We start from the raw sequence: 144,179 nt of genomic DNA, 5'->3' as shown, positions 1-144,179 counted from the left end.
CATATTACATGATGTCTTGGGGTGGGGGAGGGGAGAGATAGGGAGAAAATTTGGAACTCTTAATCTTATGGAAGTGGATGTTGAAAACTAAAAATAAAGAGAATTTTATTAAAATCATAAGAATATGTCACTCCCTGGTTGATAAATGGTCAAAGAGCTTTTCAATGAAGAAATCAGAGCTCTATGTAGTCATATGAAAAAAAATGCTCAAAATCATTACTGACTAGAGAAATTCAAATTAAATAATTTTGATTTGTCATCTCACATCTATTAGATTGGCTAAAATGGTTGAAGGAGAAAATGGCAAATGTGGGATGGAATGTGGAAAAACTGGAATGCTAATACACTGTTGGTGGAACTGTCAGCTGATCTAACCATTTTGGAGATCAATCTGGAATAATGCCCAATGAGTTATAGAACTGTGTATGTCCTTTGACCCAGCAAGATTATTAGGTCTATTTCCCAAGGTGACCAAGGAAAAAAGGAAAAGAACCTAATGTTCTAACATATTTATTGTATCTCTCTTTTTGGTAGCAAAGAACTAGAAATTGAGGGAATGTCTATTAACTGGAAAATGACTAAACAAGTTGTAGTATATACTTGTGATAGAATGCTACTGCGCTGTAAGATATATTGAGCTGGCTGGTTTTAGAAAAAAACATGAAAAGATGCATGAAATAATGAAAAGTGAGGTGAGCAGTTGTTGTATACAGTAACAACAATCTTGCTCAAAGAATAATTGTGAACAACCAAATTATTCTGAATGAAAGACCTGTCAAGGGAGATGCTATCCGCCTCCAGAAAAGAACCAAAAAACAGAAGTACACATAATATGATTTTACATACATTTGTACATCTGAATCAAATTGTGAAAATGAATGTTAAAAGTTAAATAAATTAATTAATACAAAAAAGAAAAAAATTTAAAAATTCAATCAATGTTCTTCAGAAAAAAAAAAGAAAATGCTGTTTGGGAGAGTGGCTATTTCATGTGAGTAGAAGTACAAAAGGAGGAGCTTTAGAGCTAATGTAGTGAGTAGTGGGATTTTATAGCCCTGCAACAAATGTGCTCCTAGGAGTCTGAAAGAGTTGGAGTGTAAGCATGAGGAAGTGGCCCTTCTCTAGGAACCAATACTTACCAGAGTGAGGGCAGATTGGAGTGACTGAGCCTGTCCACAAAGTAAGTTTCCATAAACCTGTGTGAAGTGCTCCTGTGTGGGTGTAGACACATTATAAACAGCTTACAGTTTTGTTTAATACACGCTTTGGTCTATCCAACAACAAAACTCCTTCAAAAAGTTAACTACTTCCCATTCTTGTTTCAATTTCTAGAAATCTGGATTCTGTCTCTACCACTTTACTGAAATTAGTCTTTTGAAAGTCACCAATGACCTTTTAATTATCAAAATCAATTACCTTTTTTATTCTTTGCCTTTCTTAACCATCTTTCTCTCCTTCAAGATACGTTTTTTCCTCTTTAATTTCTGTCAAGAGAATATAGATAGAAATGATATTTGAAGCTATAAGGGCAAATGACATTTCCAAAAGAGAAAGTGCAGAGAGAAGAGAAGACCAAGGTGGAACCTTGGGAGCACCCTCTTAAGGAGGAAGAGAATGGTGAGACTAAAGGTAAGGGGGAAATCAGGAAAATGAGGTTGGTGTAGGGTCACTAAAAGCATTATAGAGTTTTGCAGGTGTCATTCATTTCATTCCCTTCCTCGTGTTAACTTCTTGGCCCAACTCGTGGTCCATCAGCAGTTTTTGCCCCATGTCAGTATATCCAAAAGCCATTACAAAAGCTAGACATAGTGATTTTTAAATCAATATCATTTTCTCTTGAACAGATTATAAAGTGAATCTCTTTTGAGAAATCATGACTCTCCTTGAGGAAACTACGTATTGTTCTATATCTTGATGCAATGAACAAAACATCATCTACAAACAGGAGCACCTGGAGGACATCACCATCTAGGCCTCACTTGATAATGCCTGATGATAAAGATTTTTTCTTATTTTTGTCTTTGTATCCTCAATGCCTTACACAGTGCTTGGAATATAATAGGTACTTAATAAATCTTTGTTTATAGAATGATTGATCTATTGGTCATTCCTCTTCCATTGAAACAACATCTTTTAGGAAAGTAGAAAATATCTTTGCTAAGTCTACATATTCATGTTTTACATCTCACCTTAAATTTATAATTAGAGGGTTGATTATCAGAGGACCATTCTGTGTTAATTATTTGCATCCCCTCCAAATCAGGACTTTACTCCTACACTTATGTCTGATTGTGGTATGAAGATAATTCTACATTCTCAAAAATTCTACTACAACTGGGTTTATTCTACAAAGTAATAATGACGTTAATCTAGGACTTGATGGTATACTGTCATTTGAAGATCAGCTCTTGTAGGTGAGGTGTTATTATCTGAAGTCTAGCTTCCAAATAATGAATTATATTGGACATAGAAACTCATGAAACCATCTAGCAAGTGATATGGAATTGGGATCTGTATAGTTAGAGGAAATACAGAGAGTGAAATCCAAGTTCTCCTGACATAGTAAGTTATGGGTGTTTGTATCATAACTTCAGCCAGGGCTATAAGTTCCACAAAGGTAGGAAGCAAGCATGAGATGGTTAAGCAGATAGATCACTAAACTTGAAATCAGGAAGATCTGAGTTCAGATCCAATCACAGACATTTATTAGTTATGTGACCTTTGGTAAGTCACAACCTCTGTCTCAATTTCCTCAAATATAAAATAGAAATAATACTAGCACTTATTTAGCAGAATTGTTGTGAGGATTCAGTGACATAACATTTATAAAGTGCTTAGTATAGTGCCTGTCACATAGTAGGTGCTTAATAAATACCTGTTTTCTTACTTACTAGAGGATTTAAAACAAAAGTTGAAAAATCATTTGTCAAGGATGTTGTAATAAAAATTAGTGTTCAAGGAGAGTTTGACCTCTTAGGTCCCTTCCAACTCTGAAATTCTACGGTTCCTTGAACTTTTTACTATATTCAATAGAAATCCATTAAAAATTCTTTCCCAGGAGAATGACATTATAAAAGTTGTATTTTGGGGAAGGTCAATCTGGCATCAATGTGAACAATGAATTGGAGGGAAGAAACATTGGAGGCTGGAGCCCAGTCAGATGTCTATTGCAATAGTCTAGATAAGAACTAATCATGCCCTGGTCTAGGCTAGTGTCCATGGAGGAATCTATACAAAAGATTGTGGTGAGGAAAACTGACATTTCCAGAAACAGACTGACCACTTTTTGAGAAGCAGACTAGCTAAGAAAAGGAGGCTTATTATCTTTATCTGGCCTCAGAAATTTACTAGCTATGTGACTCTAGACAAGTCACTTAACCCTCTTTATCTCAGTTTCCTCATCTTTAAAATAAACTGAAAAAGGAAATGGCAAACCACTCTAGTATCTTTACCAAGAAAACCCCAAATGAAGTTATGAAAAGTTGAATATGACTGAAAAACAACTGAACAACTTCATCTATAAAATGGCAATAATAACAGAACTTAACTCCTAGTGTTGTTGTAAGGATAAAATGAGATGTTTGTAAACCTCTTAGCATATTTTGTGGTACTATATAAATGTTTGTTGTTGTTAATATTACTGTTATTAGCTATACTATGGCCATTTGATAATGAATTCTTTGACTACGGTAACCCATGAAACAAATGAAAATGTGAAATGCCCCTCACTCTATGTGGTTTTATATATACATAAACATATATATGTATATACATATATGTGTATGTATAGATATATAATGTAATAATATTGAAGTGACAATGATGCAGTGATGAGAACTTGGGCAAATGATTCTAGGAATCACCGAGTTCTGACCATCTCTAAACATTAACTATTGCAACTATGACTTTGGGGCCCTTGTCCAGTGACCAATGAATAAACATACTGTGTAAGAAGTGAATCCCATGAGTCTTAAGATTCCTAGTTAAATAAAATCAGGAAAAATGGACATTTATCTAGGACTTTAGAGTTGGGAAAACATGTTATCTCATTTGATTATCATAACAAATCTTTGAGATGGATTTGTTTAGGTATTATAATCATTATTTTGAAGATGAACAAACTGGGAGACTGCAAGTTACCCATGGTCATGCAACTAATAAACTTCAGCATTAGCATTTAAACTACTGTTAACTTTCAGAAGCCAGTTTTCCAAACTCAAGTGCAGCACTCTCTCCTCTATGCCAAAAGAAAAAAAATGAAATGACAGATAAATGTGGTTTGCCACTTCCTTTTCCACCTCATTTTACAGAAGAACTGAAGCAAGCAGGGTAACATGAACACTCTGGGTCACACAACTCGTAGGTGTCTGAAGTCAGATTTGAGCTCTGGAAGATAAATCTCCTGATTCCAGACCTGACACTATATCCACTGTATTAACTGCCTAATTATTCCATGGGACATCAAGAAAAAATAAAACAATATCAAAAGAATAAAAAAATAGAAGAAGATGTGAAATACCTTATTGGAAAAACAATTGATCTGGAAAATAAATCAAAGAGAGAGAATTTAAGACTTACTGAACTACCTGAAAGCTATGACCACAAAAAAGAGCCTAGATATCATCTTACAAGGAAAACTTCTTTGATATTCTAGAAGCAGAGGATAAAATAGACATTGAAAGAATCCATTGATAACTTCCAGAAAAAGATCCCCAAATGAAAACTCCCAGGAATATTGTAGCTCTATTCCAGAATTCCCAGGTGAAGAAGAAAATATTTCAAGTATCCAAAAAGAAATAATTCAAATATTATGGAGCTATGAGGAGGATCAAACAATATTTAGCAGCTTCCACATTAGAAGACTGAAGGGCTTGGACTATGATATTCTGGAAGGCAAAGGAGCTAGAATTATAACCAAGAATAAGCTACCCAGCAAAAATAAGTATAATCTTTCAAGGGGAAATGGATATTTAGTGAAACTGAGGACTTTGAAGCATTCCTGATGAAAAAGACTAGAGCTGAATAGGAAACTTGATTTTTAAATACAAGAGTCAAGAGAAGCATAAAAATGTAAATATGAAAGAGAAATCATAAGTGATTCAATAAAGTTAAACTGTTTACATTTTTATAAGGAAAGATGATAATTGTAACTCCTAAGAACTTTCTCATCATTATGGCAAATAAAAAGAGTATATACAGACAGAGGGCATGAGTGACAGTTGACTGTAATAGGATGGTTTCAGAAACAAAATTAAAGGATGAGAAAAATGTGTTCACTGGGAGGAGAGGGAAGGGAGAGGCAGAATAGAAAAATATCTCACATAAAAGAAGCACAAAAGAAAGAGCATTTACAGTGAAGGGAAAGGTGGGGAGAATGGGCAGTGCTTGAATTTTTCATTGGTATTGGCTCAAAGAGGGAATGACATAAATGCTCATCTGACTAGAGATATCTATCTTAACTAACAGAGAAGTAGAAAGGGAAGAGAATAAGGTGGTGGGAGAGAGGAGAAGCTGATGGAAAAGAGAGCTGATTAAGGGAGGCAGTGGTCAGAAGTAAATCAGACTTTTGGGGAGGAACAACATAAAAAGAGAGATAGAAAAAGATAAACAGGGGGAAAAATAAGATAAAGGGAAATACAAAATTAGTAACTATAGCTGTAAATATAAATGGGATGAACTCACATATAAAACAAAAATGGATCACAGAATGGATTAGAAACCAGAATCCAACAATATACTGTTTACAAGAAACACAATGGAAACAGAGAGACATACAGAGACTTTTAAAAGAGGGCTGGAACAGAATCCATTATGGTTCAGAAGAGGTTCAAAAAAAGCTGGGGTAGCAATCATGATCTCTCACAAGACAAAAGCAAAAATAGACCTAATTAAAAGGGATAATCAAGGAAGCTACATCTTGCTAAAAAAAAGTACTCTAGACAATGAAGCAAAATCAATACTAAGCATATATGCATCAAATGGCATCTCATGCAAATTCTTAAGGAAAAAGTTAAATGACTTACAGGAATAAATAGTAAAGTTATATCAGTGAAGGGTCTCAACTTTCTCCTCTCAGGGCTAGTTAAATTTAACCATAAAATAAACAAGAAAGTAGTTAAGAAAATTAATAGAATTTTAGAAAAGTTAGATATGATAGGCCTCTGAAGAAAACCGAATGGGAATAAAAAGGAGTATACCCTTTTCTCAACTGTACGTGGCACCTTCACAAAAATTAACCATGTAGTAGAGCATCAAACCTCACAACCAAATACCAAAAAGCAGAATTATTAAATACATCCTTTTCAGACCATAATTAAATAAAAACTACTTTCAATAAAGGGTCATGGAAATATAGATGAAAAATTCATTGAAACTAAATAATCTAACCCTAAAGAATGAGGGGCCAAAGTACAAATTATAGAAACAATAAATAATTTAATTGAAAAGATTGACAATAATGAGACAATATAAGAAAATGTATGGTACGTGGCCAAAACAGTATTTAGGAGGAAATTTATATGCCTAATAGCATACATCAATAAAAGAGAGAAAAGGTAGATGACTGAATTGGGTATACAACTAAAAACTTTTAAAAGAACAAATTAAAAATCCCCAATTAAACACCAAATCAGAAATCTTGAAACCCAAATGAGAGATTACTAAAAATTTAACTAAATAAACCCATTGAACTAATAAGTAGAAGGAGTTGATTTATAGAAAAACTAGTAAAATAAATAAATCATTAATTAATTTGATTTCAAAAAGAAAAAAGGAAAATCAAATTACTAGTATCAAATATGAAAAGGGTTAACCTACCAGCAATGAAAATAAAAATAATTCATTTACTGGGAATTTTTTGTCAAATTATATGTGCTAATGAATTTAACAATATAAGTGAAATGGATGAAGGTTTACAAAGATGTAAACTGCCCAGATTAACATAAGAGGAAATAGAATACTTAAATAACTCGATCTTAGAAAAAGAAATTGAACAAGCCATAAATGCGCTCCCTAAAAAACAAATTCCCAGGCCATTTGGATTCACAAGTGAATGCTACCAAACATTAAAAGAGCAATTAATTCCAATACCACTTAAACTATTTGGAAAATAGGCAAAGATGGAGTTTTACCAAATTACTTTTATGACACATATATGGTACTGATGCCTAAACCAGGAAGAGCAAAAACTGAGAAAGAAAACTATAGGTAATTTCCCTACTGAACAGAGATGCAAAAAATTTTAAACAAAATACTAGCAAGGAAGTTAGAGCAACATGTCATAAAGATCATGCACTATGATCTGTTAGGATTTATACCAAGAATGCAGGGCTGAATCAAATTAAGAGCACTATTGCACACACACACACACACACACACACACACACACACACACACACACTACACAAAACTGACCGCATCAATAAGAACAAAAAATATGTGATTATCTCAATAGATGCAGAAAAAGCTTTTGACCAAATACAATTCTCATTCCTTTTAAAGATGCTAGGGAAGAGAATTAAATGGAGTTTTTGTTAAAATGATAAGCAGATTCTACTTAAACCATCAGGAAACATGATTGCTCATAGGGATGACTTAGAAACCTTCCCAATAAGACAAGAAGGAAGTAAGCAAGCCCAATATCATCACTATTATTTTACATTGTACTAGAAATGCTAGCCATAGCAATCAGAAAAGAACAAGGAATTGAAGGAATCAGAAAAGGCAAAGAAAAACTCTATCACTCTTTGCTGGTATGATGATATACTTAGAAAATACTAGAGAATCAGCTAAAAAAACTAGTTGAAATAATTAACAAGTAAAGCAAAGTTGCAAGATATGTCTGCAAAAATCATCAACATTTCTATGTACTACCAACAAAATCGAGGAGGAAGAGACAGAAAGAGAAATTCCATTTAAAATAGCTGAAAACACTATAAAATACTTGGGATTCTACCTGCCAAGACAAACCCAGGATCTACATGAACACAACTACAAAGCACTTTTCACAAAAATTGAGTCAGATTTAAATAATTGGAGAAACATTAATTGTTCATGGGTAGGCCAGGTCAACATAATAAAAATGATAATTCTGCCTAAATTGATTTATTTATCAGAGCCATACCAATCAATATATCAAAAATTCTTTTATAGAATTATGAAAAATAATAAAACTCACCTAATATCAATGGAATCAGTGAAAAATGTGAAGGAAGGTGACTTAGTCATTGCTGTTGTTGTTGTGTTCATTGTCCTTTTTCGAAGAGGACCATGACATCAGAGAAATGATGACATGACTTGCACTTCACTTGGATTTGAGTGAGGAAAGTCTCTGTAAGGTCACCAGCCTCACTTTCTCCTCCTGAACCATCTGGATCCAGTGACCGGATATTCATCAGGATGCCTGGAGGTGGCCCAGGATGCACTGGGAGACCTTGACCTTTTAGGCTAAGGCCATTTCAGGTACATATTTAAAGGAAATCAATGAAAAAATGTGAAGGAAGGTGACTTAGTCAAGCTAGATCTCAAACTGCATTATAAAGCTGTGATCAGCAAAACAATCTATTGGTTAAGAAATACAGTGATAGATCAGTGAAATAGATTAGGCACACAATACACAGCAGCAGAGGCCACAGAACGGCCGAGCAGATGGGATTTCTGTTCCGGAGATACCTGAAAACCTGATGCTAAAGGTCCGTCATGCATCGGACCCGGAGGAGAGCCCAGCCCTCCCTTGGCCCCGCAGCACCAAGACGAGCAGATCTGAACAGGCTTCAGGGACAGAATCTCCAGCAGGCCATGCAGGTCACTCCACCCACAAGTGGCAGGGGTCTTTTTGGGTGGCTGACAGGGGAGTGGGGTGTCCCCATGGCTCGGGCCCCCTCGGGAGGCAGCAGTGGGGCAGAGGTGGACAGGGGCTCCCCAAGCAGGCAGGAGCCCAGATCCATTGTTGAAGGTCTCTGCATAAACCCCCTGAGGGAACTGAGCCCATGAGGCAGCCCTGCCCCCACCTGAGCACTTGAACTTAATCTCCCACTGAATAGCAGGTCCGCCCCCCTCCCAAAGCCCTGAGGCTGGGAAGCAGCATTTGAATCTCAGACCCCAAGCACTGGCTGGGAGGATCTGGAGGCGAGGTGGGGGTGGAAAGAAAACTCAGAAGTCAAGTCACTGACTGGGAAAATGCCCAGAAAAGGGAAAAAAAATAAGACCATAGAAGGTTACTTTCCTGGTGAACAGATAATTCCTCCCTTCCTTTCAGATGAGGAAGAACAATGCTTACCATCAGGGAAAGACACAGAAGTCAAGGCTTCTGTATCCCACACATCCAAAATAAATATACCATGGGCAGAGGCCATGGAAGAGCTCAAAAAGGATTTTGAAAATCAAGTCAGAGAGGTGGAGGAAAAACTGGGAAGAGAAATGAGAGAGATGAAAGACAAGAATGAAAAGCAGGTCAACACCTTCCTAAAGGAGACCCCAAAAAAATGCTGAAGAAAATAGCACCTTGAAAAATAGGCTAACTCAATTGGCAAAAGAGGTTCAAAAAGCCAATGAAGAGAAGAATGCTTTAAAAAGCAGAATTAACCAAATGGAAAAGGAGATTCAAAAGCTCACTGAAGAAAATAGTTCTTTCAAAATTAGAACAGATGGAGGCTAATGACTTTATGAGAAACCAAGAAATCACAAAACAAAACCAAAAGAATGAAAAAATGGAAGGTAATGTGAAATATCTCATTAGAAAAACAATTGAGCTGGAAAATAGATCCAGGAGAGACAATTTAAAAATTATGGGACTACCTGAAAGCCATGATCAAAAAAATTTCATCTTTCATGAAATTATCAAGGAAAACTGCCCTGATATTCTAGAACCAAAGGGCAAAATAAACATTGAAAGAATCCACCGATCACTGCCTGAAAGACATGCAAAAAGAGAAACTCCTAGGAACGTTGTGGCCAAATTCCAGAGTTCCCTGGTCAAGGAGAAAATATTGCAAGCAGCTAGAAAGAAACAATTCAAGTATTGTAGAAATACAATCAGGATAACACAAGATCTAGCAGCTTCTACATTAAGGGATCGTAGGGCGTAGAATAGGATATTCCAGAAATCAAAGGAACTAGGACTAAAGCCAAGAATCACCTACCCAGCAAAACTGAGTATAATACTTCAGGGGAAAAAAATGGTCTTTCAATGAAATAGAGGACTTTCAAGTATTCTTGATGAAAAGACCAGAGCTGAAAAGAAAATTTGACTTTCAAACACAAGAATGAAGAGAAGCATGAAAAGGTAAACAGCAAAGAGAAGTCTTAAGGGACTTACTAAAGTTGAACTGTTTACATTCCTACATGGAAAGACAATATTTGTAACTCTTGAAATTTTTCAGTATCTGGGTAGTGAGTGGGATTGCACACACACACACACACACACACACACACAGAGAGACAGAGAGCACAGAGTGAATTGAATAGGATGCGATCATATCTTTAAAAAATGAAATGAAGTGGTGAGAGAGAAATATATAGAGAGGAGAAAGGGAGAAATGGAATGGGGCAAATTATCTCTCATAAAAGAGGCAGGCAAAAGACTTTTTAGTGGAGGGGAAAAGAGGGGAAGTGAGAGAAAGACATGAAGTTTACTCTCATCACATTTGACTCAAGGAAGAAATAAAATGCACACTCATTTTGGTATGAAAACCTATCTTACAATACAAGAAAGTGGGGGAGAAGGGGATAAGCAGGGTGGGGGGGATGATGGAAGGGAGGGCATGGGGAAGAGGGAGCAATCTGAGGTCAACACTCATGGGGAAGGACAGGATCAAAAGAGGGAATAGAAGGAATGGGGAGCAGGATAGGATGGAGGGAAATATAGTTAGTCTCACACAACATGACTATTATGGAAGTCATTTGCAAAACTGCACAGATATGGCCTATATTGAATTGCTTACCTTCCAAAGGGAATGGGAGGGGAGAGAGGGATGAAGAGAAGTTGGAACTCAAAGTTTTAGGAACAACTGTCGAGTACTGTTCTTGCTACTAGGAAATAAGAAATACAGGTATAGAAAGTTATCTGACGCTATAGGACAAAAGAGAAGATGGGGACAAGGGAAGGGAGGGATGATAGAAGAGAGGGCAGATTGGTGATAGGGGCAATTAGAATGATCGGTGTTTTGGAGTGGGGGAGGGGACAAAGGGGGAGAAAATTTGGAACCCAAAATTTTGTGAAAATGAATGTTAAAAAGTTAAATAAATTAATTAAATAAAAAAAACAAAAAAGGGGGGGGGAGCCAAGATGGCGTAGTAGAAAGACGCACATACACATAGCTCCGAACCCACAACCTATAGAATGGCTACAGGGAAGTAACTCACAGCGAATTCTGCACCCAGAGGCCATGGAACATTGGAGCGAGGCATATTTCTGTTCCAGAGAGACCTGCAAACCTCTCATGGGGGGTCCTTCGTGCTGCGGACTGGGCTCCGGGACTGGGAGCTGAGTGCAGCCCTGCCGCGGCCGTGGCACCGAGAGGAAAAGATCCGAGCGGGCTTCAGGGACGGGATCTCCAATGGCCGCGCGGGTCCCTCCACCCACAGAGGGACCTGCAAACGTCTCGCAAAAGGTCCGTCACGCTGCAGATGCAGAGCCCAGCCCAGCCCAGACCAGATCTGCTGCGGCCACGGCACCAAGAGAAACAGACCCGAGCAGGCTTCAGGGACAGGATCTCCAGCGGCCACACAAGTCCCTCCACCCACAGGTGACGGAGGTCAGTGAGAGAGTCTCTTTGGCAGGTCGAGAGGGGAGTGGGGTACCCCATAACTCAGGCCCCCCCCCCCCGGGAGGTAGAAGCTGAGAGGTGGCTGCAGACAGGGGCTCCCCAAGCAGGCGGGAGCCTGGATCCATTGTGGAAGGTCTGTGCATAAACCCCCTGAGGGAACTGGGCCTGAGAGGCAGCCCTGCCCCAACCTCAGCACCTGAACTTAATCTCACACTGAATAGCAGCCCTGCCCCTGCCAAAAAGCCCTAAGGCTGGAAGCAGCATTTGAATCTCAGACCCCAAACGCTGGCTGGGAGGATCAGGAGGTGAGGTGGGTGTGAGGAGAATATTCAGAGGTCAAGTCACTGGCTGGGAAAATGCCCAGAAAAGGGAAAAGAAATAAGACTATAAAAGGTTACTTTCTTGGTGAACAGGCATTTCCTCCCTGCCTTTCTGATGAGGAAGAACAATGCTTACCATCAGGCAAAGACACAGAAATCAAGGCTTCTGTGTCCCAGCTCACCCAATGGGCTCAGGCCATGGAAGAGCTCAAAAAGAATTTTGAAAATCAAGTTAGAGAGGTAGAGGAAAAGCTGGGAAGAGAAATGAGGCACATGAAGTCAAAGCATGAACAGCAGATCAGCTCCCTGCTAAAGGAGACCCCAAAAAATGTTGAAGAAATTAACACCTTGAAAACTAGCCTAACTCAATTGGCAAAAGAGGTTCAAAAAGCCAATGAGGAGAAGAATGCTTTCAAAAGCAGAATTAGCCAAATGGAAAAGGAGATTCAAAAGCTCACTGAAGAAAATAGTTTTTTCAAAATTAGAATGGCACAGATGGAGGCTAAGAACTTTATGAGAAAGCAAGAAATCACAGAACAAAGCGAGAAGAATGGAAAAATGGAAGATAATGTGAAATATCTCATTGGAAAAACAACTGACCTGGAAAATAGATCCAGGAGAGACAATTTAAAAATTATGGGACTACCTGAAAGCCATGATCAAAAGAAAAGCCTAGACATCATCTTTCATGAAATTATCAAGGAAAACTGCCCTGAGATTCTAGAACCAGAGGGCAACATAAGTATTCAAGGAATCCACCAGTCACCACCTGAAAGAGATCCAAAAAGAGAAACTCCTAGGAACATTGTGGCCAAATTCCAGAGTTCCCAGGTCAAGGAGAAAATATTGCAAGCAGCTAGAAAGAAACAATTCAAGTATTGTAGAAATACAATCAGGATAACACAAGATCTAGCAGCCTCTACATTAAGGGATCAAAGGGCATGGAATAGGATATTCCAGAAGTCAAAGGAACTAGGACTAAAGCCAAGAATCACCTACCCAGCAAAAGTGAGTATAATACTTCAGGGGAAAAATTGGTCTTTCAATGAAATAGAGGACTTTCAAGCATTCTTGATGAAAAGACCAGAGCTGAAAAGAAAATTTGACTTTCAAACACAAGAATGAAGAGAACCATGAAAAGGTGAACAGCAAAGAGAAGTTATAAGGGACTTACTAAAGTTAATCTGTTTACATTCTTACATGGAAAAAAAATATTTGTTACTCTTGAAACATTTCAGTGTCTGGGTACTGGGTGGGATTACACACACACACACATGCACACACGCACACATACATAGAGACAGAGTGCACAGAGTGAATTGAAGAGGACGGGATCATATCTTAAAAAAAAAATGAAATCAAGCAATGAGAGAGAAATATATTGGGAGGAGAAAGGGAGAAATTGAATGGGGCAAATTATCTCTCATAAAAGAGGCAAGCAAAAGACTCATTAGTGGAGGGATAAAGAGGGGAGGTGAGAGAAAAACATGAAGTCTACTCTCATCACATTCCACTAAAGGAAAGAATAAAATGCACACTCATTTTGGTAGGAAAACCTATCTCACAATACAGGAAAGTGGGGGATAAGGGGACAAGCAGGGTGGGGGGATGATAGAAGGGAGGGCATGGGGAGGAGAGTGCAATTCGAGGTCGACACTCATGGGGAGGGATAGGATCAAAAGAGAATAGAAGTAATGGGGGACAGGGTAGGATGGAGGGAAATATAGTTAGTCCTATACAACACAACTATTATGGAAGTCATTTGCAAAACTACACAGATTTGGCCTATATTGAATTGCTTGCCTTCCAAAGGGAAGGGGTGGAGAGGGAGGGAGGTAAAGAAGTTGGAACTCAAATTGTTAGGATTAACTGTTGAGTAATGTTCTTGCCACTAGGAAATAAGAAATACAGGTAAAGGGGTATAGAAAGCTATCTGGCCCTACAGGACAAAAGAGAAGACAGAGACAAGGGCAGAGAGGGATGATAGAAGAGAGAGCAGATTGGTCATAGGGGCAATTAGAATGCTTGGTGTTGGGGGGGAGGGGAGAAAAGGGGAGAAAATTTGTAACCCAAAATTTTGTGAAAATGAATGTTACAAGTTAAATAAATAAATTTAATTTTAAAAAAATAAATAAATAAATCTAAGGGATATCCATCAGCTGGGGAATGGCTAAACAAACTGTGTGGTATATGATTATAATGGAATATTATTGTTCTATAAGAAATGACAAGCAAGATGATTTCAGAAAAACCTGGAAAGACTTACATGAACTGATACATAGTGAAGAGAACAGAACCAGGAGAACGTTGTATACAGTAGTAGCAATATTGTGCAGTGAGCAACTGGGAATAACTTAGCTATTTTCAGCAATAAAGTGATCCAAGACAAAAGAAAACAAAACAAAAACAAAAAAAAGAGATAGAGAACATTATGAGATATAAAATGGACAATTATCATTACATTAAATTAAAAAGTATTTGGGTAAACAAAACTAGTGATAGCAAGATTAGAAGGAAAACAGAAAATAAGGGAAAATTTTTAAAACAAATTTCCCTAATAAAAGCTTCATTTCTCAAATATATAGAGAACTGAGTTAAATTTGTAAGAATACAAGTCATCCCTGAATTGAACTAATAAATGGTCAAAGGATCTGAACAAGAAATTTTCAGAAAAAGAAACTAAAGCTGTCTTTAGTCATACAAAAAAATGTTCCAAATCATTATTGATTAAAAAATGAAATTAAAATAACTCTGAGGTACCACCCCCCATCTATCAGCTTGACTAACATGACAGAAAAGGAAATTGAGAATTGTTGAAGGGAATGTGGAAAAATAGGTACACTAATGCATTGTTAGTGGAGTTGTGGACTGATCCAGGCATTTTAGAGAGCAATTTGAAACTATGCCCAAAGGGATATAAAACTCTTTGATCCAGAAAAAACTACTTCTAGGTCTGTATTCCAAGTGAAAAAGAAAAGGGCCTATATATACAAAAATATTTATGGCATCTTTTTTTGTGGCTGCAAAAAATTGAAAATGAAGGGGATTCCTATCAATTTGGCAATGGCTAAACAAGCTGTGGTTATCTGAATGTGAAAGAATACTATTGTGCTGTGAGCAATGACAAGCAGGACAGTTTTGGAAAAATCTGGGAAGACTTATATGAACTAATGCAAAGTGAAGTGAATAGAACCAGGAAAACATTGTATACAGGAACAACAAAAGTTTATGACAAAGAACTGTGAATGACAGTTATTCTCAACAATGCAGTGATCTAAGACAATTCTGAAGGATTCATAATGAAAAATGCTATTCACCTCTAGAAAAAGAACCGATGGAGTCTGAATGCAGATCCAAGAATTCTTTTAACTTCATTTTTCTTGGGGGATTTTGTGGTCTAAATTTTCTTTTGCAATGTGACTAATATGTAAATGTTTTGCATGACTGCACATGTATAATCTGTGTCAAATTTCATTTTTTAATTGAATTATTTTATTTGTTTTCAGTGTTCAACAATCACTTCCACATATATTTTAGATTTTTTTTACACTCCCCCCAAATTCCCCCCTCCCTCCCCACTCTCTCCCTGAGACAGCATATAATCTTATATAGGTTCTACACATACATTCCTGTTAAATGCATGTTGCATAGAAGAATTAAATGAATGAGAGAAAGCATAAACAAAACAAAATAATATATAATACAAAAGAAAATAGTCTGTTTCTATCTACGACTCAATTTCATAGTTCTTTCTTTGGATATGGAAGGCATTTTGCCTCAAGAGTACATCGGAAATTTTTTAAGTCCATGCATTTCAATGAAGTCTACCAGAAAACTTCCTCACACACTGTGGTTGTTGCTATGTATAAAGTTCTCTTTGTTCTGCTCCTTTCATTCAGCATCAGTTCATATAAGTCTTTTCTGGCTTCTCTGAAGTCTTTCTGTTCATCATTTCTCATAGCACTATAGTATTCCATTACGTTCATATACCAGAACTTGCTCAGCCATTCCCCAATTGATGGGCATCCTCTTGATTTCCAGTTTTGGGCCACCACAAAGAGAGTTGCTATAAATATTTTTGTATATGTGGGACCCTTTCCCATTTATATGATCTCTTGGGGATAGAGTCCTAGAAGCAACATTGCTGGGTCAAAGGGTATGCACATTTTTGTAGCTCTTTGGGCATAGTTCCAAATTGTTCTCCAGAATAGTTGGATCAGCTCACAGTTCCACCAACAATGAATTAGAGTTCCAACTCTCCCACGTCTTCTCCAACATTTATTATCTTCCTGATTTGTCATGTTAGCCAGTCTGAGAGATATGATGTGGTACCTCAGAGTTGTTTTGATTTGCATCTCTCTAAGCAATAGTTATTTGGAGCATTTTTTCATATGATTATAGATAGCTTTAATTTCTTCCTCCGAAAATTCCCTGTTCACATCCTTTGACCATTTATCAATTGGGGAATGACTTGTATTCTTGTACATTTGACTCAGTTTTCCATATATTTTAGAAATAAGGCCTTTATCACAGACATTAGTTGCAAAAATTCTTTCCCAGTTTTCTGCTTCCCTCCTAATCTTGATTGCATTGGGTTTGTTTGTGCAAAAACTTTTCAATTTAATGTAATCAAAATTATCCATTTTGTACTTCGTAATGTTTTCTCTCTCTTGTTGGGTCAAAATTTGTCCATTCTCCATAAATCTGGCAACTACACTATTCTTTGCTCCCCTAATTTGTTTATAGTATCAATCTTTATATCTAGATCATGTACACATTTGGACTTTATTCTTGTGTACAGTGTCAGGCATTGGTCTATCTATGCCTAGTTTCCATCACACTGTTATCCAGTTTTCCCAGCAATTTTTGTCAAATAGTGAGTTCTTATCCTAGAAGCTGGGGTCTTTGGGTTTATCAAACAGTAGATTATTCATTAAGTAGTGTGTCTTGAGTACCTAACCTATTCCATTGGTCTACCCCTCTGTTTCTTAACATACAGTTTGAGATCTAGTAGGGGTGGGCCACCTTCTCTAGTATTTCTTTTCATTAGTTTCCTTGATATTCTGGACCTTTTGTTCTTCCAGATGAATTTTGATATTATTTTTTTCCAGCTCTACAAAATAATTATCTGGTAGTTTGATTGGTATGGCACTGAATAAGTAAATTAATTTAAGCAGAATTGTCATTTTCATTACATTGGCTTGGCCTACCCATGAAGAACTGATGTTTTTCCACTTACTTAGATTTGACTTTATATGTGTGAAAAGTGTTTTGTAATTGTGTTCCTGTAGTCTCTGGGTTTGTTTTGGGAGGTAGACTCTGAGATGTTTTATAGTGTCTACTGTAGTTTTAAATGAGATTTCCCTTTCTATCTCTCACTGTTGGACTTTGTTAGTAATATATAGAAATACAGATGATTTATGTGGGTTTATTTTGTAACCTGCAACTTTGCCAAAATTGTTTATTACTTCAAGTAGTTTTTTACTTGATTCTCTGGGATTCTCTAAGTCTATCATCATATCATCTGCAAAGAGTGATAACTTAGTTTCTTCTTTGCCTTTTCTAATTCCTTCAATTCCTTTTTCTTCTCTTATTGCTACAACTAGCATTTCTAATATGACACTGAATAACAGTGGTGATAATGGACATCCTTGTTTCACTTCTGATCTTGTTGGAAATGTATCTAGCTTGTCCCCATTGCATATAATGCTTGCTGCTGGTTTTAGGTAGATAATGCTTATTATTTTATGGAAAATTCCATTTATTCCTGTGCTTTCCAGTGTTTTCAATAGGAATGGGTGTTGTATTTTGTCAAAAGTTTTTTCTGTATCTATTGAGATAATCATGTAGTTTCTGTTAATTTTGTTGTTGATATGATGAATAATGCTAATAGTTTTTCTAACACTGAACCAACCCTGCGTTCCTGGTATAAATCCTACCTGATCACAATGTATTATTCTCATGATAAGTTGTATTCTTTTTGCTGATATCTTATTTAAAATTTTTTCATCTATATTCATTAGAGAAATTGGTCTACAATTTTCTTTCTCTGTTTTGACTCTTCCTGGTTTAGGTATCAGAATTATATTTGCATCATAAGAAGAATTTGGTAGGACTCCTTTTTTTGGCAATTTTTTCAAATAGTCTATATAGTATTGGAGTTAACTGTTCTTTAAAGGTTTGATAGTAATGTCTTGTTCAATTTCCTTTTCTGACATAGGGTTATTTAAGTACTCAACTTCCTCTTCTATTAATCTGGGCAAATTTTATTTTTTAAAATAATCATCCATCTCATTTATATGGTCAGATTTATGGGCATACAGTTGGGTAAAGTAATTTCTAATTATTTTTTTATTTCCTCCTCTTTGGAAGTCAGTTCATCCTTTTCATTTTTGATATTGGTGATTTGGTTTTCTTCTTTCTTTTTTAAAATCAAATTGAGCAAAGGTTTATCAAATTTATTGATTTTTTCATAAAACCAACTCACTTTATTTATTAGTTCAATAGTTTTCTTAATTTCAATTTTATTAATCTCTCTTTTGGTTTTCAACATTTCTAATTTGGTATTTACTTGGGAATTTTCAATTTGTTCTTTCTCTAGCTTTTTCAGCTGCATGCCCAATTCATTGATCTCCTCTTTCTCCATTTTATTCATGTAGGCATTCAAAGATACAAAACTTCTCCTAAGAACTGCTTTTGCAGTATCCCATAAGATTTGGTAGGTTGTTTCATTATTGTCATTCTCTTGAATGAAGTTGTTGATTGTTTCTATAATTTGTTGCTTAACCCACTCATTCTTTAGGATTAGATTGTTTAGTTTCCAATTAGTTTTTGGTTTGTATTTCCATGCCCTTTGACTACATATAATTTTTATTGCAGTATGAACTGAGAAGGATGCATTGACTATCTCTGCCTTTCTGCACTACATCATGAGGTTTTTATAGCTGAGTACATGGTCATTTTTTGTGCATGTGCCATGCACCACTGAGAAAAATGTATATTCCTTTTTATCCCCATTCAGTTTTCTCCAGAGATCTACCATATCTACCTTATCTGGAGTTTTATTCACCTCCTTAACTTCTTTCTTGGTTATTTTGAGGTTAGATTTATCAAGTGCAGAGGGGGAGGTTGAGGTCCCTCACTAGTATAGTTTTCCCATCTATTTCCTCCTGTAACTTCCTTAACTTCTCCTCCAAGAATTTGGATGCTATACCACTTGGAGCATATATATTTAGTAATGAAATTGCTTCATTGTCTATGGTGTCTTTTAGCAGGATATAATTTCCTTCCTTACCTCTTTTGATTAGATCTATTTCTGTTTTTGCTTTGTCTGAGATTAGGATTGCTAACCCTGCCTTTTTTACATCAGCTGAAGCACAATATATTCTGCTCCAACCTTTTACCTTTACCTTATGTGCATATGCCTCCATTTCAAACGTTTTCTTGTAAACAACATGTTGTTGGATTATGTTTTTTAATCCATTCTTCTATCCATCTCTGTTTTATGGGACAGTCCAAAAAATAAAACTATAGGAAGTTATTTTCTTAGTTAGCAGGTATTTTCTTCCATCCTTTCAGATGAGGAAGAACAAGGCATACTATCAGAGGAAGACCTAAAAGTCAAGGCTTCTGCATCCAAAACCTCCAAAATAAGTATTCAATGATCTCAGGCCATAGAAAATGAAGTAAGAGAGGAAAAATTGGAAAGGGAAATGAGAGCAATGCAAGAAAATCATGAAAAATGAGTCAACAGCTTGCTAAAAGAGACTCAAACAATGCTGAAGAAATTAATACTAGTGCCTGACACTACACAACCTATGTCTGACACCATACACAAGAATAAAGTCCAAATGGGTACATGATCTAGATATAAGGATTGATACTATGGACAAATTGGTGGAGCAAGGAATAGTGAATTTATCAGATTTATGGAGGAGGGAAGAATTTTTGACTAAAGAAAAGATAGAAAGTATTATGAAGTGCAAGATGGATAATTTTGATTACATTAAACTGAAAAGTTTTTGCACAACCAAACTCAACATATCCAAGATTCAGAGGGATGCAGAAAACTGGGAAAGAATTTTTGCAGCTAGTGTCCGTGATAAAAGCCTCATTTCTAAAATACATAGAGAACTGAGTCAATTGGGGATTGACTGAATAAATTGTGGTATATGAATATAATGGAATGTTATTGTGCAATAAGAAACAATGAACAGGAAGACCTCAGAGATGCCTGGAAATATTTATATGATCTGATACTGAGCCAAAGGAGCAGAACCAGGAGAACTTTGTGGACAGCAATCGCCACAGTGTGTGAGAGGTTTTTTCTCGTAGACATGGAATTTCATTGCAATACAAGGACTTAAAAAAATTCCCAGTGGTCTTTTAAGGTAAAATTCCTTCCACATCCTAAGAAAGAACTATGGAATTCAATCGCAGAAAGTAACAGATCACTTTCTTTATGTTTTGGTTTGTTATATGATTTCTCCCATTCATTTTAGCTCTTCTACATAGCATTACTACAGTGAAAATGTATTTAATAGGAATGTATGTGTAGAACCTATATAAAATTGTATGTCATCTAGAGGAAAGAGGGGTAAGGTAGGGAGTGGTATGGGAAAAACAATCTAAGTTATACGGTAGTGATTGTAGAACACTGAAAATAAATAAAATTTAAAAAAAATAAAAATAGACTAACTCAAATGGCAAAGAAAGGCCCAAAAAGTCAATAAGGAGAAGAATGCTTTAAAGAGCAGAATTGGCCAAATGGAAAAGGAGGCTCAGAAGCTCACTGAAGAAAATAGTTCTTTAAAAATTAGAATGGAGCAAATGAAAGCTAATGACTTTATGAGAAATCAAGAAATTAAAAAGCAAAACCAAAAGAACGAAAAAATGGAAGATAGTGTGAAATATCTCATTGGAAAAACAAGTGACCTGGAAAATCAATCAAGGAGAGACAATTTAAAAATTATGGGACTACCTGAAAGCCATGATAAAAAAAAAAAGAGCCTAGACATCATCTTTCATAAAATAGTAAAGGAAAACTGCTCTGATATTCTGGAACCAGAGGGTAAAATAAATATTGAACGAAATCACCAATCACCTCCTAAAAGAGATCCAAAAAGAAATACTCCTAGGAATACTGTAGCCAGATTCCAGAGTTCCCAGGTCAAGGAGAAAATATTGCAAGGAGCCAGAAAGAAACAATTTGAGTATTGTGGAAATACAAGGATAACACAGGATCTAGGAGCTCCTACATTAAGGGACTTTAGGGCTTGGAATATGATATTCCAGAAGTCAAAGGAACTAGGATTAAAACCAACAATCACCTACATAAAAAAACTGATTATAATACTTCAGGGGAAAAAACTGTCATTCAATAAAATAGAGTATTTTTAAGCATTCTTGAAGAAAAGACCAAAGCTGAATAGAAAATTTGACTTTCAAACACAAGAATCAAGAGAAGTATGAAAAGGTAAACAAGAAAGAAAAATCATAAGAGATTTACTAAAGTTGAACTGTTTACATTCCTACATGGAAAGATAATATTTGTAACTCTTGAAACTTTTCTCAGTGTCTAGGTAGTTGGTGGGATTATACACACACACACACGTATGGAGAGAGAGAGAGAGAGAGGTCACAGAGTGAGTTGAATAGGAAGGAATGATAAATGAAAAATTAAATTAAGGGGTGAGAGAGGAATATATTGGGAGGAGAAAGGAAGAAATTAAATGGGGCAAATTATCTCATAAAAAAGGCAGGAAAAAGCTTTTTCAATGGAGGGGGAAAGGGGGATTGAAGGGGAAAAACTGAAGCTTATTCTCATCACATTTGGCTTAAGGAGGGAGTAACATGCACACTCAATTTGGTATGAAAATCTATGTTACACTACAGGAAAGTAGAGGAGAAGAGGATAAGTGGAGTGTGAGGGGAATGATAGAAAGGGAGGCAAATGAGTGGAGAGGGGTAATTAGAAGCAAATACTTTTGGGGAGTGATAAAGTCTAAAGAGGGAATAGAATAAATGGGGGGCAGGATAGGATGGAGGAAACATAGTTAGTCTTTCACAACATGACTGTTATGGAAGTCTTTAGCAAAACTACACATATATTTCCTTCTCAGTGGGAATGGGTGGGGAGGGAGGAAGGGAGAGAAGTTAGAACTCAAAGTTTTAGGAATGAATGTTGAGAATTGTTTTTACATGTAACTGGAACATAAGAAATACAGGTAATGGAGTTTAGAAATCTATCTTTCCCTACAAGAAAAGAGAGATGATGGGGATAAGGGAAGGGAGGGGTGTGATAGAAAGGAAGGTACATTGGGGGAAGGGGAAATCAGCATGCAAGGTGTTTGGGGGTGGGGGAGGGGAGAGATGAGGAGAAAATTTGAAACTCAAAGTGTTGTGGAAATGAATGCTGAAAACTAAAAATAAATAAATATTTTGGGGAAAAATGAAAAAATATGAATTTTTTCTTTCTGACTGCCTGCAATATTTTCTCCTTCACTTGATAGTTTTGGAATTTGGCAACAATATTCCTTGGTGTTTTTAGTTTGGGGTTCCTTTCAGGAGGTGAACAGCAGATTCTTGTGATGTCTATTTTGCCTTCTGGGTCTAGAACTTCTGGGCAACTTTCCTTGATGATTTCTTGGATGGTATTGTTCAGGCTCTTTTTTTCATCATGGTTTTCTGTTAGAACAATAATCCTTAGATTTTCTCTCCTGGATATATCTTCAGGTCAGTTGTTTTTCCAATTAGATATTTTACATTTTCTTCTATCTTTCCATTCTTTAGATTCTGTTTGACTGATTCTTGATATCTTATTGATTCATTAGCTTCTACTTGCCCGATTCTAATTTTTATCAAATTGTTTTCATCAGTTAACTTTTGCATCTCCTTTTCCATCTGTCCAATTGTCCCTTTCAATGAGTTATTTTCTCCAGTTAGGCTTTGTATTTCCTTTTCCATTTGTCCAATTATCCTTTTAAATTCTTCTGTCATTTCTTTTTTCATATTTTTAAAGTCATTGGTCAGTTTTTCTTCTATTTCTCTAATTTGACTTTTAAAATCCTTCCTGAGTTCTTCCAAGAAGCCTCTTAGTGCTTCAGACTAGTTCATATTCCTTTCTGAAGTTTCAGATGGCAGTACAGTCTCAATGTTGACTTCTTTGGTATTTGTGTTTCAGTCCTTGTCCACAATGAAAGATTCTATGATCTCTTCTTTTCTACTTTGCTTCTTAGTCATGATGTTCACCCTTTTCCTGGCTTTTAAAGTAGATCACTGCATCTGGGGTACAGGGGGCTCTGTTTGACAGTTCTTGTGCCTAAAAATTGATGCTTTGTGTCTTATGGCCTCTGGTTTTTTCAGATAGAAGCTAAAAAATGTTGCAGCTTACCTGTTGCTGAGCTGGCTGGTGTTGGAAAGCAGAGGCCAGGTGAGGTTTTTTTGGGTTTCCCCGAAGTTACCCTGGAGCTAGCTCATAGGTTTGGGGGAGGGGTGGTCTGTCCACAAGAGGTTGCCTCTACTGAGCTGGAGCATAGGCAAGCTCAGTGGTTGGTGATCCTGTCTGCACTAGTGTCTTCGCAATTCCCCTGGGATGCTGAAGCACACATGGGGTCCTGGTGTTGGCACTTGCTGGCTTCACCCCCCTGGGGCTCAGGATCTTCTCCTGGTTTGCTGAAGTGGGGTTGTCTGGGGCAGCTCTGATCCTGCACTGGTCCCCTTCAACCACAGCAAGAGGGGCCCTCCTTAGCTATCTTCCTAGCCTCATAGGCTAAGAGTCTGTTTACCCCTTTTACTGCTCCCACTGTTCCAGGGTTTTTACCGGGGAAATATTCTCTGGGCTTGTCAAGGTCAACAGGGGGAGGGAGATAGCAATTACCAATCACTCTGCCATCTTGGCTCCCATAACTGGAAATCCTTCTGTATCAAATTTCTTGCCTTCTCAAGGATGGGGAAAGGAAAAAAGGGAGGGAAAGAATTTGGAACTCAATTTTTTTTAAGGTTAATTTTTATGTGTAAGTGAGAAAAATAAAATAAGAGAGAAAAATATGACATAGCAACAACTAGACTCAAAATACCCTCTCTCCACCCCTCAAGCCTGGATCACACACATATATTTACCTTCCATGGAAAGTGTGGGCATAAACCTACAGTAAAGTGGTAGCAATCAATACACACAATAAATACATATTTCCAAGGCAACTCTAATACTACAGGACCTTGAAGTTCTTTCTTTCCTAGTGAATTTCCTAGTGAATTCCTCACAAAATTCAATTCTAAATTGTCAAGGCTAATTCTTAGATGTCTCTAGACTCTCTCTTTCTCTCTCTTTCTCCCCCTCTTCCCTCCCTTCCCCAAGGCATCATGGGGTCATGTACTTGAAGTTGATTCTTGGCTCAATAACTATGTCTGTACCCATATTTGTCTAAACTAGAACATGTGTCTATGCTTTTTAAGTTGTGCTTCTCTCTTGAACTGACTGTCCAATTGCTGGGTACAGTTTCCCTTTCTATACAAGTATCTGCTAGACACCATGCTCAGTGAGGTGAAGAAAGAGGGAAAAATGCTTCCTCCTTCCCAATCTGTTAAGGGCTGCATTCTTCCCAATTGCTTATTCTGTCTTCAACTGACTCAGACTGACTGGGTCTTTTAAGAGATATTTGGTCTTATGATGTGTTTTCCTTCTGACTCAATGGAGGAGGGAATGGCTGGAGAGAGAGAGAGAGACAGAGAGAGACAGAGAGAGAGAGAGAGAGAGAGAGAGGTTCATACTTCATAAAAGGGTCTCTTTTTTAACATGTTAAGACCTAGTCATCTCAGGTTACATCCTGTAATTACATCATAAGTTTCTGTTGCAGGAAATGAAGAAGTTGAGAAATTCTACCAAGAATTCAATAAGGCACTCAAAATTAAATCAACACATAATGTCTATTGTCCAGATATGCAATTGGATGGACAACCCATAGAGCTAGTACATTAGAAACTACATCTTAGACAGATATTGTGAATGAAAAATGAACTGAGTTCAGAACTGAATAGAAAAAGAACAAGGTTGTTGATATTTGGGAATCAATCAGTGCCAATTGTGCAGTGACCACATACTTCTTCCTGAAACAATGGACCATTTAGTAACATCAATATTCTTCTGGTGGTGCCATGTGGCTGTACATCATGGAATACTGAATTCTTCCAAAAATCAAAGTTGCCAGGTGAGCAAAGGACAATAGAGGCACATGATGAGCTCAAGAATGCCTGCAACACACACAAAGGAAAAAAATGCAAAGATGATGCAGTAATGTATAGGGGGCAATGGTTAATTTATGGGTATCCCAAAGACTCTATTGAATCCTTACAATCCTTATAGATCTAGGAACATCACCATCTGATGATGAACACCACCACCTGCAGCACATTGATTGGATGGATCTCCTCTGAAGTACTTATGGAAGTACGTGGACAAGAATTGTACAATATAAGAAAGCATTTATGTGTTGTTATCTTCACTACCAGAAGAAATGCACATGTCAATGAAATCACAAATTGATAGTACAGAAGTACAAACTGGTAGAGATTTGTGATAGTAAGAAATAGAATAAAATGAAAATAAAAGATAAGAAATAAAGTTATAAGCCCTCTTGACTAGAAGAGTGGAGGTGCCATAAATAAAAAAGAGGTCAGGATGAGGAGTGTCTGGAATAGGAAAGGGAGAATGAGCTCAGATTAGACTGATACTATTTAAGCTATTTGCTACATATGCTAGATTAGTCTTCCAGGTGGATACACTGGACATTTATGCCCTGTGATATGAGGGATTCTAGAATGGTCTTCCTATCCTAAACTGTCCTTAGAATATGGCAAACCCATGTGTATGCTAGAGGAGCAAGGTGTAGTAGATAGAGTGCCAGGTCTAGAGTCATGAAGACCTAACTTTGAAACTTATAAGTTGTGTGGCCCTGAACACATCATTTAACTTCCCTCATTTTCAGTCTACTAATTTGCAAAAAGAGGATAACAATAGCACCCGCATCACGAGGTTACTATGAGGATCAAAGTAAAGCTCTCTACAAACTTTAAAATGCTATATAAATATTAAATTTTAAATATTAGTAGCATCATCATCCTCATCATCCTCAATCATCATGAGACAGGAGCTGAGCAACAAGACTAGCCAGGATGGAGAGGATAGAGCTAATAGGTAATGCTTCCAACTTGAGCTTTAAAAGACCTGAGAGTCTCATAAACATAAAATTAGTCTGCTCCTTTCTATTTCCTTGATTATCAAGCCGAGGCAGGAGGAGGGAAGAGGTGAAAAAGACAATGGAAATGGGATGGAGCTGACTACTTGTAAAAGACACTTCCCTTCCTTCCTACTTCTATGTACTTGGTATTCCCTTTTCCCCTTTAATCACTTCTTTTTATTTCCAACATCTCCATCTAATATTGTTCATTGATCAAGGCTACTCTTAGTGTTTTTTATAGAATGTATATGAGACCACTGGGGCTGGGGGTAGTTGACACATAGTGTGACTTGAGCTCCCCTGGGCATGGCTCTGCCTCAAAGCAAAAAAAAATCTACTACAGATGCTTGAATTTCCTTGATTGGTAATTCATTTTCTTAGATTTAGTATCACTCTCGTCATGGATTTCCTATATGGTATTTGACACTATGTCTCAAGTACCTTAAAGTAAATGAGTTTTCTAGGTCCTGGACCTCCTAGGGCAACTTTTTTGTTGTTTAGTCATTTTTCAGTTGTGTCTAACTCTTTGTGACCCCATTTGAGTTTTCTCGGCAAAGATATGTGGGTGGTTTGCCATTTCCTTCTCCGAGTCGTTTTACAAATGAAGAAACTAGGGCAAACAGGGTTAGGTGACTTGCCCAGAGTTACACAGCTAGGAAATGTCTGAGGCCAAATTTGAACTCACAAAGATGACTCTTCCTGACTCCAGGCATCTATTATGCTACTTAACTGCTCCTAGGATGGACATGGATTCATCATATTCTAAGGAGAGTTTATGATATGAAGATCATTCTTAGAGTCCTCATATCGCAGGATATAAGTGTCCACTGAATCTAGTTAGAAGGTTGGTGGAGTGGATAGGCAACTTTAAAGAACTGAATAACTGTGAGTGAGGGGAGTGAACTCATTGTCACTGGAAGGCTTCGGGCAAAGACCATTGCCAGGGATGGGGCAGAGAAGAGATACATGGTTAAGTCCAGGTTTTGCTGGTCTGGACAAACTCTGAACTCCCTTCAAACCTGAGAAGTCTGATTAGGAGACAGAAATTGTTGAGTAGGGCACAGCAAAAGGAGGTTGGTCTCTTTCACAATTTTGCCTTGAGCCAAACTGTTGTTCGCATACTGCAGGTCATGCTGTTGCCTCTGAAATGTATTTTATTTTTTGGCCCTTGTTCAAATTTTTCAGACACAGTTAAACTGTATTGCAGCTGAGACTCATATATATTTCTCCAGGGTATTATGACCTTATCCATCTAGGGATACAGGGATTTATTTGAGGTTATTTCAGTTTTCTAAGCTTCATAGGACCATCTGGTATAAAATAACCATTCTCTCATAGTGGATGGAAATTGGCTATGTTAATACTGAATGTATAAAGTACTGAAAGAGCATAACACAGTAAGACTCTAATACAGGTTCTAATATAATGGAAATACAGTAAGACTCTAACACAGGCTCTAATATAATGGAAAGAATACTGGATTTGGAATCAGTGAATCCAGGGTTTTAATTCTGGCTTTGCTATTTAGCAGCAGGATAACCCTGGTCAAGTCACCCAATCCCCTTCAGCTTCCTCACCTTTCAGACTAAGGACTTGAAGTAGATGGCTAATGAAGTGACTATGTGGAGTGAAAGGTAATTGAGGTAAGAGACTATAAAAAAGGGAGTTGAGGTATAAAAGTTGGGGTGGGAAAGAAGTCAAGAAGTATTCACTGGACATCATCATGCCAACATTACAATAAGGCTATGGAGCAAATGTATATAAATGAGAAATGTCCTTAGGCAGAGCCCAGAACTAGGTAAGGTATTGCAACAGAAGAGTCAAGAAAAAGAAGGAGTAGGTCCTAGGAGTCAGAGGTAGGTATTCATCAGAACCAGAAGTAACTATAAGTCAGGGTATTGGCTGCCTAGGTTATAAACTTGCAAGAGGGAGCCATAGAGTATCATTTTCTGTTTCTGTTTTCAGTCATGTCTGACTCCTCATGACCCCATTTGGGGTTTTCTTGGCAAAGACAGTGGAATCATTTGACATTTCCTTCTCCAGCTTATTTTACAGATGAGGATACTGAGACAAATAGGATTAAGTAACTTGCTGAGGGACATGCAGCCAGTAAGTGTCTGAGGCCAGATTTGAACTGATGAAGATGAGTTTTCCTAACTCCAGGCCCAGCACTCTATCCACTGCACCATCTATCTGCCTGTCATTTTCTATAAGTACACATTCTTAATAGCAAAAATAATCCCATATCCCAGTTACTTATTTTCTGATGTCAAGTCTCATGTGACACGGTAAATGGAAGAAAGGGAGGGAAGAAAGGCAATTTTCAAATCTTGCCTAGGACTCACAAATGCCTTTGGTATAATGGAAAGATAGACTGACAGACAGACAGAAAATAAGATAGAGACATACAGATAATAGAAAGAGATAGGTGATAGAAAGATGATAGACAGAAAGACTTGCATGAAATAATAAAGAGAAGAATGAGCAGATTCAAGAGAACACTGTATTCAGTGGCAGCAATATTGTTTTAAGAATGACTTTGAGTGAATAAGTCATTTTGACTTATAAATGCCCAAATTAACTATAGAGGACATATGAAGAAAGACATTATCTACATCCAGAGAAAGAAGTAATAAATAGAAGTATGTTTAGAATAATTTTACATATATGTATATGTGTGTATATATGTGTATGTGTCTCTAATGGTACCCATCTCTACAGCGTGAGTGAAGGGAAGGGAAGGAAAAATTTGCATAATAGCTTTGTTGTATATTTAAAAGGAATAGAAAGCTGTGAAGAAATCATTTGCAGTTTCATGTGTTGTCATCTTTTTATTGTGCTGTTATGAAATGTTTGTTTTATTCCATAAATTAAAAATAAAATTTAAAAAGATGACAGATGATAGTTAATAAAGGATTTTAAGTTCCATTTATATCATTTGTAAATGTATTATAGTATTTATATTGAATATTTATTAATATTAAGAATTTATTAAATGCTTCCCATGTGCCAACCACCGTGATTAAACGTCAGGAATACAAAGTAAAAGCAAGCAAGACAAGCCTTGCCCTCAAAAAGCTTCCAGTCCAGTGGGGCAAGTCAACATTATAAAGAGGTATTGGGAAAGAGAGAGAACATATAATTGGGGAAAATGAAGATGGCTCACAAATGGGATAAAGACCTGCATCTGGGCAAAACAAAGCAAAAGCCCACCTATTAGAACTCAGGGGTATTTCTAGGGTAGAGTTTAAAATTCTAATTATGAGAAGGTGGGGATAAAGGCTGAAGTGAAAGTGCTACAGTTTGGAAAGAGCTGAGAAAGAACTTTGTCTATGAACTCATAGGGTAGGTCCTGGTTAGTTAGGCAATGGAAATTCTGGCATCAATGGAATTATGGTGAAGCTACTCCTCCTCTTTCCCCCGCCCGCTAAAAATGATTTGGGTAAAAGTGAGGGAAATTTCAGATAGGATGGTCTGAACCTACAGATTCTTACTTTCTTATTCCTAGGGGATCTTCTTTACAACATTACACATCTTTCTGGGACATTCTGACACACACTTCTCAAGGGCTAATAAATCTTCTCGGATTTTCTTTGAAAAATTCTAAGCAAAGTCTTTCCTTTCTCTGCCTAACCCATCCCCACCCCCACCCTCCAATCCCTACTACCCTGTCTATTTATCTCAAGTTCTCCAATGCCCAAGGGGAAACTTGTATCAAAACTAGAGACCATTATTAAGACGTTTGAAAATTTTTTATTAAAAATTATATACCACATCGATATAGAATTAGGAACTTGAAGAAGATATTAAAAAGCCATCAAACAAATAACACTTCCTAAGATTACAGAAAACCTAGCAAATATCACCAGAGGTAGATGGCCCCCCTGCCTTGGGAAAAAGCTGAAGAAGGCTGTGTTGGGGAAAGATATTTTAAGTCAGTTCAGTCATAATTTTCAGTATGACCCATTCTTCTGGCCATTAAGCTCCAGTAAAATAAGCTGTGGGTTTTTCTTTTATAATTAAGAAAAAATCCAGAACTGATGCTAGGAATTCTTATAGTGAAGCAATATTGTCTTTTTCTCTCAGGTGTTAACAATGGTCCTTACCACGATCTTTCCACCTTTGGGTCATCTACCCATATAATCTATTGTCATCTCTTCAAGGCCCCATAGGTTCTTCCCCATATCCATCCATCAGTCTTATCAATGGGTATTTATTAAACCTACTATGTGTTAGGCACACTTGACCATGCCACCCCACCTCTTGAACTAAGAAAACCTGCTCTTAGGAAAGAATCATGTATTACCTTAGTAAATGAACTTATGTCACAGTGCTCCCCCTCAGTGGAATTTCCACTTTTGATACCATCTCTCAACTGAGAACCTCAGCTCACACTATTGAGGAAACAAAACTAATTTTATCCTTTTCTTCATTTCACAGTCCTTTGATTCACTCCATTTCCTTCTTTCTGTATTCATCTCTAATGAAGAAAAGACTCTTCCTCATGAAGTCCAACCCCACTACATGTATCTTTCATTCCAAGACCTTCATTCTATTCTGATAGATTGGCATCATCGTCTCTCCTTTCTCTTTTTTCTCTCTCTCCCTCTCCCCCCCACTCTGTATCTGTCTCCCCCTTTTCTCCTTTCTTCCTCATATCTTCAAAATTTCCATTTCTATAGGTTCCTCCTTCACTGACTGCAAGTATGCAGATCTCCTCATCCTTAAAAAATTTTATTTATTAAAAAATCTCTTTGTTCAATAATAAATAGAAAAGTCCTATATATACCACCATATTTATAATAGCCCTTTTTGTCACAGCAAAAAAAAATTGGAATTAAAATAAATGTCCATCAACAGAAGTATGGCCAAACAAGATGTGGAACATGGCTATAATGGAATATTACTGTACTCAAAGACTATGTACATAACTATGCATGAAGCATAGGACCATTTGTATGAAGTAATGCAAAACAAAAAGGAAAAAGCTACACAATGACTATAACAACATAAATGTCTACTATTCCTCAAAATATCATCTTATATCTCTTCTCCCTTCCATAGGTAAGCTTCAGTCTATTCTCTTTGCTTTTCCCTTCACTCCTCAAACCTTTGCAACCTGACTTCTGAACTAATTGCCGAAGTTCAACTAAGACTCGTCTCTCAAAGAGACTAGTGATCTTACTGCCAAATCTAATGGCCTTTTCTTCGTCCTCATTTTTAATTAGCTCTATACAGTATTAGATACTCTTAACTGCTCTCTCTTCCTAGATACTCTCACCTCTCTGAGTGTCATGACCCCATTCTCTCTTGTTTCTCCTGTGGCTTTGACCACTTCCAAATCTGCTTTTTGGATCATCACCCATGTCATATCCCCTTATTGGGGTGGAAGAAGAGGGCAGGGGATATCCTGATGATTTGGTTCTTCTTCTTTCTCTGTCACTTTATACCTTCTTCAGTTTCTATGAGTTTATTTACCATCTTTGTGCAGAAAAGTTGCTGATATGATTAGTGGAGAATTTCCTCATCTAGGATTTCCCTGTACCAATGAAATCACAGATCCAATGCTTATCTTCTCACCCTTATGGAGAGGATTCCAAGATTCATATATCTAACCCTACTTCCTCTCCTAGATCTGCATCAGCAATCACCTATTAAATATTTCCCATTTGATGACCCATAGGTATCTCCAACTAAACATGTCAAAAACCAAAGCCATCATATTCCTAACAATATCCATCTCTCTTCTAATCTTCTCTATCATCTTTCTAGGCACCCAGGTTCAAAATCTGGCATCATCCTCTACTTTTCACTCTCCATCATCCCACATATCCAATAAGTTGTCAAAGTTTTCTGTTTCTACCTCTGAAACATCTCTCCCTTCTGTCCCCTTCTACCTACTCAATACTTCAACAATTCTGGCTTAGGTCTTCATTGCTTTCTTCCTAGTCTATTGCAGCAGAAACCAATCACTTCCCTCTCCAATCTATACTCCACACAAGTTCCAAGGAGATAGTGCTAAAATGTAGGTCATACCTAGTCATGATAATTGATTCCATAATGGTTTTGATTTCCTTTCTTTTTGAGTGGAAGGATGTGGTATGCAAAGAAAATAAATGCTTGTTAGTAAAGGGAAAAAAGGTTTAAAACAATCCCTGCCCCCAAAAAATCCTTCCCAAGAATCAAGGCACAGATCACGTCTCAACTGTTCCATAAAACTTTCTAGAAACTTTCTAGAACTTTCTCTTGGTTCTTTATTTTTTTCTTAATTGAATATAAAATCTTTTCTGCAGTACCCATCCTTCCTCTTGGGTGAGTTAAGAGAAGAAAGATTATTGCTGATGCTGTAGAAAGAAGCCAGGCTAGACTTGGTTTGGTAACAATGGAAACTAGGAAGGAAATCAGACTTAAAAATTTTGGAGGACTTGCCCTATTCATGAGTGAGGACAGCTGAATGCTTTAGATTTAACTTTGTACTCCTTTTGCCTGGAATACTTCTTTCCATAAATGTGTCTTTCTAATGCCTCCACTTTTCCCATTCATGCACACTTTCTAGATTGTGTGGACATGAATATCATTCTCCTGTTGTTTTACTTGTGTATTCTTTCTCTCTCTGATCAAACTTTGAGCTACAGAAATTCAATGACGATCATTCCAGCTTCTATTCTATCCCACACAGAACCTAGCATAGTGTCAAGTATACAGCAGGTGATTAACAGATGGCCTGCATGGTTTGCAAGTCCTTCAAAAGTCATACTATTTATTCTTTTGGCATGAAGGTATGCTGTGGCTATTGAGAAATAATAATCACAGTTGATATTTATAGAGAACTTAAAGTTTACAAAATAGTTTACCTTTGTTATCTCATTAGGACCTCACAGGAAATCTATCAAGCAAGTTCTACAGGTATGACTATCACCATCTAATAAATGAGGGAAGGGGGCTTCAATGAGGTTGTGACATGCCTATGGTTACCCAACTGGCAAGTGTTAGGAACAGGATTCTAACCCACTTCACTCCTGGTTCCAAGTCCCTTTCCACTGTACCACATGGAGGCATATTCCTAATATCTTACTCCCTTTTCCCTCCAAAGTAGCTACCATCTTATATGCAGATCTTGTATCTTACATTGAAGAAAAAAATAAAAGCCTTCTCTTAACCACCTGCAATCTCTCCCAAAGATCTTGGTTGCATTTCTGTTTCTGAGGGGTTTTTTGTGCTGAGAAGTGTTTCTAATCATCTGATATTTCAGGGGGCTGGAGTGCATACACCTATTTCCCTTTAAATTTCATTAAATGAGGAATCAGGATTACATCTGTCTGATGCTCAAACAATTTTTAATGGAACCAAAATCCTCTATGGATTATCTCAAATCCAAGTAATATTCTTAAGTGTGCTGGGACCAGGATGTTGCCAGATAGCTATGTGACTAGAGATATGTCCCTCTATCTTCTTAAAGGGACTCCACACCAGAGAAGTCTGATTCTGGAGCCATTGTTTCATCTTAAGCTTTGGATATCTTTTATGAAGAAGTACACTAATCGAAATTCAAAGTAAGTACAAATGAATATGAGTAACTCTTTACATGAGAGCAATTCAGAGAACAATTACATTTCAGCCCAGTCTGACCTGCTTAATCTCAACTTCATCTGTATCTCTAAATGCCTAGCCTTACTCTGAGATGAACTTTCTCTCTAAACCTTCAGATATTTCACCTTTTATGGGACAGTCCCCTCTGTATATGTATATATTGATAATTTATTCTTTTATTCAACCAAGTTAGATCCATCCATCCATCCACCCATCCCTTCCTTCACTGAATTCCTCAGATCTTACTTTCCACATGCCCCTGGAATTCTAGTTAATTTCCTTTGTGAGATTTGGAGCCTACCCTTTTTAGATGATAATTGCTGATAAACCAATTCTCTCTGATCCTACTCCCCCCCACTCTCATCCCTCCACCCCAAGCTAAAACAAAAATAATGAGTAGAAATATAGTGTAGTAGAAAGAAACGTTCTTAGAATGAACATTCCATAAGGGAAGGGACCAAATCATGTTTAGACTTTATATCTCCCCAACCCCCACTAGCCAGCAAAGTGCTCTGCTGGTGTCAATGTGTGTTGAATTTAACTGAGTTAGGAGATCTGAAGTCTAATCTTTATTTTAATACTAACCCTGAGCAAATCCTTTTGCTCTTATGTATCTGTTTCCTCATCTATAAGGGGGATTGAGGTAGACAACTGAATGGGGGCAGTGGAAAGAACATTGATTATGGAATCAGGAGGACACGAGTTCAAATTTAATTAGTAGTGGTGTGACCTTAGTCAAATCACTTGACCTCCATTATCCTCAGTTTTCTCATCTGTAAAATGGAAATATTTACAACACCTACTTTGCAGGGTTATTGTGAGGATCAAATGAGATAATATTTGTAAAGCACTTAGGATAGTGTCTGGCACATGGCAGCTGCTTAATGAATGCTTATACAATGCTTAAATTTATATCTAAATCACAATTGGGTTTGGATACTAGCAAACTCAAGATTTTTGGCTGAAACTAAGACTATCTATTGTTTATTCCCCTTTCATCTGTAACAATCTCATGTTTTTTCTGTGTGTTGTGTTCGTATTTGCTTGTCTTTGGTGGTAGGAAAGCTTAAGACTCCAGAATCCCTATTTCCTTGATTAAGAGAACAGATTCAGTAGGTTGTGTGTGGTGTATTTATGTCATTTTGAAAGAAATATTTTCATGTGGATATCTATTAGGTTATAGTAAAAATGGAATTATTCCAATTTGGTATGGTAGGAGACATTCTGGAAAATCAGGTATAGGTTGAAGTAAAAGATCAGTAGTACAATGATCATCACTTGCCATTACCCTTTCACCTCATCATTTTTGTCCTGAGTTCATTATAACAAGTTAATTTAAAGTTGTCTGACTCTACAATTACAATTTTTTTTAAATCTTGTACCTTGTACCTTGCTTTAACATGGGGTAGAAGTATGCATGTTTACATTATGTAGAATGTTTACAGTGTAAAGTTTTATAGTGTATTCTATTTTGAAAAATCACTGTGTTTAAATAAGAAATTAAAGTTGCAATTAAAAGAGTAAATAAATGCTTATTTCTCCTCTTCCCCCCTCATATTTGCATAGCACTCCATATGGTCCAGTAGGTTGCTTTACAGTTTACAAAATGCTTTCATAAAGTTCATACTCACAGGAATGTAGATTTTGAAGTAGAAAGGACCTTAAAGGTTGTCAAGTCCAACATCCTCATTTAAGAGAAAGCATAAGAGTTAAAATTTGAACCCAGTTCTTCTCCAATTCTGGCCCCCTCCTCACTATACCATAATGAAAATTAATCTTATTATCAAGAGCTAATATCAAAGTTGTATGAGTCTCAAACATATCTCCCATTTCTTGGTCCAGTACTCTATTCTGTTGTTGTTTGTACTTTGTTTTCAGAGAGGACGAATGACGTCACAGGGAAATGTCTTGATTTGTTTGTGAATTGGTTTTAAGTGAGGCAGAGTTGCACAAAGTTGTAGCTTCTCACTTCCTAAGTGAACAAAGTCCAGCGGCAAAGAAGTCAGGACAGCTGGCCGTGGTTTGGGATGCAGTGGATGATCTTGGCATCTTTGATGTCTGACCAAGCTCTAATTACTCTGTAGTATCTGCTTCAGCTGTCTTCCTGGCCATTGGAACAAATTGTTCTCATCCCCCCATTTCACCAGGGGATGGTTCTTTCAAATGCTTGGTATAGAAAACTCCAACTCACCAATGGGTTGGAGGCCATTTGGTTATTCTCAACCTGTTTTAGTCCCTCAATCAAGACAGTTTTACCAGAGTGTGACCGTTGCTCAGACTAAGACTGCTAGAAGCCATGGGTGAGAATTGAGTGCCAAGTGGACACCAAAAATGGGTGAATGGTTTTGAAAGTGGCTTGGAAAACTCTCACACCAGAAGTGCTAGTCCTCCTTGAATACCCTGTACACTGACTCTGTGCCACTTTGACAAGGTAAGAGCTTCCTCTCCCATTCCTACAACCATACTCACCCCCTCAAAATCACCATACATACACAATTAAGTTGGTTTCCCCTGAACTCAGTTTCTGGGATCATAGGTTAACAACTAGAAGGGACCCCAGAAGCCACCTGGTTCAACCCTCTCATCTCACAGAAGAGGAAACAGAGACAAAACAAGTGATTTGCCAAGGTGACAGTGATAGTAAGTGGCAGAGCTAGAATCTGACCACAGTTCCTCTGATTCTGAATCCAGTATACTCTCCACTCGACCACATTGTCACCTTCACTTTTATTCAACAAATCCTTAAGCAAACATAATAATAGCATTAACCTCACAAGGCAATTCTGAAGGAAAAAAAGAATAATCAATATAAAGTGCTTTGAAAACTTTACAATATTATACGAATATTTTTATTTTCTTCTTAGTAATAATTATTTTTATTATATCTAAAATTGGTAGATGACCTACTATGTGCTATATATTATGCTATACCCTCTGCAAATATTATATTAAGTGATTTTGGGATAAAGAATCTGGGTTTAAATACAATCTCTGACACCACCTTGGGCAAGTCACATAACTTAATTAGCCCTCAGTGTAACTCATTTGCAAAATTAAGGGAATGGACAAGATAACCTGGGAGATCACTTGTAGCTTTAACTCCAAGATCCTGGGAACTCTGTGATTCTAATACTATTATATTTATTATTATTAAGTGACTAATGTTATTAATATTATGGGCCAACTAGATGATGCAGTGGATAGACTGCTGGGCTTGGAATCAGGAAGACTCATCATGACTTTAATCTAGCTGCAGACACTTCTTAGTTGTGTGACCCTGAGCAAGTCACTTAACCCTGTTTGCCTCACTTTCATTGTCTGTAAAATGAACTGGAGAAGGAAATGGCAAATCATTCCATTATCTTCTCCGAGAAAACTCCTAATGGGGTCACAAAGAACTGAAAATGGCTGAACAACAACATTCACAAGACACTGTACTAGGTGCTGGGGATACAAAGACAAAAATAAGACAGCCTTAATACCATCCCTTTCACCCTAGAAGTGGTCTTACAGGCCCTCAATTCCAACCCCTTCACTTTACAGATGACAAAACTGAACTAAAGAGAGGTTAAGTGAATTGTCCAGGTTTGCAATACTATTATGAGGAGAATTCAAATACAGTTCTTCTTGGCTAGAAGGCCAGTGCCCTAGCCTCTATGCCAAGCAAGTCAGGTGCTATGTTCTATAAGAAGCTTTTCCTGATCTCCCCCAAGTGCCTTCCCTCTCAAAATACTTTGTATTTAAGTACTTTAATATGTATATATTTAAAAACTTTATACATAGATATATAAAACTTCATGGATGCACTCTTGTAGCAAACATTGGCATTTAATAGATTATGGTATTGTAAGGAAGAGACATACAGGATGTGAGAATGAAGGCAATGTGTGGCACAGAGCGCTGGACCAATCATAAACTTATCCTCTCCAAGGTAAACATTCATGTTCAACAAAAGTGGGATCCCAAAGCAAGATGAATACCAGAAGACCTAATGTCAATACATTAGAGCAATTCTCTACACATAAACAGTTTGTTGCTAACTTGGGGAAAGGGGGAAGCTCAGCCAACATAAGATTTGCACAGTGGAGCAGAAAAGGACTGAACATCTTTCAGAGATTTGGTGTACTGTATCATATTTATTCATCTGAGCCAGAATACTCACAAACATCAAGATTGGTCTGATGAAAATGAAGGGGAAATTCAGAAGCTATTAAATGAAAAATGAGAATTCCATAAGGTTTACCAGCAATTCATCCTTCTCTAAGAAAGCACTGTTTAACTACATCAAAAGTAAAGTATAAAAGAAGCTTAGAGAGATGCAACATTCTTTACTCAGGAAGAAGGAAGATGAAATTCAGTTTTACTCTGATAGTAATGATCTAAAGCACTTTTATGATGTCCTCCAGGCTATTTATGGACCAAGGACCTATGAAGCATCTCAACTACCCAGTGCTGATGAAGCCACATTGATTAATGATAAGGACATGATCCTGAAGAGAGAGGATGAACACTTCCAGAGTGTTCTCAATAGACCATCATCAATTAGTGCTGAAGCTATTGATGTAATGCCTCAGGGTGAAGTCAATCCCTCTCTAGCCAAACTTCCAACTGAAGAAGAGATTTTGAATACCATTAGGTTCCTCTCGGGTGGCAAAGCACTTGATTCTGATTCTATTCCAGCTGAGAGTTACAAGCTAGGGAGTCCACTGCTCATACAAAAGCTGACTGAAATCTTCCAGGTTATATGTCAAGAAAAGGTTATCTCCAGGAGTTCAAAGATGACTCCACTGTTCATCTCTATAAAGGAAAGGGAAATAGTTTGTCCTATGACAATCATGGGACAGGAGGTGGGAGATCATTGCCAGCACAAATCTTGCCAAAGTCCTCATTAATAGGCTGATGCTTCACCTAGAAGACGGTCATCTATCCCAGAGCTGGTGTGGCTTCAGAAAGAGCTGAAGAATGGTTGATATGGTATTTGCTACCAATAACTCCAGGAGAAATGCCAGGAGCAGAACAGAGGTCTGTACACAACATTCATTGACTTGATCAAGTCTTTTGATACTGTTAGTCATGAGGACTTATGGAAAAGCATGACAAAATTTTGTTTTCTAGACAAGATCCTGCATTTTCCCAGTCACCAATGGAGTGAAACAAGGCCATGTGTTTGTCTCATGTTTTTTAGGCTGACATTTTTCAGCAATGTTAGATGCCTTCAATGAGTATGAAAATGGCATCAAGGTCAGTTACCATACTGATGGTATATTATTTAACTTGAATAGGCTACAAGCCAAGACCATAATGAAGGAAGATTTGATACTCCACTTTTTGTGCATAGATGATTGTGCACTCAGGGCAGCCTCTGAGGCTAAGATGTAACAGCGGGTAGACTACTCTCTGCCATTGGTGCAAATTTTGGCCTAACAATTAACTCCAAGAAAACAGAGGTCCTCTACCACCCAGCAGCACACCATCCATATGTGAAACCATTGGTTATAGCAAATGGAGAGATTTTGAATGTTGTGGATAAGGTCACTTACCTTGGCAGTATACTTTCCAGGTCTGTCCACATAGATTTTGAGATTGATGCAAGCATTGCCCAAGCTAACTCAGTGTTTGGAAAGCTTCGAAGGAAAGTGTGGGAGAGAAGAGGTATTAGACTGACTATCAGACTGAAGATCGCCAGAGCTATTTGCTGACCTTTGTTGTATGCCTCCAAAACCTGGACAGCATCCCAGAGCTATGCCAGGAAACTGAATCATTTCCATTTGAATTGCCTTGGGAAGATTCTGAAAATCACCTGGCAAGATAAGACACTGAAGTCCTTTCTCAAGCTGAACTGAAAAGCATTCAAACTCTACTGCAGGGAACACAATTCCAATTGGCTGACCTCATTGTTCAAATATCAAATGTACACTTGCCTAAAAGACTATTTTACACAGAACTCACACAAGGCAAGCACTCACATGGAGATCAGATGAAGCAATAGAAGAACACTCTCAAGGTCTCTCTGAAGACACTGGCACAGGACAGCCCAGAATAGAAAGAAGGTGCTGTGCTTTATGAGCAAAGAAGAATTTCAGTAGTTCAAAAGCAATGTGAGATGTGCAAATTTAGAGACATCTTCACTCCCAAAGTTCATATGAACTCTTTGTGCCTGGCCTGTGGTAGAGCCTTCCAAGCTCCTATTGGTCCGATTGGCCACAGTTGGACACACTGTACCTTGACCCTGATATAGTGAAATCATTGTGGTCCTCTTTGAGCACAAAGAACACCACCAAGTAACTTCATATTTATGCTGCATATATATATATATATATATACATATATATATATATACACATGTGAATATTTTATATGTACTTATTGTCTGTCCCATTGGCATGTTAGTTACTTTCAGGTGGGGATTACTTCATTCTTTGCACTTTATTCATAACAATGGGCACAGTGCTGGCCACATATGTAGTGGCAGTTTAATAAATATTTGTGTATTGATTGATTATTGATTACATCATACTGCCTCTGAAGAAGCTTACTGAGGAAATCTAATTTATACACAAATAAATCTAGCACTAGAAAAAATTGAGGAATAAAAAAGCCAAGGGGATGTGGGAAGTTTCCAGGAGATAGGAGCAAACTATACACCACATAAGACCCATGTTTCTCCTTTGCAAGTGAGGAGGGTTTCCTTAGGAAACCTGAGGTCTAGTTCAACTATGATAATCACATGTACCCCTTATGGAAGGTGCCAGGTTCCCAGTGAAAAACTTTTCTGAGTTGCAAAGAGCTATGACAAAGTAGAAGGCACTTGTGTTCCAGCATATTATAGCCACTATCCCAAGCATCCAAAAATCTAGGGGAGACATTCTGTAGTGCCTCCTTGGTTTGCATTATGGATCCAAATGCTTCCTAATCAGTCAGTGATTCCTAAAAGGAAGTATGCAAGGCCTCAGTACTATGAAGAACTTTCCAACAAGTACAGCGATCCAACAATGAAACCAGTGGCCTCATGCAGCATAGTATGGGAAGTTCGACTAGATCAGAGGTGTCAAACAAGTGGCCATGTGGCCCACAATATTCCCTAGTGCTACCACAACCAGATTAAAGTATGATTGGGAATTATTTAATAAAATGAATAAAAATAAAATAAAATAGAGAAGATCTTAATTTGCGATTTCCTAAGTCAACATGCAGCCTGCAGAGATCATTATGTATGGTTCAGTGGCCCTCATTTCTGTTTGATTTTTATACCACCCAGACTTATTGGTGTTCAGTCATGTTCAGTTGTGTCCAATTCTTTGTGACTCCATTTTGGATTTTCTTGGCAAAGATAGTGGAGTGGTTTGCCATTTCCTTCTCCAGCTCATTTTACAATCACTGGACTAGATGATCTCTAAAGTTCTTGCCAACTCTAACATTCTAAAACCAACTCACACATATATTTATGGGAGGTAGTTTTGGTCTAGTGATTTCCATCTGCTACATATGGAACCAAAAACTTGATGACATTTGAAACACTTATAGTCTCTGTTTCCCCCTCTATGAAGAAGATGGTCTGAGAGGCAGAGTACTATGATGGAAAGAACATTGAATCTCAAGTCAGAGGACCATGGTTCAAATCCTGCTTCTCTTATTTACTCCCCATGTGACCTTGGATAAGTCACAACATCCCTGAGCCTCTGTTTCCTCATCTGCAAAAGGAAGGTATTATATCAGACATTCTTTATGGCCTTTTCTAGCTCTTCATCTGATCTTATGAATGCTTTCAGCTCCAGGCTGTTAAGTGCTTACCTTGTGGAACTTTAGAACCATGTTATTTGAGTGTGTCAGAATGTCAGCCCTGAGCATTTTAGCATCAGTTGAACACACTAATAAGAACTTCCAGCAGTTCTGATGGTTTTTTAAAATAATAAGGGAGCTCTGAATGCTGCTTTTTAAAGTGATTAAGTTCCTATACTAATGATTTGGAGTAGCTAGATGCCTCAGTAGATAGAGCACTAAGCCTGGTGTCAGAAGGACTTGAATTGAAACCCAGCCTCAGACACGTAGCAGTTGTGGGACCTTGGGCAAGTCATTTAAACATGTTTGCCTCAGTCTCCTCATCTGTAAAATAAGCTGGAGAACTTAATGGCAAATCACTCCAGGATCTCTGCCAAGAAAACCCCAAATGGGGTCATGAAGAGTCAGACATGACTGAAGCAAATGAACAACTGATGATTTCCTTCATTCAATGGATCAGAGTAAATGCTATGCTTTTATGCTAACTCTTAGAAACCTGAAAGTTATCATTGCCAATCATTGAAAAATAATAATTTTCATGACATCTCAGTTCCCTGTTTAGTACCCATTCCTTTGCATTGACCTCTCTTGAAGCAAAGTGTTGTACCTTCATACTAGCCTTAGGGTTTGCTTTCTATGGTGCCCCAAGTGGACCAGTTCCTTAGATTTTTTTAACCCATTCTTGACTCCCATCCACCATCAATGCCAACCCTGTTCTATATTCCATCCCTTCAGGTCTTTACTCTCTGTGGGAGATATTCTACAAGTAATTAGCACCAAGGTGTAAATGACTGATAACGGCCAAAGTGTTCCACCTCCCAGATAACATTTGCATTTTAACAAGGGCCTTTAATATATAAACTCAATGGAATAATTGTGGGAATTTCAGGTCCTATAGCAGACCAATGGGGAAAAGATTTGAGAGATTTCACCCCTTAACATCTTCACATCATTTAAGTTATCACTTAATATATCTACATGTGACCAGATCAGTAGCCACTTTAAAATTGCCTTAAAAAGCAATTGTCTTGAATGTTACTTTACAGACTCAAAAAATGACTTTTAAAACATCATAACATCACTGTAAGGGAACCTAGACATGCTTTAGTCTAACTTCCTCACTTTACATCAGAGAATCTGTGACTCGAAGAAGGAAAGCGACTTCCTAAGGCCAGTCTCCTAGTTAGTTGCAGAGTTAGAACTGGAACATGGATTTCCAGTGCTTTTTCCAAACACCTGCCCTTAGTCTCATTAGCCAGATCACATGATGAATGATATTCCAAGGCAGTCATAGCCAGACCAATAGAAGTAGCTACTAAAACGTCCCTAACAATTCCTCTTTTTCTTCTGTACTCCAGGTTCCAAGAGACCTTCCCAAGATCCCCATAGCATAGACTAAGATAGACATTACTTCTACAGTTTTCTAACTGGTAAATTTTTATTTTGATTTTTAGCCAGAACCTGTCATTTCACCTGGGGCAGGGGGTGGGGGAACTTCTAGGATGGAAAATCCTCCCAATGATGCAGATAGGTAAAATGATTCATCTATAACTTACAGTCTTGGAGAGATGTCTGGGTCATAAAGAGGTTTAATGTCTTCCTCATTATCATGCATCATTTTTCCTAATGGTTCTATCTGTTAGAAATACTATGTTTATATAGACCCAAAATCTACCACCAGTTGTAGTTTAGCCTCCTGACACAAGTCAGATCAAGTATCATCACATCTTCCACAAAATTATGTCAAATTATTTCATCCTTCAATTATCTCTCCTAGTAAATTATACGAAAAAAACATTGATTTAAGATTCATAAGTCCTGAATTCTAGACATTCTGTTCCATCACAAACTAGCTGTATGACCTTGGACAAATTGCTTGACCTCTTTGTGCCTCAGTTTCATCTTCTATAAAGAAAAAATATTATCTCTGCCCTTCTTCACCAGATTGTTTTGAGGAATAAATGAGATAACATATGTGAAGGTGCTTTGTAAACTTTACAGTGCCATACAAATATGAGATACCATCTTTATCTTTATTGCTAAATGGATGGCCAACATAATCAGTTCCTTCTGTACTACCAGTCGGATTGTAGTTTCCTCAAAAGTCTGCATTTCTTAACCCTTCAATTGTTTGTCTTTTTCCTTCAAAAAATGTATGATTACACTGTCTCATTTTTGAGTAATGTAGCTTTGTAGACAGAGATCACAAAATTCAGGTCTGTCTCTTGTACCTCTGTCTCATCTCTCTGTCTCTATCTGCTTCTCTCGGTCTCTTAGTTTTTCTCGACTCTGTCTCTGCTTCTATCTTTCTGTCCATCTATTTGTCTTTGTTTCTTTCAGTCTCTCAATTCTCTGTCCCTGCTTCTGCCTACCTATCCATCTATCTCTGTTTGTCTGTCTCTCTCTGTCTGTTTCTGTCTCTGTCTTTCACACACACACACAAACACACACACATATACACACCACTTCTTATCACTCTATCTTCCTCCAAAGAAATACAGAGGCTAGAGCCAATCAATCAATATTTTCCATAAGAGACTAGTTTTTTCCAATGCCCAAACAATGTTTACTCTGCTGAAGAGCAGAGCTCTGGCCTCTTGGATAGTGACTTACATACAGTAAAATGTTTGTTGAATGAAATTGAAAAGGAATAAAACTCACAAATAATGAGTTAACTATAATTCAAGAGATCTGCACTCTGCAATAATTTCTTTAGTATAAAACTAGTTTCTAGGAAACAGTTCCCCACCAGTAGTTAAAATAATTTATCCCTCTGGTACATAATCAGGTTTTTACTTATTTCTATTAACTGTGTATAAATAAATGGAAAGATCTTTCAGTCCTTCTGCTTCTCGTTCGACAAACTGGTTGCCTAGGATTAATTATCATCTTTTAGCAATATTAAATTCACATTTTTATAACCTTTAAGACCTTTTTCACAGGATAAGAAACCACAGGTGACTGGAATGGATAAGATTACAAATAGAAATACTCAAAGAGCTCTCCTTGAAACTATACTTTGTGATAAATAGCATGAACAGTTTCCCCATGTTACAGATGAAAAGACTGAGGGTCAAAGAAAGGAAGTGATGCCCATGATTATTCAGCTTTCACTAGAGATGGAATCCAAGCCTAGCTCACCTGAATCAAAGTCCAGCATCCTTTCTATCATATCTAGCTGTTGTTATTGTTCACCCATGTCTAACTCTTTGTGACTTGTTTGGAGTTCTCTTGGCAAAAGTACTAGAGTGGTTTGCCATTTTCTTCTCCAGCTCATTTTGCAAATGAGGAAAGTGAGGCAAACAGGGTTAAGTGGCTTTTCCAGGGTCACACAGCTAGTATGTGTCTGAGGCAGGATTTAAACTTAAACCTTCCTGACTCCAGTGCTAGTGCTCTCTCCACTGCACTACCTAGCTGTCCAACCATATCTAGCTACTTCTAGCTTAAAAGGAAATAAATCAGGTGGAAAGGTAGACAAAGAGCTCACTCACAATTTTCAAACTTTCTGAAACTGAGTTGACTGGGTCATCTTCTGTTTGCTTTAGGTGCTCCCTATATCCCCCTTAGCACCTAATACGGTATTCTGTGTATCATAGAGGTTCAGTAAATGGATAATTAAATATCCAGGACCTCTTTTCTTCCTATGTATGATGAACTCCTGTATAACAGGAACCAGGTCCTTTTATAGGTTACGTAGAATTTTCAGATCAGTCAGAAACCCAACAAGATAGGAAACAATTGGAGGAGGGGATTTAACAAATATGCCAAAAGACTAGAAGAAATCTAGAATGGACTTAAAGAACTATAATACATGTTATTCCTTCTTTCCATTCCATTGTGACCTAATCTGTGTAAGGTTAGTACTAGAGAGAGGGAGGGAATGCATCATCTATTGTAGGTATAGTCAATGTTTGTGCTCTTTTTGTCTAGGAATAAAGGAAGGAAAAGTGGTAAATAGAATGATACATTTTTTCAGGGATAGCTAATATGAGAATTTGTTTTGCTTGACTAAGCATATTTGCTAATAACATTGTGAGTTTTTTTCCCAATCTGGGAAGGAAGGAACCAGAGATATGGAAGGAAGGAAAGGAAGGAGGGAAAAGGGAGAGAGGGGAAGAAAAAGAAAAGAAAGAAAGTAGGAAAGGTAGAAGGAAAGGGTAAAGAGGGAGGGAAAGAAAGAAGGAAGAAAGAGAAAAAAGAACTCTTGAATCCACATAAGAGGACAAAAGGAAAGCTAGAAAGAATCACAGACAAGTCAGACAGCTTTCAAAGTTTCATGTTGCCAGGCATGGTGGTACATACCTGTGCACCTATCTCTACTATTAGTGAGGCTGAGGTCGGTGGATTGCTTCAGCTCAGGAGTTCTGAGCTGCGGTGAGCTAGGACAATGGGTTATTGATGATAACAGTTCAATATGTTGAGTCTCCAGGAACAGGGGACCACCAGGAGAAGAAAATCAACCCAGTTCAGAAAAATGGAGTGAATCAGTGCTAATGATTAGTGGGTGTCAGTTAACTGACCTATTGTTACTCTCACCATCTTTGTGATTGATAAGACTAAAACTATCTTCCCTGATTACCATTCCTCATATATATATTGTCTCCCCATTAAAATATAAACTTCTCATGGGAAGGCCATCTCCGATTTTTTATATGTATCCACAGAGCTTAACACATGTCTGGTACATAATAAATTACTTAAAATGTTTTTCGTTCATTCATTTATTCTTTTTATCCTAGAGGCAATATTGAGCCAGCAAGAGTTCTTGAGGAAACCTCCTAATTTCCTGAGGGAACCTTCGAACCTTCAAACTCAAGGTCACACATGGACTTCTAGGTCCTCAGGTGTTTTGACCAAGTTCAAGTTTTACAGAACAAATCCTCTTATTAAGGGGATTTGTTCTGTGAAGTTTGGATTCAGTCAAAGGGCCACACGTGGCCCTGAGGCTCCAGGTTCCCCACCTCTGACTTGGAGGGTTAGCCTACAACTCTCTACGTATTTGAAGGACTGTCATAGAGAACAGGGGTCAGACTTTGGACATTTGTATTCAAAGAGTAGGAAAAAAGCAATGGTAAAAAATTGAAGCATCGGATTTCAGCTCAATTTAAAGTCTTAGTTCCTAATAAGTAAAGCTCTCCAAAAGTAGAATGGTCCCTCTTTGGAGATCATAATGTCTCCTCTTTAAAGACTTTCAAGTGAACACTTATTAGGGGTGATATAGAGGGGAGTCTTATTCAGGTTTGAATTGGATTATATGACCTTTATGTTCTTTGCCAATTCTGAGATGCTATGATCCTATGATTGTAAGCAGTGTAGAAAACAATTACTACGTAGATCAGAAGAAAGATAATTACTAATTAGTGTCATCAGTGTTGGCTCTACATTTATCATTCAATTTTTAGGCACAAGTATAAATAAGAGCTAGCATTGATATGTCACTTTAAGTTGCAAAGCACTTCATAGATATTATCTCATTTTATTCTTACAACAACCCTGGGAGAAAGGTAGTATTATTATTTCAGTTTTACAGATGAAGAAGTAGAGGCAAAGGTTGAACGTCTAGCCCAGGGTCACACAGCTAGGAAGCATTGAGGACTGAATTTGGACCCAGATCTTCCTGACTTTGGGCCAACACTCTACCCACTGAGACATCTAGCTACTTTAACGCAAAAATATTTCTTTCCCAATGGGAAGATTTATGTGAAATTATGTAGAATGAAGTAGTAAATCAACCAAGAAAGCAAATACTAAGAGTCAAACACATACCTGGCATTACACTAGGGTCTCAGGATGCAAAGAGAGCAAAGCAAAGAACAACAGTAGGTTAAGAACCAGAAGAACAAGAAACATGTCTACAACAACACAATTAAAAATCGTATTGAAACAAAGCCAAGCATATTGTTATTTATAATGACTCATGTAATCCCTGGGAACAGCTAGATGAACTAATGAATAGAGTGAGTGCTAGGCCTGGAGTAAGGAAAACTTATCATCCTAAGTTCAAATCTGGCCTCAAACACTTACTAGCTGTGTGACCCTGGGCAAGTCACTTCACCCTGTTTGCCTCGGTTTCCTTATCTGTAAAATAAACTAGAGAAGGAAATCGCAAATCTCTTTGGTATCTTTGCCAAGAAAACCCCAAATAGGGTCACAAAGAGTTGGACACAACTGAAAAACAACTGAAAATCTAATTCCTACAGAAGGGATTAAGAAATGCAAGTCCCTTCGTTTGATGAAGAGATAGAGGGAGCAGGTTATGCTGCTGTACGACATTGACTATTCGGTTAAGGCTGGTCTTCATTAATAGTTGGTGTTTGGGGTTGCTGTGGCTCTTGTGGCTGTTGGATTGGGGCAGGGGGTATATCCATCCATTTTTTAAAATATAAAAACAAAAGTTACTATACAAACATCATTTTAATAATGAAAATATTGCTTGTCATCTTGAAAAAGTGTTCTCATAAGTTCTTCATTGAGAGAATTTTATGTAAAATTGGAAATTAATCACTATTTACTGGGCATCTTATATGTCCATCACTGGTTTGGAGGCTACAGAGTATACCAAGTAGTATAAGGATATAATGATACCTCCCTTCAAGAAACTTTGGGTCTAACTGAGACAAGACTAAAACAAATAAAAAAGTTAAACCACACCTTAACCCAGAGTATAAGGGCTAAGCTTTGTGGGTGATATAAGGGTTATAGGGTTCTAGAGATGAAGAGATCACCGATGTGTGGAATAGTCAGGGAAATTTCATGGAATTATAAGAGCGTTCAATTGGGCCTGGAAGAGAGAGAGGGAAGCACATTCTGAGTTCTTTATTTGGGGATAAATATGGAATCATCAGCCTGACATCCTGAGGCCCTCAAACTAGAATAATTACAAATACACCCTACTTGAAGGAAACTCAATGTACAAAAATATTTACTTTTAAAAGACAAACAAGGAGGATGATTACACTTTATAATCGTGTTTCCTCTAGGAGCCTGTGAAGCAGCAGTCTCTCCTGGTGGTATAATATGATTGACTTGATATCCAACATTTCCAGAACAAATTTATTTCATGACGCTTTATAGACAAGGTTGCCCCTTGAACAGTACAGCTCCAATTTTCTTATAAGGATCATGGGTAGATATTCTTAATCTTTAGTTAACCTCTCTCTACTGTTTGCTAAAATTGTGTAACAAATCCAATGTCAAATATGACCCTTGAAATGGTCACCCTGTTATCCACAGTCAGGAAGCTTCTTTGATATAGCAAAGATCAGCCTGGCTCCACTTCGCAAAGACCAGGTTTAAACAAAGTTAACAACTTTGACGATACTAATCCAATGTCATTGTTTTATTACACAGGAATGCAAGTTTCCTTTCAGGGAAATTCCAGGCTACTATGTAGCAGACTGAAATTGATGACAGAAATTAAAACTAATGAATTCATTTCCATGATATAATACAGTGTATTCTAGTGCTTCTTCTAAAGCAAAACATAAGCTTATTAAGAGCAGGGCCTGTTTCTCCTTTTATCCTTATATCCCCCAAAGCCTAACATAATACTTTTCACAGAGTAGGTAATTTCATGGTATCCCAAAGTAATAGCATCCTTTGCTAATGTTTCCCCCTCTCTAGAAATGTAAAGAACTTTTTGTGGATGCTGTGAAAGACCTTCCTTCCATGTAAACTAAACTTGGTGCTCTGGTTCAGTTATCATATTTACCTTTCCACCAAACAGAAGCAGGTTTTCTGAGATGATTTCTTTTTCTTCTTCTTCTTCTTTCCTTCTTCTTCTTCTTCTTTTCTTCTTCTTCTTCTTCTTCTTCTTCTTCTTCTTCTTCTTATCTTCCCCCTCCTCCTTCTTCTCCTCTACTTTTTTCCTCCTCTTTCTCCTCTTCTTTTTCTTTTTTTCTTCCTCCCCTTCTTCTTCCTCCTCCTTCTCCTCCAGAAACCTAGATTTAAATCCCAAATAAAAGCCCTAGCACTTAGAGCTCTTTAACTGGAGAAAAAGAAACTTGCAGAAGAAAGTAATTTAGAGATAGAATATAAAGGGAAGGGTTTTAGTCCCTTGTTGAGAAGGAGCTGGTGAAAAAGAAGAGATTAAGCATCTAAGTCTAAAGAAGCTAAGGAGAAGACTATGAAACATGAAAAAGAAAAATGTGCCTGGCTTCCTAGCCAGACAATCTCTGCCTTTGTAATAGATGAGAAGAAAATGGCAAAACAACTGTATAGGAGCCTGAGAGACTAGAAGCAAGAAAAATGTCTGCTCTAGTCCCCTTTGTTCAATTTAGGGACATCAGAACTTCTTGATCCTGTTGGCAAAATTGGGATTGCTCTCTTCAAGGATCAGAAACCAAAGGGCTCCACAAAGAAGTTTGGAAGATAAAGTTTTCAGCTAACTTCATTGTGTCAATCTATGTTGCATCTTTACAGAAATTTAACTTAGCAGGCATCAGATAAGACAACTAAACTTATCTGCATTTTGAGTATATAGTAAGCAATTAAAAATACCTGGGATTTACCCAACTCTTCCACCAAGTATGTAATAAATTAAATAGTTCAATTCTGAGGCCTCTGCCCATTAATAATACAAGCCAAGTTTCTGAATTGCCCAATAGTGAAGTTCCATGGGCTCATTCATCAGCAGTTCACATTGATACTGTATGGACTAAATGTAGGAATAATACATTTCACTAGGTAATAGCATGCACCAGTCCTGAGAGTCCCCAGTTCCCAGGTTCAGAGATGAAAACCTTTTTTTTTTTAATCTATTAAACCATCTCAGTGAGCAACAGTGCACACACCATTGTGACTATGGGAACCTTGCCTCAGTCCCATTGATTATATATTGCCACCAAAGTGGGTCACTTGTAGTGCAATACTGTTGTCCCTTTATAATTGCATCTCAGGTTCTCCCAGATCTAAAAAATGTTTTCCCTCCTAAACAAATACCTGAATGAACTTTATACACCAAGAAGTGACATATTTAATAGTCTTATCCAAACAATAAAGTATATTTTATCTTCCATCTATTAATGCAAGAATTCAAATACTTGAACAGTAACAAAAACAAAGCTAACTACTTGAAGCAGAAAGGCAGGAAAAGGTGATTATGAATAACCATGTGCCTGGGAGCCTTTAAAGAGAATATTATAACACTTGAATTTGAATATTTTATTTTTGTATATAGAACATAATATAAATGTAAACATATGTATATATAAATATACAAAAGAATATTTATACATACAGAACAAATGTAAATATAATTACAAATAAGTGCATTTGTATATACAGGCATTTATGAAATACCAGATTTTTTAAAATTTAGAATAGATGTTTTAATGGAAGAATCTAGAATCACTGGGTGTTTGTGCTTCATATATTAACTCAAATTTGTAATTTTTCTAAAATTCAAAATAAGAAATTATTGCTAGCCTATGTAGAAAACCACATGAGGTTAAAATTGCCATTATTATTCACATCTTTTCCCCCACAAAAATACCCACATTAAGATCCACAGCTTTTCAGAAAGGAGGCGGGGTGGGGAACGGAGAATCAGGCAGATTCCCTTCAAAAACCTTTCTGAAATAATCCAAGTTCCCCCAAAGACATATATTTTCCTTCAATTATGAGACTTTGCTGTCCTAAATTATTCAGATAATTGCCTCGATTGTCCCCTTCACCCGGGACCCGAGGCAATCCTCCCCCATCTCAGGGAAAACAGGACAAATGTTCCAAACGGTCTCCTAGCCTTCTACTTTTGTTTTAGATGAGAGGAAAACCACAGAAGAATTGCATACGAAACCGGGAGACTAGAGGCAGGAACATTTTGTGCTCTAGTGTCCTTTGATTACTCGTTTTAGGAACATCAGAACTTGTTGCTACTATTGCCAGCGTCAGGAAAACCCCCTCAGAGCTTTCGTCTCCCCTTCGGGATAAAAGAATAAACGTGTTCCTGTGAGAAGCTTGCACTTCTGTCCATTAGTGCCTCCACCGCAGCCCCAGTTCTTTTCGAGCTCAGAAATAGAAGATTCCGACTAATAGAAAAGGAAAGCACCGGCCTCGGTCTTGAGATGCTGACCTTTGCTCCTCTTCTTCTTCAGAAGGAGGGAAAGGAAGGAGGAAAATCCCTCATCCTTCGAGTTCCTTGTTAGGCTTCTTGGTCCACACCTCCTCTAAGGATCTACCGGGAATTCGCACCCAGCTCTCAGCTTTAGTGCTAACTTTCAAACCTGTACGAACTGAGGGTCCAGGCTGGAGTGAGGGGTAGGAGATGGGAAGCTTGATTAAGGACGCTAGGGTAAGGTATTGTTGGGACTCAAGTCTCCTCCTCCCCCACATCCTTTCCTGAGGGAAGTTCTTTTTCTCCGTTCTCTCTCCCAACTTTTTTTTTTTCTGTCTCCCCCTTTTCCACTGTCCGTCGTCTCTCCTTTTCCCCAGATGCCATGGTGCTAGGCAGGATCTTCGGCTGTGTGTGAGTTCAGTTCGGAAAGTATTCATCACAAAACCCTAGACGGGCTAGTAGACCGCTCAGGAACACCCCTCACCCCCAGACACACACACACACACACACACACACACACACACACACACACACACACACACACACACACACCACTCAGTTCCTCTTCAACAAACTACACGGTATGGGGAGGGGCAATGAGTTGGGGTAGGTCTGAGAGAGAAGATAGTTTCGCCACCGCAACAACCTATCCCACCTTACTCCAATAACTCCACAAAAGCTTTTTTTTTTTTTTCTGAGCAAAAGGAGGAGACCCAGGACAAATCACAGCTAGGAATCCTCCAGAAGTGTGACTCCTTTAAAGCAGAAAAAGAATAGTGTGAAGAACACCTGAGGGGCTTGAACTAAATCTTACTTTCCCTTGTTCTTTGCCTTTCCCCTCCCCCTCCTCTTCCCCAACCCATTTCCAACACCAACCCTCCCCCCTCCCATCCCCAATCAATAGCGGTTGCTGATTTTTCACAACAATTGCAGCTGTCTAATTCATCAGTGAATAATTAAATCAAAGAAGGCCTGGCCTCTCTGCACTGCGAATGATTTGGTATTGGAGAGATGGGATATATGGGTCTTTTTTTTTCTCCTTTTCTAAATCCTATCAGATTGGAGAAAAAATTATAAATGCTATTATAGATGAGGACCTAGAAGGAAAGGGGGGGGGGGTGGAGGGAATAGAGAACTTCAGTAGCTTTAGCCTGAGATGACACGCTTAAACTCTGGGAAATCTGGTGATTCAGGCTTCAGAAAGAGTAGAGAAGGTTCTGCACGATCCTTCTCCTGTTCAAGAAAGAAGGAAAAGAAGTGGTGATTTTTTAATAGGAAATAAGGAAAGTGGGGGATGTTTAAATAGTCCAGCCTCTGGTGAGTCTTTGAGTTAAGTCGGCTGTGAAATGCTATTCCCTTTCATTTGTGTCTCTATCTCCAGATTTGTCCCCATTCTATTGCCGGGAATGAGAAATAGTTTCTATTTTCTGGAAACATAGTAACTTTGGGGAGGGAAAGGAAAGTCACTTTTGATGCTGGATATTTGCTTTTAAGTACAATGGGAGTAATATCAAAGAAATACCCAGAAACTATATTGATTTAGACGTCAATTCCTCTTTTCCATGCCAAGCCCATTCCTCTCCTAGGCAGCAGGGTTTGTTTTGGTTTTGGTTTGGTTCAGCGGGAAGGAAGTAAAGTATTTTTTTTCCCGAGATAAGGAAATAACCAGATCATTGAGTCTCTTGTCCTACTCTACCCAATCCCAGACTCTGACCATTCTTCCTTTTTATACAATGTAAGTCCCAGCATCCAAATAGTCCTGAGAAAAGAGAAGGGAAGGGAAGAGAAGAGAGAAAATAAAGGGAAAAAGGAAAAGAAAACTATTTGAAGTGTTTGAAAATTACTGTGGGTGAGAGGAGGATAGCTTCTCTGCCTTTTCTGAGTGCTGTTACCCTCTTCCTGCGTTCTGGGACCTGATCTGAAAAAAGACAATTGTCCTTCGTCCTCCACCACTCCTGCCTCTAGTAAAGATATAACAGTTCCCAGTAATCCATCCATCCCTGCCAATCTCGATGTCGCTTCTGCCAAGAAAGAGACAGCTCCCTGGGTAGCCTTTAGGGGTTTTGTATCTACAAAGGTCAGAGCTACCCCAAATCACCGAGTGACGCGGGAGAGAGCTCTTGTTACTCTACCAACAGGTCCCCCAACTCTGACTTGCCCCAGGTACACCCTAGGTGCTGTATGCCGCCAGCCCGGGGAAGGAGTTGTCTGGTTTATTTCCAGGAACTGTTTCCACTTTGTTAGAACCCTCCATACCTGCTCTGAGACTTCAGTCCGCAGTTAAAACCAATTGCTAAAACTAGCACAGATATGAATATACAGCTCTTCGAAGAGAGATTTCCTCCATAGTTTATAAAAGCTACGCCTCAAAACATTTCGCTTTGCAAATTTTTTATTAAAAAAAAATTCCACTCCCTTTTAGAATAAGTAAAAATCCCTTCTAAAATGACATGTACACAAAGAAATGCCACTGAAATACTTGAGTGAGTGCGGAGAGCGCTTGACTTCTGTCCTGGAAGCACCGAATCTGATGCCCTAAGTTATTTACTTTTCTAAGAAGGGCCACCAACCCCTCCCCCCGCAAAAAAAACTCCAGAAAACCCTCGAAAGTCATAAAATTAAAAAAGAAAATTCATATGTATCAATCAGTGAATCTAAATATATGTTCTTAAACTCCAGTCTGGTTTTTAAAAAGATTTTCGAAGAGAATGGGGAAACGATTAATATTTTTAAGATTAAAATCGGGAGACCTTTTTTGTTTTTAATGAAACTAACAGGAAATTTTGAACACTTTGTAAAATATTCTTAAAGCTATAAATACCATATAAACGCAATTTAAAACCCACCAACAAAAGTAGATGCAAAGAGTTTAGAGCCTCTTTTTCCAAAGGGGTGAAGGGGAAGTTGTGGTCCTTATTTTCCTAGCTGAACCTCCCTAATCCAAAATGGTCATTTTCAGAGCACATGCTACATTTAAGGAGATAATAAATTAAATGCGTCGCCCGAGTTTGGTGTCTTAAGGCCAACTTGAAAACATCCCCGCTTTCACAGAGTTAAATGTGTCTTTTTTTTACAACCAACTGCAACTTTTGCCTTCCTTTAGAAAGGACAACAAAAAGATTTCATGCATAACTTGACCAGAACAAAGAGACCTCACGCCGGTTTTCCTTTTGTAGGGTGACAACCCCGGCAAGAGGAAGAACTTCATTTTAAGCCCACTTGAAATGTTAGTTCTGAAAATCCACTTTCAACAGATCGAATGTTGCCAAGAGGCTTCGGGCTCCGACGCAGGCACGTTCGCTTTTGGGAAACAAAGCTGGGGCTGAGATGGGAGTGTCACTCAGGACAACTCCAAAAGAGCCTTTTTTTAGAATCTACTAACAAGTTGTGAGCAGATGTGTGTTTATGTGTGTCTGTGTGTGTGTGTGTGTCCTCATGAGTGTGTCTAATATATAATTTGAATCTTTTTCTTCTCTGTCTTCACTGACTAGAAAACAAACTTAGCTTCCCCTCCCTGCCTTCTTTAGCTTGGAAGCCCATTCACCCTCCGACAGCAGGCTTGGCCCTTGTCTCACTCAGGGCCACCACTCCGAGGAAGACAAACTGAGAGCTAAGGAAACAGACTAGTAAAAGTGGGAAAGGCTTTTGGGGATAAAAGCTACAGTAAAGGAAGGTGATGACCAGGGATTCCACGTCAGAAACCCCGAAAACCCAGGGACAGTACTTGTCAAAGTTGTGTTTCCTTTGCGTTACTGATTAAAGGGACTCGATCCCTCTATCAAAACCTTTTTTAAAGGGGGGGGGGCGGGGCAGAATACAATGTGATGGTTCTGAGAGACACGAGGAAAGCGGTGGCAGAGGAGGGGTGGAAAGGAGAGAGGAATTTGTGTGTATCAGGGAAGAGTGCCATCCCTGATGGGTGGCACTCTTGAGGAAGGGTTAAAGAGAGAGAGAGAGAGAGAATTTGGGGCTGACACCCCCTCTTCTTTACCCCTTCCCTTCCTTCAGAAGGCAAATTGAAAGGTGAAGGAGTGTCTGTCCACTGAATATTCTTTTGAGAGTTCTTCCTGCAACTCTGCCATTGCTACTTACTAACTGACTTGCAGCATTTTTCTCCCGATATCCCTTAACACCTGGTGCAACCCCTCATATCCCTTAGCCCTGCTTTTTGAAAGGGTAAAAGTGTCAGAATGGGATGAAACCCAGTCAGAGTGTGAGGGCTGGAGAAGATATTGCAACCTTCGGTGTCCCAGCCAGCCAGTGATGTGCCCCAAATGCCAGTTTTCCTTTTGCAGGATGGCAATTCAGGAGGAAGGAGGGAAGGAAGGAGTTTCTTTGAAACCATGTTGTTTGGTAGCAGAAAAGTCACCATTTTATTTTTAATAAAGAAATTCTTTATTGTATGTGTGTATTGCTCTGGAGAGTCAAACTTTTCAGTTTTAACAAAACCAAGGGTGAAGAAGGAAAATAATAATTGAATAAAGTTTAATATCTCTCATCCCTTCCCAACAAATATTTTCCCCTCTCCAGTTAAAATTATAAAATGAGACATTAACTTCTGGGCTGAGAATAGTTTAAAGAAGCGGGACTGGGAGGAGGGCTGACACAGCTTTTAGTTCTCTCCAACTTTCTCCTTCCACTCACTGTGGTCACCCAACCAAGGCTACTGAGAGTGCAACTTTCAAAGAAGAGAGATCATTGAAAGTGCCTGTGCCCCCCTCCCTACAAGCACCTACTGCCCACAGACTCATAATACTATAGAGTCATGGTCTCTCAGCCTGGTGGACTCGATATTGAGAGTGAAAAAGCTCAATGCCTAAAAGGAAACGACTATTTCTCCTCTAGCATAAGGATTCCACCCTTTCCTTAAAATTCTCCTCCAATATTGAAGCCTCATTTGTTGTCAGATTCGTCTAAGTGCTGGAGGCCTTTCTGAAAAACCATTACCATTCAATGACTGGAAAATTGCTCTCATTCCTTTAAAAAGAAAAAAAAAAGGCAGCAGCGACGGGCAATAACAAACAACAGACAACAAAAACTTTCTCCTGTAAATCCTCGCCCACAGAATTACAAAGGAAGGATATTGACTTACCCCCGAATTGCTGATACGTTTTGGGGGGGGACTTTTTTTTTTTGAAGATTTCTGTTTGGTAGCTGCACAGACAGATGCAATTCATAGGCGAAGCTGATTGCCAGAAACGCTATAGATTAGCATGGGGTCTGCAGCACACAGATCCTGATCAATATCCCTACACTCACACGCCAGATGGTTTGGGAAAGGACAAAAATCAAATAGTTCAAATCAACCCACGATTATGTCTTTTTGTGCTTCTCAGCTCAACCTAGCTGGAGCAGAAACGTGTTCTGAGATAGGTCCTGCCAAAGACAAAAATTGCAGGTATTTTCAGAGATTGGGGAGGGGGAGGGGACGAGGGGGGGAGTGAGGATCCAGCAGTTCCTAGATCTGCCTCGTCTTTCTGCGGTTGAATAAAAACAAAGCGTGTAGGTTACTTAGTCAGCTCTGTTTTTACTTGTTAGTCTGTTTATTTTTCTTGAATAATTTATAGGCTTCCTGGTTTAATTAAACGTTCTTCTCTAGATGCCTCTTGGAGCTAGAAAATATGTGTGTGCAAGGAGTTGTAAAGGGCTCAGACTTTGAGGTTTTAGCTCATTTCTTTCCAACGTTGTCTCAATTCTTCCATTTGAAAAAGAGGAGAAAAATCACATTTTTGGTTAATGCCCTTTATCATGTATGCATACTATCTTTTTTTGATTCATTTTATTGTCCGATGAAATATAGAATCCAAACTCAAACAGCAACCTGATAAGTGCTGAATTTCCCAGATCTTCATTTTACTCATTTTCTCAACTGCTTAGCCAAATCCTAACATTGAACGAAACACATTGTTCACATGCTACGTTTCTGTGCCGTTCATCAATGAATCAAACGCTCTCCCGGGGGGTAGGGAGGGAGGGAGAAGGAATTTGCTGCAATTAAAAGGACACAATTCTGGAGATCCCAGAACTTCTCTACTTCTAAAGAATACTATCTAGGCTACCAATACTCAAGACTCTAAGCACTTTTTCTATTTATTTAACCTTATGAAAAATAAATAACAATAGACAGCAGGACCTTTTCAAGTGCTATTATTTTGAGAGGGTAGTTAAGATTGACAGTCACACTCACCCCAAAAGGGATAGAAATTCGTAATTTAAGGGGAGGGAGGAAAGGAGAAAGGTAGGGAAAGAGAGAGACAGAGACAGAGACCGAGAGAGAGAAACAGAGACAGAGACAGACAGAGACAGAGAGTGAGAGAGAGAGAGAGAGAGAGAGAGAGAGAGAGAGAGAGAGAGAGAGAGAGAGAGATTCGAATAGTTTCATTAAAAAATTAACACCTAGGCCAGAATTTTCATTTAACATTTAAATGTGGCTTTGGGGTTGCAAAACAAAACACTGAGCCACCAAGAAAAATACAATGAGAAAATCTGCTTTATTGTAGTCCACAGAAATTATACACAAAGAAACCAATACGTTTTCTTGATTTCCCTGAGATCTTCAATATTGATCGCGGAAAGGGGGGGGGGAGGGACGGAGGATGAGGGGGCGGGGTAGGGTCAGGGAAGGAGGAAGGGAGGGATGAAGCGAGAAGTAGAAAGGGAAGGAGAAGGGAGAAAGGAGGAAGGGAAGGGAAAGAAGAGAGGGAGCAGAGACGGAAAGAGGGAGTCAGGGGGAGGGGGGAGGGAGGGAGGGAGAGAGGGAGAGAGAGAGAGAGAGAGAGAGAGAGAGAGAGAGAGAGAGAGAGAGAGAGAGAGAGAGAGAGAGAGAGAATGTTACTCACCTTTAAACTATAGCTAGTAGCACGTGACTACTCCCAGGCATACGGATCTAGAGTTCACAAGGGCAGACTTAATCTCGATTGTATGGGAAATTAGTTTATGATGTATGATGATTTCAAATAATATATACATACATATATATGGAAAGAGAGAGTGTTTGCATGTGGTTGAAATTCGGCATAGATGCGGTGTCTCCAGCCTAGTGTTTTTAAACAGTCACGCAATGCTAAATCCTGAATTCAGCGCGAACTGCCAGCGGCAAAAATTAAACAGAGACACAGCTTCAGAATGGATGGACACACCAACATTCAGTCTGCGTTGTAGCGTTATTAATATTAGCAACCACAGCAACAATGGACATCTCTCTGTCACAAAGTGCTTGCGGTTCCTTAAACTTTAAATATTTAACACGGGTGTCTCAAAAGTAAATTGGTTAAAATTTGTCAAATTAAATGAGTTTGCAGAAAGAAATGCCAGGAGTAGCAGGTGTTAAAAGGTATTATTACTAGGAAGTTGAGTGAGGGGTAAGAGTAGAGAATTAAATTGGCAACGTCGGTTATTTTTACCTGTCGAATAACACCAAAAATACAGCTACAGAGACGTCTCTAGATATACAGAGTTTGGGCCTGTCTCTTCCATAGAGACTCGGTGCTCAGAAAAAGGGTCCATTTGAAAGTGTAATTGGAGGAGTATTGGCCAGGACTCAATAAAGTTGGTCTATGAATAACTTTACTGTACACTCACGTGACAGGATGACATGTATGATTCCTTTTTGCAGATAGTAGAAAGGGAAAGGCAGGCAAAAAGGTCAGTCAGAGTAAGACGTGCTTTCTAAATGAATTGAACCTTTCTCGCCGCCAAAGAAGGCACATACAGTATTTCGGGCAGTGTCCTTGTTTTCTTATCAAGTTTTCTCTAACAGCTGGAAGTGGTTGGAGGGGGCTGTCTTAAGGAGACCCCCTGCTCTTCTTTTGACAGCTGATCAAAAGAAAATAGGTCACGCTTCTCAAACTTATGTCCACCCTGTCCTTAATTACTGTCTCTTTAAACAAAGGCAACATCTGCGCAACCTCAGCGAGCTTGAATCTTCAGAGTCAGAGAACACAACTGCCGGGGAAGGAAGGAAGGAAACAGGGAAGGAAGGATCTGTTACTTTTAGGCATTTCAAAATGGGCTCGTGGTTGCCCTGCCTTTTCTTAATCCAGACCCATTTTCTTTTCAGCTGCAATGCCATTCTGAGGATTAATGGGGTCTTTTTTTTTTCCTTAAGGTGTGCTTTCCAGACTCACTTCTGGACATCAGAAACGTGGTTCTTTTCTAGAAATCGAGTTAGAAATCACGGACGCTGCTCGAGTTTCTAAGATTCAGTAACATGACGTGGGGTGGGGGTGGGGGGGGGTAGTGTAGTGTATGGGGAGGGGAAGGTCAGTGTTTGGGAGTAAAATCATCCTGTAGCATCCGATGATTTGCATATTATGTACCTCAACAGAAAGTTTACTCATAATTAGCCGTTGCAACAATATTCCCAACTCCCTCCACCCCAGAGCCAGTCTCCCCTCCCCCGGCCCCTTCCCCTTCCCCGTCATCCTTTTCTCCCTGCTGGAGAGGGCAAGTCCCTTAAGAGAAAGCTCTAATCACCTTAAAATTGTTGAGATGAAGCTCTCTGAGTTCTACTTTTTGTTTTTCACCCTTGCAGTGGTCCTTAGACTCACAAGCAAGAGATTTATGAGCATCCCCCGAAGTTTAATGAATTTTATTGGGTTAACTTTGCATGCAGTATACCTGACGGTGCCTTGTTGCCTACGGATTTCAATCCGTCACCTTCTGTTAGCTGGAAGCCTAGGCGAAGGAGTTTATCTAAAGCAATATAGATTATGCATGACTCTTCCCTGTAATTTAAAGTGAATTTAAATACATGAGTGTCTGGGTCTTAAAAGGGATAGACTTACTTCCTCTTTGCTTCTGTCAATGCTAAAAAGGTGCTTGTTAGGGTTTGGGTGTACGGTTGTTTTTACACCAGCCCAACCAGAATATCCTTCTGGCTTATTAGCTGCTGGAGAAGACTTCATTCTCTTAGGAAAGGAACTTCAGAAATGTGTTTTCTCCCAGATTACAGTTTAGCAAATGGAAAGGAAAAGACATTGCATCTTTAACATGCTCTCTCTCTCTCTCTCTCTCTCTCTCTCTCTCTCTCTCTCTCTCTCTCTCTCTCTCTCTCTCTCTCTCTCTCTCTCTCTCTCTCTCTCTCTCTCTCTCTCTGTCTCTCTCTCTCTCTCTCCTCCCTCCTTGACGTTTGATTCCAGTAGCAAAGGGGAAAAAAAAGACACCGAAACCTCAGCCAAACATGAAACCTTCAGTCCCGCCTCTTCCCTTTCTCATTGGAGACTTTGTCTAGACACCCGGCTCGTTTAAAATTCTGCAGCTCTCAGCTGGTTGGTAGCAACGTCCATCTTGCAGAAGCCCAGCCCAGCCTGAGGGAGGGTAGGTTGTTAGAGTAGCAAACCCCTTCTGGACAGCTCCAGCTTACCCAAACAGAAGACGTAAGAGGAGGAAAGGGCTAGGACATGGCGAGGAACTGCACTGGCCCGTCTGATAGAGACCGGTGATTCCCTCCCTCCCCATCCCCCCTCCCCTCCCTTTCCCCAGACTCACACCCCATCCTCCCCTACCCCACCCCCATTCCCTTACACACACGCACACACACGCTTGCGCGCGCACACACACAGACACGCCACATACACATACACACACAAACACACATACACACACACAACCGAGAGGCCTTATTCACCACCTCAACACCAAGCCCCCCCCCCCAACCCCGAACCCCTCCCCCTAAACAAGCATCTTGCAAACTCTCCCTCACCCACCTCCCAACCCTGCCCCCCCCACCCCTATCCTCACCCCCACCCCCGCCGCCCCCGGGCCCCGATGGACTGAATGAAGGCTGCTTGTACCGCCTATCGATGCCTCACCAAAGATCTAGAAGGCTGCGCCATGAACCCAGAGATGACAATGGAAAGTATCGGCAGTTTGCACGGGGCAGCCGGCGGCAGCAGCGGCGGAGGAGGCGGCGGCGGGGGCCCGGCCCATGAGCAGGAGCTGCTGGCCAGCCCCAGCCCTCACCACACTAGCCGGGGCGCAGGCTCGCTGCGGGTCCAGCCTCCTCACCAGGACTTGGGCACCGCGTCCTCCCGCTCAGCCATGGTGACCAGCATGGCTTCCATCCTGGACGGGGGGGGACTACCGTCCGGAGCTGTCCATTCCGCTGCACCACGCCATGAGCATGTCCTGCGACTCGTCCCCTCCGGGCATGGGCATGAGCAACACCTACACTACGTTGACGCCACTCCAGCCCCTGCCGCCCATCTCGACGGTCTCCGACAAGTTCCACCACCCACATCCCCACCACCACCCGCACCACCACCCACACCACCACCACCACCACCACCAGCGCCTGTCCGGCAATGTCAGCGGGAGCTTTACCCTCATGCGGGATGAGCGGGGGCTACCAGCCATGAACAACCTCTACAGCCCCTACAAGGAAATGTCCGGCATGGGGCAGAGTCTGTCTCCTCTAGCAGCCACCCCTTTGGGAAACGGGCTGGGCACCATCCACAACTCCCAGCAGGGCCTACACAACTATGGGCCCCCGGGGCACGACAAGATGCTCAGCCCCAACTTCGAAGCCCACCACACTGCCATGCTAGCCCGAGGGGATCAGCACCTCTCCCGGGGGCTGGGCACCCCGCCCGCTGCCATGATGTCGCACCTCAATGGGATGCATCACCCCGGCCACGCGCAGTCCCACGGACCGGTGCTGGCTCCGAGCCGGGAGAGGCCGCCGTCCTCCTCCGGCTCGCAAGTGACCAACTCGGGACAGCTGGAAGAGATTAACACCAAAGAAGTGGCCCAGAGGATCACGGCTGAGCTGAAGCGCTACAGCATCCCCCAAGCGATCTTTGCCCAGCGGGTGCTGTGCCGTTCTCAGGGGACCCTTTCTGACCTACTTAGGAACCCCAAACCTTGGAGTAAACTGAAATCTGGCAGGGAGACCTTCAGAAGGATGTGGAAATGGCTACAGGAACCGGAGTTCCAGCGGATGTCCGCCTTACGCCTGGCAGGTAAGCCTGGCATACACTAGGCTGAGCAACGGCAGTGCCGCAGAGTGCTACAGCAGCTTTTTTACCCTTGCCCCCCACCTTGGTTTCTGGTTGTGCTTTCCTTTTTTCTCCTCTTTATCCCTCTCTCCGTTTTCTGTTTTGCCCTCCTCTCCTCAGGTCACTCTGTCTCTGCTCCTGCATTGACCGAGAACCCCTGACCTGAAAGGATCATAACCCCTTTCCTCTCTACACCCCCCCCCCCCCCCCGATCCCCACGCATTTGATAGGGTTTTGCCTTCCTTCCCCATTCTCGCCGCCTTTCCTGCTCCTGTTTTGGTCAACTCCCCAGGCAGAACGCCGCGGGGCGGGCTTGGGTCAACCCTTCCTCCACTAAGCACAATGGTCTGGTCTGCTGGGAGACCTTTGACTGTAACAATTCGGCGCTGGTCAGATTCTAAACCTCTTGCACTTGAAGTCCCTCTTTCAGACAATGCAATTAAGCTGACTGGGCTGCCCAGTCTATTTCAATAAAGAGGCACCAAAGGGGGCTTTCTTCTTTAGAAGGGGAAGTCTGTTCCCTCCGCCCCCCCATCCCCCCACAAGCAAACTTCACTTTGCATGATCGTGAGGCAAAGTATTGCAAATGCTCTGTGCAGGCTGCTGGAGCAAAAGATCCTCCTCCAAAGCATCAGAGACTGCCTTTGGACCTTACACTGGGGCCATACGCCTTTCCCAGGAGTTTGTTTTGTTGTTTTCCCTGAACGCCGCAGCCAATTCCAGTGCATTGGACAACGTTCCAATAATGCTTCTACTGCTGGTAATTACAGTTCGAAAAGGAGAATGCTAGGGCTGTCGCATTAACATCCTGGGGTGGGGGACGCGGGACCTAGGAAGTCATCAATATGCCTCGCCTCCTCAACAGCCCCCCCATCCCCACTTTGTGTAGAGCTTTTCCCACTCAGAGGTTGGTTGTTTCCATAGGAAAGCGCCCCCCCCAGGTGCTAAGAAATTAAGATGCAAGTTAACGCATCTACAAGTAAAGCTGCAATCTCCGCCTTTGCATTAAACCATGACTGATTGTGTGCGGAGCAACGAGGTAGATTCCCTGCTCTAGAAGGGGACAATTACATTGGGCATATTGTTCTAGTGAAAGATGAATTCTTTGTGCTCCCTCTAGTGGCACAATGGAGAGCTACAGCCCTCTATTGTTCTAAGATGTCAGAAATCTGCCATTAAAGGTTGTTGGGGGGCGGAGGAGAGAAGAAGAGGTTGTGAGGCGAGAGGGACAAAAAGTGGGAAACCACTGCTCTAGTGACTTGGAAGTGAGAGTCCTTTTGGCAAGAAACTCGAGCTGAAAGTAGCTAGATACGTAGTCACTGTGTAAATGGTGCAGCCTACAGGAGGCTAGGGAGACAAGATCAAGTGTACGTTTCAAAAACACTCCCTAATAAGTTCCCTAGAGTAACAAAAAAAAAAAAAAATCACTCAATCTTCTTACTGGAATAAGATTTCTTTTTGTTTTCCGTTGCGGAGAACTCGGGTTGTCCTCCAAGAAGGATGAAGCAGTCTTGGACGTAGAGCCGAGTAATTGCCTGCTCGCCCAGACAGCTGGTGATTTGCATAGGCGCATGCACTGGGGCGCAGGGCATGCTCCGGCTTCCTCCTGGCGTCTCTGAGCTCACACGCGAGTCAGAGAAGGCGGCGAGCTCTGTGCGGGTCCCAGGCGACCGCTCGTACAACCAAGGTGCCTGCCGCTTGCAGGGCTGGTTTAACACATGCCAAGCCGATTTGGGTAATGTGACAGGCAACATGCTCACAGATGCAGCTTCGGGAGGCGTTTCTGCTCTGACATCTGCCTTCTTCACCGCCAGTTGGGGGGATTCAAATCTCTGACAATCGCTTCTGGGTATTGATTAGAAAGTAAATAAAATCCACTTTTCCCAAGGAGCTTACCCAAATCTGGTGGACACGAGTTGCTTCTGGATGGTTTGATAATGGATTCCCCTATTAACTTCCCTCCCCTTTTTTTCTTTTAGGTTATTAATTTCTTTCTTCTTCTCGCTTAATTTAATGTTACTCTGATTTTATCCTGTGCTTGGCAAAAATCGGAAGTACCAAGAGAAAGTAGGGTGGGAGATGTGCTCTTAGAAAATTAAAATCAAGATCAGGAACAATGTCTTTGTTTCTAGTCGAGGATGGTCCTAAATGAGCCCTCACACCTTGTCACAATGCTGCCTGGAGTTGTGGGACAGTGGAAGCTACTATCAAGTTCTACGCTCAGTCTTCAGGGGGCAATTAATGTGAGAGCCATTTCCATACAAATCACTTTTTCCCCCGATCCAGGAAAGAGAGCTAGAAAATCTCTCTCTCTCTCTCTCTCTCTCTCTCTCTCTCTCTCTCTCTCTCTCTCTCTCTCTCTCTCTCTCTCTCTCTCTCTCTCTCTCCTGCCTCTCCCTCTCTTTCTCCCTCTCTTCCCTTTCCTTCTCCTTCTCCCTCCCCCCTCTCCCCTTTCAAATCTTTCAAGGCACAACTGAGATAAAGATGAAAACTCGGGGCCACAGGCCAGGAGTAATTTTTAACAGAAGAGAAAACCGTCCTGAATGAATCAGACACTACATAGAAGCCTACTTCTAAGCTGAAGTATTCAAATGTATCTATTTTATTAAGCACTGTTGAAAGGCGACAAGAGTTTTTGCCTTTGTATCTGGTCATTTTATCAGTAACTACAAATATGTTGAGTGGTATTAGAACCTTGGAAGCTTTGCAATTTGGGGTCAGGAGAGCACTCTCCTTAAGTAAGTCAGTAGTTCTGATTTGGATAAGTACGAATTATGTGTTAGGAAGAACTGGATGCTAAGGAGGGGAAGGGGGGGGGAGATTGAGAATTGAGGCCATCTCCCCATGAATTATTAATGGAAATCTCAGTATGGCTCCTAACTGGAGATGCCAGTGTCATTTGGGTTAAATAAGCACAAAGTGGGCGCCTGGCTAGAGTTTGGGTTCAAAACCTTTCACTGAAGATCTCAATCTGACAAAATCAGATCTACTCAAAGACAGTAATATTCTTGCTGTCTCTGTCTCTGTTTGTCACACACACACACACACACACACACACACACACACATTTCACTTTCATTTTACTTCCAAAACAGCAATACTGTTTTGCTCTATTCCAGTAGCCAGAACACAAAGATAATTTACCAGTCTAGGGAACTGAAATATATAGTCTTTGACCCACCCCGTGAACCCCAAAGTATGAGCCCTTTGTGATTTCTAGACAAATTCCCTAATTTTACTTTCCATGGACTTAAGCAAGAGTTTCTGAAACCTGGCATAGAGGTAGAAAGGGTAGAGAAGGAAAGGATATTTTTTTAATTATTATGAAAACAAGACTTGTACTTGGGTTTTGTTGTGGTTTGTTGTTGTTGTTGTTGTTTTTAATGAACAAGAAATACACTACATTGATTGGAAGGGCTAGCTAGAGCAGGAAAGGGTTGCTTTAAAAAAAAAAGAGGAATTCCAAGTTTAGGAGATTTGCAACCTGTTTGAAGAGTGGTGAAATTTCTTGCTCGCCAAATTGGGTCCAGGGACTTGGATTATGTGAAAAATTCGACTGCCTTGCTTTCTACGGAAAGAATCCGAAGTAAAATATTTCCAGCTTCAGGGACTAACTTAAACAAACACGTTTTAAATGACAGGGAGCAAGTGAAGTGTAGAAATCCGCGGGTGAAGAAAGTGAAAATTCTCTTTGAGACCGGTGAGGGAAGAGAACTGAGGCCCACAAGCCTTAAACGGTTTTCGCCAAAAGTGAATCGTAACGAAAGCAGAGGGCTTCCACTCTCTCTTTCGCTCGCTTTTTACAGTCTTGTGTGGGAGACTGATTCTTTGAGTGTAAATCCTCGGGGGATAGCTCGAATCCCAGTGTAAATAGCTAATTTCTCCTCAGTTAAGAGGTAGTCATCTCGATTTTCTTGAGCTCATATTTTCTAGCCCGTAGAAAAGACGAACAAGGGTAGCCAAGGTCCGTGTTCGTCGAATTTAAAAGAATGGAAGAAGGTTTTGAGTGGTAGATTTGCCGTCCCATGTCTTCCCCATTCCCTTTTTTCTGCTGCTTTGCTCTACTTCAGTTCTAATCTCTCTTGGTAGGAGGAGTGTCTTAGGAGGGGTAGGAAGATCGGAATGGGGGAGCAGAGGGTCACCTCGTCTTTTCTATCTTTCGACTTTTGACGGTTCTTAGCTGTGGGGCTGCTATTTAATTGGGATACAATTTAACCAGGACTGGTGAATTAATTATTATTTATTAATAGCAATTATTAGTGGGGATTCTTTGGGCTCACAGCTCAGCATACTGGAGTGTATATACAATCCCGCTCAACTCAACCTTTCTCTCACCCTACTTCCATCTCCTATACTAAACCTCTAGCTCAAGAGTTGGCACGCTGGTGCCATGATACAGAAGTCTTGGTTTAATGTCACGGGATGCACTCCCCTCAACCCATTACAGAAACACACATAACAGTGGTGTATCACATAAAATATTTTTGCTTGATGGACTGATCCGATTAATAATTGAAGAGCTCACTACTGTCCTTGCATCTTCAAATCCCTGGCGGTTCAATAACACCTTTCTAATATGCATTAGTGTGGGAGCCCAGAGAGTATCAAGGGAAGGAAGGCGAAATGCGCACATGAGAGATAACCAAAGCAGCCAGGACCTCGCAAAACAAGAAGTCTCCGCATTTATTTTTATTCCAGTCGTTCCACCGTGTGGTTATGTCACTTTCTCAAACAAATGTGTATATGGAGGCAGATCGATGCTGATAATGTTTAGAAGATTAAAAGGGCATTAATGCTGGCAACAATAACATAAACGTGTGGACCCAGATTTCATTGATCTGGAACTTGATCCGGCTAGTTTCCAGTAAACCTGATGGCGCTCTCTTCCCAGCATCGTGCTCACCATCACTCTCTCTCTCTCTCTCTCTCTCTCTCTCTCTCTCTCTCTCTCTCTCTCTCTCTCTCTCTCTCTCTCTTTCTCTCTCTCCTTCCATCCCTCCCTCCCTCCCTCTCCCTCTTCCCTCCCCCTTTCCTTATACATCTTCTTTTCTTTCTTCCCTCCCTCCCACCCCGCTTTTTTTCTTCCTCTTTCCTAACACTTCTCCTTTTCTCTCATGTTTCCCCCTTTCTCTCCCTCTAACCTATAAACATGCGTAAAAACATACTGAAACCTTTCCTTCCTGAACACTTTGGAATGTCACGTTGGGAAAGAGAACATCAGTAGGGTCTGTTGGCCGCGTTCACTTTTCTATTATTCTATGGGACTAGTTCGGTTTACTGGTGACTATAAATTTTCCAAAAAAGAATACAAGCAACAGAGACAAACGTGTGAGTCCTTGCATAGTTCGTGTTTTTAACCGGTTGGGCTGCATCATGGAGGGAGCTTGAATTCCAGGGTTGCGTTTTAATAGTCAGGTCTGTGAGACTTGTAGCTCATCTCACTGGAAGACGTAGAAAAAGTGGCCCTCTCCAATGAAGAATGGGATTAGGACAGTTTTCCTTCAGTAATATCGAGTCCCCCAAACCTATCGAAGAAATTGAAAAGTCCCAAAGGCTTCCAAAAGCACTTTCAATTTTTAAAAAATAGCAATCAGTTGAATGTAGATTAAGCAAAAAGATTTGAGTTCCAAAATTAGATTCCTAAAGCAGATTTCAAAACTGAATGAGCTATTTAAATCCTGAGAGATGCAGAAGAAGCCCCAAAATGCTCAGAGACACTACAGGACAAAGGTGTTTTTAGGAAGCTACCTTGTGTACGTGCTAGTTACTGTCTTCAACAACACCTCCTCCCACAGCCCCAGAGCTCCCCATATACATACAGAACACACGGACTTCCTAACCATATTTCTCTTCAATTAATACATATCCCATTGGAATTTCAAAATGGGTATGTTTACCTTTCCAATAGCTCTTATTTTCAGTTCAATTAAGCTACAATTATGTGACTTCTGCTGGAAGGGCCTCCCACTGAAATTGACTTATAGCAGATCAGACTAGGTACTGTATCTTTGCAACAGGTATAACAAAAAATCTCTGGAATAATTAGGTCAATAATTTCAAAGTGGTGTACAATTTATTTTCCACTTTTTTCAGGAAGATGAGGTTGGTGGAACAACACAGAACTAAAGTGATTTTCAGAATCTCACACTAATCCAACATAGCTAGATCTGTGCTCCTTCTCCCTTTTTGATTTGAGTAATGGAGTTTGTTTTTTCCTGTTATGCCTGAGTCTGAAGCATTGGAATCTAAAGGCTAAATTAAATTTGGGTGGGAGAAGGCCTAAGGGTTGTATTTGGTCTGTGGAGCCTGCAAGGTTTAGGGCAGATTATAATTTGGAGGAATGCACATACGCATATATCCTATTTCTTCTCTAAAATATTTCCCTTCTCTACAAGATATTTATTCATATTTTTATTCCCCAACAGAAAGGACATCTATTGGGTCCAGCATTTAAGCAAAACAAATACGTACAACCCTAAAGTAATAAAGAGGTCTGGCAAAGAGATTAAAAATTCATTTAATACAGAATTATTTGCTTTTTATTTAAGAAAATCTACTGAACTTAAAGTAAAATATTATGGTGTCATCCCAAACACAAGAAGAATTAGAGGGCAGAGACTGGAAAAGAAGGTAGAGGATAAAAGGGATCCTTTTAGGGGCTATGTTCTCTGCTGTCAGTCCTGTGAGGTTTAGGCTAGATTATAATTTGCAGGGAATACACAAATATATTGTTCCTTCTACAGAATATTTCCTCCATTGCTAAAGAAATATTTACTCATAAAGGTAAAAGGAGAGGTCTAGAAGGGAAAGAAGAGACATTTGTAAAAGTTTTTAGGAACTTTGCTTCGCACTTAGTAGTCCTCATACAAATGCTTATTCCCATCTCTCCTCTTCTCTTTGCTCCGTTTCACTCCCACCCCCTTGGAGTGGGGTGGGGGAATATTTATTTTGTGGCTTCTTTCTCTTCGACCTAAAACTAAAGCGTTAGAAATTTCCACCGGGGTAGAAAATTTTTCTGGAAGAGAGACTACGGGCTCCATGGGGGAAAAGTGGGAGGTATTTGGATATACTTTCTTAACTCGAGCTGGGATAAATCTATGATTCTGTTCCATTCAGAAGAACCAGTTGAAGGCTAACTAGGTCACGAATAAACTTCAGAGACCGATATTTCGTCGAGGACTGTTGTATTGACGTTTAATTGGCCGTTGACGGGAAGAGAAATCTGACCAGGGAGAAATGACAACGGGTCAGTACACAGTCAGAGAAGGGAGGAAGAAAACATGTACCTTTGAGGAACTGAATTGGGGAACTTTTCTCTCCACTCCCTCCATCTTCAATAAGCAACCCCTCATCCACCTTAACTTGAAGTTAGTAAGGGATGGGCAGGGATAGAGGGAGCGCGGAATCGCACGATGAGGCTTCTGACCCAGCCTTAGGGTAGCCCAGCTCCCTCACCTGGGACTTTCCTTGGTCCCAAGTCCTACACCAGCCCCAGGCGCATTGCTGTTTTTTCACAGTGAATTTGACTCGTCTACAAAGCAAGGACCCAGTCGTCTTCTCACAATTAGGGGACAGAAAGGCCTTTGGGTGGTTCTTGCCCCTCTTTTGCTCCAGAATATATGTTCTCCCAACCAAGAAAAAGCTTCCCAAACATCCAAAGATAGGGTCGGCCAGAAGAGTTTTGTGCCAAATATCATAGAGTTCTAAGGGCTCTCCAGGAACGTAGCTTCTAGGAAACTGAAACCTTAGGGGACTCGAGAAGGAAGAAGTGGGCAACCCGGGAATGGGAAAATGGAGAGGGCTGTGGTTGTAGAAAAAACACAAGGGAAGTGAAAATCGAGTTTGACTTTTTAGAGAAGTCGAGATTTCTGTTAACTCTCCTTAATACGTTCTACTTTTGCATTATTCCTCAAATATCTATCCTATATTCTCTATTAAATTGCAAGCTCGTTGAGGACAGGGACTATGTTGCTTTCTAGACCCAGCAAAATGCTTTACACGTAATATTTGCTTTATCAGTGTTCTTAAAATGCCATTGAATTAAAGGCAAGGGCAGGAAATCGAGCGGGAGGAGAAAAGAGGGAAAAGCTTAGACGTAGGGAGTCAGAGTTTGAATGAAGGGATGAAACCTTTTGTCCTCCGCCGGGCAAGCTTACTTTCTAATTTCTCTAGGGCCAAAACTCAGGCCTATCATTCGTCGAAATGGCAGAATAATCTAATTGGGAAGAGGCCCTCTAATTGAGAGCTGTTGTTGATGCCTTTCCTGGGAGCAGAGAGGAAAACCAGTTATCTCCAAGGAAATTATTTTTCCTTCTCTTGGAAGGGAGTGGGGGGTAGGTTTCTTGAATTCTCTGTGTAGTCTAATTTCATATGTAGATATGTGTCTTTCCTTTTTGGTTGTCCAATTTAAAGGATCTGTGGCAAGTTGTTCCACCTAATACCGTCTTCCCCCCATGTCTAATGCTCAGGGATTGAAATTTCAGGGAATTTTTTGAGAACTTTTGGCTCTCAGGTTGCCATGCTCTGGGAAGATATTGGAGAAGATATTGTAGGGTTTTGTTTTGGGGAGCAGTAGGGTGGCTGATCTGCACTACGGTGAAGACTTGCACTTAGATGAAAACCTGGACCTCCTGCAGACAGGGACGGTGCAGAAGGATGAAATGGGGAAAGGCTGTGGTTTGTTTCTATGTTCAGAGTTTCATTCTGGGAGCAAGATTCCTGGAAGCCATGAAAAAAAATATTCCAAAGTGAAGGTTCAGAAGGGAAGATAGGATTTGTATTCAGTCCAGGCTGCTTTCTTGTCATTTGAGGATCCATTACTCTCCTGGAGAAAGCAGACTTTGTTTGGGTTGGAAGCATACCTCCACCGTAATTTAATCAGCTGTGGACTTTGCTTGTGTAATCAAATATACATATACTTTCTCCTGCAGGAAGAAAAATAATTTCACTGTAACTGGTATTGACTTTAGAGTCATGTAATCTCTGGAAGCCATCAAATTTGTAAAGGAAAGGTAAAATTAAGAGGAAAAGAATCTATAATTTTAGTTGTTGTCCTTGCTATTGTTGAGAAGAGCCAGTTACCTTCTTGGAGAGAGCAGCCAAGAAGCTATTGCTAGAACTCCTTTGTATTTGCTTCTCCTTTTGTCAGCACTTTACTATGAGAAGCCAAGAAGTCCCCAACTACATCAAGAAGGGACTCAAAGCAATCAATCTGCAGATCTAAAATGTAGTCAGAAACTGCACTGGTTAGTTGATACCATCCAAAAAAATTTATGCTTAGTATCCTTTTATTTGAGCTTATCTTTCTCCAGTGACTGTCTTTATGGACCAATAATTGCAGAGTTGCTGTTGGGTTGGGGCACACTAAGAGGAAACTAGATGGTCATTCAATTTCTTGTTGCATTATAGAGGTAGGAGAAGGCCATGGGGCACCAGCTTGCTAAATTCTGACAGGGACTGGGTAGAAAGTAGGTACCTTCATTAAAATAATGATAGTCACCACTATCTGCTCAGATCTGGAGACCCTAGTTGTAGCCCCAGGGCTATAAGCAAACTGCTGTTGTGGCAGTGCCTCTTCACTCAGCCAAGACAAGTTTGGATTCCCTACCCCCAGGTCTGAGGCATCCTGGCATTGTCCAAGTTGAGTCTGTTAGAAAATCTGTTGTAAACACAGATCCATTGATTTGCATTTGTCAGAGAGTAAAGTTAAACCAGTGAAAAGAGGAGCCCTTACCCTTTTATGCAGGGCCAGGGAAACCTTTCATATTGATCCTATTGATCCAACCTTTCCCTTTAAGGAAACCACATAGTTAAAGACCCTCGTTCAATAGATTTACCCTTCATGCTTGTGATATTCCTTTAAGTGTTCTCATCTAGCATAGTGCTGCTTTAAACCTACAATACAAACCAAACAAAAATGAAAGGGATGGGGGTTGGGAGTCGGAGGAGGGGGAAGGGTAAGTACAGACTGTGAGAAATGAAATTAAATCAAGCTGAAACACTCACCACAAATGTGTAATGGTTCATTTGGTGTTTTAGCTATGCAAAAATATCTAGGGAAAGGAGTAAAATAGATGGGTTTAAATTGTAAAATATTGTGTAAAGGGAAAAGCCTGTAAAGGTGCATAGCAGTTTGTGGCTATAACATTGTTCTAATATATTCAGTGACAGTTTGAACTTTTTCTATATATTCTAGCTTCATTCATTTCATTATGTACATGATTTGGTTTTCATGTGAAAACAATTATTCTTTCCCACTAATAATGCTGGTCATCTGATACATTTGTAGAAAAGTCAGGAACAGAATCCAAAGGGAATATTATAGATTCTGTTCCATCCTAGCATCAATGTTGAGCTGATTTGATATAGAATGAAAGATACTATACCATAATATCTTTCTGGAAAGCAATGTAGATAATTGCATAGAGATACAGTATAAATTGTCCTCAGCAATAGAATAGTATTGAAATTGAATTATTGAATTAAATAGAAAGAATATTGTTAAATGTTGCCAGAAACGTGAGCCCTACTCTTGGATACCAATAACAGGGTCTGTATTAGGTCAAATAAGAACAGCTGTTAAAGTCTATTTAATTTCCAAAAAAATCCATACAATCAGTTTCACATAATTCCTCTGCCTTTTTCCCCTATAAATTACAAAAACAGAGGAACTATTTTAATGACTCAAAGGTTCTACACTTTTAATGGGTTAGTTTTTACTTGGGTTGTTGGATCTATTCTGTTAGTCTGTATGTTGAATGAAAAATATTAATGGTTCCTTAGCTGAGTTAATATATTTATCTGTTTAGTGAGTTCAAAGGGCAGAGTTCAATTATGGTTCAGATTAATTGAACATGGAGCAGCGTGCTCCTAGGGAAGCACTGAACTGGGAATATATTCCTTTAAAATATCGTGTTGAGCAAACACTTCTAGAATGCAATTTGAGTTCTTTCATCTTGGAGTCTGTCATAGGTTGTTCAGTTCAACTTGTAAGAAAATGTCTGGTTAAAAAACAAAAACCACTAGCAACAACAAACAGAACCCATCTTGAATCTCCCTTGGGGAACAAGAGTTTTCTCATTGGATAATTGCTTTATTGGTACTACTGACCTGCAGAGCAGCTGCAGGAGCCGGAGCCCAGGCTTAGTTCCTGATCAGAATAATGTGCTCCATTAGAATGGAGCAGGGCATTTTTTGTTTGTTCAATCTGATCCCACAGCAAAGTGCCATTAACCTCGTCCCAATTGTTCATGCTTTGCAAAATCAAAGGTCATCACTAGCCATACTGTACACATAGCCACTCCTCCCTAGCAAGAGAGGCAGGCGACTGTCCCGCCAATCCAACGGTCTGTGGAACCTTCCCCACCCCCTTTGACCCAAGGAAGCTGTTGCATAACTTATTTACGTTTCCTGATTGCTGAATCACGTTATTGATGATTAAACATTTTTGGCTCTGGATGCCATCAATCACGGAAGGGGGAAGAGGGTGCAATCTTATCACTGACCCTTTCTTTTTCTATTTATATTCCTTTAATCATGCTACATTTCAGTTAACCCAAATAGGCAATCTCGCTTGTAGCAAAAATATAGTCTCGATAAGTGCATGCATCTGGAAGAAGACAGACCCGCAAACCCTACTGATGCCAGCCACTGGATTCTGATCTCCACCAATTCCCTTAGAGAAGTTGGGGTGGGGGAGGGAGGGGAGCTTTTGACGGGGAAGGATTGAAAGAGACATACAGAAAGAGAAGTCAGGCATCTGACTCCACTATGAACTAGAGCACCACCTGCCGGAAATTTTTTTCCTGCACTGATACCAATTACCACTATTACCACCCCTGCTATTACCATTACCACAAGCACCACCACCTCCACTATTTCTCTTCCTCCTAATACTAATACTAATAACAGAAACAAACAAAAAAAACAGTAGATAGCAATTTTAAAAATAGAAGATTACAATTCCGATGTCTGAAAAAAGTATTCTCCCCAACCTTACCCCCCTACCCCTGAGACTTTCCAAGAGTTCATCACACACATTAAATAGTTGAGGGGGGAGAATTGTTTTGAGTAGTTTTCTCGTCTTGAGGTGCGAAAGAGAGAGACAAAGAGACAGAGAAAGAGACAGAGAACTTTATGAGACAAATGTTAAGGTGAAAGAGTATGTGCATTGAGTGAAAGAGCATGTTTTAGAGATAGATAATATATGTGAGAGAGAATATGTATATTGAGAAAATTAATTGTGACTCGGGGGAGGAAAGAGTTTGACAGGAAGGATCTGCCCAGCAAACCAGAAGTGGGCACTATGCAATCCTCTAGTGAGAAAAAAGGTAAACTAGGCAAATGGCGATAGCAAAGAAATTAGGTAATCAGCTTGGCGTGGATCTTATGCAACTGAAGCATTCAAGAGTAATAGCAGCTAAATCATCTTGCTCGCTCGAGTTTTGTAGGCGGCAGCTGTTTCCTAGGTCTCCTTACAATTTATTCCAGCCCTGAAGTCCCTAGCAGTAGCTGCCTGCAGGCAGTTGAGCGGCTGGTTCTTCAAAGTGGAATTCAGCACCACGAACAGCAGCAGCTTTGCTCTTCCTAGCTCTTCTGATGGCTGGAAATGAGGAACTTTCTCTAAAGAAAGAGAAATACAGACAAACTGTTTGGAAATCCCAGACAAGACCTTGACTAATGGCACCAGTTTTGTAGATCTCTGTGCTACAGACAGAGCCGAGTCTCAGGCATTTCTCTCGTGCTGGGCTGCCTCCTTGGCTCTCTGTGTGAGGCCCGTGACAATAAAAGGCAAGGAGGCAGCGTGGTGTGAGAGGACAAAAGAGGCTAAATGACCTTTTCCTTCAGATAAGGAGGGAGAGTGTTGTCAATGGGGGGGGGGGGGGAAGGGGGGGCAGAAGAGAAATTGCACTGCTTTTTTCTTGGCTTTATTGCCTTCTGCAGGCTTGACTTCTCGCCACAAGCTTTTTTCAATTTGTAGATTTTCCTTTAAATATTAACTGCTTGTCCAATTCTCTGAATCCTTTCATTTCCACTTCACACCCTTACACATAAATAAATATACACTCAAGCTGCGTGGTGGTGCTGTGTGTCTATGTTAAATTCATTATTATTCTTGGATCATTTTTCTAAATGGCTGATTGCTGAGAATGTGGTTTTCAACATATCTTGCCATAGCCTAAATTAATTTCAGAATGTGAGAGTAATAACATATATCTCTGCACACTATGGAGACATCAATAATGTAGTCAGGATTTTTTTTAAAGATCAGAAAGAATACTGGATGGAGAGTCAGGAGCCCATTTGGGTTCATCACTAATTAGCTATGTGACCTTGGGAAAGTAGCTCCTCATCTTTGAGCCTCAGTTTCCTCATAGCAAAATGAGGCCATATTAGATGGTCCCTAAGATCCCTTCCCACTCTAAAATTTGTTCAATGATTCTAAGATTTAATAGCAAGGATTGACACTGACTGTTCTTTCTCCATAGAGGTCAGTTAATATTATTCTGTCTTTACAGAAGGGCAGAAAAGGTCACAGAAGAGAGTCAGATGGCCATGCCTAGGGTGGGAACTGGCATTGAGTACTTATCCTGAAATTAAGTTTTTCTCAATTAATTGTTTTGCTTTATTTGTTTACATATCAGAGGGAAAAAACAACTTGCAGGTTCTTTGGGGGACATGTTTGTTAATACTAATAGCTATCATTTATATAGCTCTTTGGCGTTTTTAAAGCACTTTACATATATTATCTTATTTGATCCTCAAAACAACCCTATAAATTAGGTGCTGTTATTATCCCCATTTTACAGGTGAGAAAACAGAGGCTCAGAGAGATTAAGGGATTTTTGCAGGATTAAAGAGCTTGTAAATGTGCAAGACAGGATTTAAACACAGTTCTTGACTCCAGGTCTAGTGACCCATCTACTACATTATCTACTTGCCTATTTAGAAGTCCTGGCCCTAACTCATTTACCTTTGGGCTTCTAATGAAGGATTCTTGTCTTTTCAGAGATAATTAGAAGATAAGGACTTCAGTTTTACTTCATAAAACTCAGCCATTAGCTGAATACAAAGTGGCTGCTAAAGAAAAGGAAAGAACATTTCCAGTTTAAAATACAGGATGCATCAAGGACTATTCATGTCCAGTGAGAAAATTTGCCTTCAACTATCAAGTGACTCTCTTATTTAAAAGTCATAACAAGCACATATCCTCTATACTCCCATACTAAATGCAGTACTGAAATTATTTGAACTGTGTTGAAATGAAGGGATTAGTTGTGGATCAAATGCCACAACAAATACAGCTCCTAAAAGGGACCAAAAATAGAAGAACTGTTTCTTATGTTTAGTAGGCAGAGAATGAGAGCACCTTTTTCAAACCACATCTTCATATTCATGAGCAATTATTTCTGAGTAACTATTCCACCTCACTATCAAAATACTCTTATGGAAAGGTGTGCATTTGATGGTGAGTGAAACCTTTCTATTTTTGGTTTAGCCTATATCCATTACTGTATCTTATGAAAATAGGATAGAATTCTCCACAGGGCTAAATGCACTTACTTTTGACATTTAACTGTTTTGTCAAATCTGCTTACTTGGAATGGTGCAAACAAGATCTTCTCTATAATCTCTTATATCATCATAACATTAAAGTTGGAAAAGACCTTAAAGATCTGTTAATCCCATCTCATCATTTTATAGTAAAGAAGAGGAGATCCAGGAAAGTTAAATGATATGTCTAAAGTTACATAAGGAGAAAACAGAATTATACTGGTAAATGTTTACAACTGTCCCTCTGAAAAACGACACTATTTTAAGTTTAATCTGAATTATTAGCATTTTGTCCATCACTTTCTTAAGTCTAGAAAATCAACAAAACAGTAACTCAAGAACTGAATTGCAGCATTCTCCAACTTCCAAGGTGTAAATGCTTATACTGAAAATTCAGTAATCAACTCCAATATACCCTCATAGTAAGTAAAAGAGCTGCGACTTGAACTCAAGTCATCTGACTACAAATTCAATGTTCTCTCTGTTACACAGAGATCACTGAACAACTCTATAGCTATTTGATCACCAAGCAACACTAATGTTTGAAGCAAAAATTTGTACAGCCAGCTCTATGACTTAATGGTGCAGATTCCAATATTCTGAACAAGGGACACATTTGGTATTAAATTGTTTTCCTTACAATCCTGGAGTACACAATCAAACTCTTAGGTTAAATTTTTCAGAGTAAAGGATGCTATTAAGATCTAAATGATATGTTTGAAAAATTTTCCATGTGTTTTTTTATTTTGACTTCATGACTACATAGCACTGTACGTACATTAATGTTATTATTCCTTACACTAACCACAAAAAAACTAGAGCAAATGTTATTATCTTTAGAGATGAGGAAACCAAGGTATTGTTCTATGAAGTGGCTTATCCAAGGTCACAGAACTAAGCTCAGAACTTAAGGTCTCTGCCCTCTTTCTACTGCGCTATGAATATAAAATGTCAACTCATTGAGGGGTTAATAAGAGAACTTTCTTGTTGACCTGAAATGAAACATGGGCTTGATATTGGAGAAATAGTTTTTATGGTGAATCAGCTCCATTTTTGTCTTTGTATCTCCATAGCCTGACTTAATAAATGCTTCTTGATTGTGCTAGACTAAGTATTATACACTAAAATTTCTATTAACATTCAGCTTTGGAGCATCAGATTAGCACAAAATTTAAGATTATCATTTCACTGCTTTATCTACCAAAAAGCTTACAACTCTGGTTGCATGCAACATGTGAAGATTAAATTTCATGCATTCTTTCATGGTATCTCAGTTGAACCATAATCTAACAAATTATTCAGCTTTATTTCTCCTTCTACTTCCCTGATCATTAACATTTCACCTTGATAAGCCTTATCTCATAATCTCTCTCTTCACCTCTATCTTTATGCTTCATTCATACAATTTCCCCATGGTAGAATATTCTCTCTGCTCCCAGATGGGCTGCTTCTGAGTGTCCTGGTCTTCTTTCTTAGAATTCATTTTGAACTTGACTGTGCCATACAAGTCAGCATTTTATCATGTACTTTCTCATATTATTCATTATTTCTTGTGTCAAGGATGCCTATTCTCCCCAATGTGGTTGAAAGCTCCTTGAGGACAGAGACTATTTCCCAAATTGATTTTGAAACAACTGCAGAGCCTACCATAGTACTAAGGGAACACTTTTTTTTCTTTATAATGGTCTGTGATTTTATCAAGGAGGGAGTTTCTAAATGGACAATTCTCCACACAGATAAAAGATTTAAAGAACTTTGAATGTAGAAATATAGATCCTCCCTCTGTATTTGTAGCTTTAAAGAGTTTCCCAAGACATTGAGACGTTAAGTGACTTGTCTGTGGTTATGCAGTTAGTATATGTCAGAAGCAAGACCCGGTTCTGAGTCTGTAGCCCTATTTCTCTGTTCACTCACTATCTTATGCTGCCTTTCAAGCCCATATTATACTGGATAAGTGATGGCTGATTTGATTGAGTTCTGCTTTTTTTAAATAATGATCTTCTAATTCTAGTGTCTTTTTATTAATATTTAATAATAAATAATAATCTTAAACATTAGGATTTTTTTACATTTATTTGAATTGGGAATTCTTTCCCATACTTATCTCATTCATAAAAAGGTATCCTTTTACATTAAAAAAATCCATGGGGGGCGGAGCCAAGATGGCGAAGTAGAAAGACGCACATACACGTAGCTCCGAACCCACAAACCACAGAACGGCTAGAGGGGACCAACCCAGGGCGAATTCTGCACCCAGAGACCACGGAATATTGGAGCGAGGGAGATTTCTGTTCCGGAGAGACCTGCAAGCCTCTCGCGGGGGGGTCCTTCGCGCTGTGGACTGGGCGCCGGGATGGGGAGCAGAGGGCAGCCCTGCTGCGGCCACGACACCGTGAGGAAAAGATCCGAGAGGGCTACGGGGACGGGATCTCCAGCGGCGGCACAAGCCCCCCCCCCCAACAGGTGACTGACGGGGGTAGGTGAGAGAGTCTCTTTGGCGGGTTGAGAGGGGAGTGGGGTGCCCCCATGGCTCGGGCCCCCCTAGGAGATAGAAGCTGAGAGGCGGCTACAGACAGGGGCTCCCCAAACGGGTGGGAGCCTGGATCCATTGTGGAAGGTCTGTGCATAAACCCCCTGAGGGAACTGAGCCAGAGAGGCGGCCCTGCCCCTGACCACCTGAACTTAATTCTCACACTGATTAGCAGCCCTGCCCCTGCCAAAAACCCTAAGGCGGGAAGCAGCATTTGAATCTCAGTCCCCAAACGCTGGCTGGGAGGACCAGGAGGCGAGGTGGGTGTGAGGAGAACATTCAGAGGTCAGGTCACTGATAGGGGAGAATGCCCAGAAAAGGCAAAAGAAATAAAACTATTGAAGGGTATTTTCTCGGAGAAAAGATACTTCCTCCCTTCCTTTCTGATGGGGAGGAACAATGCTTGCCATCAGGCAAAGACACAGAAATCGAGGATTCTGTGTCCCAGCCCACCCAATGGGCTCGGGCCATGGAAGAGCTCAAGAGGAATTTTGAAAATCAAGTTAGAGAGGTGGAGGAAAGACTGGGAAGGGAAATGAGAGGGATGAGGGAGAAGCATGAAAAGCAGATCAGCTCCCTGCTAAAGGAGAACCAAAAAAATCTTGAAGAAATTGGCACCTTGAGAACTAGCCTAACTCAGCTGGCAAGGGAGGTGCAAGAGGCCAATGAGGAGAAGAATGCTTTCAAAAGCAGAATTAACCAAATGGAAAAGGAGATTCAAAAGCTCACTGAAGAAAATAGATCTTTCAAAACTGGAATGGTACAGATGGACGCTAAGGACTTTATGAGAAAGACAGATATCTCAGAACATACCGTGCAGATTCGAAAAATGGAAGATAATATGAAATATCTTATTGGAAAAACAACTGACCTGGAAAATAGAATCAGGAGAGACAATGTAAAAATTCTGGGACTACCTGAAAACCATGATCAAAAGAAGAGCCTAGACATCATCTTCCATGAAATTATCAAGGAAAACTGCCCTGAGATTCTAGAACCAGAAGGCAAAATAAATATTCAAGGAATCCGCAGAACACCGCATGAAAGAGATCCAAAAAGAGAAACTCTTAGGAGCATTGTGGCCAAATTCCAGAATTCCCAGGTGAAAGAGAAAATATTGCAAGCAGCTAGAAAGAAACAATTCAAGTATTGTGGAAATACAATCAGGATAGCACAAGATCTGGCACCCTCTACATTGAGGGATAGAAGGGAATGGAATAGGATATTTCAGAAGTCAAAGGAACTAGGACTGAAGCCAAGAATCACCTACCCAGCAAAACTGAGTATAATACTTCAGGAGAAAAAATGGTCTTTCAATGAAATAGAGGACTTTCAAATTTTCCTGATGAAAAGACCAGAGCTGGAAAGAAAATTTGACTTTCTAACACAAGAATGAAGAGAACCATGAAAAGGTGAACAGCAAAGAGAAGTCATAAGGGACTTACTAAAGTTGAATTGTTTACATTCCTACATGGAAAGACAATATTTGTAATTCTTGAAACATTTCAGTATCTGGGTACTGGGTGGGAGTACACACACACACACATGCACACATGCACACACACATAGAGACAGAGTGCACAGAGTGAATTGAAGAGGATGGGATCATATCTTAAAAAAAAAATGAAATCAAGCAGTGAGAGAGAAATATTGGGAGGAGAAAGGGAGAAGTTATATGGGACAAATTATCTCTCATAAAAGAGGCAAGCAAAAGACTTATTAGTGGTTGGATAAAGAGGGGAGGCAAGAGAAAAACATGAGGTCTACTCTCATCACATTCCACTAAAGGAAAGAATATAATGCACACTCATTTTGATAGGAAAACCTATCTCATAATACAGGAGAGTGGGGGACAGGGGCACAAGCAGGGTGGGGGGGAGGATGGAGGGGAGGGCATGGGGAGGAAAATGCAATACGAGGTCGACACTCATGGGGAGGGAAAGGACCATAAGAAAACAGAAGTAATGGGGGACAGGATAGGATGGAGGGAAATATAATTAGTCCTATACAACACAACTAGTATGGAAATCATTTGCAAAACTAAACAGATATGGCCTATATTGAATTGCCTGTCTTCCAAGGGGAAGGGGTGGAGAGGGAGGGAGCTAAAGAAGTTGGAACTCAAAGTGTTAGGACCAAATGTAATGTTCTTACCACTGGGTAACAAGAAATACAGGTTAAGGGGTCAAGAAAGCTATCTGGCCCTACAGGACAAAAGAGAAGATGGAGACAAGGGCAGGGAGGGAGGAGAGAGGAGAGAGCAGATAGGTCACAGGGGCAATTAGAAAGCTTGTGTCCTGGGGGGGAGGGGATAAAAGGGGAGAAAAATTTGTAACCCAAAATTGTGTGAAAATAAATGTTAAAAGTTAAATAAAAAAAAAAATCCATGGATTATTGGCAGAAGTATTGCTTACTTCATTTAAAAAAATAGATTCTTGTTAAGTTGAAAGGAGACTTGGAGAAATATTGGGGAAACAGTTCTTACATTCAATCAGTTAATAGTCATTTTCTTTTTATGCAGTTATACATATTTACATGAAAACAACCAAGTGCAAAATGCTGTTAACAAATTAGAAAGAATGGCTTCCTTTAGCAAATAATTTTAATTATAAATTACATATATTTCCATTTATTATTCCACCACAATACTTATTACTTTATAGATGAGCAGGTCAGTATTACTGTATTTATTTACTTGCAAAAAAAAATCCAATATTTAACATTCTTGCATTTTCACTTTCCCTTTACACTTTCCCCCTCTCCCCTGCTCATTTTCTAATCATATTGAAAATTGTAATCACCAGTTATCTAAGATTTTGGAATCCCAAAATGTCCAATCCTTTTTTACACCTAACATAGGCTGTTTATACACAAAATAATCAGTCAAAGAATGAAAAGTTCTATTGTACAACTAACTGTATGTTCTTAACCTGTTTGACTAATTCCTTCACTGAATTAAGTCTTTGAGACTATTTAGACAGATCTGTGAAAATATTCCCATGATATGGGAAAAGGAAGCTATCATTATTTCAGATAGCTGGTATTACTGTCACACACACACACACAAATGTTAGATTGTGTATAATTCTCATATGAAGTTTACACTCTTGTAGAATGCTGTCTTTAAAAGAATGAATGTAAAAACAAGTTATGTAAACAAGGCACTTGAGAAATTAAAATATTTAAAGATTTCAACATTGCTATCAAACAAAACTTACAAGAAAGTTAATCTGATATACTTACTGAAGTATTTCACACAAATGACAAATTTCACTTTGACTTTTATGCAGCCAAAATTAACATTTCTATTGTAATCTGGATTAAGATCAAGGGGTACTAGGAAGAGTAGGAAGATGCTCACAGCCCTTCCCCAACCCTAGAGCAGCAAACTAAATAGAGACAGGAAGCAGGCTTTCTTCTTTTCAAGCAGAAAGGAAGGAAACAAACACTTATTAAGCCCTTACTATGTGTCAGGCACTATGTTAAGTGTTATATAAATATTATCTTATTTTACTCTCACAATGTAGAAAGTAAGCACAATTATTGTTGTTATTTTACAGTTGAAGGAACTAAGGATGAAAGAGGTTAAGTGACTTGCCAGGGTCACAGAGTTAGTAAACGCCCAAGGATGGATTTAAACTCTGTTCTCCCTGTCTCCAAGTCTAGCACTTTATCCATTGCCTACCAGGGTATCCTTGGAAAGGGAAGGGTATTCACAATCATTGATCTCCCTACCAATGCCACCTGTTTAGATCATTCAATACAAAACCCTATCTAATTCATTTGACTGGAAAGGGAAGGATTGGTTCTGGATTTGTAATTTCATTGGTTAGAGAATTCCTTATGAGGAAACGTCCTCTACTAAAGCAGATCAACTATTTTGCAACTTATATTGTTATGTCCAGGTCCCTGAAAAATTGAATGACTTGCCTAGGATCACACAGCCAATATGTGACAGGGATAGAATTTGAATCATATCTTCCTCATTGCAAAAGCTGGCTCTCTCTAGCTATCCCACAATGCATATTGCTCTCTAATTATGTGTTGAAGATTCTTTGTCATCCCAAGATGATTGTAAATTCCTTAAAGATAAAGTTCCTTATTTTGGAAATTTTTCCCTGACAATTTAATTGAGAAGCCATTAAATGCATAAATTAGTTTTGGGTAAAGTCTTCATTTTATTACGTTGGCTCTGCCCACCCATGAACAATAACTATTTCTCCAATTATTTAACTGTAATTTACTTACATAAAGAGGGTTTTTTGTAATGTTTGTTTATATAGTTTTTAAGTAATTTTGTTTATAGTTGTTTATATAGGTTTGTGATGGTCTTCTATTATCTGTTGATTTGTTTGCATATCTCTAATGACAGGACCTTGGTGTCTCATGAGACAACCAGTCCCCAAAGCATCATTCATTATGTTATGGATGAAGAAATTTTGAACCTGTATCTCTACTATCCAAATCCCCTTTTCTTTATGCTTCACTATTCTGCCTCTCCCACTAAATTGTAGGTGGTTTAAAGAGAAAAGGGAATTCTTGTCTTTTTTTTTTTTAATTTTCCTGACATACCTTGAATATAGCAGACACTCAACAGCTCTCTGCTGAATGGAACTGGCAACTTTCTCCAGAGCTAGCCCTAACCCCTGCTCTCCTCCCAAAGGCCAAATAGAGCCATCATTTAACTTAATCCAGGTTGCCTCTTCTCAACCCTTATGAGGGGACTAGAAGAGAGGTGAGCCAGTTGCAGTAAGTTATCTTCATGATATCAAATACAAATCCATGAAACCATTAATGTCACAGGTTAATAGGACCTATGATGAAAAGCTATTATGGCATAATGTGAAAAACCCTGGACTTAAGAGTCAGTGAAGATCAAATATGCATCCCATCTATAGCATTTACTAGCCCTGTGATCATGGACAACTTACTTAAATTCTCTTAATCTCTTTCTCTGTAAAATATAAATTATAACACTTATATTGTCTGCCTATCTGTATGGTTGCTATGAAAATCAAATGAGGTAGTACATATGAAACATTCTGAAAGCCCTAAGGCTCTCTAACCATCAGATGATGATGCTGTGTACTTGTTTTATCTCTTCAAACTGTGTTGTCAACTGCTCGAAGACACTTTCTTCTAAGACTCTTTGTATCCTCAAAACACTCTAGGCAGTGCTAGGCACATAAAAGGTGCTCAAGAAATATATATTGAGTGAACAAGTATATAGATGAACTGATTGATTGATTAAATGAAGTACCCCAAGTTATTGTGTTTTGTTCATCTCTCTTCTCAGAGACAAATAGTTTACTAGAAGCCTTTACTAAACCTTGCAGGCTTGATAGCCTGAGAGATGGTTTTGTAAAGTACTTTAAGCCAATGGTGTCCAACTCAAATAGAAACATATCCCTATGGGCCACATTTTGACTGAGAAAAACTACAAATTAACATTACATATATTATACTGAATTTTATTTAGCTTGTTAAACATTTCCAAATTGCATTTTAATCTTGGTCTGGAAGCAATTTTTCAGGCAGTGAGTGTGACACTTCTGCCAAATCAAAACTGTCTAGTTTAAAAATAGGAGATCCCACCATCCCACCCCTCCAATTCCAACCCCAATTAAATTGGTAACCAACCAAGGTTGATTCCCAACCTTGAATTGAATATTCTTGGTCTTGATTACTCTTCTTAATGTGAAATCCAAACAATTTGAAATACTGGCTCAGTGTTTGCCATTGACAAGAGAAATATGTAATGAAGTAACCTAGCAATTGTGTTACTAGTAAAGGTTAAAAGGATAGGAAAGTAGGTGGTGAAATAGAAAAAAGATTGAATTTTAGTTAGAAAAATCTGCATTCAAAACCTTGGTTAAAGAACTGGTGGAGTCTGAATGCAGACAGAAGCAATTTTCCTAACTTTCTTTTCCTTAGGTTTTTTTTTTTGCCTCAGTATTTTCTTCCAGAACATGACTACTTTGGAAAAATGTTTTGCACGACTGCACAGGTATAATTTATATCATATCTTTTCAATGAGGGAGGATGGAAGAGAAAGAGGAAGGGAGAGAATTTGGGACTCAAAATTTAAAAAAAACAAATATTAAAATTTTTATGCATGTAATTTGGAAAATATTTTTAATTCTTCAGTTTATTAGCCTCTAACTTATGACCTTGGTCATGTCATATCCTCTCGTATACCTGAGGCTCCTAATCTACAAAATGAGGTTGAGTTAAATGGTCCCATCCAGATGTGAATCTCCGATTCCTAATGCAGGCAACATGATGAAGTGGTCTGAGCACTGTGTACTCCAATATTGACTTTACTGTCTGCTGCCTATGTGACTGTGGCCAAGCCACTCCCCCTTTCTGAACCTCAATTTTCTAATCTGTCAAATGAGAGAAATAGATGACCTTCCACATCCTTTCTCTGCTCTAAATCTATGAACCTATCATTCTATGAATGTTTGGAATTAATTAGTTTATAAAATCAACTGTCTGACTTTCAATGTGCATGGCATCATGGTAGAATCTGCTATTGGTAGTCATGTCTTTTAATGATTGGTGGAGTTTTAAAAAATTGACAGTGTTTTTCTTAAGACATATAAGGTAGCAGTAGATAAAAGAATGGCCTCCCCTGATGTGTACACTGCCACTATGGCTTTCTTTTTGAATCTTCATTCAAGTAGTTTCTGTTACATAATGACCTGGCGCATTATTGGTGCACTTAACCTGATTTATATGGACCTAGACTGTCCTCATTTGTGCATATTTAGTTCAGAGAAGTATTCAGATTGATTCCTGAGTCCTACTTTTTAAGCAATTAAACCAACATACTTATTTAGAGGTTGCCCTAACTAAATTGCCTGAAAAAGAAAACATCTGAAACCTTTGGAAGTACTTTTGAGGATCATTTCATTGTATTCCATATTACTAACAAAATTAAATTCTCTTCACATGGAGATCTGTTTTAAATTAAATTGGGAAATATTTTTGAGTTCCACTGGGCAGATAACTTAGTTTAGCTAGGATTGTGCTGTGCACATATGAAACGGCACACCATGAATCAATATGCATTGCTTAAACTTGCCAAAAAATGAGAGAAATGAGGTTTTTCTTAGGTAGATGTAATCAAGCAAGCAGGCAACAATAATGTATTAAGTAGCTACTATGTGCCAGGCACTGTGCTAGGCACTGGAGAAAGAAGTATAAAGGATGAAACAATTCTTAGTTGTAAAGAGTATGCATTCTGATGAGGGAAACAAAAACTACATATATAAGTGTATATATATATATAAAATTATGATATATAGCAGTCATGCAAAACATCTAGTAACTATATGCAAATCCTTACCAGTTTTAAGCAGCCAGGATTAACATTTGCCTACAACTATAGATGGTATAAGGGCAGCTAGGTGGCACAGCACCAGGTCTGAAGCCAGGAAAACTCATCTTTCTGAGTTCAAATCTGACTTCAGACACTACCTGTGTGACCTTGGGCAAGTCACTTAACCCTGTTTGCCTCAGTTCCACATTTGTAAAATAAGCTGGAGAGGCAAATGGCAAACCACTCCAGTATCTTTGCCAAGAAACCTCTGAATAGGGTCATGAAGAGTCACATGACCGAATAACCAAAATTACAAGGTCCTCTTGTTCTACGATTCATAGCCATACATAAATAGAAGATACCAATGTTAAAAATATGTTCTCTTGTAGCAATAAGCAGTTAATGATCACAGAAAAAAATGGCGGACTTTACCAAAGCCTATCTAGAACCATTTTCTACTTCCTAGTCCCTCTGACAAGTTCCTACCTATATAGAATTGAGAGAAGACTTCTAAAATTTGTTAAAATGTGTCTATCAACCTTCAGCTGAACAAACAAAATAATTTTAGGTAATAATGTTGGGGTGGAGTTTTGTTACTAGAAATTAGAAATCCTTAGTAAGACAGAGATTAATGCAATGGAAGAAATAAAGACAGTAGGTTCAGGTTATATGATCCTATCACAATTTTTGTAAATATGAAGCATATATAAGATAATTTCAAGAGAAGGAGGTCACTAATAACTGGGAATATCTAGAAAGTCCTCAGATGAGAGGGGGCACATGATATGTGCTGTGAAGCAAACTAGGGGTTCTCTGAGGCAGAGATGAGGTGGCAGTGTCTTTCAGACCTAAGTGATCATCTGTAGAAAGGATGGAGGTGGTAGATGAAATGTCAGGTATAGAGAAGAGCCTAGTTTGACTCGGCTTCATCCAACTTTTACTGAACTCAGACCTCTGTATGTTTTGCGGTTAAGTTGAAGGGGGTATTTATTAAGAGAATTTACTTATCTGACTTAATAATGACTATTTCATGAAGTTCATATATTGCCTTTGGCATTGTAACAGCATACCTTCTCTACAAACTTTGATCATTTTTGTTGGTTATTTTTGTCATTGTGTTTACCATAGATAAACCTGTGCGTTTTTCTTTATTATGCTGCAACTTCTCGAAGTGACACATTTTTTCAAATAAAGGTACTTTTCCTTCTACACAGACCTCTTTAATTCTAACTATAGGAATATATTTAAACAGGCTTCGACATCTTCTAACCCCAAATTACTGTGTTGTATTAATTAGTCCTGTGGTTTCATTTTTATCCTATTTCATATTCATTAATGTTTCCCTAAAAATTATTACACTAATTAGAGCGGTTTTCCATTAACTCTCTTTGGTGATTCATTCATCTCCATTTCTCTTGGTGCTCTGCATGTGGTCATCTTTTTTAGAAGGCATCCAAGATGTAATTAGAGCTCTTTTCCCCTAGTGATGATAGCGTAATGCCATTAAGCTTCCTCCAAGTGCAAAGCCTAGGGCAGCTTCGCTGGGGGAGTATGGCCACAGTCTGCCTGGGAAAACAAAAGGACCCAGATCGAGGCGAACAGACTCCGTGCAGGTGCACTCATTCTTCCTCCCTGGGAGGGTAAGCTCAGGGAAAGACATGAGTCCAAACTGGGAAATGACAGTAACCCAGATTGATCCCAGAGACTTGGGGAGAAAGCAGCCCTATGAGATGGTCCTTGGTGAGAGTTATCTGTGTCAATTCCATGGTACAGTTAGTCTAAGAGGAGATGAAAGGAAGAGAGAAAAAGAAAGAAAGAACTAGGAAGGAAGAAAACTGGGGAAATGGGATGTAAACAGAGCTACCCAGAGAACACAATGGCAAATAACAATAATCGCTAGGATTTATATACTATTTGGGGCAGTTAGGTAGCACAGTGAATAGAGCACTGGGCCTAGAGGCAGGAAGACTCATCTTCTGGAGTTCAAATCTGGCCTTAGACACTTATTAGCTATGTGGTCCTGGGCAAGTCACTTCACCCTATTTGCCTCAGTTTCATCATCTGTAAAATGAGCTGGAGAAGGAAATGGAAAATCACTCCAGTATCTTTTGTCAAGAAAATTCTAAGTAGGGTTATGAAGAGTTAGAAACACTAAAAATGACCAAACAACAATATATACCACTTTAAGTTTCGTAAAACACTTTATATTATCTTACTTGATCCTCACAACAATCCTTGAAGGTAGGTGTTAATATTAACCCTATTTTACAGATGAAGAAACTAAGACAGACAGAAGCTAAGGAACTTGTTCAGGATCATCCCATATCTAGTAAGTGTTCGAAGAACTCAAGTCTGCCTGAGTCCAGGTCCAACACTGCTACTTTGGCAATGAGGGACACTCATAACTAATTTAATTAATTTTAACCAATGCATTAATTTTTAATGCTAGAAAGTTCTGCTCTCCTGAGAGAGAGAGAGACAGAGACAGAGAGAGAGAGAGAGAGAGAGAGAGAGACAGAGAGAGACAGAGAGAGACAGAGAGAGAGACAGAGAGAGAGAATTCCTGTTGTGTGCTAAGTCCCATATTATACAGTGAAGGCTTGATAACCCAGAGAGGGATCAATTTTCCAACCTTCCCAGGGGCATCCAAACACATGTGTGGTTCCCACTCTGGATGAGGTTGTGATATCTTCCAGAAGCCAACGCACTGTAACATTTGGTTTTCAAGGGGAATTCCCAGGCCTACTCTAGACAACCTCTCTGAGACTTTATCTGGAAAAAAAAGGCATGTAGGAAATTAATTCTGTTGTCTTGGCAAATCTAACTGGTGCTCAGAGGAACTGCAATAATAAATTACTCTGCCCAGGCTTAAAAAGTGAAATAATTATCTTAACAGCTCACCACTGCCTTGCTGAAAACAGGCACACAAAAATTCCTCCTGACACTCCTAAGTATGAGAGAGGAAAATAGGGCCATCCCAATGCCTCCCCTGAATAGATGTTTGACTATATGGTTCTATGTGAAGGAACTTACTGCCTCAACCTATCTGGCTTTCATCCACTACAATCACCAATCTACCAGATTTTTGCGAGGCTCATCACCACGTGGTGAAAAGATCCCTGAAATCTGAATCAAATCTTGAACTTGTCACTTTGCTTTCTTGAATCTTGGTTTGCTCTTCTTTAAAATAGGCTTAATAATATATCACATACATTATAGGCTGTTGTGAGAAAAGTCATTTCTCAACCATAAAGCACTTTAAATGTAAGCTATTATATTTGATTCTTCCTTCTTTCTTATTTGGTTAGTTCTGCCCATTCTCCCTCTGAAATATCTCTCACATCTGTCCTATCCCTTCTACCACTGCTACTGATGCCTTATGAATCAAGCAATCCCTTGTTAGTCGTTGAGCAATTATTAATCACCTACTGCATACCAGGCACTAAGTACCAAGGTACAAAGTCAAAATTAAACAGTCCTTGCCCCAAAGGAGCTTATTTTATTTCCAGGGAGACAATGTGTAAGGCATGAACATGTACAAGTATTTACAAAATTATATGTAAAAAATATGTAAAGAATAAAAACAGGCTATTTTAGCAGAAAGACACCAGCACTTGAGGGGGAGGGGAGAGAACAGGAAAGATCTTTTGTAGGAACTAAACCTCAGGTCAAGCCCTTATTACCTCTGTCCCATGCTCGTAGTTGTTAAAGCCTCCTGAACTGCTCTCTCCATCTTCAGTCTCTCTCCCTATACACAGCTTCCAGATTAATCTTTCTTAAACACAGCTCTGATTTTGTCACACTCCTCTTCAAAAAAAGCTTTAATGGCCACCCACTGCTGAATGAGTAAAGTTCAAACCCCTCAGTCTGCCATTCAGACCCTCCACACTCTGGCCGCATCCTGTTTCTCCATCCTCGTTTCCTCTACAGAGCATACCCTGTGCTCCAAATTGAATGACTCATTTCTCAGGCATGCCCTTGGTTTTCATGCCTCTATACATTTGTTCACGAAGTCCCTGCATCGGATATCCTTAGCCTGAGCTTTATCTGCACAATTCTTACCCATCCTTCAAAGCCCAATCTAAATACTTCTTCCTTCATGAAGACTTCTTTGATCCCTTCCTAGCATGAAATAATCCCTTCCCTTGAATTCCTAGGTCTGGGTACCTCTTTTTGGCAATTGGCATATTCTTCATTGCATAAAAATTATCTGCTTAAATCTAACTTGCCCTACAAGAGAGTGAAGGGGATAAGAGAAGGGAGAGCAGATTGGGGAAAGGATTAATGCATGCTGTCTTGGGGTGGGCAAAAAGGAGAGATGGAGAGAAAAATTTGGAACTCAAAAATCTTGAGGAGATGAATGTTGAAAACTAAAAGTAAATTAATTAATTAATGGAAAAAATTATCTTGACATTTACCTCCCCAGTCAATTACAAGCTTTTCAAGGGCAGGGGCCACATCTTCTTTGCTTTTTTTTTAAGTCTTTCTGACTCTGTGGCCAACTTTCTATCCACTATGTCATGGATTCATCATGAGACTTGACTTATTAAAAAATAATTACTTTTGCACCATGGAGGACCAAATTTTTGGATGCTAAAATAAACATGTGCATTTATAAAAAGTTATGTCACAAAGTGCCCCTCTGAGTTTCTACTGTGTGCTATGCCCAGTGACTGCCTACCTTGTCTACCTTTACTCCTGACTCTAGGTAAGGGAGAGAAGAATGGAAAGAAAAAAATTCCCAGAAAAAAATCTATTCCCATTGGACAAGCCCATAGCATTTTTCAAAAGTAGGTCTATTTTGTTTTTTCTTCTTTGCCAGATTAACCTGGAATCAATAAATTAACTTTTTGGCTAAAAGAAATTATTTTCTTTTTACTGTAGTTCCAGGAAAATTAAATCCACCTACAGACAGGGCAGGCTTTGTCACTTACTGCCCCAATGACCCCAGCAAGGCAGTTTCCATTTCTTTGTCCATAAAATGAGGACTTATGACTTTAAGGTCTGCCCTTCACAACTTGGTGATTCTTGAATCATAGGTAAGGATCCTCCCAGACTCCTATTCATCTCCTGTCCAGAGAACAAGTTGGCTTCAGTGGGTAAGGCACGGGGTATACTTACAAGAGGAGCCTGGCGTTTGCTTTCTTGAGGTTACAGAAATAGTGAAAAAACTCGAATATCTTGCCACCTGCTTGAGGTTAATGCTGAAGTCAAAGAAAGACTTCTCTCTGGGGTTCTTTTCTTGAAGGGGATGGGCTTCCTGCTGAGACTGGGCTTTCTGTCCCCTCAGTCAGGACTGGCCCCCTCCCTGGCCACACACACCCAGTGGAGGGGCTCACACCAGCTGAAAAGGGCCTGGATGTTGTGCTGTTGAATGACCCTTGGCAAATTAAATCCTACGCTTCACTGCTCTTGTATGTTGGTGACCGAGCTCCTGTGTGCTGGAGCTGAAAGCTCAGCATCTATTCATCTCAGGCTGCTGGAGTTTTCTTGGAGCTCAGGGCTGGTTGACTACATGGTGAGTTTGTATCTGGGAGGTAGTGGCTGACACAGAAGAGGGGCTTGGTGATCCTGGCAGTACTGCCCAGGATAAAACTTCAAAGTGGGTGTGGGTGTGGCTGTGTAAGTATATGTTTTCAAATTGGAAGTGCCAAGGTAGATTCAGAATGATCACTCACATTGCTAGAAATATTTTACACTTCTAAGATCTGAAACACTCAGAGTAACTTGGCTGGTTACAAATTAGCTTCCTACAATTTGCCAGGGCAAAAGGGTGTGAGGGGCAAAATATCACTTGAATATTGTATTTGAGGCCCAGAATCACAGGGGTACAAAGAAGGGGGAAGATTGGGCTGCTCTTCACAGAGTCCCTGATCCTCCAGTTTAAAACCAAAGGATTTTGATGACACTAACAGGACCGGAAGAAGTACTGCCTCCCTCCTGGCATTTATCATCTATTTCAGGTCAGTCTTGACCAACCCTTCAGCCCAAGGTGGGCAGGTTTCTGCATAATCAAATAAGCCAAGGGACTATTTTTTTTTCTGCCTTACCTTCGAAAATTCAAACTCCTCAGGCCAGGTAAAAGTAAGTGTGCACTTGAGGACTAAGGATAATAATACTTTTAAGGTACTGTATTAGAGAAATGCCTGGTTTTTTCTTTTAGAATGCCTTTCAGGTCCATGAGCTGTATGTAGCCTTTACTGCTTTCCTTTGCATAGGTGATCTTTAATGATCAGTTTCTTTAACATTACATATTTGCGAGTAGTTTTGCAGCCTTACATTAGTTATTCTCCCAAACTCTCAATGCACATAAACCGGTAAGAAGAATTATCAAGCCCATTGTCTAGTTGGGAACTGAGAGAGACATGTTGGTGTTGTCCTTCGTTCTCAAAAAGGATCAAAATGGCATCATTATGCCAGAGTTACAGTATGTCTAACTGTGCTTAACCAAACCAATATAAGCTCAGTGTTCTACCACAGATTGGCAGCAAATAGTCTATGTGAACATTTGGGGTGGATTCTCTAAATCTGTGCATCTCTTATTTCTTTTGAGCTATTTCAATTCTGCTTTGCTCATAGAGCACAGCACCTTCTCTGATGTGGGCATAGTATGCTGAGAGGCCAGTGTCTCCCATGCCACACAATCAATTCCAGAGTTCTTAAGAGAGAGCTTGAGAGTATCCTTGTATCACTTCTTCTGCCCACCATGTGAAAGCTTACCCTGTGTGAGTTCTCCATGAAAATACTCTTTTTGGCAAGCATACATTTTGCATTCCAACAATGTGGCCAGCCCACTGGAGGTGTGCTCTCTGAAGCAGAGTGAATGTTTAGCAGTTTAGTTCAAGAAATTACCTCAATGTCTGGTATCTTATAATGCCAAGTGATCTTCAGAATCTTTCTAAGACAATTCCTAAGACAGTTTCTTGGCATGGTGCTGGTAGACTGTCCAGGTTTTACAGGCATACAACAAGGACGTCAACACGGAGATGTTAAGACATTTACCTAAGGTCAGAAGTCCCGTAGTGGCAGAGCTGGGATTAGAAATGCTGAGCTTGGGAGGCCCAGGACCATGAACCCTTGCTGCTTCCCTTAAACTTTCCAGAGGATGTCAACCATTCCAGAGAGGGATTCTAGGAAATTGTGCACAATTATTTTACTCTTTCACCCTTCTCTCCTCTCTCTTCTTTCTCCCTATTGTCTCTCTCCAACAGCCTCTCTACTCTCCTCCTCTTCCATCCTCACTATTCCCCCCTTCTGTCTCTCCATTTTAAAACAATTTTCTATCATTTTCCTCTCTTTTCTCTACTTCAAGTCAATTCAACAAGAATTTATGTAGCATCTACTAAGTACCTGTGGGACAAACAACTTGACATAGTAGAGAGTCTGGCTTACGCTCAAAAAGTCCTTGCAAGAGGCAAGGAATAATGTTGAGAGAAGTAAAGACAGAGGACATTGAAGAGAAAGAGAGATGAAGAGGAAATGAGAGCAGAAACTTGCATTTTCATCTTGCAAGTCTAGCACCTGACACTTGGAAAAAAACACAAACCTGTGTTTTTACTGTAGAAGCCCTTCCCACTCCTCCTATTTCTCAAGTCAGACAATGATGATCTGACTGATATGTAAAATATCTTGCCATCAGAAGGCTCTGGGTGACAAAGAAGATTTACCAAAGAATTTAGAGTCTTACTTTTGACACTGTCCACATACTAAATCGAGAGCAAAACCCCAAAGCAGTTCCAAATCTATTTTCATGGTGGCAGTATCCACAATGCCATAGCATTTCAACTCCTGCATAGATTAGATTTAGATGTGACAGCCTATACTATATGAGAAAGTTCATATCTGGCCCAGAAAGATAGCCATTCCAAGGAAAGTCAGAGCTGAACCTTAAGGCCAATCCATTAAGTCTCTTATTTGACTGGAGCCTGTGGTAATCAGGCTTTGACCAGTGGTCATTTTAGCCTAAGCAATGTGGAGAAATGAGAGTGATGTACCAGTTAGGATCCCCATGGACTTTGTCCACATCGCAAATTCCTGCACCAGTCTAGGGAAGTCTGGCTCTTAGCAATAAGGTCAAGAACTGAAGAAAAATAAGTTAAGCCTATTATAAGGCAATATTGGGGAAAAACTGAAAACATTTCAGTATAAAAAGTCATATATGTAATTTTTTGCCATCCCTGAAGTGTTTTCTGAAGGTGAAGTGTTTACTATAAAACTGTGTCATAGCTTGAATTCTCATTTGCTTCTTTAAATTTAAGGAGTCACAATGTTTCTTAAGATACTTTAACAGATAAAACACTTCATTTTCATTTCTTCTAATGAGGGTAGCCTTCCCATCTATATCCTTCTCTCTTTTCTTTGAGGGCTCCTTTGCTCTTCCACATCACATTCAAATGAAACATTGGTGCCACCAACTCAGGGAAAGGGAGGATAGTATCTCTCCTCCTTTATCTGAGCTGAATTCTGAAATCTTTTAGTGCCATGCTTGGATTATATATGTTCTCATGGCTCTGCTTTCTTCACGCAGCATCAGTTCATTCAAGATTTTTTCTTTCCTTGAATTCCCCACATTTATAATTTCTGAGAGCCCAATGATAACTGTTACATTTATAATTCACAATTCATTCAAACATTCCCCAACTGATGGAGTGCTTTAAGTTTTACAAAACATTTTACATACATTATTTCCTTTTTATCATCACAACAAAATTTTGGATCTACTACTTACTCTCTGTAACACCAGAAGAGACATTTGGGCTCTCTGGGCCTCAGTTTCCTCAACTGTAAATTAAATAATTGTATGAAATTACCTCTAAGGTCCCTTTCACCTCCAAATCTCTAATTGTATGGTCCCATTTCCTTGTCTTAGAAATTCCAATGTTTTTTTCACTGAACAAAACTGACCATATGAATACAATTCTATCACATCTCAGCAAAATTCCCTACCACAACCCTGCTCCTAACCTCCTCCAGCCATTGTCCCTTGAGGTCAAAGTCATTTTTCTCCAGAAATTGACTGATATTTCTCCAAATCTATTCCTCAGGTCTGTCAAGCAAGCCACCTTATATCACCCCACTGCAGGATGAAAATAATTCTGGAGGCATGTTTCTCAAATTCATACTCTTAGAGAACCATGGGAACACCTTTCTTTTTAAAAACATTGTTGATGCTCTTTAAAAAAAGAAAATCACTGTCAGTTCCCAACAAGTATCCCCTCCTCCCATCCTATGCCCTCCCTAGATAAAAAAAAAAGAAGTACAATCAAGCAAAACAAAGTAGTCCCTTGACCACTGCATTTCTTATCTATTGTCTCCTAGTCATGAGCAGTAGGCAAACTTCATCACCAAGTCCTCTGAAGCTACATCTGGTCATTGCATTGGTCAGAGTTTTCAAGTCTTCTCATGTCATTTTTCATTGGATTATTATTGCCATTTTGTTTAGCATTCTCTTGGTTCTACTTAAATTTTTCTCTGCACCAACTCATGCTGACAGCTTTTTCCAACCTTTCCAGTCTTCTTCATCTGACTCCCCTCTATGTATTCTATGACCTTGTGACATAAGCCTTCTTACCTTTGCTCCATCTTCTTACCTCAGGCACTTTTACTGGCTAGCTCCTATGCCTAGAATGCTCTCCCTAATCATCTCTACCTCCTAGTTTTCCTGGCTTCCTTTAAGTTTCAGCTAAAGTTCCACCTTCTTCAAGAAGTCTTTCCCAGTTCTCCCTGACCTCAGAGAGTTCTCTATTGTGTGTGTGTATATGTGTAGTCCTATATATGTCTTGTTTGTGCATAGTTGTTTCCGTGTTGCTCCCTCAATAGATTGTGAGCTCCTTGAAGAGAGGAACTGTTTTTGCCTTTCTTTGCAGTCCCAGCATTTAGCACAGATGGCTCTGGGAAGAAAGTAAGGTTGGTGACCTTGCCCAGCCCTCCCTCACTCAAATCAAAGTCAGCTGCAAGTCATGTCATCATCTTGATGTCATGGTCCTCTTGGAGAATGAAGGACAAACACACACACACACACACACACACACACACACACACACACACACACACACACAGTGTCTGGCACCCAATGCCTTAATACATTCTTGTTGATTTGACGACTTTATGCAAATCTTTGCAAGTTTCTCTAAATTCTCCAAACTGAAACTTTTATAGGACAATGATATTCTATTAAATTATCTTAGGAGAGGCAGTGTGACATAATGAATAGAGAACTGGTTGGTCAATAAACATTTATTAAGTGCTTACTATTTGCCAGGAACTGTGCTAAACACTGGGGATAAAAGAAAAAGCAAAAGACAATCCCTGCCCCCATGGAACTCACTATCTCATGGATCTAATATCCTCAGAGTTAGGAAAATAGGGATCCAAGGTCCAGTTTTGACATACCCTGGGAAAATCACTTAACTCCGTGTTCTAGGAAAGCCTCTGGGTTTTGGGGGGCTTCCTACCTCAATAAAATCACTCTCCCTACATTCATATACCATAAATTTTCAGATATTCCCCAATAGATGGGAATATTTTCTCTGAGTTCTTTGCCATTACATAAAGTGTTCCTATAAATTATTTTCATATACCTATAGGACCTTTCTAAGGACTCCCTTCTTTTCCCTTTCTTATAACCCCACATCCGGGAAAATCTGTCCAACCCTCTCCCCATGCCTCACTCTGTCAAGTACAAGCTGAACTGTCTGAGGAAAGTATTTACTGACTGCATGGAACAAGAGTACTTCATGCATTATTTATTATGGGCTAACAATACCTATCATGTGTAGAATGTTTATGGATATAAATTAATGATGTAAGGAAACACCGGTGGTCCAAAACCTATTAGTATCCATAGTGCAGATGCAAAGATTTATAACATTCCGTGCCCTCTACTGCTATGTCAGGAATTGTATTGGAGCCAAAAATGAAATAAAATGATATTAATAATGGTTCATTTCACTATGGAGCTTTACAGTTTACATCACACAAGCAGATAATATAAGAATTATTAACTCTAACTTAGAGATAAGAAAAGTGAAATTCAGAAAGGTCTTAGTGACTTGATCATACTTACATGATTAGTTTAGTACTGAAGTCAGGACTTGAACCCAGGCATTCTGATTACGTTTGGTGCTCTTTCAGTTGCATCGTTCATGTCTCTCACGGGAGCCCCAAAAGACCCAAGTATGTGCTTGCCCTTGAGAAAGTCATTCAACCTCTGTCTACCTCAGTTTCCACCCTGTTAAATGGGGACAATGATAGCACTAACTTGGAAGACTTTTTGTATCAAATGAGATTACATAGGTAAAGTGCTTTGAAGAGTTAAAATAGTGTATAAGTGGTAGCTATTCTTATCATTAGCTATGCAGTGGCATTCATGGATGTTTATGAGCAAGGCTGGACAAACAATCTAAAGTCATGAGTACCTTTCTTCACTTTGTTTTTTATGCAAGGATAGTCCTGGGCAGTAAGGCAAGCAGATCTGGCTCAGTCCCTCTCCTTGTGTGCCCTTTCCCCTTTGATGCCATTTCCTTCTCCTACTTTCTCCATATCTCCCAGCCTCTAGAAGCAGGGCTTAGGTAATGAATGACAGTGGGCTTGAAATCAGAAGAGACCTTAGGCTTGGGTTCCAGCTTTGTTGCTCACTGACTCTGTAACCCTGGACTTCTCTGAGTCTCAGTTCTCCCATCTATAAAATAGAATTTGTTCATCTATAAATGAAGGTGACTCCTTTTCTCACAGTGTTGTTTAAGGAAGGAGTTTTATAAATCATAAATTATTGTGGAAACATTATGTTCACCCTAAGCATGATATAGTGAATAGAGAGCCGAACCTAACATCAGAAAGTCCTGGGTTCCAGTCTCACTTCTCATCTCTGACGTTTACTGGCTGAATGCCCCTGGGCAGATCATCTAACCCATGGTCCCTTCAGGCAATTTTCTAAGAGAATAAACTACAGAGCAGCTGCTAAATTGCTTCAGGAGAGGGAGTGTCCTCACCAGGAACACCTTGAAACCAATGAAATCACAGATCTGGAAGTTCCAGTCTCACTACCACCCCACACTGCTCCCCAATTAGCCCATTGAAATCTACTATATTTTTCACTAGCCTGAGTTGCAAATAACAGATAGGTGCTGTAAGTTATACTTTTGTATATTTGTATAGCTTTTGTACATTTTATATATTTGTATTTCAATTCAAAGCCTTCTGTCAAGGGGGATGGGGTGGGGAATCTATAGAATTTTAGTTATCAGCAAAGATGAGTTGGAGGAATAGGTTCATCTGTAGGGATGGAACAACCTCAGCACCTTCTCAATATGCTGAAATCATGTCATTTGGCCAATTCCCTACCTCTTACATGTTCATTTGGGACATGTGTCCCAAATAAAGGTGGCCCTGATCATGATAATATTAATATGTTGCAATCAAACCTCACCATAAAGTTGTAATATTTCACTAAAATCAGTGGATGAGTATCTATTTGTAACATTGACCATATGAAGCTCACCATCCCCTGTAATATGGTTTCACCTTATACTATGTTTTTAGGGAACCAATTAAGGATTTTGAGTAAAGTATCCTTGCAGAATGGATTATTTAAATCTACCTGAACCCTAACTTTTTCCACTGGTTTAGCACTGTTCTGTTATTACAGCACTTTTGCCTGTGAATTAAATTTCATTCAACATGCCAAAGACTTTTTACTTCTTTCTCATTCCCACACAGCACTGGAAAAAAGGGTTTCAGAGTGTGTGTGTGTGTGTGTGTGTGTGTGTGTGTGTGTGTGTGTGTGATGTTGCCATAATGCCAAGTGTTCCCATGGTATTCTGGGAAATGTGTCCTAAGGAAAGATGATTCCCAGAAGGCTTCCATATGCTAGCCTGGTAGTCAGCAGGAAATTGATATTGAGAGGGGGAGGGAAGGGATGAAGGAGAGGAGTGCTGAGAGAACTCAAGGAAGAATCCTGGGAGGAAAAGGGTGCAAGGACTGATAAATAGAAATGACAGGAGGATAAGAGGTAATAGAAGAGAAAATAAATGAATGAAGAGGGTGTTTAAAAATAAAAGATCAGAGAAGAGTGGAAAAACTGAAGAGGAGAAAAGCATGCAGAAAGCAGTCAGAGTTAGACTTTTTGTGCTCAGTCAAGTACTTGATTGCACATAATACCTATTTATGCATTTGCCTAGTGTTTAGTCCTTGTCTGCACATCCTTCACATTTCTCTCCACATGGAGATCTACTTATTTGTGCTAAGAGTCTTCCTTCCCTTCTTCCCTTCCTTTCTTTTCCAAACAATTTCCATTTGAGTGATTTTCCTTCTGTCTGAACTACTCTCTCATCTTCCCCTCAAGGTAGTGATTCTCAGTCTTTTCTCATTTGTATCCTAACTTGAATAGGAGTAGGACTTTATTACAACAAGAACTGGTGGAGAGCTAAAAGAAGTAGCACCTATTATTTTTAATTGAAAAAAATTCATATGTAACCCCAGTTACCACAATATAAAAACCCTTCATCTTTAGTCTATTTCTATGGTGCTTCCATAAGACATTTCTCACACCCCATCCCACCAGGATATTTTGAGGGGCTATTTTTACAGTTGGACCTCCCTTGCCCCCACAGCTTTTATCAAAGCAGCCATTTTGACTTGGGCAAAGACTGGGTCTGGTCCTTCCTCTAACCAAGGAGGAGAAACTGATGAGTGTGGTGGAAACCTTGTAGAGATGTACTTGTTAGAGTTGGTGATGGATAAGGAAGAGAACAGTGTTGTCTGAGAAGGAGCTTAGGAGAATGGATTTCAGAAAATTCAGAGAAAAACTAGATGGGATCCCAATGACCTGAGATTCTAAAAGGAAAGTCAACACAAGAAAAGGGGGACTCTGGAGAAAATCATTCTAACAAGACAATCACAATTGATTCTGGTGAGGAAGAAAAGTAGGAAATTTCTAAAATGGTGGATTGACTTCAGGGGGAGCTTTCCCATGGTCTCATATTTTGCTCAGAAGATTGAAATGAGGACAACTACAATAAAGTAACATTGACTTGAGAAAAACAGTGTAAAGAAGATGAAAGTCCAGCATGACTAGTTAGAGGCTTGCAAAAATTCTAAACTTAGCAAAGAGCTATGTTGGTCACAAGAAAAATTCAAAGAATGGATAGACATTTCTTGTGGTTCTAATGGAGATGACAAAGAGAGCCAGTTATTTACCTCCTCTTTTGCTTTTCTCTGTGAAAAGAATGATCATTAGACTAGAGAGGGTTCAAAGGCAATTGGAACTGAACGTAAGTGAGGAAGTGGTAGAATATTTCCTAGTCATCATTCAAGTCTTTGAGGGTGAACACATCACATCCGAAGATACCAAAAAGTATGGGGATACAATTATTGCATCAACTTAATCATGGAGAGCAGGAGAGGTACCAACTGGAGACCAAAAACTGTTTAACAAATTTTCAAAAAGCAGTGGGGAAAGGAGGGCTTGACATGGAGTCTCAGAAACTTCAAGAATAGATTATTGAAAGAAAGGTTTTGAACATTTGGAAAGGAAGGTGTGATCTCTATGAGAACAAGTCATGAATGACTATCCTCATTTCTCTTTTTGGCAAGGTAGCTAGACTGGCAGATCAGGGACATGTTATACCAATAGTATACTACCTACATTTTTCACAAAGTCTCTAATATCCCTGTGGACAAGAGAGGTAATATGATATACCCTGGAGACAGTGAATACTGTTTCTTCTGGGTGATAGTGAGAGAGAGAGAGAGAGAGAAAGAGAGAGAGAGAGAGAGAGACAGATAGACAGATAGACTGAATTTGCATCTCACCTCTGATACTATGATACTATCTGGGTGATCTTGGGCAAATCACTTATTTGGGTCTTAATTTTCTCAACTATATGATGACAAAATTAGACCTTTAAGCTACCTTTCACTTCTAAATCTAAGCTCCTATAATTTACATGGATTAGATGAAAATATATTTAGGTGGATTTAGACCATCTCCAAAGCCAAAGTTAGTTAATTTCAACCAGTAGGAAAATCTCTAGGGAGTGATTCAGAAGTCGACCTTTGATTTTTAATCTCTTCAGTGTTTTTCATGAATAATTAGATAGAATGCAAATTTTTTTGTGGATGCCATGAAGCTGGAAACAGTGTCATTAACTGGGTGACAGAATTGGGAATCAAAAAGATCTCAAATAAGCTGGAACTTAAGCTAGGGCCAAAACTAATGAGATGAAATTTAATAAGACTAAATGTAATGTTCTGTACTTACTTTAAAAAGATTAACTGAACAAGTACAGGGTAAGAGAGAGGTGATTAACAATTTGTATACAAACTACCTTGAAGTTTGGTTAGACTATGAGCTCAATAAACTTCAGCAGGATAACATGGCAGAGGAAAAAGATGGAGAAGATCATAGTGTCCACAATGGCTGCCCTTTCCCAGACCATATTTCTTCATTTCTGGATATCAAACATTAGTAATGATGTTGAAGCACATCAGAAGAGGGCAACTAGGATCGGGAAGGAACCATAAAAAATAATAATAAGTAATAATAGCTAACATTTATATAGCATTTTAAGACTTGGAAAGTTCTTTAGAAATATTTTTCTTCTTATCCTCACAACAACCCTGGAAGGTAGATTCTATCATTATCCCCATTTTACAGATCAGGAAACTGAGGCTCTGGTAAAATGATGTGACTTGACCAAGGGCAAACATTTAGTATCCAAAGCAGAACTTAGGTCTTTCTTGATCCAGTCTAAAACTCTACTCATTGTACTACCTACCTTCCAATGATATAGGAGGATCAGGTGAAGAGGCTGTTTAACCTGAAGAAGAAAAGACTTAGGAAACATAATTATTGTTTTTAAATATTTGAGAAGTTATGCTGGAGATATCATACTTTCCTTGTCTCCACAGGGCAAAACCAAGTTCAATGTAGGTAGACAGATTTCCATTGAACAAAATCTTCCTAACATCAGAACTATCCAAAAACTAGGAGAAGAAATTTCCTTTGAAAGTTGTGCATTCTCCATCATTGGAGGTTTTCATTCAGAAATGGGATAACCACTTACTATGGATCCTAAAAGGGACCATTTTTTTTTATTTCCCCTAAACAATTGATCTGAATAACTCTTGAGATCCCTCCCAACTCAGAGATCATATAAATCTAGCATAATTACTAGTCAGTCCCACCACAAAGTTGTCTCACCCTCAGTCCTTCATGCTTAGCCAAGAGATTTAAAATTGAATCTTTTTTCTTTTTTTTGAGACAATTAGGGTTAAGTGATTTGCCCAAAGTGTCTGAGACTGAATTCAAACTCATATTCTTCTGACTCCAGAGCCGGGTTCTATCTACTGCACCACCTAGTTGCCCCTGATCTTTTTCTAATTATCAATAAAAATCCTCCTGTAATTGAGAGGTGACCAGAATTTGGGTGATGATCTGAGGCTATGAATTTATGATTTGTGACAGAGATTCTCAATCTGGGTTATGTGAACTTTTAAAAAATATATTTTTATAACTGCATTTCAATATAATTGTTTTCCTTTGTAACTCTAGGTGTTTTATTTCATACATTTAAAAATATTACTCTGAGAAGGGGTCCATAGATATCAACACACTGGCAAAGGGTTTCATGACACAGAAAAGGTTAAGAACCCCCAGTCTACGGGAAGCTGCTGCTATTGCTACAGGTTTCCATCCAAAATATTCTTCTGGGATTAGGTGGGTGGGATGGCAGCAAGGTGCTGGGATTTAATATGAAGAGATCTGAATTCTGGTCATGACTCCATCAATAACTAGCTGTTTGCCTTTGGACAAGTAACTTCACTTCTAAAGCCTCAGTTTCTCCCTCTGTGAAATAGGGTAACAATAACTGCACTACTCACCTGACAGGCTTGTCCTTTGTAAAAGCAGGAAAAAATTTGTGCTTTTTTTCCTAATGACAGGATTGAACTAAATTCTCCCTAAGGTCACTTTTATACATAAGCCCTTATCCCTAATATTCTTTTTTGGGGGAAGGCAATTGGGATTAAGTGACTTGCCCAGGGTCACACAATTAGTAGGTGTCTGAGGCCAGATTTGAACTCAGGTCCTCCTGACTCCAGGACTACTCTATCCCATTGCACCACCTAGATGTATCTCCTTCTAGAGAGGCCCTTAAAATTCTTAAATGCTCCTGTAACTGTCACTCTCTTTAAGTCAACTCCCCTCCAGCCTCTCCTTTGGGAAAAACACCTGATTGAATTTTCCTTGAGTGAATCTGAAATTTTCAGTGAAATTTAAGGAAATCATTTTATAGAACACAAAGGTATGAGGTAATACCTTGTAAAAACCCTCTCCCTACTCCCAGGACTGCTCCAGACTATTCACTGGTGGTCCTAGGGAATCTTGTTCATCCTTGGTCATGCCAACCCCCAGGAGTCTTCAGGACCAGGTTGATATGTTCTAGTATAAGATCTATTAATTAATTGTATATTGTAAAACAAATTATTCTTTCAGCCCATGACTCAGTTTCCTCATCTAATGGGGATAATAATGCTTGCCTTAGCTACCTCTCAAGATTGTTAAAAGAAGAGGATATGTTTGGGGTGAAGGGAACATCTGGGAATCAGGGACACCTGAGTTCTTGCCTGAACCTTGCTGCTAACTAGTGACCAAGAGGCCCTTTGGGTCTCAATTTTCTCAATTGGTAGATGTGTGGACTGGATTAAAGTTCTATTTCTAGCTCAAAATTTTGTAATTTATATTGTATAAAATCAAATAAGATTATGCGTTCATGCCTGTCAAATGTATATAAATATATTTAATCCAAGACTGACCTCCAAATAACAGACCAAGACAGACAATTGTCTGTCCCACCCCCTTCCAAAGCATCAAGCCCAACCCAGAGCAATTATAATCCCCTCTCTCAGGCCCAGAATCAGAACAGCCATCTCAGGAAGGAATGAGCCAGGAAAAGTGTGCCAGGACATTAAGTCTCAGTCCTTTGTAGTTGATGCATTGTAGTCATATAGCTAAGGCTCTTGGCTGCCTCCACTGTCTCCACCTATGCCAAGTCCTGGGAGGAATAGACACCTGAAAAACAGGCCTCTGTTGCCCTCCTGGGCACAGCCCCATATGCCCATCTGCATCAGGTCTTTAGCTTCCAATAATCCTTTTATTCCGAGCATTCAAATTCCAAATGACCTTTGTCACCAGGAGGAAAATTAGTGGCAGGTGAATGTCTGGCTTTTCTTCAGGGGAAACCACATGGTTAATTATCTTCTAAGTTAGCCCCTATCAGTCCTTTCCCACTCTGACAGGCAGATGAAAGCACAGGATGATACATGTCGTCACTCAACCTTTTTTCTCTTTCTGTCCCCCTCCCCCCATTCTTCTCCTCCCCTTTAATCTCCTCATGGAGTGAATTATCATTTGCTTTTCAAACCTTTGCTCTAAAGTGGGTGCTCCAGGGAAGCATTTTAAGGAGAAAATATCTCACTGTTTACAAATCTTGATCTGCTCTACGTATGTAAGTTTGCAGAAGTTAAGTCTGATGAAGGCTGAGCTTTTCTAACCCTGAGTCTGTCTCTCTAACAGAAAACAATTACAAAGAGCTGAGGTTATGAAAAATGAACAATCATTCAAGGGGTGACTTTTTAAAATTAGACTTGCCTACCTTTCCCCCTGTATCCCTCTTCTATGTACCCTCATCCTTCTCTTATAATAACAGATTTTTTAGAAAAAAAAAAAGAAGGGAAAAACATGCCTTAAAACTAACTGATCAACATGTCAAGAAAATTATCTATGTGAAATACTCCATACATGCAAACCACAACTTTCACAGGAGTCAGAAGAGGTGTGCTCTTATATCTCTTCTTTTGAGCCAAGTTTATTCTTTATAATTTCACAACACTTAGTTTCAGTTGTTTTATGGCTACTGTTCTCTCCATGTACATTGTAGACATTGTGCATATTAAACAGCTAAGTGGTGCAGTAGTCAGAGTGCCAAGGCTAGAGTCAGAAAGACCCTTTCTGAGTTCAAATCTGACCTCAGACACTAACTAGGTTTGTGACCCTGGGCAAGTCACTTGATCCTGTTTGCCTTAGTTTCCTTATCTGTAAAATGAAATGGAAAAGGAAATGGGAAACCACTCTAGTGTCTTCACCAAGATGGGATTGTGAAAAGTCAGACACAAATGAGTAAACAACAACATTTATAAAATGTACACCAAATAAATTCAACAAAATTTTTTAAAGGGAAAACACTAGCAGTTGTAGGGAATGAGATCAGAAAAGTTCTAGAAACACATAGCCGTTACATAGCCCCATCCTAACAATACAAAGGAAAAGATACAATGACCCTGAGAACCGACTTAATGTACTTAGTACTTAAGGGATTAATTAAAAAACTACTGTGTGTTCTTGGATTAATAGGAAGCATTCTTACATGAGGTTCTTGTCTAGGGAAATTGAGATTCAGGAAAAGAATGGCTATAGATCCTATCACCTAGTGGCCACCCACTTGAACAGTGGGCATAGTGCCTAGTAGGAAAGAAGGACCTTTGCAAATCAATACCTAAAACACAATAGCAGAGATGTCACAAGGTCCCTGAAGGTGCACATCCTTTCTTGTGATGTTCTTGTAGAAGGATACAACCTACAAAATAAGCAAAAAACAAAAACCTCTGAGCCTTAAGGAAAATAGCTATTGCACAGGCCATGTTCTTTACTTTATAGAAAAGACCACAAACAAGGAGCCACACTTAGGCCAGCTGTCTTAGATCACGTTAAAAAAAATAGGAAGATAGACACAGAAAGAAAAATAGAAATAATTAGAATAATTGATTATTTAGTATAAGGGCAAATAGCCCTGCATACCTCACCAGACCTTGGAGGCATCACTCTGAATGCCAGAATGGATATCAGAAGTACTGATGGGGTAAGGGGAGAACCTGGTTTTGAATCCAAACTCTGTAGCTTCTTGGCTTTGTAATCATGCTGAAGCTATTTCTCTTATTAAGCCTCAGTTTCCCCATCTGTATTATGGAAAGAGTGATACGCTTATATCATAATGTGACCTGGGAGAATCAAGTGAGATACTAAGGATACCCATTAAAAACTGCTACATACGTATCAATTTCTCTCATTATAATGATGATTCTACGTCATCAAGAAAGAATAACTAACGTATTTCCTTCTATTCTGGGTGCAGCATTAAGAATGCCACTTACAAAGCAGACTGTATCTGAAACGGTCATCAGAAAGGTAAAGACTCTGGAAAATATGCTACATGAAGAACCATGAAAGGGATGGGGAGGGGGTGGGGAGTGAGATCTTTAGGCTACAAAAAAGTTTAGTTTTCTTCCAATAATTGAAGTATTATCATATGAAAGAGGACTTTTTCCTGTTAATTTCAGAGGGTAGAAAGAAATCAGTGAGTAGAAGTTATAGTGAGACAGACAGATTTGCATTGGAAGAACTTTCTCATGTTCAAACATGGGATAGACTATGTGGAAATATTCAAGCAGGATCTTTCCACAACAGAGAATATAGCCGCATGTGCTAGAAGACACGACTAGAGTTCCTTCTAACTCTAAAATTCTATGAATCTAGTCTCCTCTTAATAAGTCAGCGAAGAATGTAATGTTTCACAAAAATTTCCATTAAAATCTTTGGGTTTTTCCATTATAGTCTTATCACTTTTTCCCTATCACTTTATTCTTAAAAAGATAAATTTTAGTTATGTATTACTCATTTAAATGGAACTAACACCTGATTCTCTTATTATATACGGGTAATGAGTGGCAGAATTGGGATCTGAAACCAGATTCTCTGACTCTAGATAGAGTGATTCACTGGATTTATTACTGTATCATTAATGATAATATTAGTGGTCTTATAATTAAAAAGCTTGAGTTTAAGACTCAGATTTTTACTTATTAGGCACATTAGTCAAGAAGTTTTATTAAGCATTTACTATGTGCCAGGCACTGTGCTAAGCACTACATCCTAGGGACACAAAAAGAGGCAAAAATACTGTCTCCGCCCTCAAGGAGCTCACATCCTAATGGGGGAGACAATGTATAAATGACTAACTTCATACATACAAATAACTAATATAAGCATATTTTGCATATATATGGAGAGAGGGGAGAGAGAGAGAGAGAGGTGGGAGGGAAAGAGGAGAAGAGAGGAGGGGAAGGGGAGACAGAGGGAAGAAAGAAAGGACAGAGAGAGAGAGAGAGAGAGAGAGAGAGAGAGAGAGAGAGAGAGAGAATGTTATGGGGGAGGGGAAGAAGAAGAAGACAGTAGATGGAAGGTAATCTCAGATGGAAGCACTGTGAGGGTAGGGGGACAGGGAAAGGTCTGCTGCAGAAGATGAGATTTGAACTGAGTCTTGAAAGAAGCAAGGGAAGCCGGGGATAGTGATGAAGAAGCCCTCAAAGCCTGGGGGTTAGGTTTTACCAAAAAAAAGGGGGGATAATGGAATGTTGTGCATGAGGAAAAGAGAATAGGCCAAGGTATCCGAATCACAGACTGCAGAGAGGAGAATAAAGTCTAAGACTGGAAAAGTAGGAAAGGACCAGGTTATGAAGGGCTTTGACTGCCAGACAGAGAATTTTCTACTTAATCCCAGAGGTAACTGGAGTTTCTTGAATAGGGGGAGTGAATGGTCAGACCTGGATTGCAGGAATATTCCTTTGGCACATGTGTGAAGGATGGATTGGAGTGAATAAATGAATTTTATTCATTAATAAAACATTCATCAAGTATTTATTATATGCAAACACTGTACCAAGCACTCAGTATATAAAAAGAAAAATAAGATAGTCTCTCCTTTCAAGGATTTACATTCTAATAGAGATCATACGTATGGTGCATTTCAGCTGCAAATCAGATGAGAAAGTCCCATGTTCCTTAGGGCACATTAGCAAAGCAGATGTTAATGCTTCTTCTTTACTGTCATTTCCACTGATAAAATCATAACATTCTCTGATGTTGAACCATTTGACAGTATCAAGGACTTTCTTTCCTGGGTCTTCAGTAACTGTGGCAGTAGCACCTTACATACACTGCCTTCTGTCTCTCTCTCAGGGGACCTTATTGCTTTAGTGAGACTGGTCTGTCTATCCTGTGTATAGAAGTTGACTAGCACTTAGTAGGGATGATTGGCCCCTTATCCAGAGGAATTGCTTTCCCAGATGATGACAGTGAGATGCTTAAAGCAAGTGTGATGGTCTTGGGGTGGGGAGCTAGGGAAGGCTGCCACTCTCAAGGCTCTTGTGCCTATCTGCCTATGAGGGGCAGCTGATCAGTAGTTATTGCTAGTGATGATAAGAAAAGTAGGCCCTCGCTCCAGAATTACTTCTCTTCTTAATAATGGCTGGGAAGCTGAACTAGATGCAGGTCTGGTGATTTGAGGAGCACTTCCAGAGGCTCTTGGGCTTAAGGTCCTTGGCATTCCTAATCAAGGTCAGAGGGAAGATGGTGATCAAGGTGGTGCTGATTTGACTTGCATGGGACATGCTGCCTCCTGTCTCTATTTCAGGCTAACTTGCTATTTCAGCTAAGTTGACTTGCCTACCCTGTGTATCTCAGTTAGTCACTCAATTGGTAGGGTGGTTGACTTTTCCAAAAGAGTAGTTCCCCTGGATGATGTCTGTGAGGGAGAGACTTGTGGCAAGGACAGCAACCAGAAGGTTATTAAAATAGTCCAAGTGAAAGGTAAAAAGAGCCAAGGTAGTAGGAAGGGAGCTGTATGAGTAGAGAGAAGTGAATGTATATAAGAGATGTTGTGAATTTAGAAATGGCACAATTTTACAGTGTATTAGATATGTGAAGTAAGATTGAGTTAAGGCTCAAGGAAGACATCAAGATTTTCAGTGCAGATGACTAGGAGAATGATAAGACCTTGACAATAATAAGGAAGCTGAGAAGAGGACAGAGGTTTTGGACATGTCATATCTGAGATGTGTATCTTTAGCTGTTATTTATTATTGATGGTAGCTCAGGTGGCAAGAGTAGAGATATAGAGATCTGGGAATCATTTGCCTAGACATAATAATTGAACCTCTGGATGCTTTAGAGATCACCAAGCAAAAATAAAAGGATGGAGAAGGAAAGAGAGCCCTGGATAGAGCTTTGGGGGACATACATAATTAGGCGGCATAACATAAAGATCAAGAGAGACTGAGTCATGTAGGAGGTGAACCTAGATAGAGCCATGACATGAAAACACAGACAGGACAGGGTATTCCAGAGATGGTAGTCAACAGTGTTAAAAGCTACCAAGAGGTAAAAAATAAAATTGGAATTTCATTAAATTTGTCATTACAAGAAACTTGGTTACTTTGAAGAGGGCAATTTCAATTGGATCATGAGATAAGAAGGCAGACTGTAGAGGATTTAGAAGCCAGCAAGGAGAGAAGAAAGGGAAGCACATGGTATATACAACTTTCTCAAAGAATTTAAGCAAGAAAGGGAGAAAAGATAGCTAGCAGGGATGATCTGATCAAGCAACATTTTTAAAGCATGAAGAGATATTAGTGTGTTTGTAGGCAACAGGGAAAGAACCAGTACATAAGAAGAGATTTGAGAGTGGAGATGATAGTGAGAAGCAATATGCTAGAGAAAATAGATAGGAACAAGGATACATGTAGAATTAAATTTAAAAAGATTTTGCACAAATAAAGTCAATGCAACCAAGATTAGAAGAGAAGCAGAAAGCTGGGGAACAATTTTTGTAGGTTTCATTTCTAAAATATAGAGAGTACTGAATCAAATTTATAGGAATATAAGTCATTCCCCAAATGATAAATGTTTAAAGGATATGAACAGGAAATTTTCAGATGAAGATATTAAAACTATCTATAGCAATATGAAAAAATGCTCTAAATCACTGTTGATTAGAGAAATGCAAATTAAAACAACTCTGAGGTACCAACTTATACCTATCAAATTGGCTAATAATATGACAAAACAGAAAAATTATAAATGTTGGAGATGTGGAAAAATTGGACTACTAATGTCTTTTTCTTTTTTCTTTTTAAAATTTATTTATTTATTTATTTTTAGTTTTCGATATTTACCTTTATAAGATTTTTGAATGACAAGTTATCCCTGTCTCTCCCTTCCCCCTCCCCAAGATGGCATACCGATTGATATAGGCTATACATGCCTATTATTAAATTACTATAGTATAATTATAAATTGTTAAACATATTTCCACAAAACTAATGCATTATTGGTGGAGTTGTCAAATGATCCAACCATTCTGAAGAGCAATTTGGGACCATGCCCAAAGGGCTACAAAATTGTGCATACCAGGTCTTATTACAAAGAGATCATAGAAAAGGAAAAAGGACCCACATGTGCAAAAAGCACTTGTAGCAGTTCTTTTTGTGGTGGCAAAAAATTAGAAACTGAGAGTATGCCCATCAATTGAAGAATGACTGAACAAGTTGTGGTATATGAATGTAATGGAATGCTGTTGTACTATAAGACATGATGAGCAGGTGGATTTCACAAAAACCTGAACTGATGCTGAGTAAAGTGGGCAGAACCAGAACATTGTATGCAGTAACAGCAATCTTGTGCAATGACCAAGTGTGATAGACTTAGATCTCAGCAATGCAGTGATCTAAGACAATTCCAAAAGACTCATAATGGTCAATGCTATCCACATTCAGAGAAAGAACTATAGAGTGAATGCAAATTGAAGCATACTACTCTCTTTTTTTCTTTCTCATGGTTTTTCTCTTTTGTTCTGATTTTTCTTTCATAACATGACCAATATGGAAATATGTGTGTACATGCATAGCCTATATTAGATTGCAGGAGGGGAAGGAGGAGGAAAAATTTAGAATTCAAAATCTTTTAAAAGTGAAGGTTGAAAACTAAAAATAAATAAATAAATTGGTGGGAGGGGAGGGGCAGAGGGTACATGTAGAGAGAGTTTGGTTTCCTCAAGGAGGAGGGATATCCCATCAAGTGAGAACAGAAATGAAGGAGATTGTGGGGAAAGATATTTGAATAATGTGAGACAAGGAAAAGAGAAGAAACACTTATTAAATAACTTTATTGGGTGTGCGTGTGTGTGTGTGTGTGTGTGTGTGTGTGTGTGTGTGTGTGTGAAGTATGAGGCAAGGTCTTTAATAAGAAGTGCTGGGGGGGGCGCTGTTGGGGAGGGTTTTAGGAAAGTTCAGATAGCTGCTGTGGCGAGTGACGCAGAGAATAATTTAGGCAGGTGTAAGAGGATTGCCTTGCTGCAGTGAGAATCCAGTTAAGAATAGGTAACATAATTTTGTAATGAGCCCAATCAGCATGGTTTCATGTCTTTTCCCAGCTCTGTTCAGAAGTATGTGATTAAGAATGGAAGCCAATGGTAAGAATAATCCAGGATTTAGGCTTTTGAGGCATAATCAGATGTTATCAGTGATAGGAGAATGGGGCAAGGGATTTGAGAGTAGAAAATAACATAATCTGAACTGGTTCACCAAAGGATCAAGATAAAGAAAGGAATATATTGTGGTCAGGATAGAAGTGATGGCATGGGGGAGAACTGAGGCTTAGGGGAATGAAGGTCAGAGTGAGGATGAGGGATACAGTTAGAAGTCATACATCATAGGGAAAGAAAGACATTTCAGGGTTCAGGAATACAGAGACAGGTTGTGAGTGATGGCAAACTCAAAGGTGTAACCATCTGCATGCAGTTCAGGTGATGTGGAAGAAGAAATTAAAGTAATTAAATTGAACCAGGACCTAGGAAGTCAGGGTATTTGAGAGGGCATCAATGTATATGCTGAAGTCTCCTAATTTTAAGGAAGTAGATGGGTAAAGAGGAAGATTATGAGCCAGGCACCGAACCGTGTTCAAGCAACATAGCGTATCTAAGTTTCACTCTCCCTTTCAATAGGAGTGTTTAATACTAGTATGTGAACTACCAGCCTCATGGGATTTTTCTTCTTAGGAAGGTATGCTATAAGCCTTAAAATGTGATGAAATTGTCAGTTGTTGTGACAATGATGATGGTGTTGGATTAGAGAGAGAAAAACAGAGATAGAGACAAAAGGGGAGTAGAGGAGGAGAAAGAAGAGAAGGAAGAAAGAGAGAAGGCTAAAGGAAACGATATAATAGAAAGCTTCCTGGATTTGGGAGTCCAGGGAACTGGGTTCTAATGGACCTACTTACCATATGATTTGACAAAAGTCACTTAACCTCTGTACTTACCATCTTTCTGTGAAAGTAAAATAATAATACCTGACTCAGAGGAATATTGTAGGAGTATTTTGAAAAAAATGTAAAAGGCATACACTATAAAAAATATAAAATTATCATTATTGGATAAATTGATGCACATCAATGAGTATTTTTTTATGTTGGAACAATTTGTAAATGATGTCTTAGAAATAATAAATGTATTTTTCAATTCACAACAATATGGAAGAGATTCTAGGAAGTTCTCTTTCCTAATTGGAGCAGGTACTAAACTAATGTGTGTTGAATTGAATTGAATCAAATCTCCTAAACCCTCAAGCAGACCATCCACGTGTTGAAAGGCCATAGAGCACTTTGAAAGTCAAAACTTCGGCATCTCAACATGCCAAAGTTACTTCTGAACTCAATCATCATCTCTGTCCACTACAAACTAACCTAGAGATGAACCCAGATTATTTGAAGAAATTGGAAGGGATACTTCCAATGCCTTACATCTGAGTGGGGACTGGGCTAATTGTGATTGGTAAAGCCAGAATAAGGCAAGGTTTGCAAATTACACTCTTCCAAGCTTTGAGCTTTTACTGTAAAGACATATAATTTCACCTGTCACAAGAGATATGCCTGTATACATTGGAAAATAAATTTTTCTAGCCCTAATATAGTTGCATTTTTTAAACAAAGCAATATTTTAGCTGTACTCTCAGTAGCTACCAACTGCTAGTCCGGGTTCTAGCAATAGCCCTCACCCTGTGGCACACGGGGAACAAATTATACCATTGGTCAAGGAGGAAGAGAAGGAAAATTACAAAAACTGGGCAGAAATTATTTATAAATTATTCTGCCTCTGAAGACAGTGCCCCACTCTTGATAAAAGTCAACTTTGCAATATCCTTCTTAAATGCAATCTACAAATATTTGGTACTGCTCTTTTTATCTGGATTTTAAGCAGTTAATTCAAGTTTCCAGCAAGATCAGTCTTTGTCCTTTTAGTCTGGTATGTTGGGGCCAGTGAAAGATTCTGGCAGAGCCCTGCCTTATACCCTACTTTGACCTGGTGGGTTCATTTGCCTATCTACAGACAAGTTTGTCATGCAAAGAGACACAAAGTACAAATGCACAAATGACTTACCCACCAACTCATGGGAGAATTCTTTTTTTTGTTTCCTGTCCTCTCAAGAAGACAATACAGATGTATGTTGCCTTGGAGGGTAAGAAAGCAATTGAATATGGGCCAAGGGTAACTCCTGAGGGCACTGACCCAGGATCTTGCAATCTCAGCATCTTCCAGAGTTTTCCAGTTTGAAAAACCATGATGCATAGTCACAGATAGATTCAGGAGCACTGAGGGCTGTAGGTGTTTGAGGGTTTTTTTGGCATTTTTCGGAATATTCCAAAATAGAATTCATACTACTTGTAGAATTCAGGTCAGAACTTTCCCACTATCACAGTGTTGTTAATTGTTGTTTAAATGTATGTAAAAGTTATGTATGCATGTGCTTATTTTTGGACTGGGTCTGTGATATCATTAGTGTAGGGAGCTCTGGATGAGAGACTGCCTCCTCCTAAAGAAGACTGGAATCTGTTCTGTACTTTAGCACCTTAGAAAACTGTCCAGGGCCCTAAGAGATTAAGTAACCTACCTAGGATTACACAGCCTTAGGTGTAAGAGGTAGGACTTGAACCTGGGTCTCCCTAAACAGCAAGCCAGCTCTCTAGCCATACATCATGCTGTGTCTTATATTGATGTTTGTTGTTGTGTTGTAGTGATGGTACTTCCGTCATTTCCAACTCTTCATGACTCCATTTGGGGTTTTCTTCGTAAAGATACTGGAGTGGTTTACCATTTCCTTCTCCAACTCATGTTACAGATGAAGAAACTGAGGCAGAGTTAAGTGACTTGCCCAGGATCACACAGCTATAAGTGTCTGAGGCTGGATTTGAACTCAGGTCCTCCTAACTACAGGGCAGGCTCCCTTTTCACTACACTGCCTATCTGCTCTCTTTCATCAATGTACATGCAGATAATATAAATAACTTGCTATCGAAGCTCGTGAGAGTTTTTGGAGGCATGTTTTCAATCCTAAGAACCCTGAAAATCAAAATGCTATACTTGCTAAACCTGGGTCCAGGAGCCCCTATGTCTGGAGCCCCAGTCTGACTTCTTTCTTTCTTAGTCTTGTAGTTGTATGTGTATGGTGGGGGGAGAGGAGTTTTCTCCTTATTTACATCTTCCTTTGACTTTTTAATAATAACATTTGTGAGGAGATACATCAGGGCAGTAATTACTGATGGAGAGCACTGGGCAGTGTAGATGAATGATGTACAGATGGTTGGTTGCTTTGGGTCAGGTACTACCAGTGTATTCCTAGCCTGTGAAAAACGATAAAGGTTGCAGGGCTGCCTTTGTTGGTGAGGTATCTGGTGGCTTCAAAAGGCTATTAGGGAAGTGTAGAACATATTGATTTGTTCTTGTTTCTCTGCAGTTTGCTGAACATTAAGTCTTTAACGTTTTTCTCTTAAATGAAATATATGTATTGACCACCAAATGTGATCTGACAGGACCAACATTTACCTGTACCCACACTGTCTAAACACCTTATTAAAAGCACAAATACAGCATTATCTGATGAATAATCAATATCAGTATGAAAATTGAGGGGCCTATGGCTAATCCAATGGAACATGAATTGACAGAGAACCTTAGGCAATGTTTGCCAGGATATATTTGCCTAGTTTTAGATACAAGGTGATTATCATCAAACAATATTTATTCAGCATTCTCAGGATAAATGACACAGACTTGGAACTATACAATGAGAAAGGAGGATGAGAACAGGTCCTGTGAATCATGCAAAGGAAGCAAAGAGGTCCAGTGTGGGGCGGGGGGAAGCAAAGGGCTTCCACAGACATGGGCTCTCCTCTTGATGCTTTCACCAGCTCTGTGTGATGATCCTAGGTGAATAATTTAAGCAGTCTGGGCCTTGATTTCTTCATTTGTAAAATAAGGATTAAAATGGCTATCCTACTCACCTCTACTGGGTTTTATGTTCATGGGAGGCAAAAGGCATTTTGAAAAGTTATTACTACTATTCAATCCAATTTGCCCAACATTCATTAATCACCTGTAATGGCCCCTGCCATTAAAGTTGGATAATACAGAACATAATGAAAGATTGAATTACAAACATAAAGACTTGTACGTCAGGAATTGAGGAAGCCAAGCCAGTGAGTTAGGGTGAGCCCTAGCTTCCAGAATCTACTTTTATCAGTTTTTAAAATACATTCATGCCTACATAGTTTTATATACTTTTAAACATCAGTCAACAATGATATGATGGTGGGAAAGTTCTGACCTGTGTTCTGCAAGTAATATTAGTTTTATTTTTAAATACTCAACAAAATGCAAAAAGTACATCAACATCCCTCAGTCTTCCCAAGTCTATCTGTGACTCTTTATGTATAATGGCTTCTCAGAATGGTTTCAGGACAAGGCAGGCTGAGCTGTCAATCATCCCCCTGAGCCAGCTGACCTATTGAACATGCTTGTACAATGCACTCCTCTTCCCTTTTTGTAGGCAGAATTTCCCTAGTGGTTTCCTCTCCTTCTGGGATATAGTTTTCCCTTCTTAAGCAACTCTTTCTCCTTCAAGAGTGATGTTTACTTTTCAAAGCTTGGGGTAAGAAGTGGCCTGGCCAAAGTCACAAACAGAGAAGTAGAAATGCCTGCTCTTCACTTCCTTTCATTCCTACCAGCTCACAATACAGTCAACCGGAGGGCTTACTGTGTGCCAAGTACTGTCCTAAGTGCTGGGGATATAAAGAAAGGTAAAAGACAGTCCCTGCTGTCACAGTTTCCAGCCTAGTGGAGGAGGTTGCAGTCTAACACAACAGTATTTCTGGGAGTGTCTGAATCCTGAATTCATCACCAAGCTTGTAATTTTCATTACTGGTCCTTCTCCTTTTTCTTAAAAGCTGTAAGCCCCAGCCTATTCATTTAGACAAAATTTCTCATCTCTGGAAAGAAGAATCCACTCCCTCTCTCATCCTTTCATGTAGATACTTTGGCACTAAGTACAATAGCAATTCCAGTGTGATGGTGGACGATTTTACTGAAAGTAAAAAATCCTTGGGAACTAAAGCAATATTTAAGGAGAAAACAGTAACAGAAGGGAAAGAACTGACTGCTTTTCTCTATGATGGAAAAATGAGGTTGGGGGGAAGAAAGCATGGGATAGGATTTATTGTAGGATTCTCCCTATTCATTCTGTGTTGGCAATACGTAATGATTTTCACCAAATAGTCTCTGACTGTAATATGCCTTGATCACTCCTCCAGTTCAAGATGGCATCTCATGCACTATTTGTAGATTACCTCCTTGAACCCACGCCTTCCTGCTTGCTTGGCTATGTTCACATCTCCTGCTTTTTTTTGTCTACTCATAGCTCCATTTTCCAAAAGTTTGGGGAGAGTTAGTGAGTAATTTTGCCTCCTTTTCTAGGCATGGCAGCTAAGCTAGATCAACATATGGGTAAAATTTCAGACTCCAGGTTCATATTTTGAACCATGGTTTCCATTTTATTCTGACTTCAAGAAGACTGTATCTGATGTCCAACTTGTGAATGGAAACAGAATGTTGCCACTAGAAAAAGGCTAAGTAAAGAAAGTGGAGTGTTGGAAAGGGTAGACAGTATCCATCGACTATTCTGAGTTTCACTGTTAAGTCACCCCAGCCTAATGGCAGTAACCTAAATATTTATTTGGGAAATGGTTACCCTTATATGAAGAGACTCTAAAATCCTGGCTCTTAACATAGTTTTTGGTCCAAATGGTAGCACACATCATTTCTTTTCCCACTAATATACAGAATGTCTATAGCCCCAACCTACCATCCATCACAGTAGGGCATACCTGGCCCATACTTTATGCATGACCATGAGTCATATCTGCCAGGCCTAGAGGCCTGAGGGCTACCTGAGTCTTCTTACCTTACCTCTCGCAGGTCTTCGGCTGGCCAAACCGGATAGTCGTATGAGAGAAGAGACCTCCCAGAGTCGAACAAGGGTTAAGCTTTATTCAGGGTTCTGGTTACAAGTGCAGGGGGAATTCTTCCTTAGGAGGGAGCGAGGAATCTCCCAAGGAGGCAAAGATCTTGTATTAAGAGATTGGAAGCAGAAGTGTAAGTGGGGAGAGAGGGGGAGGGAAGAGCGAAGAGAGGGAAAGGGAAGAGAGGCCTTCTGTCGGTCAGGGCCCCTCCTGAGCTAAGAGCGCTTTCAGGCTTTCCTGATCCTAATTAAGCTCTCCAGCCGCATAGTTTGCACCTGAATACCATGCCTGTTAGATAACAATAGGTGTGCCCAGATCCGGGACAATCTCAAGGGCGGGGAGAGCTCTCTCCCATCACGTTTCTCACAGGAAGAGACAGAAATACACGAGATTGCTCGGTCTCACTCCTCGATTCCCTGGTGTTTATGGGGGGCCTCGTGAGAACTCTAAGATTTAGAAGTTCCCACCTTTACCCGCCCGAGACTGTCCACATGGAATTGAGCTTCCATCCCCAGCACATATCAATGTTTCTCTGAATATAACTCCCTTTGGGGGAGTTTAATCACCCTGGAATAACTTCTTTTGACCCTATATCTCTGCTGAGTTAGAACTTTTTTCATGTATTTGTAATAAATATATTCTCGTGTTGTTTTGTTTAATGTTTCACATGTACTGAGCATTTTAACTTTTCCAGACCACTTTGTAAATAGACTGAGTGTTACTGGTTTAGAGAATGAGTTCATTGAGAAATCATCATGAATGCTTCTGGAACAGAATCAGCAAAAGCATTTATGAAGTGTCTAATGCCCCTGTGTTAGGCTTGGCCAAAAGAAAATTACATAGACCTTGTCCCTGCCTTTTTGGAACATACCTTATTAGGGAGGGATACCTTCATAACTCAATGTGCTAGGCACATCGACCTCAGTATTAATACATTAAAAACAGCTAAGTGTATCCAATAAGTTATTTACACCAACTCAAGGTCAAGGATAAGTGTATTTTAAGGGTGGAAGGGAAAGGTAATATAATAGCATTTTAATACTTTAAGGCTCTGCAATTCCATCAGGAGGTACTCACTCACTCCATGAATGCAGATTGTAATCCCTCTGTAACTTAATATATGGTTTTCATGTGTTGATATGACTGAAAATCTATTATCCTATGGACAGCCTAATAATGAGACTCTCTCAACTCAGCTCAGATAATCAGCATCTGGCATACAGCCCATCACTTGGTATGTATGTGCATCTATGTATGTATGTGTGTATGTGTATATATACATACATATGTAAATGTGTGTATATGTGTATGTATGTATATGTATTTGTGTATGTATCTATACGTGTACATATATATGTATACATACATATACGCATGCATAGTATTGTATCTATACATATATGTATCTATACATGCATATATATGCCTATAGATATTTAGACATACACACACACACACACACACACACACATATATATATATATATATATATACATATATATATATATGCATAATCTATATAATAGGCAGGTTGCCCAAGCATCAGTGCAGTCTCAGAAGAAATGAAGGAAAGCAGGTTGCGAGGAGGTGGACTTCATGGAGTGAGCTCTGAGGAGAATGTAGACAAGAATCCTATCCTATCTCCAGGCCGGGGTAGGCTACATTCTACATTACTAGAGAGAACTTCCAATCTGATAAAACCATAGGTTAACTGAAGTATTTGAGTATAGCCAAATATAATAACAGCATCAAAATACTTCCTCACATTAACAGAGAACTTTAAGTTTTTCAGAGTATGCTCATTTTTTCTCCACTTCTACCCTAGTTTCCTCTAAGTGCAGATATCTCCACTGGGTAAAAAATGAAATGGAAACCCCCAAAGGTCATGTGCCTTGCCTAAGGTCATGTCAATGATATGTGAGGGTGGAGGGGCAGCCCCCTGATGCTTCTCTTAGATTACTGGAATGGAAGCTTCTTGAGATCATGAAATGATTCAGTGTTGACTTTGTATCTCCAGCACCAAGCACAATGTCTCGTATGTAGTAGGAGCTTACTAAATGCTTCTTAAAATGTATTGCAGATAACAGAGTAGTCATAGGCTAAGGGAAAGTCATCAATTTTTCTCTAATCAATAAAAACACATTGTTACCAATCAGCGAATATTAAATTATCATTGTCCTCCTCATCTTCTATCCAAAGTGAGGAAGGATAACATCGAACCCAGGAAGCTGAGGCAGATAGTGACTTGCCCAGGGTCAGACAGCTAGTATCTGAGACTAAATTTAAACTCAGCTTTCCATGATTCAAGGTCCAGCACTCTAGTAGCTCTTAGGTGTTTCTTATCTTTCACAACAATCTTATAAGATAGGTCATATAAAATCTCTAGTCAGTGTGTAAGGTGGGATCTGAGCACAGGTTTTCCTGACTCCAAATCCAGAACTCTGGTTGATATTTCATGATGTCTTTCCCTTCTACTCCTATTCACACTTGTTCCATGATGAACAATTCAAATCCCTACCTGTCCACAGAATTGACCAGAACTGCATTTTCAGGATTTTTTTCCTCAACCTCACAACTAGGTGTTTGTTAGGGTTTTTTTTTAAGTCTAAAAGATGGGAATTTTGGTTGGGGCAGCAAATTTCTGCCATCTCTTTTGGACTAATTTCTAATGTCATTTCTTTAAAAACAAAAGTCAAATGACATTGAAGGATTGCTCTTGGAAAAGAATGGAAAAGGCCATTCCACTTTAATATTATAATCCAATTGTGAATTTACAAATTAAGACTTTAGATATCTATTGATAGTCCCCTTGTTGTTGCTTGGAGAAGAGTGATCCTTTCCCTGGCTCAGAGAGATGTAGGGAGCCACACAGCAATGATTATTCCTTGTGTTATCCCCTATTTCCAGAGTAAAAAAATGGTGGCTTTGGAAGATGGGGCCAGAAGGAGGGAGGGATTATAATTTTCACAAATTTAAACTCTTTAATCTGCCCTAATTTTCCATCTCTTTCCTCCTCTCAATCATGAAGGCACCTTCCATCACAAAGTGATGAAGTTGGAGGCCTAGTTATTGACAGGTGGGCAGTTTGCACAATAAAGTTTAACAGTTTACATCCCTAAGTATGGCTTCATCGATATTGTCGATGGATCCCTTACTTGGTTTATGGGTACTTATCCAATCATTGATTCTTATTCTTTTCTTTCCCTTCAAGCATGCAAACGCAAAGAACAAGAACCAAACAAAGACAGGAACAATTCCCAGAAGAAATCCCGCCTGGTTTTCACTGACCTCCAACGCCGAACGCTCTTCGCCATCTTCAAGGAGAACAAGCGCCCATCCAAAGAGATGCAGATCACCATTTCACAGCAGTTGGGGCTGGAACTCACCACAGTCAGTAACTTCTTCATGAATGCCCGACGTCGAAGCTTGGAGAAATGGCAGGACGATTTAAGTACGGGGGGTTCCTCTTCAACCTCCAGCACTTGTACCAAAGCATGACTGAAAGGATCTAAATTGGGCACAAGTCAACTGTAAAAGGAAAGAACTACAACAACAAAGAAAAGGAAAAAGACACAGGATTCTTAGCTGGGGCCCTTCACTGGTGATTTGAAAGCACAATTCTCTCAAAAAAGAAATTTCTATTCTAGCTGTAATCATAGGACATGTGTTCTTTTTTTATGGCTATGAGTCTAAGTGCAAGCTAAAAATTAGTCTCTTCCACAAAAATACAATTCTTTAAGCATGCTAAGCATACCAGAAACCCAAATGGGTCTCACCTAAAAGCCAGTTAATTCCAATGTGGCTTCAGTCACTCTTAGGATTGCTTAAAAAGAAAGCAATCCCACACATTCTTACTAGCCTCTTGCAGACAAAGTTCCCATGAATAGCAGTGGGAATCTGGCCTGTGTGAGGAATTCCAAGTCTGGGATCCCCAGATGCTTCAGTTAAGAGGAGATTCTAGGAATATTTATGACCTCATTTGCTTTCCGACTGCTTAGCCTACTCTCACTACAATATACCAAAGTTCACAGCCATAACTAGTGAAACCTAAAAATGATAATTGCTGAGCACAAACCTTAAATGTGGAAATCAAATCCAAGAACCTGTTTTTCCAACTCAGGCATCTTTTCACCAAATGGTTTAGGAGCTTTTAGGTCGATCCAGTTGACAGTCTTCTTTCCCTTACCTCCAGAAAGTCTCATACGGTTATGGATCGGTTAAAACAAAATCCATTCACTTGAGCTCAAAGTATCAAGCACAAAGATGATAACTATAGAAATAAGCAAGGTTCTGGATTCATTGCATCCATATTGTCAAGATATTGATTCTGAAATCATTAGCGGATAGCAAAGGAACAAGGATGACTTCAAGCACATTTTGCAGTTTGCCACCAATTCTGTGTTTGTACATGATGCAGACGCTCACTCAGGAGGCCAGTTTAACTGCTATGGTACATGGAGCAAATGCAACATATTAAGAGATCTAGATTTTTTTAGATCATTCATGTATCCTCCTTGGTTTTCGGCCATCTAGACCCTCCTATTGTGCATTGTTACCACAACATCCATCTCATTATTACTATTTCAAGTTTTGTTGTTATTTCATACATTCCTTTGGTGGGGTCCCTCAATGTTTGCTGGCCTTGGGGGAAATTCCAACAACCAACCAACACATCACCTCAATATGATTGTTCATAACTTTTCATCTGAATCCCGAGCCTCTTTCATTGTTAAGTCATCCCTGTATAACAACTGATTAAATCTGGAGAAAACACAGCACACCAAAGAAGCAGAGTCCTGCAAACCAAAGACATTTCTTACTTGCCATTTTCTAGCCTAAAAATACTGTGATTACTTTTAGAAATCAGAATGCCTCTGCAACTCCAAATGGCACTCAGCTGTTGCATTTGGCTGGCCCTTTGGGTGAGCAGTATGGCAATGCCGAGAACATTAGCCAAGTCACATGGGGAGGGTTCACCATACTGGCTGTCCTTGGAGGTGACCAGCTTCCAAATGAGGCCTACAGTCCTTCTCCTGGAGATTGTGATGGTCACAATGTGCATATTTACCAGTGAATGGCCCCTGGAGAGCACCACTGGAGTGTTCAAAAGCAAGCCAAACACTGCAATGATTCTTTAAAGACACTTGAGACTTTTTTATGTATTACTTAATCGAAACCAAAGAAACTTTTCTGCACCTACTTCTGCAACAAACAAAAACTGTTCCATTAAAGATGAATAAGTAAAAAATGAATAATAAATGAAAAACAACAAAGAAGAAGGAAAAACAATGCTGTGCGACACATTGTGTCTGGACAGACCTCTTGGGACATTTTTCGGAAGCAGATTTCAAAGAAAGGGTTGAAACAGGAATGGAAACAATGAAAAGCCTCCATTGGCTGCTGCTTCATTTGACAACTCACTTGGTAATCTTAAAGTTGAAGATTGTCTTTAATTTGTGCCTATGCAGTTTTTCAAAAGAACAAGGAACAGAGCAACGGAAACCTCAACAGCTACAATACCAAAGATGAGGATTTCTCACACCTTTTGTTTCAGTTCATTATCTCTTCTTGCACGGCTAAAATGCTAATAGCATCATTGATTTGTGTAAAGGTAATCAATTCCGTTTCTTTGAGCAACAAAAGAAAAGGGTCATTTATTTTATTTTATTTCCTTTTTTTTTTTTTTTTGCTTTTATAGTCTCTACCCCAGCATGGAATCTCTCCAAAGGTACCACAGACTCCAAGTGTAAGATGTTGGGATACTTAACTTATGTCTCTTCTCCATCCAGGGAATGTGGGAGAAGAGATTGTCACTTGAATGTTCTTTGCCTGATCACCTAAAATTTGTTCTGAGTATCCGAGCCTTATCATCAGGGGAGTGAAGGGGGACACTGTGCTGGGCAAATCTTTTCCCCTTCCATAATACCAAAGAGTTTGCCATCATGATAGCTTTGTCTCCATGTAGTTGCTACATCCGAACAGGGCTCATTTCAGAAAACATGTAAAAATTATTGTGATTTCTACTTTTCTATTAGCTTTTAAAATCATCTATAAAGCTGCATTTTTAAGATGAAATATATATTCCTATATATGTATTAAAGTATATATGTTTTATATATGTGTTATTTGCATAACACATATATACATATATACAGGGTGTCCCAAAAGTCTGTGCATAGTTTTCAGCTTTAATAGCTTCAAACTGTAAAAAACACTTTTGGGATACCTTGTATATATCTATATACACATATATGTATACAGAACTAACTCAATATCCATGAGATCCAGAAAATATTGTTGTCAAAAAGTAACATGTTGTTATTGTTGTATGTTCGATTTGTTAAGTATATGCTTCAGAATTCGAGTCATTTTTTCCATGGCATTCCAAAGGCAAAGAACCACTGTAGATGTATGGTATTTAGACTGAGATGAAATGTCCAGACAAAATTTAAACTTCCGGTCATATGTTCTGGAATTATATCCACTACATATGAATTTATCTTGCAACAAACTCATCATTTGCAGCTGGAGTGAATAAGATGTTCTAAGCCTCCCCCCAACCCACATATTGTTATAAATACTAGGTCCTGCTCAGGATTGAACAAATAACAGTAAGAAGCCCATCATATTTAACTGCCAGGAATTATTCAATAGAGCCTCCCCATCTTGTTACCTAAAATGAAAATCCCCTCAAAATGAGAATGTACCCTACCATTGTTTTTCCTCAAGGAAATTCCATGTTCTTCTAGCCTGCTCCAACATATGTGGTTTTTAGACATGCTGAAATGGCTTTCAGTAGGGGAAAGTCCAACCTTGCTTTGACAGGCAAATTAGGTTCCTCAGGGGTTGGTGATTATCGAACTATATCAAAAACCTGAGTACAACCACAGTCAGTTTGGAGGAATGGGGAAGAAAGGTAATGATATTTTCCAAAACAACAAACCAAAGTTTAGAAAGGGTTGTGTGTCTGGAACTTCTATGTCCTGGAGAGTTCTGTCTGTCCAACTTGCCATCTATAGAAGTTCCTTGTGAATTGCGTGGCTTCATATGTGGAGTTGAAGTCTTGGCCTAGCAAGACAGCCTTCTATCTTTCAAAATTCTCCATTGCCTAAGTAGATATTCCTTTATTTTTTTCCCTTGAATTCAAAAATTCTATCCTATTCAAAAACATTGTAATTCATTCTTTCAATCCACAAGTATTTATTTTCTCTCCATTCTTCCTCCTCCCTCCTCAATGAAAAAGATGAACAAAAACCTTATAACAAATATACAAACTCAAACAAAACAAACTCCCCTATTAGCCATGTCCAAAAATGTCATCAAATATTTATTAAAGATCTGCTGTGGTCAAGATAATTTACTAACCTCATTTCATTTCCTCCCCATCCAGACAAGAAAATGTTCAACATATAGGATAACAGAAGCAAATTTTCCCTTAGACATGTTTTCTTGCAAATCAGGGTTGTTTACCTTTGCTCAGAAAGTGGCTTAAAGGACCATTGCTTCTTGGAACTGAGAAGTCTTAGTGTTCACACACCTGAACCCCATGAGGGATTGTTATCTTCAGAAGGTGTTCAGCCTGAAGAAAACTATTTTTTGGGTAATCTTGTCAGCAAAAGAGAGAATTTTACCTTGGGACACCAGGCACATGTACCTCTAATTTCTCTTGTGTTTGGGAGAAGGTTACACTATATAAAGAAGACAATTTTTTACAAAATCTTGCACAATCTGAGATTTTTGCTTTTAAGAGAGAATATACACACATAGCTTTCCAAGTTTCAAGCTTCCTTATATCAGAAGATTCTAGATTTAGAGGTCATCTGGTCAAACTCCTTCATTTCAGACAGATTCACTGACTTGACCATGGTCAAACAAGCAGTAAATGATAGATCTAGGATTGGTCCCCAGCACAGCCCCCTCCAAATACAGTTCTCTTTCCATGCACAAGACCATCACTCAGCTAAACTCTAAAGTATAGCCTGTTGTCTTAAAGCCTGAAAGAAACAAACAAACAAAAGAGCATTCATAACCTGGAAAGGTGATGGGATCTGAGTTCATATTCTTGTATTTTATGATTTGATGGTTTCTAGGGAGAAAAAAAAAAACCTAATAATTGCACCTGTTTTCTATTTAGTGCTCATTCCTTTAATCATAGAAATATCATCAATGCAATACAATAGCATAAGGACAGCATGAAGTAGGGATTTACAGCAAGTTTCATACTCTGGAGTTTCATGCAATGTGTAGGTTATGAGCTGTGGAGTGGTAGGGATAAGTATGCCCTGCAGCTACAAATCTTGAAATTTGATAGCCAAGAAATAATGAAAAATATCTCTAACATAATATAAATATCTTATAACATAACATAAAAATTGAACCCAAAGTAAATATTCCCTTAATTTGGGGGATATGATTTGGTTTGCGCGATTATAGAAGGTATCAATAGTTATCATTAAATACATACACACTACAATATAATGTAAGGATGCAGATGAAACCATTCTGTAGTCCTGCTGATTTACTACATATGCTTTTGAAATTGAATGGCTTGGATGTGGCATGGAAGCTGTAACCTAGATATTCATCCTTCCAGCTCATGTTTTCAAATTCCTCCTAGTCTACATGGGTTTTCCTTGACTTTTTTTTCCTCATAGTGCTATTAATTTCACAATTCATAGGGCTCTGCTTTACTATTTAGTTTATTCTTTGCATTCCACCCCCATGGGGAAATATAATCTAACTTCCATTTAAACAAAGGAAAAAATAAGAAAGAAGGTAAATCTCCTTATCATCATTAAAAGCAAACAATGATTTCCAGAGCCAAATTAAATACCATTTAGAGCCTCTATTTTTCTCTCCCTCCAATCAGTACAGGTACCTGAAAGTTGACTATATTGAAAATATTATGAGAACCCTGGAAACAATACACCACTTTAGACAGTCTGGGTGGGATTACAGTGGGGCGTGATTTGGCTTATGTCACCAAAGGCATAACAATTTAGACCTATGTTCAGCTTTTATTTTCAGAAGATTGTACTAATCTTAGGTATATATATATATATATATGCTACTGGAAAGATTACAAAAATGAAAAAAGATGAGTCCTAATGATATCTAGGAGCAAAAAGACATCTTGAAAAGTAAAAGTGGCCCATAAATGCAGCAGCCTTGCAGATCACCACCAAGGTTTGAAGCAGGCTAGGAGTGGAAAAAAATAGATTTATTTTTGACATTCTGTGTGGTCTAGGCTTCATCACCTTGATAGGAGAGGGAAATCTGGTACGCTCATAGCATTTTGGCATTTATCTACAATGATGGAAAACTTGACAAGTGTTTCACTAGGCTCTTAGTCTAGGATGATACTCTCTAGAAGAACAGATAATCGGTTATAGACAAAATCCCAAGTTAAAGAAATTGTTTCTCAGAATTGGATGAGAGTATGGAGGAAGTCTAAGTCCAGCTTTGACCTTAAGTTTGAAATTCTCTCCCCTGGCACAGGAATCTTTAATAAATGAAGGAGGGACTGTCCCATGTTGCCAGGTAAATCCCATATAGTTAGGACCTTGGATGAAGAAATATGTATGTTTTCATCATGCTGAATTGCCACCACCAATTTCTATTCCTCTCCAGGGAAAACACTTCTTTTTTTTATTTTTCAAGAAGCTTTCGGGCATCCATTCAGGATACATAGGGAAGAATTATGCTGAATCAGAATCAGCAGTACAATCATGCTGAGTCTCATATTAATGAACAACAACAAGGCTTCCATAAAGGTTGCTGCTTCACATGACCTGAATCCTTTAGGATAGCCATAGTTCCATGGAGCATGAAACTACTCACCCATCTCAAACCCCGTCTACTTTCTTTGACAAACAGAAGCAGATTAAATCAAGAATACAAGATTTCCTTCTAGTTTTTCAAGTTGAGTCCATTGAAACTAGCCAGTTAGTGTCTTTCTGTGAAGGAAAAATGGTTCTTGTATGCCCCTACAAGATTGGACTTTTTGCCTTGGTCATTCACTCCATCAAAATCTTCTATTCCATCAATCATAGGATTCTTTCCGTAGCACTGATTTTTCTAAATGAGTCTTCTCTCAAACATATACAATACGTATGCTTAAATGTGTACAGACAACATATAGTAGGAATATATTGTCATATATGTCAATCAAATATGTACTTTCATGGCAGCAACACATTGTCACATTCAAGTATCAGCACTGCGTGTGTCTAGGTGTATACTCACATGCACACTATATACTGTGTGACGACCATCAAAATGCTATTTCATGTGTCTATGGTACATCTACCATGTGCATCTTTTCATTTCTTTATTGTAACATTGAAAACCAAAGTGCAAAAAAAACCAAAAAAACAAAACAAAACCCCAAGTCCCAGCATCTTTTGTGTGTATCCTTGGAGATGCTTTCATTTGGGCACATCTAAGATGAATTCAACTTGCAAGAAACCTTGAATATTGTTTAATCATCTGTGAAAGAATGAAGAATGTGCTTGATTATTTCGGTTGAATAGCTTTATTCTGGATCTTTCTTAACTAAGGCTAATTCCAAAGACCCAGGAAAGGATGAAACCAGCAAAGCAAAGCTCAAACCAAGCTAGAGAAAGAGGATTCTCATTTCTGAGGGTCAGGACAGCAATGACATAGCTCTGGGGAGGTTGTGCTAGCTATGGGGAAGAGGGAGGGAGGGAGGGAATTGGTATTTTTTTCTTGCTTGTCACAATACCTTAAATATTTTTAAAGAAAGTGAGAAAGATTTATAGGTTACACTGGTGACTTCACATTAAGGGGATCTTAAAGTGTTGTAAAGTTTTGTTTAAAAATTGAAACTAAAAAAAAAAAAAGCTTCAAGGTTTTCTTTTATTTTCATGACATACTTGGGCTATGACCCCATAGGCTAACTACCAATAATGTAATTAATTTATTTAAATTAGTTTCTAGACCAAAAAATGTATAGAACTTTTTTCTTAATTATTTAATTCACCCTTAATTAGCTTCGATTTTATATGTTGTACGTATTTATCAAAATCTAGAAGGGTAGCAAGTGCATCAGAGATGCAGAATTTTAAATGAGAACACTGAAGGTTAGTTTGCTTTATAAAGCAGCCAAATTCTGTTACAGACAGGAAAGAAATACCGGTTACAAGTTGTTTTTTTTAATTTTAATCATTTGAGGGGGTTTTTCCTTTTATTAATTTTCTGTCAATTGTTTAAATACTGACAATTAAATTATTTAACATGAGCTCGAAATCCCACCTGGTCCAATGGTGAGCTTCACCTTTTAATTATTGTGGCCCATGAAGCCTTCATAATGTAACTTATTTATTTAACTTATTCCACGCCTGCTGCAGGCGCACTTGTATAGTTTATATTTTTTATTTAAGACAACAGAAAGCACTACATTTTCTTTGCTGTCAGAACAACAGAGCGAATTTCATGGACAAGCAATGACGCTTCAACGTGAACCCATGCATTCAGAAACAAAAGCCAGGACCTGACTTCACTGGCCTGGACTTTGGGGCTTCTACAACACAAACTAGGGATGGGGTGGGCGAGGGAGGGAGGGAATCCAAAACAAAACCAAAAAATCATGACAAGCAAAAAGAGAGAAACCCTTCCACTAGCTGCTTCCAAGAATGAACTCTGTGTGTGTGTGTGTGCAAAACCACCACCAACCAAAAAGCAAAACAACAAAAAACAACAAAAAAAGAGGAAAAAAGAGAAAACAAGAGAAAAAACTTTCTATTTCTAGTGAGAACCAAAGAAGGCTACCTCACTGACTTTTTCCATTTGTAATTTTAATCGTGTTGATGATACCAAAGATACCAAAGATTTCTTTCTCTGTGCGGTCTGCATTTTGCTTGTGCTCTTTTATAGTTTGAACTCTTTTCTCTGACGTATGGTGTGTACAGCCACAGCTCAGATACCCCAAAGAAATGAATACTTAGGCAATGGTGGCTGCTGACTCAGGAAGGGATGTTTTCTGTGTTTCTCCCATTTGTTTGCTGCCCATCAAGAAATGTGGTCCAAGTGTTCAGGTGATTCTGCAACTGGATTCCAATGAACTTCTGGAATTAATTTGGAACCAAGTTAATAGAGTGGGACAGGAGATGACTGGTTGGGAATGGACATCGGTTCCACTTCCATCATCCTTATTGCTGCCTGATAATTCTGTGGGCACAGATTTTAAATCATAGTGTCTCAGAAAATCAAACTATAAAATGTTACAGCTGGAAGGGAGAGAACATCTAGGCCACTCAAATGATGGTGTCACAAATAGTTTAATGGAAGGATTTAACATACACTTTTGCATTCCTCCAGTTCCCTCTCACACTTGCCCCTACTTTCTAAACAAGTCAAAAATAAGATGACTCAATAGCTACTGAAATCATTCAACACTGAGAATAAATATTGCTCCTTTAACATGTTCACCCTGCAAAAAACAATTGTGAGCATATTCTGGTAGTCACTATACTGAGCATAATTAGATGCTCAAGAAAAGCTTTTTTCATGACAATAGTGTTCCTACTTCTATAAAGTCAGACTTTGGTCTTAATTAGGCTTACCTGCATTGGTCAAACTACTTGGATGATTGCCACATCTCTATTTCACCTTGTATTGCCTAAGTATGATCTGTAGCCCCACAGGGAAGAGGGCAGGGCAAGGAGTTGTATTTGACCTTTTCACATTAATGGATTTTTGCTGCTGTCAGATATTCAAGATAAAATAAATTTGGTTGACTCTATAGAAAAATGAATTCCTTTCTCACATGTGTTGTTCTTATGCATTTTTTTTTTAGTGCATTTCATTATTAGACCTAATCCAGTATTTCTCACACAGGCATGAAATAGACTTAGATCCATGGATATGCTAAGAGATCTCGGAATGTAAAGAGTTAAAATTTCAGAATAGCGTGAGTGCCAACTTAAGAAGTGATTACTTAACTGTTGCCTCTCTCTTACTTGTTAAATTAATTAGCCTTCTTTTGGGTTTCTTTTCATCTCCATTAAATGATTAAATTGCTATTAAGCTCCATTCATCAGATTGGACTCGTGTAAGCCAGTGAAATCATTCATAGCTTTCAACCAAATAGGTTTTAGACACATTCAGAGATGGTTGTAATCTATAAGGCTATGTACTGAGTAACAGTGTGATACACTTTCACATAATACGGAGTCTTTGAGTTCTTAGATGGGACATTTAGTCGGAGAAGGTAGAAAAGGAAAGACATGTTGGTTTATCAATCTTGCCCCCACCCCCAACCCCTAGTCATGAAGTAGACTTGGCAGAGGACATTAAGGTAAATAACACAGTCTTATGCAGAAGCCACCATTTTGTCCAATGGACCCACTTTTTTATTGCTCCTAGGCACTGTCCTAGTAATCTTACAACTTATTCTCCTCTCCTTCCTCAAAAACAATGGATCTCTCCTATCCTAAACTAGGCAATCCTGAACCAGACAGCAAGGCCTTTTGAACATGACAAAGATGCTTTGATTCTCTTGCCCTTTCCTCATGGAGCTAAAATCCACAGGATGCTAGCCAGGCATAGGGATGACTTAATTTGCTGAATTAGATGGATCCCCTTCGCCCACCTAAACCTCCTCCCAACCAGTCAACTGGGAGAATCCATTCAGAATGATGGCAGCCTGAACACAGAAAACATCCTTGATTGTCAGAATCCTCCACAGCAATTCCTTATCAGTCTCATGCTTCACTTGCAAAGTGTGACATAACCACGGGACGAGTGCCTTGCTTGAACCAAAGCAACGATTTAGCCAGTCTGGACCTCTCTGTGCTTTTTTTAATCCTTCCTGTGAATACCTCAGCTTCAACTGGGCCTCCATACTGTACCTGGTGGACTTATTGTACTGTGGTGCTTTGTATTGCAACCCTGCAAAGAACAAGATTTGTAATAATACCAAAGGTTCTTTATCTATCTTTCCTCCCTCTGTCTCCCCCTGTTCTTCTGCCCTTTTCTAGTTCTTCATGGTTCCAAAGCTTTAACATAAACCTGGGCATGTTGGCAATGCAGACCGCACAATTCCTTACCGAATTTTCTCAGATATACCTCATAGATAATAGTGTTTAGAGTAATGTTATATAGCGTATGTAATAAATTATTCACTGTTTCTTTTGGTAACTGTGATTTAAAAAAGAAAAATGCTTTATATGTTTTAGGTTGTGCTTTTGTAATAGACAAAAAAGGTGCGCTTAAAAAATGTACATCTTTTCTCCCCCCCCCCCTTTGGATTTTATTTATTCTGGATTGGGGAAAGTTGCAGAATGAGCCCAAAGTTTACAGTTTCATATTTTGCTGAAGAAACAATCTGTGTTCATTTGCTGTCTTGAAAACAAATTATTTTCTACATTTGTGCTACTTGGTCTGAACAATTAATTGTCCTGTGTTAACAGTGTAGTATTAAAATTAGCAACTGCCAATCAGTGCTATAATTTTATGCATGAGGCTAAAAACTTAGTAGTATGATGCATTGTGGTCCTTAATAGCAGGATTCTTCATTTGCAACTAGACCTTTCCCTTTGGTTTTAATGGACTTTATTTATGCATGGGAGCCTGTCGTTTGTTAGCAATTGTGGAACAGTTGTGTATACATTAAACTGTGAAAATGTGCACAGTTCAGCCTCAGACAGTGGTAATATTGGTTTATGCTGGGAGATGTCTCACTTCTAACATACCTTTATTATAGGCCTGGATTTCAAAAGGAGACCCATTGAATAGGTTCCAAAATTTACAATGGGAAAAGTTCTCCTAAGTTGGAGTCAATCAACTTGCATCACCTAAATAATGCTCCTTGTCACCCATATGCACCCAACTGATTCAGGGAGTGGTTTGAAAACATGCATAAAAAAATGAACAAACTAGGCAAGGTTTCCCACCCCCCCACCCCATCATACACTAAAAGGAGTTGCTCTGACTTTAAGGCAGAACCTGCAAACCTACCATACATTGAATAAGGAGATCTCAATTTATCCAAATGTTTGCCCCAACTACAATTCTTTCTGTCATTTTTGCTGAGAATGACCAAGTTAACTCTATGTGCTTGGTTTCTTCTTGTGTTTTCTAATCAAGTCATCTTTCAGCATGAGCACACATGGATTCAGGATTAACAATCCTCTTCTAACTTTGCTGCCTATCATGCCTGACAACACTGTACACAATCCCAGTGATACAGTCCAAAGAATGTGGCTATACCACACTCCTACCTTCCTATACAACTGAATTTCAGTTCTCCCTAGAGTCTGACATGCCTCACCTGGGTTAACTGAGGTAGCATGGATTCTAGCTTCCTTTTCTCATTCCATTGCCATCCTATTTCAAAGGGGGTATGCATTAGGATGTGCTTCAAAACAAATTCAAGGGAACTGTCATGACCCAAACTCCCTGATTCCCTGAGGCATTCAAATCTTAATAATTCTTTTTGTTGTTGTTGATGTTGCTGCACTGGAATTGGCAAATTTCTTTCTTTTTTTAATATTTGGGTTTCAAGACCCATGTGCAAGTTTCACATCAACTTCCCAAACCAACCATGCTCAATCTGAAGGCAAGTCAATAATTTAACATACTTCCTGGTGCATAGGAGAGTACAGCTTTCAATCCAGTGGTGTCAAGGGGCAGTCTGCTATGCAAGAGATTCAAGGTCACCCCCCAGTAGAGTGTCTATATTGTCTAGTAATTGAAAATATATTGGAAATGTGCTTTCATTAGTGCAAAGACACATATTTTTATTTGGCCTTATAAAGTAGATTGTGATAATGAAAGCTTTGTAATATAGTCTGTTTATTTTTTCCCTTATTTATCTGCCAAAGATGGTAATGGATACAAAAATTTTAAATAGGTTTTTGTAAGACAGTTAATGATTGTAATAGTGTTAATCTTCCAGAAAGCTTTATATGTTCTTCCGCAATAAGCCAAATCAATATTTGTTTCAGCAAAGTTTTCCTCACGCTCACAGATCCTCAAACTGTTCCAACTGAAACAGATGTAATCTCTACAGAGTTCAAAAGCATTTTCAATCCAAAGAAAACCAAAGGGTATATGAGACAATGAGCGTACCCAGTCCTGTTTAGCACAGGCCACGCAAGAGCCCACTAGCCAAGCTTTGCCAAGAAGAATTGTCTTATGAAATTTGAGGTTTATTTTGTTATGCCATTTTATGTCCTTTTTTTTTAAACTTTGTGGAAGGTGATATGTTGAATCGAGTGTAAGCTAAGTTTTCCAGACAATTAAAGTAGCTACATCATGAATGTTATTTTATTATTAAAGGGTTTTTACTCAATACATTGTGCCAGTAGAAGTCCTTTTCCTTGAAGACACAAGACCCCAGGGTTGGTTTGGATTTGTTCAGAACTTCTGCCCTCACTATTGCCTGGGCCACATCAAGAAGAAATGGGAAAAACTTGACTTTTGCTGGAGAAATAAAAGGCCTCAGTCTTTCATAGCTCCAGTCCAAGAAATGGAACCTCCATGTGGAGTCATCTTGAAAGGAGATATGAGACAAACTTCTATACCCTCTCCATTGGGTGGGTGCTCTTAACTAAATACATCCATTTGACTGACAATACCCAATAGACCCCAAGAATATAAAGTAAATTTTAGGATAAAGAGAAAAGCAAAATACAAAAGGGGAAAAAGAAATTCCAGGCATACCACAATCTCTCTGTTCAGTCAGTCAGGTAGACCACAGCCAACAGACACTTATTAAGCACCTACTATATGCCTGGCACTATGCTAGGTACTAGGAATATAATGAAAGACAAAACTCAGTACCTAATCTCAAGGACCTTACTTTCAGTTGGGGGAAACTACATGCAAACAACTATGTGCAAACATATATAGATACTATATATGTGTGTATGTGCACATATGTGTGTATATATGCACATACACACATATACATACATATGTATGTAGTTATGCATCTGGTTTATAAATAATTAAGATATAGTTACATAATAAATAAGATCTAATCAACAGAGGGAAGGTACTAGCATTGCAGTTATTTTCCTAGTTGGGCTCTTACTAACAACCAAATTCTTCAAATAATTTGGTAGGGGGGGTAGGGGGAAGTGGTATATGAAAGCTGCCTTTACTGGAGACTTCTTTTTCTAAAAGACTAAGTATCTTTTCTCCTCACCTCCAATATGATTATATGCTGCAGAAGGTTCAGGTCCCTTGAGAGGATGAGTAGCATTCCTGCCATCAATAAGCTGGAGTACAGACAAAGCCACCAACTCCTCCCAATTCTCAAGCATCCTGGTAGTTTCCTTCAACTACTCTAATTATAACTTAAGAGGAAAAAAAGAAGAATACTATTTGGAGAACACAGAGAGGATTGGTTCAACATTTCTTGATAAGCCATAGAGATGGGAGGTTTGGGGGAAGGGGGATTTAGACAATCCCATCTTTCTGGACTGAAAAAGACAAGAGGAGGAATGGGGAAACACACTGCCCTTCTATATCTTACTGTTTTACCCTCATGGGCAAATGACACACTACACTGCTGACCTTTCTTTTGGCACTACCCTAGGTACAAAGACTTGGGATGTACCTATCAAAGTGACAAAGCACATATAGCCTCAACATTTAGTTTTCCTGGGCTCAAAAGTCCTTTTTTCCATGCAAAACACAAGAAGAGGCAAAATAAGTACTCCTTTGGGTTCTAGAGTCTGGGTTTTCTAAATTTAGACTGATTGGTCTTTGAGAGGAAATATTTGGCCACTGACATGTCTGATCTATTTATTATCATTATTTTTTAAAATCCCTTCTCAAATGTCTCCAGCCCACTGAAAACTTATTCTTTGCTTAGTTGTGAAGTTTGAGTCCTGTTCTTTTTGTTTTTCACCCATCCTGATTGAAAGATGGATTTGAAAAGCCTTTGTCATTGCTTTGGTCATCATACCCCTAGCTGGCCCATTCTTTAAGGCAAGGCTTTAGTAGAATTTCAGCTTTCCTAAAATGTCACAGTAAATTCCACTGATCCAGCCCAGACTAGCAAAGTTTGGGAAATGTCATTGATACTGAGATAGCAATCATGGTCACAAGAGAGGTTAGATGCTAATCTGCCAATTGAAGTTCCTGAAACATAGTAAAAGGATATCAAACAATTCAGTGTTGTTTATGTCTTAGTGTTTGTTAGTTTGTCTCCCCTTTGAAATCAAGTGTCTAATTACTAAATCTTATTTCTGACCACAGTCAAGAACCATTCAGTTTTCCTTCACAAATATCTGATTACATGGTACCTTCATTAGCCCAGGTACTTAGATTCTGACAACATCCAATTATCTTCTTTTACAAAAAAAATCATTGGCCATTCCTAAAATATATGTTTATTGACTATAGAAAGATAAATCAATTTCATTCACCCTTCCTGTCCCAACTTTCTCTCCTGATAAATTAGGATTTATCAATATAGGACTGAGAATTCTTTCATTCATCGATGGGCTTTTACACAAAAATTACCAACCAATAAAATTTTAAATAAATCTTCAGGGTCTCTACCTTCAGTTAACTGTATTCTCAGACTCAGAAACATTTCTGGATAGGAGAGGAATACAAGAAACTGTTTCATCTGAGACTTCTTCCCTATGAGATGTATTCCCAGATGCTCTTTTTTTGACCAGGCAAATATTTTTAAATTCATAATTTGGAAGATCTTCATAACTTCCTTATATCTTTCAATCTATTGGCTGCTTGGTGGTAATTAGAATGGGGAAAGGAGGAGAAGCAAATGAAGGGAAAGGAAAGAGTTTTCCACAACTCTGTTTTAATGTGTGTATGTGTGTGTGTGTGTGTATATATATATATATATATATGCATATATATATATTTTCTTCAATCAGGAGGGAACAGAAATATGAGCAGATACTTTGGTTTATTGTATTTTGTTTTGTTTTTCCCATTAGCAAAGAGAACAACAAAGCCACAGAGAAATAGAGGCTTGTTTGCAATTATTCTCTACCATATATATTGTGGGCCTTTGTCAAGTTTAGGGTTGAGTGTCTCAAGAGATGGAGCTCATACCACTACCTTTCAGAAAACTATCCTTCCATTGAGTAGAAATCCACAGAAGCATAACGCCTACCAGTCATGTTCTCATTTTGATTCCCCAAATATACATAGTTATATAGAACCAGACCCTATCCACACTGACTTTCCATCAAAATCCCATGCCATCATAATATTTTATCATCAAAAGGCTCATGAGAAAGAAACTATTTTTCTGAAGGTCTTCGCGATGTCCTTTTATGTCCAATAGAGGCAGCTAGGTGGCACAGTGCTGGACTTGGAGTCAGGAAGTCATTTTTCTGAGTTGCAATCTAGCCTCAGACATCTACTAATTGTGTGACCCTAGGAAAGTCACTTAACCCTTGCTTGCCTCAGTTCCTTATCTGTAAAATAAGTTGGGGAAGGAAACAGCAAACCACTCTATTATCTCTGCCAAGAGATCTCACCCCAAATAGGGGATGACTGAAAAAAATGATTTAACAGTTATGTCTAATATCAAAATAGCTTCCCCTTTCCATTTGCTGAAACTTTTGCTAGCAAGTTTGCTATTTTATCTTTTAAAAAAAAAAGAAAGAAAAACCAAATACAATAAACTAAAATATCTACTATACTCTTGTCTGACATGCTAAGATGTGTTATATAGAGTAGGCAAAAAAGTGCCCCATTCAGCAGTTTCCCTAATGTCAGAGCGGCAGTGAAACATGCATTATCATGAGGAGGGAGATGTTGGGGGCACTTTAATAGCTTTGCCTATTTCTAGATCTCTTGGAAGAATCTGAGGGTTGAAACTTCTAAAATATTTACAGATTTCTCAAGTTCCCATCACCTTACTTGTTTTGTCTGCAACACTGCTTATGCTAGATTCTTCCATTTTGATTTCTACCTTTCAATGGGAATGCTGTAAATTCTGCACTTAGTGTTAAATAAATGGTTTTAATTCATGGACCATGACTCATTTGCCTTCTTGCATATTCATGAAAGAAGGGTAAACTGCTTTCCTCCTCATTTCTCTCAAATGGACTCAAAAAGAACAATTTTAAAAAGTTGCTACATCAGGTTATGCCTATGGCCTTTCCAGACTAATATCTTGGTTTATTCTGAAAACAAGATCAAAGGATATGATAGGAAATTGCATCCCCCCCCCAAAAAAAAAAACCCATCTAAAATGGTAAATAAAACTAGAATCTGCTTCTTTGAAAAGACTAGTAAAACCGACAGTTTTTTACCCAATCTGGTTGCTTCTTCATTTTGGAAGAAGACCAAAATGACATCACTATGTTGGGATCAAGGTACAGAGGGTCCAAACGTGGCTGATCAGACCAATGTGAGCTTGGAAGGCTCTCCCACAGGTCCATATGAACCTTTAGAGTGGTGACGTCTCTAAATTTGCACATCTCATTTTTCTTTCGAACTACTGCAGTTGTGTTTTGTTCACAGAGTATAGTGCCTTCTTTGATGCAGGCATGCCATGCTGGATGATCCTGTGCTAGTGTCCTCTATATCTCATAAATGTTTCCAAAGTTCTTCAGAGAGACCTTGAGAATGCTCTTGTATCACTTCTTCTGACCTCTATGTGAGTACTTGTCTTATGTGAGTTCTACATAAAATAGTCTTTTAGGCCAATGTATTTTATTTTAGCATTTGAACATCATGGCCAGCCCATCAAAGTTGTGCTCTCTGCAGTTGAGCCTGAAGGCTTGGTAGTTCAGTTCAAGAAAGGACCTCAGTGTCCAGCACCTTATCATATTTTTTTCTTTTTTTATTAATTAATTTTTAGTTTTCAACATTTGCTTCCAAAGGTTTTTGTTTTAAATTTTCTCTCCCTCCTACCTCTCCCTCCTCCCCAAAACAGCATGCAATCTGATATAGGATATGTATATATATATACATACATATATATGTATATATACATACATTCATATTAAACATATTTTCATATTAGTTATATGCTATATATGGCTATATGTATATACAGTTATAACAGTAAATAATATATATTCAGACTCCATAGTTCTTTCTCTGGATGAGGATAGCATTTTCCATCATCTTTTGGAGTTGTCTCAGATCCTTACATTGCTGAGAAGAGCCAAGTCTATGAAAGTTAGTCATCTCACAATGTGGCTGCTACTGTGTACAATGTTCTCCTGGTTCTGCTCATTCCACTCACCATTGGTTCATATGAGTCTTTCCTCCAGCATCTTATCTTGCCAGATGATCTTCATCATGTCAGGAATACACCATTTCCATTTAAATTGTCTTAGGAAGATTCTGAAGATAGATAGATGATAGATAAATAATAGAGAGATAATCTTCCTATATGTACATATATTTGTGTATACATACATATATATGTATATATATATATATATATCCTTTATGATGTCAATTTCTAAAGATACAGAAGTGTCCCAAACATTGATAACTTCATGAATCTGCTACTAATGAGGGAGTAGCCTGGCATACCAGAGATAGTGCTTGGTTCAGAATCACAAATACCTGACTTTCCTTGGGGCTCTAACTTATTCTAGCCATGTACCCATGAGCAATCCCTTCGTCTCTCAGTGTCCCAGGCAACTCTATAAGACTATAAGTTACAAGCAGTTACTGCTATGCATCAGTGGAAAAAGTTTTTCTACTGAGTTCCCTACAATGAAACAGATCCAGAACTATGCACAAATATGTTTATATGTATCTGTGGAAAAATATATTTCATCATGATACAGTGAAAAGAGCACTGGCACTAAAGTTGGAGGACCTAGATTCAAATTTTGCCTTGAACACTTACTACCTATGTGACCTTGCACAAGTCACTTAACAATGTTGGCCTGTTTTGCGTGATAAAAAAAGACTTCAGATGCCTTTTTAAGCTCTGATAACATGGAATAGGGATAGATAGATACATGTATGTATGTGTACAGAGGCTCAAAGTTGTCACTACAAAATGACATAATTTAAATTTATACAGCTCTTCAAAACTGGCAAAGCATTTTACAACCATTACCTCATTTAAGTTTGACAACAACCCCCTCAGGCTGGCATTCTAGACATCATTATCTCCATTTTATAAATGAGGGAACTGGGACTCAGAAGTTAAATAAACTATCCATATTCATATAGATAATAACTCTCAGAGTGTGACTTGAATTCAGGTCTTCCTGACTCCAAATACATCAATTATTCCACTGTGCTGTTTCCAGGAGGGAAACGGCATTTCCCTGAGAATTCAAAGACCTGGATTCTAGTCCTGATTCTACTTTTAAATAGTTGATAGATCTTGGGCAAATCCCTTGCCTTCTGTAAGTTTCAGTTTGCTTATTTATGAAGTGAATTAGATCATCTCTAAGGTCTCTCTCTGATTTTCACATTACATAATGAATTTATTAAAATAATATTTGAATGCACCTCTCTTATTTAAACAATTAAAATTATTTTACAAAAATGAAAAATATGGAATTGAATAAATAGTTGGATAAACTAAAGCCAAAAGACTTAGGCATTTTCTAAATGGCAGCTTTCAAAAATAAATATTTCTCAGTCTTACATGGAACTTTTACAAAAACTGTTCATGTATTATGACAAAGCTATTACAAAGAAATGCAAAAAGTCAGGAGGAGTGAACACATTCTTTATCATCTATAATGTAATAAAAACAGTCATCAGTTCAGATTACATATCCCAAATGAAGATATAAAAGTGAAAAGTTAAGTAATGAATGGGTCAAAGAACAAATCACAGAAACAATCAAATAAACTATATGAAAGAAAATAGTGATGAAGCAACATGTCAAAATTTCTGTTGTGTAGCTAAAATAATCTTTAGGGGAAAATCATATATTTTAAAAGTATACATTAGGAAAACAAAAAAGAGAAGATTAATGAACTGAATATGCATTTTAAAAATTAGGAGGTCAACAAACAAACCTAAAATAAAGACAAAAGAGGAGATTCCATAAGTTGGAAAAATAAATTGGAAACCCAAAGGAGTTCCAGAAATGACAAGTAAAACTGAAAACTAGCTCCTTGAAAAAACTAATGAAATTGATCATCTTTTGGACTACTGATTAAAAATGAGGGCAAAAAATCAAGTAAACAAAATTAAAAATGAACAAGGTGAAATCACAACAAAGCCAAAAGAAACCAAGAAAATTATTAGAATCTGTTATGCATAGTTGTATGTTAACAAAATTAATAACATAAAAGAAATAGAGGAATATCTTTAAAATACATGAAATGACAGACAACCAAATGGAGATCTCAAATGATCCAGTCTCAGGAAAAGAAGCAGAAGCAGTTATAAAGGAATTACAAAGAAAAAATCCTGGTCCTTTCAGATTAACAGGAGAATTCTATCAAACTTGTAAAGAACAATTATAATCAATACTACATTAATTATTCTCAAAAATTGAGAAACTTACTAGATTCTTTTTGAGAAAAATATTGCCTTGCTATATAAGTCAGGGGAGGATAAAACACAGAACATCTCTAGACAATTAATGAAATTAATGAAAATTGATTCAAAAATTTAAATAATTCAAAAAATTTAAAAATCCTGTCAAACTATGGCAATTTACCCAAGAAATCATTCATCATGACTGAGTTGAAGTTATACCAGGGATGAAAGGGTGATTCAATATTAGGAAAACAATAAACATAATTAATCATATTAAAAACCAAAATCACATGATTATCTCAATAGACACACAAAAAACTTTTGATGAGTACACTCATTTGTGGGGGGTAGGTGGAATTTTTACAAAGTATAGGCAGAGATTGTCCTTTTTTAATATCATAAAAAATTATCTATCTAAATCAAAAGCAAACCTCACATGCCACTTTCCCCATAAGTATAGGAGTAAATCAAAAATGTACATTCTCCCTATTGTTTGATAAAGTTCTAGAAAACAAAAGATATTAAAAACATAAAGACATACAAAAGAGGGGGAAATATTTCTATTTGCTGATGATGTGATAGTTTACTTAGAAAATTCTGTGGAATCAGCAAAGATATTAATTGAGATTTCAGGCTACAAAATAAACCCTCGAAATCAATAGTTTTCCTGAACAGTAATAACAAAATTCAAGAGGCAACAATAGAAAGGAAAATCCCATTCTGATATCAAGGCTTTTTTGTTTTTATCATGGCTCTCAGGCAATGTGGGTAAAGACCAGAGCATAGACCAAGAGAGCAATACCTCTCCTAAAATCACACCACTTTGGAAGCAACAAAAACTTGCAAACTCCCAGAACTAGCTCTTAAACCACAGCACAAAAAAAAAAAGTTTGAAGTTTGGGACAGTGCCTCCTGATCCCCAGGGGAGCATAGCTCAACTTTATCATAAAGTTCAAGGGCAAGATAAAGGTTGGAAAAATGGGCAAACAACAACAACAAAAAATAACTTAACCATAAAAGGCTACAGTGGGAAGGAAGACCAGTATACAAATTCAGAAGAAGACAACTATATGAAAACAGCTAAACCTACCCCCACCCCCCAAAAAAAGCCTCAAAGAAAAATGCTAATTGGACCTAAATCCAACAAGAATTCCTGGAACAGTTAAAGAAAGAGATGAGTGATAGAGGGAACATTGAGAAAATTAATGAAAGTAATGCAAGAAAAGTATTTTTAAAAAGAATTAATACCTTGGTAAAATTGACACAAAAATATTAAAGAAAATAGCATCTTAATAACAATATTGAACTAATGGTGAAAGAGGCACAAAAACTCATTGAAGAAAATAATTCCTTAAAACTTAGAATTGCACAAGTAGAAACTAATGGATCCATGAGGCATCAGGAAAAAATAAAACAAAGTCAAAAGAATAAAAAATAGAACAAAATGTGAAATATCTCATTGGAAAAATAACTGAAAATATATTGAAGAGAGATGGGTTAAAATTTTTTAACTACCTGAGAGCCATAATTAAAAAAGATCCTAGGCATCATATTTCAAGAAATGATCAGGGAAAATTGGCCTGATATCTTAGATCCAGATGGTAAAATAAAAATTGAAAGAATCTACCAATCATCTCTTGGAAGAGATCCTCAAACAAATATTCCCAGAAATATTATGGTCAAATTCCAGAGCTCCTGAGTCAACAAAAAAATACTTTAAGCAGCCAGAAAGAAACAGTTCAAATATTGGAATATAATATACTAGAAGACAAATGAGTTAGAATTGCAATGCAAAATACCCTACTTATCAAAAGTAAATGTAATCCTTCAGGGGGAAATGGATATTAATGGAATAGTAGAATTTCAAGAATTCCTAATGAAAAGACCAGAGCTGAATAGAATTTTGATGTTCAAACAAAACACTCAAAAAAAACACAAAAAAAGTAAAGATGGAAGAGACAGAAGGAAATCAATAAAGTTAAACTGTTTATGTTCTTACATGAGAATATGACACATATAATTCCTAAGAAATTTATTATTATTTGTGCAGGTAAAAGGAATTTACATAGAGTGCATGGGTGTTAGTTGATTATATTGGAGTGATCTGAAAAAAAGGAGGGATCCACTGGGAGAAGGGAGAAGTAGAAAGAGGAAAATGTTCTCATATAAAAGATGTATATGAGGAAGGGCTTTTACAAGGGAAAGGAAAATGAGGAGGTTGGTGGGCAAATGGAACCTCACTCTAATCAGAGTTAGTTCAAAAGGGAAAACATATGTACACATTCAGTTATGTATAGAAATGTGATTTACCCAATAGAAAAATAGGAGAGGGAGGGGATAACAGAAAAAGGGTTGATAAA

The 144,179-nt window shown here is 38.8% G+C and overlaps 1 protein-coding gene across 1 annotated transcript; it reads left to right on the top strand.

Annotated features, from left to right (window-relative positions):
- Positions 1-61,004: 61,004 nt before the first annotated feature.
- On the top strand, positions 61,005-124,048 carry ONECUT2 (one cut homeobox 2). Its single transcript, XM_072605966.1, is given in 3 exon segments — positions 61,005-61,816; positions 61,818-62,706; positions 121,598-124,048. Coding segments are annotated over 3 exon segments (1,470 nt in total). The 5' UTR covers positions 61,005-61,522; the 3' UTR covers positions 121,885-124,048.
- Positions 124,049-144,179: the final 20,131 nt, after the last annotated feature.

The sequence above is a fragment of the Notamacropus eugenii genome, chromosome 4 (genome assembly GCF_028372415.1).
Source record: "Notamacropus eugenii isolate mMacEug1 chromosome 4, mMacEug1.pri_v2, whole genome shotgun sequence".
NCBI classification, from domain to species: Eukaryota; Metazoa; Chordata; class Mammalia; order Diprotodontia; family Macropodidae; genus Notamacropus; species Notamacropus eugenii.
The sequence above is the reverse complement of the archived record's forward strand: the minus strand, read 5'-3'. Positions and strand labels throughout refer to the sequence as shown.